Source organism: Hyperolius riggenbachi, chromosome 6 (genome assembly GCF_040937935.1).
Source record: "Hyperolius riggenbachi isolate aHypRig1 chromosome 6, aHypRig1.pri, whole genome shotgun sequence".
Taxonomy (NCBI): Eukaryota; Metazoa; Chordata; class Amphibia; order Anura; family Hyperoliidae; genus Hyperolius; species Hyperolius riggenbachi.
In genome coordinates this window covers 147,118,330-147,240,225 of record NC_090651.1, presented here as the reverse complement: position 1 = coordinate 147,240,225, position 121,896 = coordinate 147,118,330, and the positions used below count along the sequence as shown (strand labels likewise).

Genomic DNA, 121,896 nt, shown 5'->3' with positions numbered 1-121,896 from the left:
CACAAATTTCCAGCACCGTTCTGCATCAACGCATGGAGCTCTTCTGCTCGCCTAATGAGCAGTAAGATGGCACCTAGCTGAGCATGCAAATTTATTGGCAACATCCACCTACTTACACCTACATCTCCATTTCCTGTCAAACTCCCTGGCAGCATACTACGGGGTTAGTCCCGCCCCCTAACCCCCATCAGGACTTGTCACTATAAATCTTTGCCCTGCCCCTCTCTCCCCTGCTTTTTTTTTCCCATCCTACCCTCAGGACTGTTACTTTTTGTGAGGAAGTATTTTTTCTGTTTTTTTTTTTTTTCCCTTTTTTGAGAATCTAACTTTATTTTTATTTTTCATTTTTTATTTTTCCCTTACCTGGCTGTTTTCCTGACAGCCGCCACGCTAAATGCCTCCGGCGTGATGCCCCGCTGTATGCCTCTAAATTAGAGCTTGGCGGGAGGGGCCCCTCTTTCTGCTGGTCTTTCTGGGGCAGGTGATCGGGCTCTAGTACACTGCAACACGGCGGAACTTTGATGGGGCAGGGACAAGATGGCGTGCGCTCCACTGTGGAGCGCGCTAGCTTCCGGCGGTGGACGGCAGGAGGAAGTGCGTCATGGGCAACCCTCGGCCAATCAGAGGACGCGTTGTGGAGACGCAGACACACGTGTCAGGGAGCCGGAAGCTAGATTAGCGTGCGGCTCGAGACAGACACTCTACAGAGTGGTGAGTGGGCTGGAGCCCGGACTTTACAAGATACAATGTATATACACAGTTTGCTCTTGCCATGCTTGTATTTGTGGATTGCATAAAGTGGTTGTTCTTATGTATGCTCCCACTATAGGTGAACACGGGGTGCATCAGCCTGCACACCTGCCATCCAGCCTAATACACAGAGCGGTTTAGCTCAGGTATAACAGTTAACTGTGTGGATTTTGTGTAATGCCCTGTAAATTATGCCATCACATCTACATTCTCTTTTCTTTCATAGTATAAAGAGAAGAGAGTATGGATGATTCCGCTGCCCCTATAAATGACCAGCTACCTGATAATAGGTAAGGGATAGCGAATGGTTTTTGATAGGAGGAGGCGGGGAAATAGTTCTGATACTGAACAATACCCCTTTTTTCTTTTTCTCTTTTTGTCTCTTCTGTGTTAGCCCCTCACAACCAGAAGAAGGCACCTCAAGTGGAAGCCGTAAGGCATCTTCAAGATCTTCTAAGCCCTCTCAGAGATCTGAGCATAGAGGGGAAAATACGGGCAAATCCTCCAGCAGACCCAAGGAATGTTGGGCATGTGGGGACAGAACAATGCCCGGGAAATTGGTCTGCACATCATGCTTTTACACAATCCCTACGGAGGAAGGGGAAAGTTTCCAGGATTTACCGACACTTATACATGATATTGTACAGCAGTCTTTAAGGGAGCAACTACCTGGTCCGAGCTCGGTAGCAGGAAGTGTAGAGATCGAGGAGGCTGCCTCCACAGATTGTATAGAATCAGAAGACGGAGTGGCAGTCAGATTCGACTTTGCATTAGTACCTCCCTTCGTAAGATCGGTAAGGGAGGCAATTGAGTGGGAGGAAGAGGAGGAACCCCCGGCTAAGAGACGCTACTTCCCACATTTGAAGAAGCCAATAAGCTTCCCAGTCATGGACGAAGTGAATGAGCTGGTGTTGGATGAATGGTCAGAGACTGATAAAAAGGCGCCCTTATTGAATCGAATGACAAAGTTATACCCATTGGAAGGCAACTTAATTCCTCAGCTAGAGACACCTCCTACGGTCGATGCAGCAGTTATGCAGTTAGCGAAACACGTGACACTCCCCTTGGAGGGTTCAGTGTCGTTCAAAGATCCATTAGACAGAAAAATAGACTCTGAATTAAGAAGAGCTCACATTAATATAGGAGCAGTTTGTAAACCAGCGATAGCTCTAACGTCTGTATCCTGTGCTATTAGAGCATGGGCGGACAACATGGAGGGAGCAATCCAGGGAGACGTAGACCGCAAGACCCTCCTGTCAGCCTTAGAGGAGTTTCGCTTAGCTTCAGACTTCGTCGGTGAGGCGGCTTTTGACATTATTAGGTCCGCAGCTAGAGGTATTCAGAATACAGTGACTATTAAGCGCGCGTTATGGCTCAGACCTTGGAATGCAGATCCTAATTCCAAGGCTGGGTGGTGTAAAATACCGTTCGACGGCTCCAATTTATTCGGGGATAGACTGAACTCAGCGATCTCGAGGGTGACGGGAGGGAGGTCTGGAATGCTCCCTCAAGATAGGAAACAAAGAAGACCTCGGCCAGCCGACAGAAGACAATTCCAATACAGATCAAGAGATTATAGATCTACGAGAAACAATCAGCCCTTTCGAAAGCCTTGGCAATCTACACAATCCACACTATCAAAATTTAATAAGCAACGAACCTCAGGAGGTACAGCGCAACCCACTAAATCCTTCTGAGATGACGCCCGCCCAGCTGGAGCCAGTAGGTGGAAGACTCCAGGAATACTATCTGCTGTGGGCGGAGAACATAAGGGATCAGTGGGTATTAGACACGATAAGGAGAGGGCATACATGGATGTTCAAGTCGGATCCACCTCAGGGTATCTTTATCCGAACGGAAATTCCCAAGTCAAGGCAAAGAAGGGACATTCTTACCCAATACGTCAGCGAACTTTTTCAAAAGAGGGCGATAGAAAGGGTGAAGGAGGAGGAAAAGTATTCGGGCCTCTACTCGCCCCTTTTCTTTGTCGCCAAAAAATCGGGGGAATTACGCCCGGTACTAGACTTAAGGTTATTAAATCTACATATACGCCAGGATTGCTTCAAGATGGAGACGTTACAGAGCATCATTCCATCAATTCAATTAGGAGACTGGTTAATATCAGTAGACCTTTCAGACGCATACCTGCATATCCCAATTCACACACGTTATCAGAAATATCTCCGTTTTGCTGTAGGCGAGGAACATTTCCAATTCAGGGTACTCCCGTTTGGCATCTGCACGGCCCCCAGAATGTTCTCAAAGGTACTGGTTACGCTAATAGCGCTACTCAGACAGAGGGGGTTACAGGTCCACCACTACCTGGACGACATCCTGCTGATAGCGCAATCCAAGCAGAAACTGTTGGAGCACAAGGAGACTTTACTACACACCCTACAGCAATTCGGATGGTTAATAAATTGGGACAAGAGCAAGTTGACTCCGGCACAAACATTAATCTTCCTGGGAGCAGAGATAGATACAGTCCACAATGCGGTCAGACTCCCGCAAGAGAAGGTACAGACAATATTACGAAGAGTCAACAGTGTCAAGATCATGGACTCCCTATCGGCCAGACAGTGCCTGGCATTGTTAGGAACATTGACAGCGACAATTCCCATGGTAAAATGGGCGAAATGGAATATAAGGGAGTTCCAGACAGGCTTCTTACACCAGTGGCAGGGAGAGAACTACTTTCAGATGATCCAGATGGTGCCAACAATGATACATCAATTAGAATGGTGGACGAACGTGGCAAATTTACGCAATCATCACATCATACCACCTCGACCGATGCTAATAACCACAGATGCCAGCCAGTGGGGGTGGGTAGCGCACATGGACAAACGAGTAGCCCAAGGAGTATGGACCACACATACGCAAAATGTACCAGCGAACATAATAGAACTGAGAGCAGCGTACGAGGCATTGAGGTTCTTTCACAGGGAGATTAGGGGAGCAAATGTTACATTAAGAATGGACAATACAACGGCGGTGGCATACGTCCAAAATCAGGGAGGTACGCACAGCAGGACACTACTGCAGGAGGTAGCCCCCATAATGAACTATGCGCAACGCAACCTAGCACTACTACAGGCAGTACACATCCCAGGCTTGCAGAATCAGTTAGCAGATGGTTTGAGTCGCAGAAACATAGACCACAAGGAATGGATGCTAAAGCAAGAAATATTCCTACAGATATGCTCCAAATGGGGACTCCCATCAATAGACCTGATGGCAACCGCCTCGAACACAAAGTGCCCGTTATTTCTGTCCAGGCACAAGTGCCCACAAGCTGCAGGTTGGGATGCATTAACAGCTCCATGGACGTTCAAACTAAATTATGCGTTCCCACCGACACCACTGATACATCGGTTACTAAAGAGAATACAGAGGGAGAGAGTGGTAGTACTCGCCGTGATACCATACTGGCCCAGGAGACCCTGGTTCTCTCTCTTACAGACATTAGCCACTGCACCTCCCATGAAGTTACCATGCCCACACGACATGCTTTATCAGGGAGAGATACTGCATCCTTACCCAAGGATTCTGAATTTGATGGCATGGAGACTGAGCGGAGCAAACTCATCTCCTTAGGATGCTCACCTACAGTGATTGATACACTCCTTAGAGCGAGGAAAGATTCAACCAATCTGTCATATCACAGGACATGGAGAAAATTCCTTGAATTCATAGAAGAGCGCCAACTTAATATTGCTTCAATACAAGTGAACAGTGTACTAGATTTCCTGCAAAGGGGGCTTGAGCTCGGCTTGGCCCTGAGGACCATCAAGGGGCAAATATCAGCTCTATCAGCGCTAACATCAATAAGATGGGCCGTACACCCGCTAGTAGTACAGTTTGTGCAAGCGGTAACAAAAATAAAGCCACCAATTAAGAAATGGTACCCGCAATGGGATTTACCCCTTGTGCTGCAGGGACTATCTAGTGAACCTTTTGTACCACTGTCGGAGTGTAATTTACAAAACCTAACATTGAAGACTGTGTTCCTTACGGCTATAACCTCCGCCAGGAGAGTGTCGGAGTTACAGGCACTAAGTTGCGAGGCGCCGTTTACTGAATTCTTTCCAGATAGAGTAACTCTGAGGCCAATGCAGGGGTTTATCCCCAAGGTAGCGACTTCGTTTCACTTCAATCAGGAATGGAGTCTCCCACAATTCTTGAATCCTGACAGTGACAGACCAGAGGACCTTAGTATACCGGAAATCTTGAAGGAATATATTATGAGAACATCAGAGATTCGGAAATCAAAGAGATTGTTTGTCATTCCGGATGGACACCGTAAGGGACAGGCTGCAAGCGTAAGAACAATCGCCAACTGGTTGGTGAGGGCAATCAGGATAGCACACGGGGTGATGGGCAAGTCTCCACCGGATCACCTGACGGCACACTCTACAAGATCAATTTCAACCTCATGGGCAGCCTTCAGTAACACTTCGCCCGAGATAATTTGCCGAGCGGCAAACTGGTCGTCACAAAACACTTTTATAAGACATTACAAAGTAGACCCGGCAGGCTTGTCTACGGCTCAGTTTGGGAAAGACGTGCTTTCGTCCATAAGAGCCTTGAAACATTAGAAGATTAAGAGGGTTAAGACATATATGAATAAATATAGTTCTAATCTTGCATGAATATACTGTTGTCCCTCCCTTCTTTCTGCTACATGCTAGTTAAGTCCCCGTAGTATGCTGCCAGGGAGTTTGACAGGAAAACGGAAAATTGTATACTTACCTACAGGTAATTTTCCTTTCCTGTTGAACTCCATGGCAGCATACGGAGGACCCACCCAGACTAGCGACAGTATTGGCAGGACTAATAAAAAAAAGCAGGGGAGAGAGGGGCAGGGCAAAGATTTATAGTGACAAGTCCTGATGAGGGTTAGGGGGCGGGACTAACCCCGTAGTATGCTGCCATGGAGTTCAACAGGAAAGGAAAATTACCTGTAGGTAAGTATACAATTTTCCGTTATGTATCAAAATGGATTTTGCATCAATGCAGTGGCTTCAATGCATCAAGCATTACCACATTCGAAAATGCTGAAAACCGCTGATTTTTCAGAGCGTTTTGCAAAATGTCAATTCATCAAGGCTGTTAACGCATAGCAAGCAGAAATGACTAAGCGGTGAGGTAAATTACCGACTTGTGCGGTAAACACCTCCAACACATGTCAATTCATAAAGATTAAAACGTGCAGTAAAACCCAAAAACGTGCAGCAATTACCCGCAGCTCTGGTATGTCAAACCGTATGCAGGCTGTGGGAGCCATGACTTACAGAAGCAGAGATGGATTACCTATGACTGACAGGAGCAGAGAGCCAATAGAAACAGCCTCTGTCTCCTGCAAGTCCCGCTGATAGGATGCAATGCCTTTTCTGGAGGGTCAAGCTTTTCTACTGCCCTAGGCAGCAGAGGAGAGAGCAGGAACAAGAGGTTTACCCCTGCAGCTCTTCAAACAGTTAACCCTTTAGGTTCCTGTTTGAAGATGCAAAGGAGCAAGTGGGGAAATCACAAATGCATGGTGTTTAATGTTTCTTGGATGTTCATTTAAACTGGCAAAGTAAAATGTTAAAGAGACTCCGTACCAAAAATTGCATCCTGTTTTTTATCATCCTACAAGTTCCAAAAGCTATTCTAATGTGTTCTGGCTTACTGCAGCACTTTGTACTATCACAGTCTCTGTAATAAATCAACTTATCTCTCTCTTGTCAGACTTGTCAGCCTGTGTCTGGAAGGCTGCCAAGTTCTTCAGTGTTGTGGTTCTGCTATGAACTCCCCCTTCCAGGCCCCTCTATGCACACTGCCTGTGTGTTTAGATTAGAGCAGCTTCTCTCTTCTCTTTTACAAGCTGGATAAATCGTCCTCTGAGCTGGCTGGGCTTTCACATAGTGAGGAATTACAGACAAGGGCAAAGCTGTTTGCAGGAAGAAAAGAGCAGCCTGAAACTTCAGTGCATGAGAGATGCAGGGGGAAAGAAACACACAAATGATCTCTTGAGATTCAAAAGGAAGGCTGTATACAGCCTGCTTGTGTATGAATGTATTTTCTATGTGTGGACATACTGTACATCAACCTACTTCTTGTTTTGGTGGCCATTTTGTTTGTTTATAAACAAACTTTTTAAAACTGTTTTTAACCACTTTTAATGCGGCGAGGAGCGGCGAAATTGTGACAGAGGGTAATAGATGTCCCCTAACGCACTGGTATGTTTACTTTTGTGTGATTTTAACAATACAGATTCTCTTTAAAGACTAATGGACAGATTTAGAGGCAGTGTAACAAACCTGTACATTCTAAAGGGATGTCAGAGATACCTTTTACTACTGCAATTCCACACTCTTCTGCTGTAATTGAAGCCATGGGTTTTGGTAAATTACTGAACTTCTACTGCACCTGTGAAAATCTTGATGAATTGGCAAAAAAAAAAAAAAAGTCAAATACTGAATGTGGTATTTTGCTCACTTGTTTTTTTTTTTTTATTGAACAGCCTTTGATGAATTAAAGCCAGTGTCTTGGTATCAGGAGTGGCTGTGTCATAGAGTTCATGTATAGGTTACGGGCAAAACCCGAAGTCTAACCATTTACGGTTTTGGCCGGTCAAAATGTGAAGTGGGTGTGCCCCTGCAGCAAATGTGAGAAATTAAAATTCCCAGCTGCATAAATGAATTAGGTGGCCATCTCACTGCGGCCAAATGTGTGAAATCCCGGCGGCATAAATGAATTCCCTTGCCGACTCTACCGCCTACCCCCTCTCCTATGCATCTGTTGCAGCCGGGGACGTGTGTCCCCAGGGTCGTTCGTAGCGGCAGGGAAGCAGAGCGGGAAGGCTGCAGACATAGCTTCTGCTTGCACCCGCTCTGCAGGAACGAACGACGGGATTCCCTGCTGCTACGAATGACTGGGGGTATGCATGTCCCCAGCTGCCACAGATGCATAGGAGATGAGGCAGACCTGAAGAGGCGGCTTCATCTGCCACACATTGCCGCCAGGAAATTCATTAATTTATGCCGCCTGGATTTCACACATTAGGCCGCAGTGAGATGGCCACCTAATTTATTTATGCGGCTGGGAATCTTCATTTCTCACATTGGCTGCAGGAGCAACGGCCACTTCACATTTTGACCGGCCAGAACCTAAAGTGGCTAGACTTTGGGTTCTGGCCATAACATATACACATTGTGTGTATGCTCATGCATGGTGAATGTGCACAAATTAGCACCAATAGGCTTGTGCAGCATGGTTTAACTAGTTTACACCCTGCAACTCATTGGTCTTCCCGTTTTGCTCAATCCTGATTTATTTTCCTCTTACACTTGGAATCGTATTCATTTTACTAAAGTACTGGAGATAATTAGAATAAAGTGGAAGGTGAACATAAATATCTGATGGACTAGTTTTATTTCCATTGAGCTTTAACCACTTGATGACCCCCCCTTTACCCCCCCCCCCCTTAAGGACCAGCGCTGTTTTTAGTGATCTGTGCTGGGTGGGCTCTGCAGCCCCCAGCACAGATCAGGTAGCAGGCAGAGAGATCAGATTGCCCCCCTTTTTTCCCCCCTATGGGGATGATGTGCAGGGGGAGTCTGATCTCTCCTGCCTGCCTGGGTGTTGCGGGGTGGGGGCACCTCAAAGCCCCCCTCCGCGGCGAAATTCCCCCCTCCCTCTCCTACCTGCTCCCCCCGGTGATCGGGGCTGCACAGGACGTTATCCGTCCTGTGCAGCCAGTGACAGGCTGTCCCGTCACATGGCGGCGATCCCCGGCCGCTGATTGGCCGGGGATCGCCGATCTGCCTTACGCCGCTGCTGCGCAGCAGCGCCGTACAATGTAAACAAAGGAGACATGTGTCTCCTACGTTTACATTTAGTCTGCGAGCCGCAATCAGCGGCTCGCAGGCTAATCACGGAGACCCGCTCCGTGATCTGACAGGAAACGGCTTTCCTGAATAATTAGGGAGGCACCTGGCGACGCAGAACTGCGTCGCTGGTCCTCCAGCCACCACTTTGCCGCCGCACGGTATGAGTGTGCGGTCGGCAAGTGGTTAAGGGTACTGTGGGGAAAAACAAACAAAAAAAAAAAGGTAAACTTACTCAGGGCTTCTAATGGTCACCCTGCAGACTTCCGCGCAGCCACTCACCAATTCTCCAGTCCCTGCCCCCGGTTCACTTCCGTAATATGCGACTTTAACCACTTTGCATCCAGACCTTGTTTTCCACTTATGGACCAGAGCAGTTTTGACAATTTAGCTATGGCCTCAATTCTCTAAGCTTTATCAAACACTTTATCGAACGTTTGATAATTTACCTTATGGGTAAAAATCTAATTTTGAATTCACTAAGGTGTTCTATATTTATCCAATGGTTTATCGATAAAACGTTTAATAGGTCTATAACATCTTAATGAATTCAAAATTAGATTTTACTCCTGAGGTAAATTTTCAAACATTCAATAAAGTGTTTGATAAAGCTTAGTGAATTAAGGCCATGATGTCCTTATTTAATCAGAAATAATCCCTACTTATGACACAGAAATGAAATATATATATATTATTATTAATTGTATTTATAAAGCGCCAACATATCACGCAGCACTGGACATTAATTTAGGTATATATTTTTTTTTTCCCAAGACAAGAGAAACTTTCGTTGTATGACATTTTTTCCCTTAAACAATTTTGTTTTCTATGAATTTTATTGGGAAAACCAGGAAAAAAATTGAAAAACATTTCTCAGTTTTACCAATTCCAGTTTAGATAAAAAAAATGCTACTGTAGATAAAACACAAATTTTGTTTGGCTATTCTTACCACTTATCACAAAACTTAGATTATGTACCGGTCACAATTTGTGGTGAAGATATTTGCTTTTGAAATAATGTTACTGTATTTTTCACTATAAACTGAGAAATAAAAGTATTTCTAAAGGGGAACTTCAGCCTAAACAAACATACTGCCATTAAGGTACATTAGTTATGTTAATTAAAATAGATAGGTAATATAATCTCTGTTTTAACCACTTGAGGACCCAGCCTTTACCCCACCTTAAGGACCAGCGCTGTTTTTTTATGATTTGTGCTGGGTGGGCTCTGCAGCCCCCAGCACAGATCAGATTGCCCCCCTTTTTTCCCCCCTATGGGGATGATGTGCAGGGGGAGTCTGATCTCTCCTGCCTGCCTGGGTGTTGCGGGGGGGGCACCTCAAAGGTCCCCTCCGCGGCGAAATTCCCCTCCTCCCTGGTGATCTGGGCTGCACAGGATGCTATCAGTCCTGTGCAGCCAGTGACAGGCTGTCCTCTGTCACATGGCGGCGATCCCCGGTTGCTGATTGGCCGGGGATCGCCGATCTGCCTTACGGCGCTGCTGTAGCAGCAGCGCCGTTCAATGTAAACAAAGGAGACAAATGTCTCCTGCGTTTACATTTAGTCTGCGATCAGCGGCTCGCAGGCTATTCACAGAGACCCGCTCCGTGATCTAACAGGAAACGGCCTTTCCTGATTAATTAGTGAGGCACCTGGCGACGCAGATGTGCGTCGCTGGTCCTCCAGCTACCACTTTGCCACTGCACGGTATGAGTGTGCGGTCGGCAAGTGGTTAAAAGAACAGGCAAATGTTTGATTTCATGGGGCAGCCATCTTTTTGGATGAAAGGAGGTGACAGGGAGCATGAGACAGTTCCAACTGTCCTGTGTCCTGATCAACCATCCTAGCTGCACATGCTGGGCTTCAAATCTCAAATTCAAAAGTAAAAAAAAAAAAATTGCACCAAAACAGCATCAGGGGAAAAATGCCCAGGCAGTTTTCTTCTGTGCAGCTAAAAATGAGGCTTGGGTAAGAAAAACAAGGTTCTGATGCTGTGAAAAAGTTACACCAAGACTTTTCAGTGCTACAGAGTAGATTTTTTTTTTAAGTCTGGAGGTTCACTTTAATGGTAAAAATCAATCTCATTAGCTCAGGAAACATATATTCCCATTCATCAATTAGTGCTGCACCAGAAATGTGCACAGGAGCAAGCCCAATCCTGCACATCACTGCTTCTGCTACAAGACATATCTACTGCCTCGTGGCTTAGATGAAGTCACAGAGGACGTAGATATATTGTGGTGGTGGATAAAGAGGTTAAAGTTGGAAAACCACTGTGCCTGCACAGCCACGCCCTCGCTCCCGCTGACATCACCAGGAGTGTATTGTGCGGGCCCAGTAGTCTGCGCCTGTGCAGTATGTACCTGGTGACATCATGGGGGGCAATGGTTTTCCAACTTTAAACTCTGAAATTTTAGAAGTGAACCGGAGGCGAAGCCGGAGCATCGGTGAGTGGCTGCGCGGGAACAGGACGTCTGCGGGGTACCATTAGAAGCCCCGGGTAAGTTCAACTCTTTTCTTTCCCCCTACAGTAGTCCTTTAACGCAAGGTCAAATTAGGTCTGCTGCTAGATTACTTCAGCAGCAGACCACTAGACATGTAAAATATGTGTAAAGCTTTCCTATGGTAAAGTATAGACTTTTAGCAATAAATGAAGGGCGTAGTGAGTGTATGGTTCCCCCCATAGCCTCAAACACTTGATATTTTAATCTGCAGCTGTTAGGCCAATGAGCACCCACAGCAGAAGTGTCAAACTCAAGTACAAAGTGGGCCTAAATTTAAAGCGGAATATAACCCTGCATTTCAACTTTGCTCTAAAATATTATTTACAGCATATTATATGCAAAAAGCATTTTTTTTTTTACTAGACCAGCATTGGAAGGGTTAAACACAGAGGTTTAAAGTTCCGTGGAGAGATATGCAGAAGTTCAGATAGATACATTCTATTTAGTTACATGTATCTATTGATAAATGTTACACACTCTTTGGCTGTCCTCCAAGCTCCTTCTCAGTCAGAGAGATGAGTCACATTCAACACTTAGATACATTTATGTAAACAAAATGTATCTATTTCAGCTTCGGATGCGTCTGCAGAAATCTCCAGGAACTTTAAAGCCCTGTGTAACCCTTCCAATGCTGGTCTAGTAAAAAAAAAAAAAATGCTGGTTGCATATTATACTGTAAATAATGTTTTAGAGCAAAGAAATGCAGGGTTATATTCCGCTTTAACACTGGGACAAAGTCTGTGGACAACCTCAATGTCTAGTGACCAACTCCCACCATTTTAAAGTTCCCTGGTCTCTAATGCCCCACCCTCTCCTATACAGTTCCCTGGTGTCTAGAGCTTTCCTCCTCCCTCCCCCACACAGCTTCCCTGATGACCTAAGGCGTCACCTCCAATATAGCTTTCCTGGTGGTCTAGAGTAGGCCAAACATAGTGCAAGGTGGGAGAGCTAAGATATTGTTACCATAGCAACCATATTCTATTTTTTTTTTTTCTAAAAAAAAAAATGCATCTGGCTGGATACTCTTGGGTAATGTGAAGAATTCCTAAGTCACTTTCAGCTGTGATACATGTACTATTTTATGGTGTTACTATACAGGTAGCTCCACTGTTCAACACTTTTCACTTCTCTAATTACTGCAGAATTTTCACTGTGTAGCATGAAGTTCAAAGAAACTATTGTAAACCCCACATAACTATAGAGCTTTCAGCCAGCAACAATAGAAAGCTTTTCAGGTCTCATCACAGCCTGCGCGAAAGAAAGCCTCGTTTCCCAGCTGCCTGTAACAATTTGTGTCAGCATCGATGCTACAGCCACACCATGTAGTTAGGTTCCACTTCTCAGTAAATCATTCCTCTGTGTATAGTGACTGTTTGTTTCTTCCCTGCCTGCTTTCTCACAGATCATATGAGAACAGCTGAGGAATTTTTAGATACAGAGAAGGATCTGAAAAGAAGGACCTGTACTTTTTGCTTACTTGGAGGCTCACCCTGCCATATTCAGAATGCGATCGCCCTGGCTGTAAACGGTTTACTTTAGACTGCAAGGCAGAAAGAGAGACACACAGGATCAGGCACGCAGAGCTGCAGCTGATGTTATTTACACACATTTGAAGCTATATTTCTGATTTATATCATTCTGAAAACCTTTTACTCACAGAATTACAGCCAGGGAAGATTGTTTCTGTATGCTGGATGTGCTGAACACAGTCCCCCATAGTATTTAGAATACTAAATAAAACGTTTATAGTTGTTCTTTAAAGCATACCTGACTCAAGGCAAAGGTCCTAAAATAAGCACAGAGGAATGTTCATGCTGGATCCACATACTTTTTTGCGTTGTCCAATCCCCTCTTCATTCCCCATCCTCCATAAATAACAAACATCAACGAAAATAATGTAAATCAGATTTGCTTACCTGGGGCTTCCTCCAGCTCCTGGAAGCTTATGAGTCCCTAGCCGCAGCTCCACCATTAGCCGGATCGCTCAGGGTCCCCTCCGTAGCAGCCACCGACCCAGAGAAGTTGGTGGCTACTACTCATGCAAGTGTGCGACCGCGCCACACTCCCGTCATCTGGAGCGTGAACGCTACTGGCAACAGAAGTGTGAACGTGAGTGGCACGGCCACACGCTGGCACATGTGCAGTATCCGCCGACCTCGCAAGGTTGGTGACCGCTACGGAGGGGACCCCAGAACGACCCGCTGTGAGAGCAGCGCTGCGGCGAGGGACACAACCTTTCGGAGGCTCGAGTAAGCCCCAGGTAAGTAAATATGGTTTACATTATTTTCTATGAGGTTTCCTTTAGGTCTTGAAAAAAATAAATACAAATCTAATTTTCAAGCAGGAAGATGCAGGCTTGTTGCTATCTTTCTTTTCACCCTTCCATTTCCTCCACTACCCTCCCTATTCTTTCCCCTTAAGAGGAGGAATCATTGCAGCAAACCTGCCTCTTTCTATTTGACTTTAGGAAAAGTTATTATAAAGGCTGAGGGGAATGAGAAGTGGAAAGGACATTGCAAAGAGGTATGTGGACTGAGCCTGGACATACCTCTGGCTTACCCTAGGTAGATTGGCCTTGGGTCAGGTATTTCTTAAATGGATCATATATAAAGTATGTATTTGGGTTTATCTCTTGGAACCACTTACTCAGCATGTTTCAATTTCAACTATTCAATCACACTTTAGAGCCCATACAATTATTGCATATAGGCAAAAATGTAACAATAATAATTTTCTGCAATTTGAGCATTTATCGCATTAGGTTCAGATCCCAGCCAGGGCACTAGCTGCATGGAGTTTGTATGTTCTCCCCGTATCTGCCTGGGATTCCACCGGGCACTTCCTCTCACCCCCCCCCTCCTTACAAGTAAGTTAATTTGTCCTAGACTACAATACATACACTACATGATACATGCATAGGTATAAGACTATGGTAGGGACTAGATTGTGAGCCGCTCTGAGGGACAGTTAAGTGACAAGCCTATGTATACTCTGTGCAGCGCTGCAGAAGATGTCGGCGCTATAGAAATACTAAATAATAATGTTTATTATAGTTTTAGAAAACCCACAAAAAATGCATCAGAAATGGCAGCAATATCACAGAGGTGAATTACCACTGCAATTCATATAGCTTTGTAACATTGTCCCTATATTTACAATTCACAGAGCTAGTCCATAAGATATTCATTTACTTTTTAAGCAAAGTGGTTTTACTTCACAAACCTGGGCCCTGATTCAATAAGCATTTTTCCCAAGTTTTCATACAGGGCAGGACTTCTCATCTGCTCTAATAAATATACTTTCAGCATCCAGCAAGTCAAAAGCAGATAAGAAAACATATTTCAAATGAAAGTAAATTTGAAGCAACTTATTGCGAGTACTTTTTATTGATAAGGTGTGAAAATCCCTCCCGATAGGAGAAACGGTAATTGAAGCAGGGTCCTAAAGAGGGATGAAATTAACCGTTCCGAGTTGCAGTATTTTATAGTTGATTTACCTAACACCAAGGCTAGTTCTGGAGTTTTTGGAAATCCACTAAAACTCTAAAAAAAAAAAAAAAAGAGTCACACAGTCTAACAGTAGTTTTCTGCACTGTAAGAAACATCTGTCAACAGTAGGGAAACTATCATTCTACCTCTCTCTGGCTTCATTCCCTAGAGCAGGGCTGTCTGACTATCAGTTCTCCAGGACTGAAGTCCTCACACTTTTGGCGCAGCTCAAATTCCTTGATGGGACTGAATCAGGAAAGGTGTGGTTCATTAAGTAGAACACATTTCTCCGCCTATCCTAAACACTGGCATGGATATGGCCCATGAGGACTGGATTTGGACAGCCCAGCCTTAGAGGCTAGTAATGGGAGTATGGTGCTACCAGTTCTGCTTGTTGACTGGACCACCTAGTCACACCTGCAGTACACCTATAAAGTGTGTAAGAGAGTGTGAGAGAGAGAGAGAGAGTGAGTGAGTGAGTGAGTGAGTGAGTGAGTGAGTGAGTGAGTGAGTGAGTGAGTGAGTGAGTGTGTGTGTGTGTGTGTGTGTGTGTGTGTGTGTGTGTGTGTGTGTGTGTGTGTATATATATATATATATATACACACACACACATTAAACAAGCATGGATACCAATATGTAAATTTTCTATGACGTATGATGGATAATTCACTCACAGGTACATTTTGAGATTTTTCAGTGGTAAGAAAGGCCAATAAAGTGTACCTGTGATTGAATAGTCCTTGAGTCACAGAAGATTTTCATATCGGTATCCATGCTTGTTGAATTTTTTTACATTTTTTAATCAAGGTGTACTGTAGGTGGTCTAGTCAACGGGCAGAACTGGTAGCCCCATACTCCCACTACTAGCCTCTAGGGCAGGGCTGGGGCATCCCATGATGTGGCTTTGGGTGAAGATTTCACCTTCATATAGAATGTAATTGAGATTTTAGAGTGGTAAGAAAGGCCAATAGCAATTACATTCTATAAGAGGGTGAAATCTTCACCCACAGCCACATCATGGGAATCATACTGTATGTTAATGATTTATTTTTGTCTTTGAACTTTTAATTCAAATGACAAAACAAACAAACAAACAAAAAACCATTAAGGTTAATAACCCTCGACACCAGACACTGGTTCCTATAGGCTAATGCATACTTGGGGCTGGTTTATCTATGCTTGCACCAAAAATAAATGGAGAAAAAGTAGAGCAACCAATAAGAACATTTGTTTTATTCATCAGCTGAGACCTTTTACTGGTTCACCTTTTTTTCTTTAACTTAGGGCCCTTTTCCACTTGTGCGGTGCGAATTCTTTGCGGAAAACGCAAAAAAGAATTCGCATGCGGATGCAAATTTTACCACGATTTTGCGTACATTTTTTGCATGTGCTAGTAAGTATGCGAATTTAACCATGTCAGTGCCTGTGTGCTTTTACATTGATTTATGCGAAAACGTACGCGAATTTGCGGTAAAATGCATGCAAATTTCCCATTAAATACATTGTATGGGAATCGCACACCGCAATTCTGATGGCTCTGCTGTGCAGATTTTTCCTGCACACAAAACCACAAAAGATTTCTGACAAGTGGAAACAGGCCCATCCACTTGTATTTGTTATGGAATCTGCATGCAGAAAACGCATGTAGATTCGCGATAGTGGAAACGGGTCCTTATTGCATTTCCTTTGTACTCATTTACCTAAAAGTCGGTTTCCATCACACTTTTAATGGAGCACAAGAATTTTCCGTACTACAAGAGTTCAACACCAAATCTATTCATTTAATGGATTAATAACAGCAATAAAATGTACTTCTATAAAAGCAAAAAGGTTGCTGTGACTGCTGCATAACTGACAGTACCAGTCTAGCCTGATTGCATGCTTATTTCACATGTGTTTTGAAAAGGCTCAAAAAGTAAACATTTAAACAATAAAACGAGAAAAAAAAAAAAACAGTATAAAAATATCAACTTTACCAACTGAAATCAAAATTGCACCATAAAAGGAAATCTTACATTTTCAAAACAGGGTACATTTTTGTATAAAGAAATTAATGCTTCATTGACGTCTGATAAAATAATTGTATATTCACTGTACATATAGTAAAGGCAATAAGAAATAGTATTGTGTAACATAAACACTCTAAATATCCACTACATTTGTATCTAGCCAAAAAAATAACATATTGCTGAAGATTTCTATCCGTTGTAAACATTGGCAAGTTAAATATACAAACAGTTACAAAACAGTTAAAAAACAACAGCGTGCAACTGTGAAGGCGAACACACAGTATCAGTTTCATTGTCACGTAAACATGGCCATATACCACACTATTTAGCATCAAGGCCAACAGATTCATGATACTTTGAACAGATTGTTTAGGTAAACTCTCATACTATATGGAAGCGTTAAGATTGCACAATCAGGAATGTATGGTATATGGCCAGCTTAAAAAAGGGACCTGGGCACCTTTTCATGAAAAAAAATAAAAAACAAACCTCCCCATAAGGAAGGTTCATCATAGAGTGTGCCGTTGGGGTGGTAGGCATTATTTATCTACAGGGGGCTAACCCTCAAGCTACCGTCCGTATGGGGCTCACCATGTTCCCCAGGAAGTAACCGCTGGGTGAAAATCCTACAGTGGTGTCACGCGCCTCTGACCACCACAATGCATGCTGGGAGATGGACTGGCATGCATTGCAGCAGCTGGGATTGTGCATCAGCGCAGGAAGCTCGAAGCTGCAGTCGCTCCCTGTGGACCATGGCAAACCGCATACGCATGGTGGGGTAGAGGATCAGCCCCCTGTAGGTAAGTAATGACGCTCACCCCAACGGCACACTCCATCAGAAACCTCCCTTTTGCCGTGGTTCATTTTAAATTTTTTTTGAGCAGGTGCTCGGGTCCCTTTAAAAAGAGAGACTGAAGCAAAAAAATAAAAGATAAAAACAAATGATATAATGATGTGTATGTGTAGTACAGCTAAGAAATAAAACATTAGGAGCAGAGACATACGTCTAATATTGCTTCCAGTGCAGGAAGAGTTAAACTCCAGTTATCTATGCAAAAGAGCCAATTAGCTCTAGGACTTTCAAAGTCGCAGAGAGCTCTGTCTTCTGAATCTTGTTAGCTCAACTGTCAGTCACTGTATTTTCTTTTTCTCTCCAGGACGACAGGTCAATAGTTTGTTGACCTGCTCTGTTAAATAATTTAGAATGCCGAGTAGTGTGTAAACTGCAAATATTAGAGAATGATGCAATGTTATAAAAAAACGATATAATGGGAATAAAAATATGAGACTATTTTCTTTGCAACTAATGTTCTCATAATTATCTGTGCTACACAACCAATTCATTATATCATTTTTTTTCCACTTCAGTGTCTCTTTAAGAGAGAAAAGAGCAAAAGTGTTGCTTGCGTGTAGCAGAAGAACGTGATCAGCTTGATCAGGTGATAGAATTTTAAGGCTCTAATTTGCTAGTCACCATCATGTGCTACGGCAGGAAGTGATCACAGCTTTCCAAACATACTACTTCATTACATGCTTCTCCATCAGTCCTGCTACACACTAGGAGACAGCATAGAAGAGAGACAACAATGTTCAGTGCAGCATACAATACAATTACATTTTACAGGCAGGTGAAGTCTGTGGGCTTCTGCATCTTACACATTGCTGAATAAGCAGCAAGCAGCTTGATAAGCTTGTACATGTAGTGTAACAACATATGGCAAACTACTATTCCTAAAATGCTGGAAGTCCTGCTTGTGGTCCTTTTCAATACAACGGCGGTGAAAAATACACAGAAGCTGGAATGTTGATCTACCAATAAAAATGTGTTTCTAGCTGAAATCTGAATATCTGGCTATAATGCGTTCATTCACCTGTAACAGGGATGCAGATTAAGGAGTTTCAAAAAGCACAGTTCAGATTTAATGAGGGTACTTTCATGTTATAGCTGTTGTGTTTTGCATTCTGTAAAATAGGATTGCAATACAACAGTTATTAAAAGTCACATTGCTGGTGTGATGCAGCGGATACAGTGCAGCATATACAGTTCATAGACCCGTGTGCATAGTCCAGTAAGGCTCAGTTCCCACTTACGCTGGATCGCATGTGGCCAGCGAGATCGGACAGTGTAGTGTCCACTCTGATGCACAACTGTGGTCTGGCTGGAGCTCGAGGCACATGGGTAACCCTATAAGCTATATATGAGGAATGCATACGCTCTTCCAGGATTATTGTGGACTGCACAAAAGTGTGGTCCGCTTTCCGCAATAGATCATTTACAGACTGATATAATATAGGAGCCATTCACTGACAGTTTTGCAATGAGTGAAAGGACAGACAAAAGTCTCTTCTCATCTCAAAAGGGAACAGAGCCTAATGCACAGCATGTTAATCTGATGGAAAGCGCCACACTGCACAGCAAAAGTACCAGTGTTGAAGCGCCAGTGGAATATAATTGCAAGGCGTTGTAATGTGATCCTATAGTATGTTGGCACTGCAATGGGTGTAGTGTTAAAGGACCTTAAAATACTGAAAATGTGTTTTGTAGAGAAGACCAAAGAACATCTACTGCAGAAAACTAAGAACAGTTTATTGAATCAGCGCCCTGATCTTCATGCAGGCTCCAGGTGATTACAGCCAGATGATCAGTAGACAAATAAAAAATAAAAACCAAGTCCTTTTTTTGTCAGCAAAACCAGCCTCCATATTTTTCTCATAACAAGTGGTAAAAATGACTGTATAAAACCAGACTCTCTTACCATTACACCTATTTACCTTGCAAATATGGACACTGAAGTCAGAGGAGACGAGATCTAGGGCTTTAAAGTCATAAACAGCAGTGAAACACTATAATTTCCCTACAAGAACCAACCCCGTATCCACTCACAGCATCACCATATTCCCAAATGAAGGAGGACTTCAGTTGTCCATACTCACATCCCACTAAGGCTGCCCCAAATTATAATTCAAGATAATTTCAGGTACGTTTTCTCCCAAGTGTGTACAGGTGTCTCACTATTTGCCGAGGACTCGCTGACAATCAGACATGCGGAAAATCTTATTGCTTTACTTATTTACCACAGGAGCTCACTTCCACTTATCCTCCCACCTTCCTTCTACATAGAACAGAATAAGCTGCAGAGCTGGCAACCCAACAGTGTGCTTCTATGGTGAGCTTTCCAAAGCTGCTGTCTGAAGCAATCTCTAATCTTTTCAGGTGATCAAAGTTTCAATCTGGTACATGTGAACCAATATTCACCTCCAGTCTCAATAAAGGATGATAAAAGTGATTGGATTGTCCAGTTAGTGGAAGTGAGATCTTCCTCAGACTAATTAAAATAATCTTCAAATCATTCATGCATATTGACCTCATGCAAACGACCGATCAGTGAAATGCATCAACAACTGAAACGACTGCGTCAACAACTAAAACTAGTGAGACGTTGCTTGCAACAAAAGATTGGCAAGGAGATGCAACAAAAGATTGGCAAGGAGATGCAACAAAAGATTGGCAAGGAGAACCATTGCACATGCATATATATTGATTTGTTGTTACCAAATCAACAATTACCAATTGAGAAGCTAGTTGGAATGATCAATTACCCAAAAGCTGGGCCGTGATTCACTTAATGTGTTCCATGTTAGAGAAGATATTCGGAAAAGAAGCAGGTTTACGTCTGGCAAACAGAAGGAGTGATCAGTGTGGCAGGGTGGAAGAGGGGGTGGGGATAAAGGTTCTGCTCTTGGTATCCACCTGGGTGGCAAAATCTGTGTTTGAGACAAGAAGAGACAATCGGGAACAGTACAGCAGTAGATTGGGTGAATTCAGAATAATATCACCTCTAGAAGTTGCTGGTGAACCTGTACTGGAGTAGCCAGTGTGTAGGCTTTTATTCCTCTAGCCAGGGAACAGGCAAAAAGGCATGCAACAGACTCAGACGGTGTGTGACAGTGGGAGTGGTGGTCTAATTGTAAAGCAGCGATGCATGTAGGAAAGAAGAAATGGCGGCTGCAGTATAGTGTTGATTGAAGTTTATTTAAGTATACTTAAATAAACTTCAATCAACACTATACAGCAGCCGCCATTTTTTCTTTCCTACACACATCGCTGTATTACAATTAGACCACCACTCCCACTGCCCATGAACTGCCTGTGCAAAACTCACGGAGCAGTGTGGAGCTTACTTTTAGATCCCTCGCTCCTGGAGCTGATGCTTTGAAATCCACCACAGTCTGTTTGTGCAACCGCGTATAGCAGACTCGCACACCGACAGGGTGTACAACCTCAGAGCCGCTCGGTGCCTGCCAACAACCATCCGAGTGAAAGAGGAATCGAGCTGCCTTTGTGCCTGATCCCTGGCTAGAGGGATAAAAGCCTACACGCTGGCTACTCCTGTACAGGTTCGCCAGCAACGTCTAGAGGAGAGATTATTCTGAATACACCCAGTCTACTGCTGTACTGTTCCCCTGAGTGCGCTCTGTCTCTTCTTGTCTCAAACACAGATACTATGTTAGAGAAGGGCTGATTTATCAAGACAGATGCAACCTCCCTCATATAGCCGTCTCCTAGAGCAACCAAGAAATCTACCAACAAATGATATAACAATTCTGATAACCACAGGACCAACTGTAAGGCTGCATACTATGGAGATCTTCATGTACATATTTATCATTGTATTTTAAGTGACAGCCACTACACTTTAAAGCATCACACATGCCAGTATATGTTGTATGAAGAGTAAGAGGAAAAAAAAATAATACATTTGATTCCTAACCTGCAACAGAGTGATGGTTTATTTAGCCAATATCTTACTAAACGTTTTGCATTTGCATATGAAGTCCAGCTTGTTACCTGTCTGCAAGACTAGCCCACCCAAAACAGCCAATTTAAATTTGGATGGCTATAAGAAAGTTGAACGCCTCTCTTGGCACCACTAGTTAAATCTAGAGGCGAGATCTCACCTTCTGATTTTCCAATATGAAAAAGGTACAAAAAATGTAAGATTCTCCACAATGTAATTCTAGCAATCTGTTCAGCTAAATTGCCAAACAAGCTATGCAGAACAAGTGCTATTGTTCCGCATCTCCCACTTACCCCTCTGCGCACTGTCCTTCCATTCCACCCTATAAAGCAGACTATGTAATGGTCGCCAGAAATGTCCTCTAATAAGGCAAAAAAAAAAAAAAAGTGAAGCATGTGTAACACAGCTACCCCTATCGTAAGCTGTTTCAGTAATATGTGTCATTTAGTTTATATAAAGGAGAATGCAAAAGCAAGAGTTGTTTTTTAACTTCTGCAGCAGGGGGAGACTCCACAGTGGTATTGAGGACTAAGGTGGAAGATTGTGTTACATAGAAGGCAAAGGGCTTAGGTATCTCAGAGTGCAATTTAGCTCTACTGTGTGGCCGGACTGCCCAGAAAGCATCTGAATCACAGGACCTAATTGAAAAGAATTTAAAAAAAAATCTTCAAAATCATTAAAGGGTTCCAGTTAATAAAAAGGCGTGAGTGTTCCAAGTCCCTGGGAGTGGCAGGGAACAGTGCAACAGGATGCACAAAGAAAGCTGTGTCACTAAGCTGCATGTAAACTAAAATATAAAGAGATGATAAAAAGAGCAATAGCTCCACGAATACCTCAGTTGTGTCAAGTTTAATTACTGCAGTGGAAATATCACAAAATCAAGGCCTGACAGATAGCAATGTTTGCCACTCAGCACTAAGAATATTCTGCTGTGTTCCTAAAGAAAGCCTGCCGTGACAGAAGTATGGAGACTTCCTTTGTAATTAAAGTTGTTTGAGTAGAATGCTAATCCTTTAGCTCAGTGACCAGGAAGAAGTATTGAGTTCTGGCCTGTCAGAGCACCTAATCTGCTTACTTGATTCAGGTGAGTGATTTAGCAGAGGTTATAACCATCAGCTTTACATTTCCTATGGGAGCCTACATGCTTTTCTTATGTCAGGTTTATTTTAAAGGACACCTGAAGTGAGAGGAATATGGAGGCTGCCATATTTATTTCCTTTTAAGCAATACCAGTTGCCTGGTAGCCCTGCGGGTTATTCATCAAACACATGAAATAAGCATGAGGCAAATCCAGTCAGACTTCAGTCAGAAACATCTGACCGGAATGCTTGTTCAGGCTCTATGGCTAAAAGTATTAGAGGCAGAGGATTAGTCACACAGCGAGGCAATTTGCATGGTTTAAGAAAAATAAAATATGGCAGCCCCTATATCCCCCTAACTTTAGGTGTCCTTTAACGTGGAACTTCAGACCAAAGATTAGCGGTATGAAGAAACTATTGCACTTACCACCTCTTTGGAAGGAACACTGCTGGCACATGCTCCTCTTCTGGGATCCAGTACTGCTCGTCCTAGGGGCAATAGCTTGTATAAGGGTTCTGCTCAGGAAATATGGCCATTGTATCCTCTGTTTTTTGGTCCCCTCTTTCATTGTGCATTGTGTCTTGTCTAGTGCTGCACACTGAAAGAAGTGGTGGCCGTATAGAGAGGAGGTGTAGGTTCAGTGGGACTAGTGGTCTGCAATTCAAAAAGAGAAGCATATGCGATCGATAGCCATACCATTGGGGAGGGAAGTATATGGCTTTTCTTCCACAGGCATTTTTCTTTGCTTGGATTTCTGCTGTAAATATTATATGAGTTATACAATGCTTTATAAATACTTAAGGCTTTATGTAACATACAAGTGTAACAACGTTAGTAATCCACAGCATCAAGTCAGATTTTATAACTCTGATTGCATTAACTGGAGCTTACCATCTAAATAGTTGCTATGGTTTACCATAAATCATTACACTTTAAATTGTGGACCTCATATCAGTTCTATTTCCATTATCCTTATTGCCATTATAAAATACACATCCCTGAAATACTCCAAATCCCACTATAAACTCCAAACATTTTCCCTGACAGCCGTATTGGATGTTCTAACTGTTTATTAGCCAGGAACACAAATGGTGGAAATGGCTAGATTGCTGAAAAAGGCTCAGCCACTTCTAACACTCACAGCAAAATAAGCTAGTTCTTTGGTAAAGTCTGCACAAGGCCTAATGTTTCATCACTATCCATACAGGAGCAGTGCACTTGTCTGACTACATTAGATTTTACTAGTGCTCATATGAAGGTATTAAATTATCTGCTCTTACAACTCCAGTTCTAGATAATCAGCATTTTTTTAAATGCTTCAAGCAGCATAGATCACTGTATTGCTTTTCCTAAATGCAAAAAAATTATTCGCATACTAGGTATTTCATGAGATTGTCAGGTCTACTTATCAGCAGTCGAATTTGCATTCGATCAAGCATGCAAGACTACAAGTCTACTACTCCATGGACCAACACATCAGCTGTAATGCTTCAGCTACACTTGTATGGCCTGATCCCCATTATGTACTGACAAAAGGGAAAGTAGTGTAGCCGGTATTACAGATGATGCTGAACATACCCCTCTTGTTTTATATCATGTCAGAAGATGCTTAACCCATCCCTCTCATCATAGGCTTTGTCAGAGGATGCTGAATCCTGTCAGAAATCAAGCCCATTTCAAATTAGAGGACATATATATAGCTATAGCAATATACTACATTTATATTACATTAAAACAGTATTACAGTGATTCAGGAGGATTTACACAGAAACTAAGTCCACCGAAGATATCACTTTAAAGCCGTGTTGCACAATACCTTGTGCTGGCCTATACTGTGTAGACATAAACTACATTTGTTGGAAAAGTTCATATTTATGGAAGAAGTAAAAATTAAAAAACAAATTCCACAGACTCCTGAAGGACAGCACTTCAATTAACATCCATGTAACAAGTGTTATTCCCTTCCAAGAAGAGTCTGTAGAGTATCAAACCATCAGCCAGGGTTCTTGAGGAATACTTTGTGTAGAAGCAGTAGGGGTCTGACTCTGAAGCCCTCTCAACGTTTGATTACAACCTGTTCATAAGCTCCAGCACCAACCCTAGGGTAATGCAAAGAAAGTTACACATAGCAATTGGTACTTCTTTCATTATAACTAAAGATCATCAATTCATTCTACGTGAATTCTACCTGAGAATAATTTATAAAGAATCATGTGATTGATTTGGAATATTTTGAATGGCTGGTCACAATGGTGTAGGGTTCCAGGTTCAAATCTCAACCAGGAAACTATGTGTATGAAGTTTTTATGGGCTCCGTGAAGCTGCCCCCCCCCCCACCCCCTACAATTAGAACAAATAGAAATTCCACCATGCTTGGTTAGTGCTATGTTTGTGCCGATTTGTGCTGCAAAAATTAATATTTGTGCTGCTTTCATTTTGAAGCAGGGCTGTGGAGTCGGTCCAAAAATCCACCGACTCCGACTCCTCAGTTTAGGATTCCACCGACTCCGACTCCTCTAATTTGCATATTACAATTTTGTTGATTAAAAGTATGTAACATGAAATTCGTCTCTTAACTGCCAACGCTTAGGAATTTTACAAGACAACTGAAGTGAGAAGGATATGTAGACTACTATATTTATTCCCTTTAGACTAAAACTAGTCCTTGGTAAGAGTACTTGTAAAAGGTACAACCGGAACAAAGAACATCTATCAAGTGTGGGTGCATGTAAGAATGATGTGCAGGTACTCTGCAGGGGAATGAGGAGATTGTAAACAGACAACACCTCTGTGTTCAATGTGCACAGCATTCTCAGTGGATTCCCTGCAGCTCTGTGGGGAGTGCATATGTATAGTACTACTGTGTAACAAAGTAAACCTGAGACAGATGAAATTAAAGTTTTATACATACCTGGGGCTTCCTCCAGCCGCCTTCAGGATAATCAGTCCCTCGTTGTCCTCCTCCACCACCTGGATCTTCTGCTATGAGTCCAGGTACTTGAGTCAGTCAAGCGTAGTGCGCATGAACACACTCCGCCGTGAGCGTACTACACCTGTGCAGCACTATTGCGCAGGTGCAGAATGTTCCTGGCTGTGGGAGCGGGGTGCGGCCGGACAGCGCTGACTGGCTGAATTACCAGGACTCATAGCAGAAGATCCGGGTGGTGGAGGACAGTGAGGGACTGATTAGCCTGAAGGGGGCTGGAGGAAGCCCCAGGTATGTATAAAACTTTAATTTTCATCCGTCTCAGTTACCCTTTAATTTGTAGTCACCAAACCAAATTTTAATAACATATCAAATTATTTTATTTCATCAGCAAAGGGAGTGCATACATTTGCATAAATCAGCATCAATGCAGAATTATTTCCATCTCGTTGACCATCTCTATTAGTGACATAGCTACACATCAGGCTTTATTCTTACAGCATAGATGTTATTTAGTATATATAAGAGATTCCTGTGTACACATCATATATACAGTCACAATCAGATATGTATATCGGACCTTAAAAATACGGGGACTGCTTTATTGAAGCAGCACAAGTAACTAATTTTGATTGGTTTATTTCATTTTTGTGGACTAAGCACAGCTATTACTGTATATATACTGTATATATACATTATTTTTAATGACTATTATCTGAGAAATAGAACATTTTATCATATTTTCTATTTTAATTACAGTTACAAATTCATTAGGAGTCGGAGCATTTTTTCCCGACTCCAGGCACCCAAAATTGCCCGACTCCACGACTCCGACTCCACGACTCCGACTCCACAGCCCTGTTTTGAAGGCTGCCATGCATAGCACTACCCACCCATACCAGTTTCATGTCTGTAGGTTGTTGTACAGGGGCTGTGTGATCGTACTGTTTTGGAAATAAGTGCCATTATCTTTAAAATTAAAGCAGCACAAATCTTGATTTTTGCAGCACAAATGGGTACAAACATAGCACTAACCAAGCATGATGGCATTTTTATTTGTGCTGATTGTAGGGGGCCAGCTTCACCTACAATCAGCACAACCTACTCTCAGTAACTATACTCTGTAAAGCCTTTCTGAAGAGGTCAGTGCTGGATAAATACAAAATAAATGTGATCAGGCCATGTTTCTGCTTTCTATGGAAAGCAGAGAGGAAGTATTAAGGCACATGATGGCAAGCAGCCAATCAGTGACTTAAGCCTAGTACACACTAGCAATTTTGATAGACCAATGATTGCTCAATTTTACCACCTCCATGTAGTATGACCATTTACCTATATAATCTGCATAGAATTGAAAATCTGTTTGGCCCTCATACTACATGGAGGTGGTAAAATTGACCAATCATTGGCCAATCAAAATTGCTAGTGTGTACTAGCCTTTAGGCCTCATACACACATCAGACTATAGTCTTTGGAAAATGAAAGATCACAGACCAATCTTACCCCCTTCCATGTAGTATGAGAGCCATACCTTCACAGTCTTTTCTATGGAGCTGAACTCCCCACCAGAAAAAAATCTTTGCAAGATGCTGCACACACAGATTCTGTACAGACACAAAAGATCAGTATCTGCAAAAGATCTGTTCCTGCCAAAGATCCGTTCCTGCAAATTGCATTCATAGTTTATGGGATTCTGCAGATCATCATACACACCTTATTTAACTGACTTTCATCTGTAGATCAGACAATCATCTGCAGATCTGAAAATCCATCCTGGTGGATCTAATCTGCAGATGAATGTAAGTTAACCTTCCTGGCGGTAACCCTGAACGTAGTTCGGGGTAAGCCGCGCAGGAGGTTTTCTCCGGCCCTGCTGGGCCGATTTTCTTAATTTTTTTTTTTTGCTGGGCTGCGCCAGCACACCGATCGCCGCCGCACCGCGCCCGATCGCCGCTATCTGTTGCGGCGCGCGGCCCCTCCACCCCCCCCAGACCCCGTGCGCTGCCTGGCCAATTAGTGCCAGGCAGCGCCGAGGGGTGGATCGGGACTCCCAATGACGTCACGACGACGCTGACGTTGGTGACGTCATCCCGCCCCGTCGCCATGGCGACGGGGGAAGCCCTCCAGGAAATCCCGTTCTTTGAACGGGATTTCCTGATCGGAGATCGCCGAAGGCGATCGAAGCGGGCGGGGGGATGCCGCCGAGCAGCGGCTATCATGTAGCGAGAACAAAAAAGACCTGGGATGCGCTAGAGTACTATATTGCACTGACCCAAAAAGGGGAGCTACTCTCTGTCGCACTTGACACACTACAAAAAAGACTTGCAGAGAGTATCTTCAAAAAACAGTATCAAAATTTATTGTTATATCTTGAACACTTCCTACAACAACCCCTTATCCCCCCCTAAAAACACGGCCGTGTTTCAATTGGTCAGCTGACTCCACACACTTCCATCCATACCACTCATATTATTGCACAGATTGATACGATGTCAGAGCACCGAATGCTACAATCTCAAGGTGCTAATTGCAGTGCTAATTGTAGGCAATAGGGGAGTGTTGTCCCGTCACAATTTGAACAGGTTTCCAGCTGAGAACGATCACATAGTTCACATAAGATAAACGTAACTTGTAGTGTCTAGCGATTGATCGATTTCAACTCACATATGTGTGGCAAAAACAGTCACTGTACTGGTCATCCAATTATGAAGCACTCAACGATCAGATATAGGCAGTCTTGTAACTTTAATGGTGCTAGTCTCGATTGGACACACCAATTTTCAATGGCCACACACAATGATCAATGAAGGAAAGACCCAGCTTGTTTAGATGATAGCACTTATTCGCAGCTGATGTACACCAGAGACTTCCAAGACTACATTAAGCATGCCATGCAAAGCGGATACATGCAAGCAGATTGCGACATTGCCCTGCGGGCTCTCACCACCGTTGCTCAGGCTGTCTCCGTCTGCCTCATTTTCCTGCTGGCTAGCAAAGTTCCAAGTGCCGCTATGTGCTAAGTCCTTCAGCCGGAGCACTCCTCTGCCGCCCCTCAGAAGCGTGTCAATGTGCGCCGCTGGTCGGCGTTCCGGTCAGCTGATCGTGACGGCCGTGTCACGTGACTAGTTTCGCTCGGCTCACTCCAAGCTTTCTCAAACGTCAGATGGGATTGGCTCTTGCCTCTTTCAATAAATAGTCACATGATTGGTGAAGCTCCAATAAAAATAAAGTCCTGATTTACCCAGCAACAAGTGATGTTGTTCATCAGCCAATCACCGCATCCCCACGCTATTCAGTTACACAGCAACCAAAAACGTATCCATAACACTATTATATAGGCTGCAACACACTTGTAACACCTCCATACTCACACAGGCAGTGGACCCAGCAGACATCTAACCATAACACGGTGCCCCTGTTACAAAGGACTCATTAATGCCGACCACGCGTAGCAACGCACACTCCGTGGGCCTGACCCATAACAATCGCCTAAAGCCCACAGGAGTGCACATCCCACACATAGGCAGCCAGTCCATTCATCATTCTTGGACACCCATACGTACCCCCATATCCACCAAGGGGTGACAGGCCTCCCAATGCAAGCCAGGGACTGCCGGGCCCTACATTACAAAACCACAGCAGCCCTGAATCACAAGGGCCACCAAACACCTCACCTCTCAATCAGGGAGAAAAGGAACCAAGGACATATCACTATTCAGCCCCCTTGGTGACAGAGTATGTAATCTAAAGATCCACCTAATTTCCATCTGTTTTAGTATCTTCTCATAGTCACCTCCTCTAGAGGATAATTTCATTTTGTAAAAACCTTTAAATCTCATTTTATCAGGATCACTATTATGAAACTTCAAAAAGTGTTCCCCAAGTGGAGAACCAATCGTTGCATTTTTCACATTGCTAACGTGTTCTTGAATGCGAGACTTCAAAATTCGTGTCGTCTCTCCCACATACTTTAATCCACAGGGGCACATAATCATGTACAGAACATATTTGCTGTTACAATTTATGAACGATCTTATACTGTATTCATGTCTTGAATCAGCATCAGAGAATACAGTACTCCTTTCTACTAAATGGCAAACACTGCAATCGGAACATGGGAACATCCCCCCCGGGCGTCTCGACTCACCCAACCACATTGTTGTGGGCGGGGTCTTTTTTGGCTGATAGTCAGAGCGGACCAATTGGTCACGCAAGTTGGGGGCCCTCCTAGCCGTCATCTTGGGATAATCCCCCACAATCCTAGCTATCATAGGGTCAAGCTGAAGCAGGTGCCAATGCCGAGAAAGGATACCTCTCAACTGGTTCCAATGGGTTCCAAATTTGGTAATAAGTCGGATTGAGTTGTCTTTTTTCACAAGACTTTTCTCTTTCCGTTTAATCAATGATTCTCTTGTCATAGATTGTGCTCGCATTTTAGCCTCCTGTAACACTTTATCATCATACCCCCTTTGTCGGAACCTTGCTGTCATTGCCTCAGCCTCATTCAAAAAATCATTCTCCCGCGAGCAGTTCCTGCGAATCCGCAGAAACTGCCCCACGGGAATACCCCGAATTTGCGTCCGGGGGTTAAAGCTAGAGGCATGTAGCAACATATTACCGGCTGTCGGAGGTGACTATGAGAAGATACTAAAACAGATGGAAATTAGGTGGATCTTTAGATTACATACTCTGTCACCAAGGGGGCTGAATAGTGATATGTCCTTGGTTCCTTTTCTCCCTGATTGAGAGGTGAGGTGTTTGGTGGCCCTTGTGATTCAGGGCTGCTGTGGTTTTGTAATGTAGGGCCCGGCAGTCCCTGGCTTGCATTGGGAGGCCTGTCACCCCTTGGTGGATATGGGGGTACGTATGGGTGTCCAAGAATGATGAATGGACTGGCTGCCTATGTGTGGGATGTGCACTCCTGTGGGCTTTAGGCGATTGTTATGGGTCAGGCCCACGGAGTGTGCGTTGCTACGCGTGGTCGGCATTAATGAGTCCTTTGTAACAGGGGCACCGTGTTATGGTTAGATGTCTGCTGGGTCCACTGCCTGTGCGAGTATGGAGGTGTTACAAGTGTGTTGCAGCCTATATAATAGTGTTATGGATACGTTTTTGGTTGCTGTGTAACTGAATAGCGTGGGGATGCGGTGATTGGCTGATGAACAACATCACTTGTTGCTGGGTAAATCAGGACTTTATTTTTATTGGAGCTTCACCAATCATGTGACTATTTATTGAAAGAGGCAAGAGCCAATCCCATCTGACGTTTGAGAAAGCTTGGAGTGAGCCGAGCGAAACTAGTCACGTGACACGGCCGTCACGATCAGCTGACCGGAACGCCGACCAGCGGCGCACATTGACACGCTTCTGAGGGGCGGCAGAGGAGTGCTCCGGCTGAAGGACTTAGCACATAGCGGCACTTGGAACTTTGCTAGCCAGCAGGAAAATGAGGCAGACGGAGACAGCCTGAGCAACGGTGGTGAGAGCCCGCAGGGCAATGTCGCAATCTGCTTGCATGTATCCGCTTTGCATGGCATGCTTAATGTAGTCTTGGAAGTCTCTGGTGTACATCAGCTGCGAATAAGTGCTATCATCTAAACAAGCTGGGTCTTTCCTTCATTGATCATTGTGTGTGGCCATTGAAAATTGGTGTGTCCAATCGAGACTAGCACCATTAAAGTTACAAGACTGCCTATATCTGATCGTTGAGTGCTTCATAATTGGATGACCAGTACAGTGACTGTTTTTGCCACACATATGTGAGTTGAAATCGATCAATCGCTAGACACTACAAGTTACGTTTATCTTATGTGAACTATGTGATCGTTCTCAGCTGGAAACCTGTTCAAATTGTGACGGGACAACACTCCCCTATTGCCTACAATTAGCACTGCAATTAGCACCTTGAGATTGTAGCATTCGGTGCTCTGACATCGTATCAATCTGTGCAATAATATGAGTGGTATGGATGGAAGTGTGTGGAGTCAGCTGACCAATTGAAACACGGCCGTGTTTTTAGGGGGGGATAAGGGGTTGTTGTAGGAAGTGTTCAAGATATAACAATAAATTTTGATACTGTTTTTTGAAGATACTCTCTGCAAGTCTTTTTTGTATCATGTAGCGAGCCCTGGGCTCGCATGTAGCGAGCCCTGGGCTCGCTACATGATTTAAAAAAAAAAAAAACTGCCGCGCTGCCTCCTGGCGGAATTTTTCATACCGCCAGGAAGGTTAAACAAGGTGTGTATGATGATCTGCAGATCTCATAGACTATCAATGCATTTTGCAGGAACGGATCTTTTGCAGGAACAGATCTTTTGCAGATACTGATCTTTTGAATGTCTACAGCATGTTTGTGTGCAGCATCTTGCAAAGATTTTTTTCTGACGGGGAGTTCAGCTCCATAGAATAGACTGTGTAGAGTATGGCTCTCATACTACATGGAAGGGGGTAAAATTGGTCTGTGATCTTTCATTTTCAAAAGACTATGGTCTGATGTGTGTATGACGCCCAAGGCTGCTTTCACAGTGGGACGTTACAGGTGCACATTAGAGCAGCCTGTAACGCAGCCCAACTCACAGCAATGAATAATCAATGGGCTGTTCACAGTGCCCATGTTGCGTTGGAGTATAACGCTGCACGTTCAATGAAAGTGCAGCATACTGTGCGTTATACTCCTATGTGGCTGCGTTCGGATGTTTGCACATGCTCAGTACTTTTTTTTTTTAATTTGCCGCATGCGCCGTTTTCGTTCGATAGTATGCCTCAAAAAGTAAGCATCACGGACGCATAACGCGGCTCTATATAACGTCCAACTTCAATACTAACCTGCGCTGCGTTAGGGGCACGTTATGCGGCCTTAACGTCGCATGAAATGCAACGTCTTAGTGTGAAAGAGCCCTTAAGCTACATATGAAGATTAGGGTTTTATCAGCCAAAATAAGTTTATGAAAAAGATTCAACCAGAAGCTTTCAATATATAGAGGTGACATCTGTAACCTTTTTAGCAAACCAACAAAATAGGTTGCCTTGCCCAATGTCTTTTTGCTCCTGCAGGAAGGTAAAAGGAAGTTCCCTCAGCAAATGAGGCTTGCATATCTGCTCCCTTCCCCTCCATAGAGCACAAAGCACAGCTTGTCTGGGAGCCAGCGCTACATGTCTATACAACATTCATCACTAAATTGCTTTATAGACCTTTATCCTGTCCAAAATATACCATATCAAGTATCAAGGAGGACCTATGAAAAAATATATTTATCTAGTGTAAAACACTCAGGGCCCATTTACACTTAATCAGTAGGTGTGCAGTAGTGTGCGTTGGTACGCGTTTTTTTCATAGCAGTGCATTGTGAAAGCATTTCAGTTACAACGCGTTAAGGGTGAAAGGTGCCATAGGAAAACATGGGCATTACTTTGAAAATCTGTTATCTTTCAGTTATAACTGAGAGCAACTGATTAAGTATAAATGGGGCCTAAGAATATGTTTATAGCCTAGGCCCTTCCTCTGTGTGTAGCTGCTCAACGGAAAAATAATCCAATCCAGTATTCTACTTCTAATTGCTTGATGTGTAGGGAATCCTTGCTGCCGCTTTTGTATGCAGCTGAAAATCAGCTGTACATCAATCTCCAAAGATGTGAAAAGTTAAGGAATTTGCCAGGATAAAATTAAAGCATAAGGCATTGCTGACTTGTTTATGAGAGTATAAAGCTGGCCACTAACGGTCCAATTTCTAGCGAAAAATCGTTCGAGCGATCAGAAATTCTGATCGGACGAAAAATCGTTAACTACACCATCAACTAACCAATCATTGCTTCCTATCTATTACGACCACCAAGAAAATCCAAATTTTCGTTCGACGAAAATTAATTCGGGCGACATTTTTTTCACTCGTTCATAATCGATTGTGTCCACCAATGGAGATTATTTACAACCAATCCGATCAGAATTTCTGATCGCTCGGACGATTTTTCGCTAGAAATTGGACAGTTAGTGGCCAGCTTAAGTCTATGCACATTGCAGATCGCCTGTGCTAGAATGTGGACATAATGCAACACCCACTCTGCAATATTCCACTGGAAACAAGCATGCAACCGGCAAGGTCAAAGCAGAATCTGCTCTGGGTCAGTGATTCCAAAACTTGTAGAGGTAGAGGAGCTGCTATAGCCAGGCAAATGGCATTCTTAAAGGACACCTGAATTGAGAGGGATGCAGAGGCTGCCATATTCATTTCCTTTAAGGCCTGGTTCACATTGCAAGAGCTTTTTTTTTAATGTTAGTGATTTAAAAAGCACTTGCTAATGTAATGCTATGGGCGATTTATAAAAATCACATTGCTTAAGTGAGAACAAACGCATTACATTAGCAAGAGCTTTTAAAATCACAATCGCTTAGAAAAAGCTATTTCAGTGTGAACCAGCTCTTAAACAATACCAGATACCTGGCAGTCCTGCTGATCTCTTCGGCTGCAGTAGTAGCTGGATCCTGTACCTGAAACAAGCATGCAGCAAATCCAGTCAGACTTTAGCCAGAGCATTTGATCTGCATGACTAAACGTGTTAAAGGTAGAGGCTTAGCGGGTCGGCAATGTTAATGGTTCAAAAGTGAATAAGTATGTTAGTTTCCGTATCCCCTTTCGTTCAGGTGTGCTTTAAATAGTAAATGGTCTCTAAACTTCTCAAATGTCACATGATCCCTTTGAAGCCCATTTTCAGATTATTATCAATTTTTTTAATCTTAGTTTTGTGTCTGTATCCCCCCACTACAGAGAGATTTCTTAAATTTCTGTCCCTGAAACCTCCATGAAGTGTTCTGGTTTTTGTATGGACAAAGGTGTGCCAGGAATACAAAATGGGGGACAGCAATAAAAGCTAGCTGGGGATTCTAATTCTTCACCACACTACAAAAGCATTTTATTTGTTGCTGTCTCTGCCATTCTCCAAGAGATCTCCTCACTTCCTGTTTGTATAGGAAATTATGTAAATTTTCACCAAAACACAAGACAGCAATGAAAATCCAAAAGAGGCTCTCACCCCCACCAGAATTTTAATGTATAAACTGCTGTAAAGAAGCTTCTGAATGAACTCACCTGTTTGGCAAATTATGGCCTCCAAGCAGTGCTCCCTCCGGACCCACAAAGAGCCTCAGACCATCGTCAGCTAGGATACATACAAGTAAATATCAAGAATTAGTAGATATCTGTCACACGACTGTTTATTTCAACCAGTTTTCTTCTATTTTGACTATAACATTTTCTCCAAGTTTATTCAAGTTCAACATGGGTATTTGCAATTTCAATGTAGAACAAGCAGTGAAAAGAAGAAAAGTAAAAAAAAAGGTCACAATTCAGTACAAGATAGAGCAATGCCTGGCAAGAAAGAGGTGCTGGGTCACATCAGGTGTCCTTGATAAGGGGGGGGGGGGGGATGCCCACAGGACAGTTTTTACGTGTTGATTGAATCTGCCTCGAGGACTACCTTTCAGACGCACAATCAATGTATAAACGGTTCAGGGCACGGGGGTATCCGCATCAGATGTTAATTTAAAGTATGAAAGAAGCAAAATTGCAAATCCTTGCTGCAACCCCATGCTGCTGCCCCTTCCTCCCTAAGGAGGTGCATAAGTAATACTGTCTGTTTAAAAATCACAAGTGTAATTCTTGGGTGTTAAAGGGACTCCGAGCTCAAGTTAAAAAATAGTACTTACCCGGGGCTTTTTTGCAGCCCAGTGCGGGTCGGGAGGTCCCACGACGGCGTCCTGGCTCCTCTCCTACGCCCCGCTCCAGAATGGCGGCAGCCCGGTGTCACGCTCCTTCTTCCGCGTATGACACGCCGACCGCCATGATGGCGCGAGGCGGCCGGTGTGGTGACGTCAGCCACATCATACGCGGAGGAAGGAGCCCGACACTCGGCCGAGTGTCGCCGGGCTGCCGCCATTCCGGAGGGGGTCTAGGAGAGGAGCCAGGACGCCGTCGTGGGACCTCCCGACCACCACTGGGCTGCAGAAAGCCCCGGGTGAGTACTATTTTCCTTTTTAACTTGAGCTCGGAGTCCCTTTAAACTTTGACCACCCAGAGCAACAAGACCGGTAGCTGATTAATGGAAGAGGTAACACAGGCTGCACAGAGCAACTGCAGCTCTGGGGTCCGATAGCGCTACAAATAAGATGCAATGGTAGCACAGTGCGATGTTGCGCTGCCCTTGCGATAGCAAGCACTCAGACAGGTACAAGACAGGACTATAGATTGGAGTGTAACTAGACAAGTAAGACACAATGGCAGTGCAATGTTGCGCTGCCTTAGCGATAGCAAGCATTCAGACAGGTACAAGACAGGACTAGATTGGAGCGTAACTAGTAGCAACCACAGCTCACAGTCACATCCACAGAAGCAGAGCAAGCAGGCTAACAACAATCACCAGCAAGCATCCACACAGACAAAACTACAGGAAAGAACATAACTAATAGCAACCGCACCCTATAGTTATGTTCCCAGAACTAGAGTAGCAGGAATACTACCAGTCACCAACGTGGTGATGGTAGAATCCAAGCTATCAGGATAATGGACTTCACTGATCCACCGCGGATGCAGTGAACCTCCATCAGGCATGGAAACTAGGCAATAAACAATAATACAGAAAAATAATAAACGGCTCAACTAATGGATAAATATATATTAGCAAGTCTGCATATATATTTATCAAGAACTAGCTAAAGCACAAGTAATTAGGTTGCATTGAACTACAATAACAGAACTATACAGAGTAACACAGTGCCCAGCAGACCAGCATAGTGATCGCTATGATGGGCGAGGTCTAAAAGGGGAGATAAGACTTTTATGCCGGTATCGTCCAATGGATGAAAGCATGCAAATCTCCACACAGCTGAATGGTAATCATTCAATCCTGAGCTGGCTTGATTACCATTTGCTAGCTGGTTGTGAATGCAAAGGACTCCCATAGGAAATACATGCAATATTATGTAACAACATGCCTGCAGGAAATCCAGGGCTATCTACCCACAGCTCAGCTGTAGTAAGCAATTGGTGGAATGATGACAGCATCCTGAGCTGCCCAGAACTGCAGAGCAATTGCAAATGACAATGTGACTCATTGCGAATGCACAACCGAATGCAGGCAGACAAGCCAGAACTGTCCGTTTGCGGCTCCACCGCAACGGACAGAACACGCCACAGGAGAAATCCTTACAATCAGTTGGTAGGTAGACATACAAAAATGTAGGGGACAAAGTAGTGCACACAATCACCTTCAACAAAAAATACCTGGTTGAACAAAAATCCACCACCACGAGGCATGCACAGATGTGAACAATGTTGTGTTTGCGCTTATGTGTAAAAAAATTATTACTTTAGCCTATTTTACACTAGGAGAATTTCTTTGCACTGTGTTACCGTTTCTGAAGACAGGGTAACGCAACAGTGATGAAAGTCTATGGGGCCAAGTACAGCTGCGACACCCTGGAAGTTTCCGATCAGCCGCCGTCCCACTGCTAAGTCAACAGCGCCTTACCTTCAGACTTCCATGGCGACACAGAAAATGTAAAAATTTTTGTGGCAATGCGGCGTGCATGTGTGGAATGACAAAATTACGGCGGAGAAGCTGGGAATCCAAGTAATTTACTTCCTTGAATGTAGTTTTTTGCACTGCAGTGCGATGGGGCGCAGCATCGCACTGCAAATACAAGTGGCAGGTGTAAAAGACAGTAAAATAACATCCTTTCCAAAGGGGGTCATTTCAGGGCTGAGAGCATGGGGAATTCAGGTGTTAATTCACTCTGTACAAGGTGGAGACCTCAATAGGATTTTACTCTCAAATGGAACTTATGTGGATTTATAGGCTTAGCACATGATCGCCGCAGGGGATTAATATTTATTTTTCCTTTACGTGTTTCCAGTAAATAGAGGCCGTACTATAGTATACAATGGTATTATGTAAATGAGTATACAGTATGCTATACATGTAAATCTGGTTGGTGGAAATAGCCCAATACATGTGTACGCCATATGTATACACATATGTACCCAGAGAGTCATTCCATTTCATTGTATAATGTTGCTCAATGTGTACATAGATTTTTAATGGAAATATTGTGGCTTCTAGGTCTCTCTATGACCACAAGATGGCGCACATGCTATGTAAATCAGTGTGTCAATCTAAGATTGGCATGGGCCAGTATGGGAGCTCTTAAGCCAGCTGATTATGAACACAGTGAATTACATATGGAGAGATATACAATAAGATCAAGAGCCAGCTGATTATGAACACAGTGAATTACATATAGAGAGATCTACAATAAGATCAGACTGCTGAAACGTACTTTGTACACATTAAGAGTAAAACACATTCAGTATCCTCTATAATAAAATCCCTGTGTCCCTGCGTGTGCTATCTCTGGTCCATGCTTTTTGCTACTGCGCATGTGCTCAGCATGGACCCAGCCTCACAGAGACAGAAGGACGGGGCCAGGGAGGCGAGCGGGCGTGTGAGCGGGCAGACGAGTGTGCAGCGGGTGTGCGAGCATGCGCCGTAACATGCAGCAGGGACAAACAGACCCTAGAGTCCGTTTTTAAACGGGCTTGGGTCTACTAGTAACACTAGAAAACACAAATACCTAGTTTGGAAGGACTCACTGGACTGTAACATTGTTTTCCATGTTAACATTGTTTTTCCAATATAGTCTGGATCTGTGAGGGACTGCGAGGGCATGGGACAGCTAAAGGGGGCTGGTAGAAGCCCCAGGAGAGTAAAACCTAGAATGAGTTTGTGCTTTGGGGAACATGGCTAAATTTGTATAAGAGCTGACAATTTTTTTTCCTAGAACACAGATTTGTCCCTGTTGCCTGCCTTTATACAGATCATTTATGAGGCCGATCAGGAGGGTGTGTGGGGAAGTGGCTACCACATTCTTATATCAGGAACTATTAAATATACAAAATCCTGGAAGTTAATTACAGACTTGTTCTTGAAACTAGCAATGCAGGAAGAGTGGGAAAGTGGCCATACCCAGTGAGCAATGCTAGTTAGAAACTGGTATGCCTTAAGAACCAGTATAACAAGATGACTGCAGGTTCTCTCATTAGGGTCCATTCACATGTATACAAATGGAAATAGTCTTTATGGTGAAGCACTTTACTTGTTGTCACGCCTTGGCACTACCATAGTTTGCAATGTAATATTGCAGCTATGAGGCGATTAAGTGTTTAGATTCGGTATTATGGAAATGATGATCGAAGAGTGATGATAGGCAACTGTTGCAGTAGGAAGGTTAGTATTGGGCTTAGAAGGACAAAAGGTAGTCTTAGGCACAGCAGTAGTAAGCATAGCAGTTGGAAGGTTATTGATAAACATAACGGTAGCAGAAAGGTTAGTGTGAATTGTAGCAGTAGCTAGAGGGTTAGTGTTAGGTGTAACATGAGCATTAGTTTTAGGTGTAGCAGTAGGAGAGGTAGTGTTAAGTGTAGCAGGAGGATTAGTGTGAGAATATAGATTAGGATGGGCGTTTGATGTGAGCTTTACATTTTAAATACTATAATACCGGTAATATAAAAGGACAGATATTAATACTGCTTCAACTTACTCAGCTTCAACTCATGCTTAATTCAGTGTAGAAACTAAAATGTATGCTTTTATTGTAGATAGACCACTCACCTTCAGCACTTGAGTCTAGGGTAAAATCTTGGCTTTGAAGAATTGTTTCTATGACATCATCTGCATCAACACGGGTGGCATCTACTCGTTTCAATTGAGACTCAACTGAGTCTTGCTTAATTGGGACCCTATAAGAGAACACAGAGGCATAAAATGTAGGTGGTGTGATGACGACCATTGCCCTGATTCACTAAACTTCTATCTTAAGTTTTCTCATGGGTAAGGTTTTCATATGTCAACAAATTATGCATTTAAACCCCAAAGATACAAAAAAAAAAGGTTCTCAAACTTAAGCTTGATACTATTCTTTCATAAATTTTAGAGTTTTATTACTCTCTGGGTGACTAAAAGGTATTTTGTAGATAAAGGAGCACTCTGCTATCTTTGGAGGGCCCTAGACAGGGGGCCCTGTCAGAATCACGGTACACCTCTGATAGCATATACAGATATTTATGCACACACAAAACTCACAACAGGAAAATATGGCCTAGAAAAATTAAAGGTTTCCCCAGGCATAATGGTTCAACAACCTTCATCAGATTAAAAAGCACCTGTAGCCTGAGTGTTTCCATACCTGCTTAGTTTTTCAGAGGATGAGCCCTCTGCAATTTCCAGGCTGAAAGCAGCTACTTTGTTGCTGCCATCTTCACTTGGCTCAGGAATACTCCCAATTCCAGTGGAATTACTTCCCACGGATGTGTTCCTCCGATGGCTTAGCTCAGAGAGGCTGGAAGAGCGAGAGTGGCCTGTACTGTACCCTAGAAGAAAAATCTTCACATATTAAATGGTTGCCAGTCTAACTGATTATTATTTTATCAGCATAGGATATACAAATATACAGGCAAACACAAAGCAGATGGAAAATGTCAGCATGCAGCACCGAAGAATTGCAGGAATTTCATTATGTGTCTGTAATTCACCCATTATAATACAGCACAAGGAATGAACACTGGTAATAGAACTAAAGATGAACTAGAACACAAAACGTGTGATTTGCTCAAACTTTTTGACCTATTTTCTTGTCCATGTGGCTTCCAGGAATTGTATGTCAGGTTACATTCCTTATGAGATTTGCATTTTGAAATCACCCAGGTGCCTACATCTACTTCAACCTTCAAAATGTATTTTGTATGTTTTTCCGAAAAAAGTAAAAAAAAAAAATACTTTTCATGTTGGAGGGGGATTGCCATCAAGAAGACACAATATTGCATCTATACTTCCCTGAGGAAGGGCCTGTTCACATGTACGTCAAGCTCTGCTTGGTGCAGGAAGGGGATCCTAATGTTAAAGTTAGGATCCACCTCTACTTGTTAAAAAAAAGGATTTGCTTGCAGCGCAACACAATTGGAACTCTAAGAGGAACACAGTTCGAACTTGGCAAATATTCGTGGACTGGACGGGAAACTGTATGCCATATAAAGAATGAGTCCATTCTCGCTAGGCTAATTGCCGCATCCGCCCGTTTCAATTGCCGCTGTGACGTAATACTCGCATGTCCCGCTGCCGATTGGTCTTTCGTACACAGCCCGGTAGCTGGAATAAGCATGGGGATCTCCATTGGGCTGCAAAAGACGAATAGGAATCCTCAGCAATAGGGAGAATTTTCATTGGTTCATGATGGACCAATAAAAATTCTCCCCGTTGCTAGGGAGAATAGGCCTAATGCAACCTATGGAGAGCCCCATGCTCCTGCTGGCCTGAATAGGGACAGGTGAGTGGCGATGCGGATGGGTAGACGTGATCAATGCAGGACACGTGATTGAAGCAGACGGCTGCACTAGCAGACAATATCAATTGTTGCAAGCGGATGCAAAACAGATGGGAATGCATCTGCCTAGCAGATGTGCTTTTATTTTGCAACTGCTCCAGTGTGAACCGGCCCTAACAGGTGGATTTTGCTAAAATGCTCACATCTGGAGTTCCTGTCAGCAACATTATACTTTTTTTGTACCGGTGTTCCACATCTATTATCTTTGACATTACAGATTGTACAGCTGTCCTGCTGCTCATTTTCCTCTAATACATTTAGCCATAGAACCTGAACAAGCATGCAGATTAGTAGTGTCTGCCTTAAGTATGACTGGATTAGCCACATGCTTGTTTCAGGTGGTTAATTCAGACACTACTGCAGCCAGGCCGATCAGCAGGATGCCAGGCAACTTGTATTGTTTAAGGCTGCTTTCACAGTGGGACGTTACAGGCACACGTTAGAGCAGCCTGTAACGCAGCCCAACTCACAGTAATTAAAAATCAATGGGCTGTTCACAGTGCCCACATTGCGTTACAGTGTAACGCTGGACGTTCTATGAAAGTGCAGCATGCTGTGCGTTATAGGTTGTTTTACCTGTGTTAGACTGTTTGCACATGCTCAGTAAGGGGAGAGTCCGCTATTGTTCCTAGCCACATGGCTAATTAATATTCACTGCACTGTAGTGTTGTCCAGATCATGAACGATTCGGATCTTTGATCCAGATCTTTTTTGTGAGTTGAATCATCCGGATCATTACAATGAACGATTCGGTTCACAGTGGATGTCTGGAAGAAACAGGAACTGCAGCTTCTGTGCACAAGCACAATCTTCCTGCTGCATCTCTCCCTTCCCCATTAGCACCCTCAATGTGCCCTCATTCTCCTGCACCTCTCACTCTGCTGCACCCCTGCTTCCTGCTTCCCTAGTAAAATGATTCAAAGATTCGGTTCAAAGATCCGGATCTTTTCAATGATCAGATTCGAATCATCCGAATCATTGAAAAGGTCCTTCCCAGTATAGAACTAAATGGTGCACCAAGAGCCAAACGCAGCTCAATCTGACGTCCAACTTCAACACCACCATGCGTTGCGTTAGGGGCACGTTATGCGACCTTAAGGTCCCCTAAAACGCAACGTTTGGTGTGAAAGAGGCCTTAAAGAAAATAAATAGCCTCCATATCGCTTTTACTTCAGGTGTCCTTTAAACGGACACATAAATAAACTCAAAGGTCCATACATACTGGCATTTAATCCATCCTAGGAAAAGTATAACCATGTGATAAGAAAGTGAATGTCACAGAAATAAGGAAGGAAAGCAATTGCAAAATAGTATGATGAACTTTCAGCATGTCACATAAATAGCTAAAATCTTCATAATGAATCAGATGACAGGAAGAATGTTACGCAAAAGTTGACATTTGTACAATAAAACTGTACATTTTAATTGCCTGTAATATCACAGCCTTAGCCTACATATTAACCTGTGGACAAGCAATAGTGATGGATGCCATTTGGATTCTTGCCCGCTGCCAGGTCACACACAGGATAGTTTATTTTGGAGATCTGCAAGCACAGTGCTACTCAAAGATGTAAAGTAGGGTGTTGCTGGGAATACAAGCAAAACTAGACAAACCTCTCCTGACCGAAAGGCTTCATCACCAGCTGTGTGACTAAATAATGTATCCAAGATAAAATCATTTCCTACTGAAAAACTATTGGATGTAACCACTACAGGGCATTCATTATCATTTTCCAAGATAAACTGCTCTTCCCACTGCTTGTGTAAAGCTGTAAAATGTTATGCTAGGTACACACTATGAGATTTTTTAACAGATTTACTGTCAAATTGATTATTTCCAACATGTCCGATCTGATTTCCGATCGATCGGAAATCAGATCAGACATGTTGGAAATAATCAATCTGACAACGATCTGATTTCCGATCGATCCGAAATCAGATCGGACATGTTGGAAATAATCAATCTGACAGTAAATCTGCTAAAAAATCTCATAGTGTGTACCTAGTATTAAGCTCATTTCTCCTCCAATGCAGACATAACCCATTCCAGTGGTTAGACAAAACTTCACTTCCCACATTCTTCAGGATTACAATCAATTGGCTTTATTTTCAGAGGTCATCACGGTAAGCCCAGGCGACTGCACACAGAAAAGGTGTGGCAAGTTTAGGAATACACGATTGTTTACCTACTGGGATGGTAAATACTGTGGCAACTGTATGGTAAATAATTATGCCCCCCACTCTCAGATCAGAGCCTGGTGTCTACAGCCAACTATAGATACACAAAACAAAAATCCTGCAATTGAGCTTTAGTTATGAAAAACAGTCATAATGCTGGGTACACACTGAGATTTTCTGGGCGATTTACTGTCAGATCGATTATTTTCAACATGTCCGATTTGATTTCCGATAGATTTCCTATTAAAGTTAATGGAAATCGATTGGAAAGTAAATCGGCCAGAAAATCTCAGTGTACCCAGCATAACTCAGCACTATCTGATACTTGCTCACTGGCTGTAATTTGGATCCTGTCACTACATAAGGCCTCACATATCTGAGTTTGAACCACGCTGCATCCTTGTTGCAATAATCGCCACCACTAATTATACCTCCAATGTGAGAACCTCTTTAGGCCACAAAGTAACACAATATAGGGGGAATATAAAAACAGTAAATAGTATAATGAATGGAGTGAAAACCAGGGGCAATACTGAGAGGAACACTAAAATGAGATGTTGTAATGGTGAGGAGGGTACACATTACAGAAGATCGGACACTACTGGAAGCTACTGGAGAAAGGGTACAAAAGAGCTGGAACAAACTGGGTGGTCAGGAAACTAATAGCAGTTGTCATGATTCGCCACATCCACTTTTGGCCACGTGACCTGGAAATGACAGAGCTACTTGAACAGATGATAGATTAGAAACACATAATTTAACAAAAATCTATAAAAAAAAAAAAAAAAAAAAAAAAAAAAAAAAAAAGGCCCTGCACTATTGCACAAATAGACAAGTGCAAAATTGAAACCCTTCCTTGTCTCCAACCTGTCTTCAACAGATGTTGTATTTTTTGTGGAACCCTTCAAATACACCAACTGGTATCTAATGGAACAGCTGAAAGACACTTCAGGTAAATTATATATTAATGACTAACCTGAAAGCGTGGTTAAGTCTAGGACTAATAAGAAAGTAAGGACTATTAGAACAAGGAGACAGCAACAGGAGAACGTTGGGAAGGGAAAGAAATGGTTCTCTGTAAGAGAATTTGCTGTTTATTTACAATACAAGCCAACAACCTATGGAATAAAGTTTTAATATTTGTATTGTACAAAAAAGTTGGCTAATCCTCCATGATCAACAGTACTCTGTTTTCTGTTCTTGCAGTCTTCTACTTTTGCACCTCGCTAGCAGACACCTGGTGCTGCCTGCTGCAGACACAACCTGCTGCTAAAACAATCAGAAGTTCCATAGGTCAGGCATTTGAATTTCCCTATGGGGTTTCATACAAGTCCATGATGTGGACCAACAAACAATCCGTGGGAAAGTTCAAATAAGACCCCTGGCAAGAAATTCAATATTTGAATTTATAGTCAAGCATTCCTGTTGATCCAGTGAAATGACTGGTGATGTTTGGGGAGACTTTCATGCTCTTGTACTGGTTCCCTATTCACTTCAATGGAGGCATGCATGACTGTTTAAGCATTGGCCACTAGGAATGATCAATGAGATGCAAATAATTTCTTCTTGCATTTACATTTCATGTACATTATATGCAGCTTGAAATTGGACCAATCAGAATTACTTCCTGTCAATTTTTTTTAGTCCAAGCTGAATAACATTTAAATTAAATTTGAATGCAGGGAGAAATTATTTACATCTTATTGATTATTCCTATTGACAACATCTTAAAAAATAGACTTCTGGGTGCCTGCTGTCCCTCTCCTAGTGTTTATGTGACCATGGCACCAGTAAGGTGAGGGATTTGAATTAGTAGATCAAGGCGCAGGGAACATCCTTATAATTTATTTATGCTTTTATTGCAGCAGAAAAATGTATCTGGGCTGACAAAGGCTAATGCTTCATACACACTTGAGATAAAAGTCTTTGGAAAAGGCAAGATCACAGACCAATTTTACCCCCTTCCATGTAGTATGAGAGCCATACCTACACAGTCTATTCTATGGAGCTGAACTCCCCATCAGACAGAAATCTTTGCAAGATGCTGCACACAAAGATGCTGTACACACTCAAAAGATCATTATCTGCAAAATATCTGTTCCTGCAAAAGATCCATTCCTGCAAAATGCATTCATAGTCTATGAGATCTGCAGATCATCATACACACCTTGTTTAACAGACTTCATCTGCATATCTGGCAATCATCTGCAGATCTGAAAATCCATCCTGGTGGATCTGATCTGCAGATGATTGTTAAACAAGGTGTGTATGAGGATCTGCAGATATCAGACTATGAATGCATTTTGCAGGAGCGGATCTTTTGCAGGAACAGATCTTTTGCAGATAATGATCTTTTGAGTGTGTACGGGCATCTTTGTGTGCAGCATCCTGCAAAGATTTTATCTGACGGGGAGTTCACCTCCATAGAATAGACTATGTAGAGTAGGCTCTCATACTACATGGAAGGGGGTAAAATTGGTCTGTGATCTTGCCTTTTCCAAAGACTTTTATCTCAAGTGTGTATGAAGCATTACAATCTAAAGGAAGGAGGTAATGACACAATAGGGGGGATGAAACCGGACCTTTTTATTAGGACCTATCACTAAGTACAAAGAGGTATTACTTTTAAGTGAGCTCAACGTGTAAGTTATATGGACCCTGACATATTTATTTCCGTTTACGCAATACCAGAAGGTGCCGAGCAGAAGGGAGCTCTTTTTTGGTTATACAGGTGAAACTCGAAAAATTAGAATATTGTGCAAAAGCCCATTTATCTCAGTATTTTAACTTAAAAGGTGAAACGAATATATGAAATAGGAACCCTTTGCAGGTGTTTTGGATTAATTAGCTGATTAGAGTGACGCTTTGAGCTTAGAATATTGATCATTTTCACAATATTCTAATTGTCTGAGATTTTGATTTTGATGTTTTCATAAGCTATAACAGAAGGGTCACACTAGGTCCAGAAGCGTATTCGTGGCTCCGTTTTTCAAACCTGATCAAAACAGAAGCCACGGATAGCAATGTTAAAAATAGCAGCTGTCTTTACCCAAACAAAAACGGATCAGTCTGCGTTTAGAGGGACCCGTTTTCAAAACCTCAACGGAAGGTCCAGATCTGCTGCAATTTCACGGACTTGAGTCCCAGCCCTGCCTGTGGGTGAAAGACAAAGTTCAAAATGCTCAACCCCCTGAATTTCAAGCCAATGGGTGCAGGATCTGGAAAGCCAGGCCAAACCACAGGTATATACAGAAGGATGCGCAAGCCAGGCAGCGGTTGAAAAACGGTGGTATTCTTTATTCAAAAATTCCACATGACAGGTGCAATAAAATCACCCCTGCCTGTGGGTGAGGAGTGGGCTACCATGCTGTCGGGGGTAGCATTCAGGACGGGGGGTTGCAGCGGACGGCGGGGAGGGAGGTCATTGTCCCCCTCCCTCGCCAGCTAGTTTCTGCTTAAAATACTTTAAAATTCAATGTTATAAAGCAAGCAGCGAGCAGGGAACTTACTTCCTTGCGCTCCACCACTCACTGCGTCAATTCCTGTATGCCGCCCAATGAAGTACAGAGGGCGGCATTACAGGAAGTGACGCGAGGAGTAGTGAAACGCAAGGAAGTAAGTTCCCCGCTCGTTGCTTGCTTTATAACATTGATTTTTAAAGTATTTTAAGCAGAAACTAGCTGGAGGAGGAGTGGGGAAGGGGGGACCCAGGTGAGGTGGGAGGGGCAGCCCCCCTCCCCGCCGTCCGCTGTAATCCCCCACATCCTGGCTGCTACCCCTTACAGCATAGCGCCCCCCTACCCATGGCCAGGGTTACGTTTCCACGGACTGTTTGGGCCAGAACAGTTTGAGACGTGTTCGCATGTTTTCAAGCGACGCAAGCCCTTTTGCTCGCCACTTTCTGGTACAAACATTCTGCAGGGAAAAAATCGGTAATTGTAGAAATATATATATATTTATAAGAAAGAAGAAGAAAAAAAATAAAAAAAGGAGGTGGTGTGGAACTATGTTGAACTTTTGTTGTACCTAGAAATGGGTACACGAGTTTTGAAGTCCAGTTTATTCACACTTTAAGGGCTGGTTCACACGGACGCTTGGCAGGCGTTTACCGCCAGCTTCCTTAACTTGTCGTCAAATGCTCCCAATTCAAGTGAATGGAAGCGAATGTATCAGGCGGAGTGGATTGATTACCGGCGTTGGTGCGGATGTGGTGTTCCGATCCCGATTTTCATGCCCCCACGTGGGGAAAAAATGCAGGTCGCGATGGGAAGCCGCCTAAAGCCCGCACAAGCTCCCAAATGAGACGCCAGCAAAAGGGATGCCCCTGGAAGCCCGTCTGAGCCGGCCCTAAGGCTATCACATACTATTAGATCAGGTAAACAAACCACTAAACCTGGTATCATTCAATTGCCTACTTATCAGCTTGTACCAATTGAAAACCGATCAGAGATCAGCAAGAATATTCTGATATTGATCACACAGCAATAAGAAAATGTTGTCATTGACCCTATACTGTTCCTGTCTGCTCCATTAGATTAACTATGTACCAAAAAATGTTGTATCAATACGACTGAACATCAATAAATAAGAATTTCATTAATAGAGTTTCATTCAATTTAACATTTTTATTGAATTTAACATCTGATCTATTCAAAATGTATAATAGAGTGACAGCTTTTAAGAAAATTATTTAATGTATGAAAAGGTATAAATGCATAAAAAGGTAAAATTTTAGACATTACTACTGACTCTTTGCTATACAATGAGGTCCTTTATTTGATAATGGTTCTATTGTTACTAAGCAGGTTTACCAGTCTCAAATGTATAAAATTATTCTCTACTAGAGAGATAAGAAACTGTGCTATTTTTGTATCACTAAAAGTTATTGGTTTTGAGGGTTTATTTTACCAACAATGTTTACATAAGTACAGAAAAAATGCAAATACAGCCTCTCTCTATTTACACATTTCAGGTCATGACCTAGGTTCTTTTGTTTCAACAGGCTCTGTAAGTAGGCAAATATTAAAAAACGTTCATTTAACTCAAGTGTTTGTTATTGAGAGTCGTTCCACCCAAAATAAACAAACATTCTTTAAATTCCCCCATGCACCAAACAAAAGCCTTGTAACAAAAGCTATACATAGACCCACCTTAAAGAGGAACTCCAGCCTAAACAAACATACTGTCATTAAGTTACATTAGTTATGTTAATTAAAATAGATAGGTAATATAATCTCTTACCCACCCTGTTTTAAAAGACCGGCAAAGGTTTGTGATTTCATAAGCGCAGCCATCTTTTTGGTTGAAAGGAGGTGACAGGGAGCATGAGACACGGTTCCAACTGTCTGTGTGATGATCACCCCTCCCAGTTGCTAGGCAATGTGAACAACACAGGAACTCCCATGATGCTTTGCACAGCATCAGGGAAAAACCGCCTGGCAGTTTTCTTTGATGGGTGGAACTTCGCTAAAAATGCAGCTTAAAATGATGCTTTGGTAAGAAAAACAAAGTTCTGATGCTGTGAAACTGTTAAAGAAACACCAAGCCTTTTCAGTGCCGCTGAGTAGATTTTTAGTCCGGAGGTTCACTTTAACTATCGTTGATCAACTGTTCAGAAATATTTTAGGTAACGAGTGCTAAACAGACACACTGCTCACACGTAGCTGAGCAGCTTGAACTATTTAAGTGGTGGGGTCTGCAAGAAAGGTGTTTTGTTTTTTTACCAGTAGCCAACGAATTTCATTGTGCAGGTTGTTTTTGTTTTAAGTACAAAATCACAGATGGATTAGGGGATGGTTCCTGGTGGTTGTGTTTCAAACCGCCAAGGATCTGTAATTAGAAAGACCAGGAGCCCAATGGTGCAGTATCATTAGGTAAAGTTGGTGGGAGTAGAGTAGTGAAATAGACTCAAAAGGGTGGGTTGCACTCCTGCAACCACCGACAGAGCCTACAGGAAATCAACTGTTCCTATTCGATATCCCAGATAAGCTATGCAGGTACTAGTTGGTCGCTCTCAGATATTTGGGCACGTAGTCTAGCTTATGCTACTCCGAAGGGTTGGACTATAACTAATTCAGGCTTTATTTCCACTTGTGCGGTGCGAATCGCCGCGGTAAAAATTCGCATGCGGATGCGAATTTCGCATGTGGGTCTATGCAAATTTTCATGCGAACTTTCATGCGAATTTGCATGGATGACGATGTATGCAAATTTAACCATGGCAGTGCTGGTGTGCTTTTCCATTGTTTCTATGCAAATTCGCATGAAAATTCGCATACTCAAACCTCATGCGAATTTCCTATTAAATACATTGTATGCGATTCGCATAGCAGTATGCGGTATGCGAATTCTGATGGCTCTGCCATGCAAATTTTTTCTGCACAGAAAAACGCAAAGGAATCCTGACAAGTGGAAACAGTCCCATTCACTTGTATTGCTATGCGAATTACGCATGCGCATTCGCGATAGTGGAAATGGGCCCTCAATCTTACCTCCATCAATGAACAAACCACATGGGTAGAATCTTAATAATGCAAAAAAGATGTGTTTCACTGGTACTGGCACGTTTCCTCAGGTCAATAAAAAGTACCTAAGTCAGTAGCAGTCGCGAGTGTGGGCGCCTCTTTTACCTTCATTAAAATTCTACCTATGTGGTTTGTCCAACCCTTCGGGGTAGCATATGGTACACTATACTGTATATGTCCAAATATCTAAGGAGAGCAACCGACCAGTACCTGCGTAGTGAATCTGGGATACTGAACGGTAATTCTACCTATGTGGTTTGTTCATTGATGGAGGAAAGATGTAATTACTCCTTTACCTTATGACTTAACCTCCCCGGCGGTCAATTAACACCGCCAGGGAGCAGCGCAGCACAATTTTTTTTATTTATTTTTTTAAAATCATGTAGCTAGCCTAGCGCTAGCTACATGACAGCCATCCCCACACCCTCTCCGATCACCTCCGGTGATCAAGCCTGTCCAGAAATCCCGTTCTGAACGGGATTTCCATTAGGGCTTCCCCCGTCGCCATAGCGGGATGACGTCACGGGCTTACCGCCAGGGAGGTTGACCTCCCTAGCGTTCTGGACGAGCTAGGCTCGTCCAGAGACGCCGGAGGCCACCGCTCAGGCCCTGCTGGGCCGATTTGAATAATTTTTTTTTTGAAACCCGCAGCTAGCACTTTGCTAGCTGCGAGTCTCTCCGATCGCCGCCGATCCGCCGCGTAATAGGGCCCCCACAGACCCCGTACGCAGCCTGGCCAATCAGTGCCAGGCAGCGCTGAGGGGTGGATCGGGACTCCCTATGACGTCACGACGTCGATGACGTTATTCTGTTCGTCACCATGGCGACGGGGAACGCCCTGAAGGAAATCCCGTTCAGAACGGGATTTCCTGACGGCATAGGCGCCGGTGGAGATCGGAAGGGTGGGTGGGATTTTGCAGGGAGGGGGTATCATGTAGCTAGCGCTAGGCTAGCTACATGATTAAAAAAAAAATTGGTATAAAAAGTTAAGATATCTTTTGGGCGCTTCCTACAAGTTCTCAGACTTAAAATCACAGATGGCTCCTAAAAACGCAGCAACCCCACAGGAAGGCATTACAGTATAATCTCCTTATAGTAAACTCCAAGGGACCAGGAAAATTAGTTTACTATATCAGAAATTGTCCTATAAATGGCCCAGCATGCCTTGGTACATTTGCTGTACAAGCACTTACACATTTGGTGGACTACAGTTATACCTTAGGGCTGCATAGCCAGGCTGGAAAAATCACTGGTACAGTATGCTCTATTCAGAAATAATTACTGTATGCCTATGCCTGAGGGTTCACAACAATGGTCATGGCTGGCAATCAGCTACTCCAGTTAAGTATATGGAGTTTTGGGACACCTGGCAGCATGTGGGTTAAATCTGGCAAGATAAAGCAGTTGGAATTTTCCTTAATTTCTGTCAAAGCAATGACTGTTGCTGCAATACATCAGATAATCATTTAATAAATATGGCAATTTTTAGAGAGGCGATCAAATCGTAAGTGATGGAGAACTTTAGAACAAAGCCCCTAAATATTTCAAAAGAAAATCTAGCATATGTATGAAGCTCCAGCTTTTAGTAAGACTGGTGAGCTTATTTGGTCTATTGTATAAAGATAAGATCTGTACTGGAGAGCAGGCCTGATGCACCAATCATTGCAGAGCTATAGAAGCCGCCAACATAGATCTTCTTCCTAGTTGTCAGACACTGGACTCTTTTACACTATACACTGAGAAACTGATGCATTTTAACTTTCGAAGGCAGTGCATTGTAAAAAAAAACAAAAAAAACTTTCAGTTATAATGTGAACTGAACCATAGGAAAACCAGGACATGTCTTTGAAAATAAGTTGTCCTTTCAGTTATAACTGAGAGCAACTAATTAAGTGTTTAAAGTACCCCTGAACCCGGCCCCAATGTTTTTAATATCGTATTTGTTACTGATGCTGTGCGACTAGCACACAGCACCATCCTCCCACCTCCAGCTGCAGCGCCTTTCTGCCATCAAATATGGGTAGGCAGGAAGTGGCAGCTCTTCCTCGTCGGAAGGTTATAAGGGGAACTATAGCGGCAAGTGGAGGGGACTGAATTATGGATGGGAAGAGGGGAGGAAGAACTGCCACTTCCTCCCTGCCCATATTCAACGCTCTGCTCATTTGAAGATTAAGACTGAGCAAAACGGGGAATACAGGGGGTGCTGAAAGGGGGAGGATGGTGCACAGCACCAGTAACAAAAACAATATTAAAAGTATCGGGGACAAGTTTGGGGTTCGGGGTACTTTAAGAACCCTGATGCTGATACTCTGACTAGAATGCTATTCTTAAGCAAATACCTATGTACAAGGACTAACAGTAAGACAGTACGAAATTACAGCCAGAACATTGACTAAATAAAAAAAAAAAAAAAAAAAAATGAATTAGAGACTACCAGTAGCCACTTCACATGCTCCCTACAGTATGTTCACACTGTTAGGCCTGGTGCACACCAAAAACCGCTAGCAGATCCGCAAAATGCTAGCAGATTTTGAAACGCTTTTTCTTATTTTTCTGTAGCGTTTCAACTAGCGTTTTGCGGTTTTGTGTAGCGGTTTTGGTGTAGTAGATTTCATATATCGTTACAGTAAAGCTATTACTGAACAGCTTCTGTAACAACGCCAGCAAAACCGCTCTGAACAGGCGTTTTTCAGAGCGGTTTGCGTTTTTCCTATACTTAATATTGAGGCAGAAACGCATCCGCAATCCAAAAAATGCCTCACCCCGGGAGTATGAGTTTCAGCAAAACGCCTCCCGCTCTGGTGTGAACCACCCCATTGAGATACATTGACCAAGCGTATCCGCAGCCGGCTGCAGAAACGCTGAAAAAGCCGCTCGGTGTGCACCAGCCCTTACTTCTGTCCTGCAGCTGATTGCTCCTGCCTGTTATTATATTCTACATGCATGGGAGATGCCTTGCTGGTGATGGCACAATGTGCAGGATATGTAAGCCTGGAAATCTTTCACAGGCAAATCTTTTACAGGTGAGTTTTATTTCTGGACCAAACTGTATTGTTAAAGTGTACCCGAGTATGGAACCTGTGTCTTGGGTTCCATACATTCCAGGGGCTTCCTTAAAGTGGATCCGAGATGAACTTTTACTCATTGCATAATTGTGCTCCTTTCATATAGTTTATAGGGCATTCCTCAAGCCAAATACTTTTTTGTTTTAATACTCTAATTCCCTAAAAACTAAACAAACCTCGCCCACAGCTTTTAAGAGAGCCTTGGCATTTTCAGACAGTAGCAAGGGCTCATGGGAGCTCAGTCTGGGCAGGAGGAGGGGGAGGTATTACTAGCCAGAAATTTCAAAAGCAGAGGGGAGGAGGGAGGAGAAGAAGTGGGGAACAGGTTTGTTTTCACAGGCTGAGTGCTGAAGATGCAGATCAGCTTACCTGTGTGTAATGTTTACTAACAACATGGCTGCCCTCGTATCACAGGAAGAAATAATCTTCTATTGAAGCTATTTGCAGCTAGATTTGCTGTGTAAACTATCTAAACTTTAGATAAGATATACAGACAAGTTAATTGTTATAGTTTTTCATCTTGGATCCGCTTTAAGCCCCCTTAGGGCCACTTGTCCCTCGCCATCTCCCCAGGTGGCTCCGGTCCCTGGCAATTTGGCCCGAAAGCCTGGCCGAGCTGGGCTTCGTTGCGCATGCATGGCCCATCATGCTCCCGCCCCTGAGAGCAAATTGCAGTCTACATATGCTTAATTAAAGAGACTCCGTAACAAAAATTGCATCCTGTTTTTTATCATCCTACAAGTTCCAAAAGCTATTCTAATGTGTTCTGGCTTACTGCAGCACGTTCTACTATCACCATCTCTGTAATAAATCAACTTATCTCTCTCTTGTCAGACTTGTCAGCCTGTGTCTGGAAGGCTGCCAAGTTCTTCAGTGTTGTGGTTCTGTGATGCATCTCCCCCCTCCAGGACCCTCTCTGCACTATTTAGATTAGGGCAGCTTCTCTCTTCTCTCTTATCTTTTACAAGCTGGATAAATCCTCCCCTGAGCTGGCTGGGCTTTCACATACTGAGGAATTACATACAGGCAGAGCTGTCTGCACTCTGCAGGAAGAAACAGCCTGACACTTCAGTGGAAGATAGCTGCAGGGAGAAAGAAACACACAAATGATCTCTTGAGATTCAAAAGGAATGCTGTATACAGCCTGCTTGTGTATGGATGTATTTTCTATGTGTGGACATACTGTACATCAACCTACTTCCTGTTTTGGTGGCCATTTTGTTTGTTTATAAACAAACTTTTTAAAACTGTTTTTAACCACTTTTAATGCGGCGAGGAGCGGCGAAATTGTGACAGAGGGTAATAGGAGATGTCCCCTAACGCACTGGTATGTTTACTTTTGTGCGATTTTAACAATACAGATTCTCTTTAAGCTTGAATATCGTTTTCTATATTGATAAATAAACAATTTATATTTTTGCAATATTGATGTGGTTAACTAATTTTTTCTCATCAACTAGAGTGCGACATATACTGGCTTGGTAGTAGGTGGTGTTTGTAGATGCCCTGGGAGCAATTTGCACCTGCGCAGTACACTCTCAGGGACAAGGGCGCAACTGGTCAGGCTTTCGGGCTGAATTGTCGGAGACTGGAGCAACCCGGGGAGACAACGAGGGATGAGCAGCCCTAAGAGGGCTTAAGGAAGCCCCAGGTAAGTATGGAACCAGAGACGCTTCTAGTCTCAGGTTTCCTTTAAAGATCGAGTATAATTTAAAATACACTTTTTGCATTGCATTACCGTACAAATAAAAACAAAAGTACGCCAATGACAGTGCTCACAGTTTGAGGTTTTCTAGGCCGTGCATCCTAGGCCTGCATCTGTTTATTGATGTGACTGAAAAAAAAAAAAAAAAAAAAAAGGCTGCTCCTGCAGACAGGGATGGAGGTGTGTTTTGTTTTTTGTTTTTTTTTTTTTAAACAAGCAACAGAGGTATATTGTTCTGCATGAGAGAAATCTCAATCAACAGAATAGCTCCTTCTGTTGACTGGAAGATTAAAGGTCAGCAGATCCTAGCCCTGGATGATTGAAGATGAGACAGTGAGTAATTTAACCAGCCGTACTCACCAAGTCATTGCACATGGCTTTTGTACAGTTAGTCTTATAATAATAATAATAATTATGTCACCACACAGGAGCAGTAAAAGATATTCACCAAAGATTGTACGAATAGGGGCAACGTTCAGTAAAATAGGCTCACTCAGTAAGGTAGTCGGTAAATACCGGTTCATGAAGTATTTTCTTGAATAAACGTATTCAGTAGTTCTCTGGATTTCAGCAGAGACACTTGAACCTAAACTAACTTATTTTTTTGCCAAAGTTGTATGGTTGAAACATTTACTATTTGTGCAGCAATCCATGGAATATTAAAGACATTTTATGATAAAAGGGGTAATTTTCCCTCACAGATATAACTTCATGACAGGGACCAGTTGGTCTACTCTCTGGAAATACCTAAACATACCAACTTTTTTTTATGAATTTAAAGTTCATGTCAGAATTACAAAACACTTTTAGACCAGGCCTAAAACATTTGGCAATTCTATGTGGATTTAACTTGTACACTACCGAATTCAGTATTTTACCGAACATTCAGTAGATCTGTCTAAACTGCTTTGCGAATAAAGGCCTAAGCCTGTAGATATAGAGGAAAGGAGAGAAAACGAGATGGTAAGAAACGTGGATTTGGTTGTTATAATTTAAAAGCTATTAAGTTATTTCCTATTACTTAGATTTATTTATTGCTCAAACAGGGGCATAACGACAAACCATGGGGCCTCCAGTGATAACCTCACAGGGCCTCCCTCCCAGTGATTGATCGTCCCACTCCTAAAGGCAACTATAATCTCCCCTATAGCAAGTGTAGCCAGAATAGCAACAGTGCTTTGTCTCAAGAATGCTGTAGCCAATTTAGCCCCACCCTTCCCTTGAATGCAATACTCAAAGCAGACATGAAGTAAACTCTCCTCTGCCCACACCCACCTGTGCCTATAGTGTTTGTTTTATAGGAGTTGCCATCTTGATTTTAGGAAATTCTAGAAATTACCTTACTTCCCAACCCGATTTTTCTGAGTGACTTCTGACAGCTGTTTCAAACGTTATAGGGCTATTTCTGCTTCTGAGCTCCCCTGACATGAGTTTGTTTACACTATCAAGTCAGAACAGGGTCAGGCACAACCAGGACTGTGGAGTTGGAGCAATTTTTGGGTACCTGGAGTCGGGAAAAAATGCACAGACTCCGATTTCTAATGAATTTAAACTGTAATTAAAATAGAAAATGTTCTATTTCTCAGATAATCGTCATCATAAATCATTTATAAATACAGTAATAGCTCTGCTTAGTCCACAAAAATGAAATAAACCAATCAAAAAGTAGTTACTTGTACTGCTTCAATAAAGCAGTCCCCGTATTTTTAAAGTCAGATATACATAACTGATTGTGACTGTATATATGATGTGTACACAGGAATCTCATATATACTAAATAACATCTATGCTGTAAGAATAAAGCCTGATGTGTAGCTGTGTCACTAATAGAGATGGTCAATGAGATGGAAATAATTCTACACTGATGCTGGTTTATGCAACTCCCTTTGCTCATGAAATCAAATAATTTGATATGTTGTTAAAATTTGGTTGGATGACTACGAATTGAAGGGTGCCTGAGACAGATGAAAAGAAAAAAGTTTTATACATACCTGGGGCTTCCTCCCGCCCCGTTCAGGCTAATCAGTCCCTCGCTGTCCTCCTCCGCCACCTGGATCTTCTGCTACGAGTCCCGGTAATTCAGCCAGTCAGTGCAGTCCGGCCGTCTGCCGCTCCCACAGCCAGGAGCGTTCTGCACCTGTGCAATAGTGCTGCGCAGCTGTAGTACGTTCCCGGCGGCGGAGTGTGTGCATGAGCGCTACACCCGACTGGCTCAAGTACCTGGACTCATAGCAGAAGATACAGGTGGCTGAGAAGGACAGCGAGGGACTGATTAGCCTGAAGGGGGCTGGAGGAAGCCACAGGTATGTATAAAACTTTAATTTCAATGTCTCAATTTTACTTTGTTACACAGTAGTACTATAACAGATGCACTCCCCACAGAGCTGCAGGGAATCCACTGAGAATGTTGTGCACATTGAACACAGAGGTGTTGTCTATCACCCATAAACCTGGTTCAGATTGTAATGTGTAACAGAGGAAGAATCACCGCATTCTCCTGCAGAGGACCTGCACATCACTCTTACATGTACCCACAGTTACATTGCCTAGGGCTTGATAGATGTCCTTTGTTCCTGTGTGTACCTTCTACAAGTACTCATACCAAAGAATAATTTTAGTCTATGACAAAGTATTTGAGGCAGAAATTCTGCCGGTATTGTTTAAAAGGGAATAAATATGGCAGCCATCATATCCCTCTCACTTCAGTCGTCTTTTAAAATTCCTAAGCGTTTGCAGTTAAGAGATGCATTTCATGTTAAATACTTTCAAGATTGTAATATGCAAATTATAGGAGTTGGTAAAACCTATAGATATCTCCTAAAAGTATATTTGGATGTGCAAACAATATGTATGTGTGGAAAAGTCTTTGGGAGAGAAGGTAACCTATATTTATTACATTTAGAAAAGCATTTTTTTCATTTCAGAAGTACTTTAAAAAAACCAAAAACAAAATAACAGTTCACTCTGGGTAAAGCCACATCCCTAAATTATTTTATGTATACATAATATTAGCCTGGAATATACAATCCACATCTGTTCAAATGTATCAATAACATAATAACTAAGATAAAGCACAACACACCGACTTTACACTGGTAAAATGCGTTTGACAGAGATCAAATTTTTAAACAAAGCTGTGTAAATGCTTATATATGATGATGACATAGGCCCCGTTTCAATGAACTTCTTCACAAGATATCTTGTTACATACAGTATATTCAATGAAATCAATTTTCAAGCCCCACCATACAAAAGAAGTACCCAAAATAAGTTGTTCCATGATAATTGGAGTTGGATATTACTTGTTGCGCCTATATTTTACTACGTTTTCACTTGCTTAATGGTAAAAGGATATTCTTGTAAATAAGATTAATAAGCATTTTCTGAAAGAAAACGTTACTGAAACAGGAACACAAACTCAAACATGCCTGAATATCAGGAGGGTGTAGGTTTACGTTTAGGCATCAGTGGAGTGTCAGAGTTGGTCATTGGTGGTGGGGGAGGGGGGGTAGGTTAGGGTTATGCATCAGGGGTGGTGGGGTTGATTAGGGTTAGGCATAGGGCATCAGTAGAGGGAGGGCTCTCTGTGAAAATAGGGTTAGGTTTAGCGATAGTAAAATATTAGTAACAATTACTGATATTCTACTAGCAGCTATTTCTGACGCCAAAAGTTCCCCGGTGTCGATTTTGCATGTGGACGATTTATTAAAGAGAAACTCCGACCAAGAATTGAACTTCATCCCCATCAGTAGCAGATACCCCCTTTTACATGAGAAATCTATTCATTTTCACAAACAGACCATCAGGGGGTGCTGTATGACTGTCTATCTGTGAACCCTGTTGCATTGTAGGAAATAGTTGTTTACAGCTGTTTCCAGCTGAAAAAAAAAAAAAAAAGCATGCAGCAGCTACATCACCTTCCAGCAGTAAAAATGTCACCATGTAATAAATGTCAGAATGTAAATCAGGGATTTAAAAGATTTTACAATGGGCAGACACACAAACAGATCATCAGGGGGCGCTGTATGATGGATATTGTGGTGAAACGCCTCCCACAAGAAACTGAGGACTGTGGTACTCCTGGTAGTTTCCTGTCTGTGAACCTTGTTGCATTGTGGGAAATAGCGGTTTACAGCTGTTTCCAACTGCCAAAAAAGCATGCATCAGCTACATCACCTGCCAGCAGTAAAAATGTCACCATAAAATAAATGTCAGAATGTAAATCAGGGATTTAAATTTTTTTACAATGGGCAAACACTAAACTAAACCATTTATACATAATTCTTGTAAAAATAAAAGCACTTTTTTATTACATTATTTTCACTGGAGTTCCTCTTTAACCTCGAGGACTGCAGGGCTAAACCCCCCCTAGTGACCAGGCCATTTTTGGTAAAATTGGCCACTGCAGCTTTAAGGCCAAGCTGCAGGGCCGCACAACACAGCACAGAAGTGATTCCCCCCCCCCCCCCTTTTTCTCCCCACCAACAGAGCACTCTGTTGGTGGGGTCTGATCGCTCCCCCCACGTTTATTTATTTTTGTCAGTGTTTTTTAAATAAAAAACACTGTTTCTTTAAATGTCATCCCTCCCTCCCCCCAGCCAGCCAATTACGGCGATCGGCTGTCATAGGCTTCTGCCTATGAGAGCCGATCACTCTCTTGTCCCCCAGTACAGCGCTGCTGCCGATCGCAGCGCTGTACATGTAAATAGACGGCGATCACGCTGTCTAACAGGAAACTGTGGTAGAAGAAACGGAAAAAAACACAGACACCGGGAGCCCCTGTAGTGTATTATCTCAATAAAATGGTCTAGGTGTAAGTAAAATACTACTCACAAGTATGGGTTGCTGATAGGCAACCACTGTAGTAGGCATATTAGGAAATCCCGTCCCCACTCGCTCTTTTTGAAGAATGGTCGCAGCTCCTTATGAAAAAATCTTTTTACCACTATGTGGCAAAAATAACACACCCACAATGTGGGATGTTAGACAGTAATAGTAAAAACAGCAGGAGGCGCCCTTGATCAGTTGTATTGCATAAAACAGCGTATATAATAAATAACTTAAATCGCCTACCTTATGAATAGACTTCACTCAGTAGGAAAGATGAAAAACATTTATTGGTAAGAAGCACCCTGGACAACGCGTTTCGCGGCATAAACCGCTTCATCATGTCAAAATACGGTGCTTTAAAGAGAGAATTTAACAACAATGGACGCTCAATATGCCAGCATTCTATGTACATGTTTAAAATCAACATCATTAGTAACTGGAAAAAGTTGATTTTAAACATGTACATAGAATGCTGGCATATTGAGCGTCCATTGTTGTTAAATTCTCTCTTTAAAGCACCGTATTTTGACCTGATGAAGCGGTTTATGCCGCGAAACGCATTGTCCAGGGTGCTTCTTACCAATAAATGTTTTTCATCTTTCCTACTGAGTGAAGTCTATTCATAAGGTAGGCGATTTAAGTTATTTATTATATACGCTGTTTTATGCAATACAACTGATCAAGGGCGCCTCCTGCTGTTTTTACTACGCTGTCTAACAGTCTCCCGGGCGACAATAGCCGCTTGGAGACTGAAGGCGGGGCGGAGCTCCGCCCCCCCAAGCAGGAGATGCGCGCGCAGCCTGCACGCGATCTCCTGCAAAACAGAGCCCCAGGACTTTACCCCAATCGGCGTTAGGCAGTCCTGGTGCTGCCGCCGTGGCCACGCCCACCGGCGTGACGCGGGCGGCAACTGGTTAAAGAGGAACTCCAGTGAACATTTTATTTATTGGCAAGTGATGTAGCTGCTGCATGGTTTTTGGCAGTTGAAAACAGCTGTAAACAGCTATTTTCCACAATGCAACAAGGATCACAGACAGGAAACTGGCAAAAGTTTGAACTTTTCTTGTGGGAGGGATTTCACCACAATATCAGTCATACAGCGCCCCCTGATGGTCTGTTTGTGAAAAGGAATAGATCTCATGTAAAAGGGGGGGGGATCAGCTACTGATTAAGATAAAGTTAAATTTTTGTTCGGAGTTTCTCTTTAACGGCCAACTGTACACACAACACGAGTGGCTAGCTGCAGCAGCTAACCGGTAGTAAAGAGGCAGTAAAATAACCACCATTTTTGGAAATTAGCCCTTAACTGGATCTTAATTTAAAGGAAACCAGAGCTCAGACAAATAAAAAGATTTATACACACCTGGGGCTTCCTCCAGCCCCATCCACTTGGATCGCTCCCACGCCGCCATCCTCCGATGTCTGCAGCTCTGGCACCGGGTTGCTGCACTTCTGTCAGTCAGAGCCAGTCTATGCAGGAGAAGTGCACTCTTTGCATATCTCTCCAGAAGCAGGTGGAGAAATAGGTAGAGGGCACACTTCTCTTACGCCAGACTGGCTCCAACTGACGGAAGTGCGGGGACCCAGTACCGGAGCAGAATTATGCATTAATTTGTTATACTTAAACATTTTCTGTCTTAGAACAAAATCTAATCAATATTGCGGGATATCAACCTGAAATATTCAAATTCTGACTCACCTATCAATACATATGAAACACAAAAGGAAAATATAGGGAGCCTGAATTAATGCAATTTATTAAAATTTAATCACTTAGTTTAAAAACAATTAAAAATCGCATTCATACAGCAAAACTACACCAGGCCGGCCAGGTTATTTCAAGAAGACTTCAGGTGCACCTATGTATCTAATGTTACCGGTATATTGCAGTATAGGTCTTCAGGCCCCTTTAAATCCTGCGCAGTTGCTGTATATAGTCATCCCAAAGGCATATCTTCAATCCACCCTTATATTTATAGTGCCTCTATGTAGTCACTCCAATATGGAACACCCCTATTACATGTAGCATGGGCTACACCACCCTATCACGCCAGGCTTCCACCACAGCAGGTTAAACAAATGACATCCAGCAAATAAAGGACTTGTGAACTGGCTTGCTTTAGCAATATCGTTTCATCAGCTCCACAACTTGTCTAGATACATCCACATATAGCTGGTACTCACGCGCCCTGACTGGTCAGCAGGGGCTGTCAGTCTTTTACATTGGCTCCGTCCAGGTCACTGGGCTACTGGGAGACCAAGACATCTCTTTGAAGATTAACCGCACAGATAGCTTCCATCCGGAACGAAACCGGCAAGGGATGAGGGGCGGAGGCTCAGGGTGGATCGATGCCGCCGGAGACTCCGGCGGGATGACATCACTGGACACGTGACGCGTTTCGCCAATAGGCTTCTTCAGACGTGTGCGCATGTGCCTGGGCATAGGGTCTTCTTATGTACGACCATTGCTACGCCCACCACATACGTAATTCCGTAAGTGTTACCATGGAGATTTCGTAAACTGAGCAGACTCCATCTAATGGTCATTATTGAGAAGGCAGCCAGAATTATTTTTACAAAAATACTTTTAGGTTCATGTCACTATTGAGCCCATATGGTTGCATAGAGTTGCATTTATAAATCCAAAAGGACTCTTTCCTCAACAACTGCTGGTCAAAGTCCCCCCTTCTGGGACTTATGTTTAATTTATAAATTCCTTTTGCCTTCAAACATCTAGGATTGGAATTATGGACCATTTTAAAATGCATAGCAACCGGACTTTTTTCATAGCTGTTTTTAATATTATTGACATGCTCCTGTATACGATCTCTTAGAGGTCTATATGTTTTCCCAATATAGACCTTATTGCAACTACACCTCAGCTGATAAACAACCTTTTCCGTGTTACAATCAATATAATCATTAATCCTATAATTAACAGAGCCATCATGATTAGGAAAAGAATCTCCTTTTTCCATATATGGACACATAGAGCAATCACAGCAACGAAACATTCCCTTTTTATTTCTTTTGACCATGCCAGGTCTATCTTTTGGTTTAAATTCACTGCTCACGAGCACGTCTGACAGGTTTCTGCCCCTCCTTGCTGCCATATGGGGGTAATCGCCCACCAAACTTTTAATAATCGGGTCCCTACCTAGCAAATGCCAATGTCTGCCAAGTATGTCCCTTATTTCATTGTAATGAGATCCATAGGTGGTCACAACTCTGACCAATCCAGGATCATTTTCTTTTAAATTGTCATCTGATCTGTTTACCAACAGATCAGTTCTTCTTTTTGATAATGCCTTATAATAGGCTTTATTGATTATATGTCTAGGATAGCCTCTGGCTAAGAGCCTCATCTTGAGGTCCTCAGCTTCCATTTTGAAATCCTCAATTTGGCTGCAGTTGCGTCGTAATCGCATGAACTGACCTATAGGTACAGCCCATTTCTGCGACGGCAAATGAGCACTTTTGGCTGACAGCAAGGTATTTCCGGCGGTCTCCTTCCGGTACGTGCCCGTGATCAGCACATCCCCCAACTTTTTGATTTTTAAATCTAAAAAGGAGATCTCAGTTTTACTGTAAGTGTACGTTAGAAATATATCTCTATCATTTTTATTCAATTCTCCGACAAACTCGTGCAATTGGGACTCAGTCCCCTTCCATACTACGAGTATGTCGTCCACATATCTTAGCCTTTGGGATGACTATATACAGCAACTGCGCAGGATTTAAAGGGGCCTGAAGACCTATACTGCAATATACCGGTAACATTAGATACATAGGTGCACCTGAAGTCTTCTTGAAATAACTTGGCCGGCCTGGTGTAGTTTTGCTGTATGAATGCGATTTTTAATTGTTTTTAAACTCGTGGTGTTCTTATGGCATTTAAATAAGTGATTAAATTTTGATAAATTGCATTAATTCAGGCTCCCTATATTTTCTGTCTTAGGCTAGGTTCACAGTGGTCAGTTGCATAACGCACATATTAACATATGTGTGTGTACTACAATGTAGACTGGACATAGACTTTAACGCAAAGTCTGCATGCAGCGAGTTAGAATAACACGATTCGTTACTGTGAACGGGATCAGAATTATGGGCAGTGAATTGACATGCAGAATTATTCTGCAAAGCAACTGACCATTATAAATATATGGCCTTCAGCTACATACAGGCTTTACATTCTTTTCAGCCAAAACAATCAATTACAATTGCAGGTGGCAATTTGAGTTATCAATGACTGACTTTAGTTTGTCTACAATACAAATCGAATCCCCTTTGCCTTTGGTGTCCTGTATGAATTGTACCTGAAGCCTTAGACTGCTGACTGGCATAGCTTGACGTCCTGGAATGTCCACAAGCTCCCAGCTCATCAGGAACAGATGCACTCTTTGATGAAAGGTCTGAAAAAGCAAAGTAAACCTATCTCTAGATGCATATATGAATGAACATATAAATACAATAATATAACCATCACCACCACCAGTATGCAAAAGTCGATCAAATGTAAAAGTATGGTATCTTATCAAAGAAATGAAACATAAAAGGTTACCAGAAACTCCTAGGTGTTGTTTCATAGTCTCTCTTCCTTTTCGATCTTCTTGCAAAGAGTTCAAATCTCCAGAAACTGGGATGGATGTAGCGGTTGAAGGTGGTCTACATCCAAAAAGAGAAAATGGTAACTTAATTGTGTAAAGCAGCTGGTCCCTGACAGACTGGATTATCATAGCAGCAACACAACTGAATACAAATACAAACTTCAATATGATATATTTATCAGTTAAAGGACAACCGACTTGAGGGATATGGAGGCTGCCATATTTATTTCCTTTTAAACTACCAGTTGTCTAGCATCATGCTGATCTTTCATGCATCAGTAGTGTCCAAATCACCCACCTGAAATAAGCATGCAGCAAATCCAGTCAGACTTTAGCCAGCAACACCTGATCTGAATGCTGTTCAGGGTCTATGGCCAAAATTATTAGTGGCAGTGGATAAGCAGAACAGCCAAGCAATGTGCATTGTTTGAAAGAAAATACATATGTCAGCCTCCATATTCCTCTCAGGTCAGTTGTACCTTAAAAAACAAATTCTATCCAGATATGTTCCCTCTTGAAGATATGGACTTTCTCAAATACTGATATAAAATGTTATAATGCAAGCTCCTCAGCTGTCATCCACATCCTTTTTTCACTACTCAGCGAGTCCTTAAACTAAAGCAGGTATGAAGGTCCAGGATTCTAATATTCCTTGCTGTATGTTTGTTTTAGATTACTAAGAAGTTTTGAGGAAAACAATATACATATATCTATTGTTCTTTTACGATGACAATATCTTGCGCTTCACACTTTAGACTGAGGCAGTATTTTTACAGCCCTCAACTTCTGAACATCATGCTATAAAGAAGTCTCATAAAAGTGACACATAGGACACGAAGATTATTAATATATTAAAAATAGGTCCTGCCCCTCAAACTATTATTTAACTATTGTCCTGTAAAATTTGATACGTGTCATGGAGTTCAAACCTTTTTAAATTTGGTATGGCAGTTTCAACTCAAGTATGTTCATTTGTACCCGTGCTGAGCTTTATTGAGGTCTTTGAACCACAGCAGAATTAAAAGAAAGGTGGTGCAGTGAATAGTATTCAGGCCTCTTGCACACCATGCATGGTGCATCACTCCGCGGTACTCTCTCCCGCTGCAACTCATCACAAGGGATGCAAGCCTATGGAGACTTGCCTAGTTCACATGATTCAACACAAGTATCCAAATGGACACAATCCCGACCCAAAGGCTGCAGCGCATTACCCCATGAGCCGTGCGTAGGCCCCATTTACACTTAATCAGTTGCACTCATAACTAAAAGGACAACTGATTTTCAAAGTAATGCCCATGTTTCCCAATGGCTCAGTTCACACTATACGCGTTTTAACTGAAAAGAATTTTCATAATGCACTACTATGGAGGAGAAGAAAAAAAAAATGCGTAACAACTGATTAAGTGTAAATGGGGCCTTACGGAACATGCCATATTGTAAAAATCCAGTGTAAAACTGGCCTCAAAGAGAATGTCTTTTCTAGCATTAAATATTAAGACCTTAGTATCTAAGGTTGTCTCCTCAGAGTGCCCATTTACTGGCAGATAGTCAGTAGATTCAACCATCAGTTAGATCCCTCTCTGATCCAACCTTATTAGAGAGAGATCTATTGCTGCCAGTGTAGTGCTAACAGATTTCCAATAGATTTCAGCATGAGGGGTGCGGCACCACAATCAGAAAAGGAAGGGTGTCCATGAACAGAAAAAAAAAAATCTATTCTGCAGACTGACTTATGTGTGTTAGTTGTGTGAAGCCTAAAGCACCAGGATATTTATATTGCCATGGATCTGTAAGATTGACAGCTTCTGCCAATTTATTAAAATTTTCCACTTGGGTGACCTCTGCTTACAATTCCATCTTCCAGCTGCATGGGAAGGTTAAAAACTTTTACCAATGATCAGATGGGTAGGTACATAGAAAGTAACTGGTTCTTATATTTCTGAAGTTCCCTTTTTAATGCCTTTATCACACATACATGGCAAAATTCATTCTCTGGGTCACCCCTTGCCCAGACAATAGTCACTTCTATCACAATGCTTGCTCCATTCAGGCGAGTGCATTGCTGTGTGACATTATTATTATTATTATTTATTTATTGCATTTATAAAGCGCCACCAAGGTAATGGGAATGGCTGAACTCCTGTTTTATAGTAACTGCTACAGTAAATTACTTCCTAAATCTATGCCCCAGGAGGCATACATGCAAGAACTGCGCTGGAAAATTTGGGCACAGGGTGAAGCCGAAAAATGGATCAATCTGCTCCTGCATAAGTCCCGGTGGCGTCCATTACTATTCCCCTTCCAGGCTGCCATGGACTCAGTGGAAAGGCATAATTTGCCAGCTGTTGCTGGCTGTCAAATTAAGCCGTTCTGAAAGTCTTTTGGACTCACTCTTTTGACAGCGCGTAAAATTACTGTGAGCCCCATTACAGCCGTAACTCACATTCATGACCAATGGCGGCGCATGGTGCGCCTAAATTTCCAGCCCTGCTTTGGGCTGACGCCAAGGAGTACTTTCTGCAGTCAAAAGCAACTGTTGTAATGCAGCCCTACATGGTCTGTTCCTCTTAGGCTTTGTCCACTCTGTGGCCTTTTGAAGGATCACATTCCCTTTTTTTTTTATTTATTTTTTTTTTTTTTTAGCATTTACTGTAGTCAACCTACAGCTGATAATGAGATTAAAAAAAAAATAAAAAAATAAAAAATAAATTCCTGTACAAAAACAACTTCAACCAAAACTACCTCAGTTGCCCACACCTGACTGTCCACACCTACAAATGAGTTCTAACCTTGTAGCTTCTCTCAGTTGCCTTAAGCACTTGTTTAAAAATGCTGTTAAGCAGGAATGTACCGTATTTGAAAATAAAGATGCTAAGTACTGGCAGATTCTTATCCACTACATCGTACTATCAGGAAGAAGTCTGATGACTCCCAGTTTCATTCTACAGAATGACCCAACCAAACTCAAAATTATTATATTTTTATACCCTCACAAGTGCCTGTATCACATGGCACCAGGCATGTGTGTATGACATCACACACACGAAACGTGGTGCAGGTTCTCACGGTAATGGGTGGACACAGCATTTAACGCTTTGGGGGCAGCCAGGCAGGAGGCGGCAGCGCTAGGCCAATTCCTGAGAGATTTCATGCTGCAAATTATTGAAAAATCGGGCTGTGGTGTATAGGCAGGCAACAGACCTCTCTCTGATTAGATTGGATTAGAGAGAGATCTGTCTCATCTGCTCATACATCACCTGAAGTATGGGCACCTTAAAGAGACTCTGTAACAAATTTTTCAGCCTTAGTTCTTCTATCCTATAAGTTCCTATGCCTGTTCTAATCTGCTCTGGCTTACTGCAGTCTTTCCTAACTGCACTGTCTCTGTAATAAATCAATGCATCTTTCCTCTGTCCTGTTTGTCGGGCTAAGGCTTGATTGTGTGGAATGTGCAGGGCTGCTTGTGATTGGTAGAAGCGATACACACCCTCTGCAGGCCCCCTGCACACTCTGAATGACTCACACACTATGCTTAGCTGAGCCTATTAGAAGCTGGTTAGTTTGTTTGTAAACACTGCCTAAAACTGTTAATTACAAGCCAGGATTGCAGCAGAGAGTGGCAGAAACAGCACAGAGGGGCACAGGAGAAAATAATGAATAGAATGGTATGCTTTTTATTGTAAGAATATTAGAGTACAGATTCTCTTTAAGCAATTGAGACAACCAATCTGCAGTGCAACTGTGGCAAGTTGTGCATGATGCTTGAACAACCAACCACACAAGTACCTTCACAAACTGCATGCAAGATTGCTTAAGGTGTGCCAGAGATAAAAAGACCTAAATATTTGATACTTAGCTGGGGCTTCCTCCAGCCTGAAAGCTCGTCTCGTGCATGCGCTGTTACCAGGGCTGATTGCCGCTGAACGGCAGAATGCGGGAGGCCAGCGTGGGACTCAGACGAGCTTATCGGGCTGGAGGAAGCCCCGGGTAAGTATCAAATATTTAGATCTTTTCATGTCTGGGTCACTTTAAGAGAACCTTCCATATTGACATGATCGCATCACACTGTAAAAGACTCACCTTCCGATTGTGCCCACAGACTCCCGCACTTCCGGTTCTTGGCTGCTGCCCGCTCGTGATGACGCGCTCGCTCAGGATCAGCGTGCGCATGATGGGGTTGGCGGGCGCAGCATTCCCTTTGGCAGCAGTACTCTCTTTGGCGGCGAGTGAGAAAGTGTCAGCTGACCATTCTTTCAGCTGACACGTTGTTGTTGTTGTCAGCTGACAGGTCTGCCAGCTGACACAGGAAGGCATTGTGTGTTCGTTGATGTGCTGCTATTGGTTCATGTGGGCATGTGGCCGGCCATTGATTGGATGCATGAGATATTTAAGCCTGCCATGTGCATTTAGTCCTTGCCCGTGTTAGCGTATGCTTCTGCTTACTGCTGGGTGCTTTCCCAACCTGTGGATTGATTTTACTGGATTTTGACCTTTTGCTTGTTACTGGATTCTGCCTGCTTGCTGCCTGGACCGACCTTTTGCTGGTTACTGGATTCTGCCTGTTTGCCACCTAACCTGTGGATTGCCTGACCTTGATTATGGCCTAGCCCTTCTGTACTGTGATATATATTTATTACTATTGAGTGCTCCTGGACTTCTGTTCTGTGGAGACCCGGTGGGTTTCTTTTATCAGCTCTACGACCAGCTCCTATATCTTGCACCTACAAGGCCTGGGTGTAACCGAAGTTGGGCAGGTGTTCCTTCCTCACCTCCTGTTCAAGCAGGGATGCGCCACATAGTGTGAAGAATGTGGTGTCAGATTGGGACATAGGGGCTGATCTGTCAAGCCTGTCAGGAGATACACACACACACACACACACACACACACACACACACACACACACACACACACACACACACACACACACACACACACACACAATGCAAAATTCCCATTCCACCACAGGTGCTTTATTGTATTGTGATCTAGTGATGGTGGAGCTCATTGTCATGTTCAAGATACCAATTTGGGGTTGAGCTTTATGGCAATTTGTGACAATTTGTAACAGATATCAAGTAAGACAGAATTTATACTTCAAGAAGCTAAATATCCACTAAAAGTTATGATAAAAACACATCAGCTACTATAATACAAGTAATAGTAACAAACTTACCTTTTGAAGCAGGGGTCTCCAGACATGAGCTGCATGCTGATTCCAACCTTAAAGTGATAAAAAGTCATTAAAATACAAGGGCCCATACATTTTAAAATGGTTCCACAAAGCCCAATCCTAAGATTTATCAAAACAAATGAAAGAAAAACTGGAGCAAAATTGGGGTAGTTCCTCAGATAAACCAACCAAAATCAAATTTCTAGGCATTTCTTCTCATTTTTTTGCTCCAGTCATCATTAAAAGTAACTGAAGAATCCTAACAAAACAAAAAAAAAAAAAAAAAAAGGCGTTTCACTTGACCAGGGGCTTCTGCCAGCCCCCTGCAGCTGCCCTGTGCCCATAAAGTTAAACAATCCTCCGTTCCCACGTTGCCGCTCACCTCACATAGTGGAAGCTGACTTCTAAGTCTATGTCCACTGCGCCTTGGCCATGCGTATCCTCGTATGTGTTCCCATGACCAGGTGCATCCTGCAGAGGCCCGGAACGAGAAAATCTCTACTGCCCCTGCGCAGACACTGCCTACAAGAAGTGAAAGTGAGACACAGTGGGAGAACGGAAGATCGTATGATAATTGCATGGGCACAGGTCGGCTGCAGGGGGCTGGTAGATGCCCCAAGTAAGTGGAACTTTTAATTTTTTGAGATTCTTCAGTTCCGCTTTAAATATGCCCTGCTGTAATTAGTACCAATTCACAAAATGGTGGCCCAGTGAAGGTTAATGGAAACCAGTTATAGCAGTAAATTGATTAAATGACTATCCACGCAGCCTATAGTGCCATAGGTTTTCAGCAGATTTAATCGGAGTGATTGGATCTGCCAGGGAAAATCGATGCGTGTGACTTGCTTTAGCAAATCAACCTCAAAATTATAATTCATTAGATAAACTTTGCCTTTGCAAGGTGAAGACAAGTCATATACCATACAATTTTGATTTATAATTGTGACAAATCTTACCACATCTATGTAGTAGAAGAGCCAACCGATTGACAATACTTTCAACACAATGTTTAGGCAGGTTTGCATGTTGAATGACCTGCTTTTTCGATTTGGTCTTTGCTGAACGAAATAACATTAACTTGTGCCAGAATACATAAAGCAACAAAACCAAATCATATAAGAGCTCAATCTGAAAACAGAATTCTAATCAGATTGTTGCACTTATCATAAGATACAGCCAGTCCTCACATCCTGTCATTTTCTAGCAAATGTAATGACAACAAACAGATGAAACAATGGAAAACTGCTGCATGCCATCTCTCTCTCTCTCTCTCTGCTCAGAGCTTTTAGGAATAATAGGCTCTGTGGTGAGCCCTGTGGGCCGAGCATGAGCTGGAAAAGAAACAAGGCAGACATAAGACGCTTTCACATCCCAGAGCTCTAAGTGCATTACAGCAGGAAAAAGCAGATGTAGTAAATCACCAATGCTCTCTTCAGATGCCTTGTGATTAGCCAGTAATGATGTAATGTCTTCTACATCACAGCAACAGTGTTCAGCTACAGCAAAAAGGATGAGGCATTTGTGCTCAGATATATTTTACATAAAAAAAAAAAATTAATAATAGGTAATTGGAAAATGATGACAAATGATAGACTATAAACAAGCTATGCTTTAAAAATGCAGCTGGTCAGGTGATCAGCGAGGAATTACAGTGGCAACTCTCTGGCAGGGCGTGTCCCACAACCTTCCCTGTGAGCTTAAATTGCATGCACATTTTTACTGTGGGAACATATATGCACTATTCTCCTAGCGTGCGTGTGTGTTTTTCAGATGGGTGGAGTCTTTAGGGTTAGGCGTGTGTGGGGGTGGTTAAGGTTAGTTTTGGGGATACGCAGTGCCATGGGTGGGGTCCCTTAGTGTTAGACATCCCTGGTGGGAAGTCAGTTTGTGTTATGCTGGGAATACACGGCTTGATTCTGAGCTGATAAAATGGCTCGATAATTTCCGACATGTCCGATCACCATTCGATCGTTTTGCCGCTCGATTTCTTATTGAAGTGAATTGAAAAAAGATAAGAAAAACAAGCAGAAGATAAGAGAATCAAGAGGGCAAACCGATCAGGCGCAGAATCTAGCACCAAAATCGACCTGTGTATTCCCAGCATTAGACATCGAGAGTGAGGACTAGTTTTAAAGATAAGGTTATGTTACAGTAGAATATTGGTAATTTTACCAATACTCTACCAGCAGCTATCTCCAGGAATGTAACACAGCCTTCATTCTATGGCGGAGTTGTCAAATTGTCTCTTTTGAAATTTAAATTTTTACTAGATTTTGAAATTAATTTCTGTAAATGCCCATCGAGTATAAATGGCGGGGGCACCCCAAGCTTGCTGTCCACAAAGGTGGCAGTGGCATATTCCTAATCTTAAATTAAACACTATATTCGTATTTTTCTTTAAGATGTATCACCATACAAGCCAGCCAGTGTGTTGGACCGGGTGTGCACCATCCACCTCTTGAGTAGTGCTATGCAAGTCTCTGTGCTGCTGACTGCACAATATACACCAGTGGAAGTCAGGGAAGAGCTAGGAGTGGGCATAAGCTATTCTGAATAGTTGGGAGCATAGATACATGAATATTTCAACACATTGTACAATCAGGACATGCATCAACACACGTACAAATACATACACAACTGTAGTTTGAAAGAAAAAAAAAAATCACCAATACTGGTACATGTTCATTGAATAAAGTACAACAGAAACAGGAAACACTAGAGAGAGGACCTGGCCTTTGAGAGCTTACAATCTAGAGCAGGCCTAGGCACACTTTACGCTGCCCGGGCTGCATTCCTTAAATTGCAACCCCCTCCCTGAAAAGTTGTCAGCTGGCATCGGGGGATTTGAAACTCGCCTCGCTCACCAATGTCCTGTGTCATGTCTCCACAGCAACAGGGCGTCACATAATGTAACGTCCTGTTGCCATGGAGACGCAACGCGGGACATCAGTGAGCTGGTGTTCACTTGCAACTTTGCTTGGGGGGGAGGGAGGGTAATCCGGCTGCCTGTCGGCAGGCCAGAGCAGCGCACCCATAGTTAGAGGTTAGTGGGGTGGAGACACTAGGGAAAGAGACAAAGGGATGTGGCCTTCAGGGGCTAACAGGTCCTGAGGGACGTAACACGTAGGGCGGAGCTTAGGGCGTAGTGTGCAGGACGCTGGCAGCCACCCAGGAACTTTGATTTTACATGCGCATATGATTTTATTGAATGTGAGTACATTTTTAAAAACTTTTTTATATCTAACAAACAAAATTACGCTATGTAAGGTTGTGTTTGAGCCTAGTGATTGAGAACGGATTCCTGTGAGAAGACAGAGGAGAGATATCTGATTTGCAGTGAATACTGTATAGCTGGTCTGTTGTTGGTCAGCCAGTTTATCTGGTGAGCGGATCGTTTGTATATTGATGATTGGGATCCCAAGAGGTGAATAGTTGTGCATGTGCACGGTGTTATAAGGAGAGGTAACAACTGGGGTCACTAATACTACACCATAAGCGATTATTTTAGGGATTTTCTGAGGATTTGTCAGGACAAGGAGCAGAGATTGGTGGATGCTTAAGCACTGATTGCTGGTCTATTACTGGTCAGCCTTGAGAGCTGGTGAGCGATTACTTCACATGTTAATAGTGGATCAAATCTAAGTCGTTCTGTGAGGAGGACAGCTTTTAAAATCATTGGAACTTTGTCACTTTTTTATGTGGGAGCGCCTACACAATAAACAACTTATTTAAAATCCAATAATGTACTGTCACAAACCCCAGTTCCCTGTCACGCCTCTCACACCCTCACCGGACACAGATTTTCCACCATGTGCAACCACAGCAGAAACCTGGGTTAGGCTTTGTTCACATCTATAATCGAAATCGCTGACACCCATAAGGAATCATTGCACAAGCGATTTTAGGGCAATTTTGAAAATTGCAGGCGCTAAAAAAATAGCGAAAATGCCCTAGGTGTGAACAAGCCCTTACAGACAACCTGTACGCACAAATGGTGTAAGTTTCATAAACATAAACTGACCCATAGGGAAACATGGAAAATTCCTTCTCATCAGTTGTCAGTTGCATTATATCTAAGAGCAACAACCTAGCCCTAAGCAACTATTCTTTATCAAAACATACGCTGCAAGTGTCTGCTTGTCCGCACACACATATTTCGTCATAACATATAAACAAAACATTGTGTAGTGAATACAGTTAAGGGTCTAGGAGACAGCTTACCTTCAGAATAGAATTATCTTGTCGAGTATTCTTGGTGTCATAGCCCTCTAGGAGACATCGACGTACTGTATTCCCAGATCCTGCAAACTCTGCAAGGTTGAGATCTGCAAAGCCGAGCTTAACACAAAGAGAACAATTTTAAATATTACTGTTTTTTCGGACTATAAGACCCATCTATGTTTAGAGGACAGAAACCAGGGGAAAAAATATATATACTAAACCTGGTGCATCCATGGTGAAGGGGCATCTTGTGGATTATGCCCCCTTTGTACCTCATGCCCCCTTTGTACCTCGTGTCACCCTGTGTCCCCTTTGTGTCTTCTATGTGTCCACCTGTATGCTCCTTTGTGTCCCCCTTGTGTCCCTCTATATGCCCCTTGGTATTCCCTTGTGTCCTCCTCTATGATGCTTTGTGTCCCCGTGTCCTCTTCTGCATGGGCACAGTACAGGGAGTCCCTGACATTGCAAGGGGTTGGAGGTTTGTATTGGCAGGCGTTCACAAGTCAGAAACTCCGTGCATTTGGACTATAAGATGTAGTGACTTTTCCCCCCACTTTTGGGGGAGAAAAAGTGAGTCTTATAGTCCAAAAAATACAGTAGTTTATTTTGCAAAAAACTTAAAACTGGAATTATTTCCTTGTACATTTTTGGGCAAACTTTTTCCTAGCTCAGTTACTTTGTTTTATGTGCTTATAGGACATAAGAACTTCAGAGTGCGTCTAAGAAACTGGTAAAATGGAGCTTCCTGCAGGTCAATGGAATGGACCAGGTATTGAAAATGAGTGAGAAAGCCTCTTGCACTGTGCTGCTAATTACTTCAGCAATTGTAAATAGACAACTTCATAGCAACTGTACAATGAACCGAGTATAGAATGTACTGTAGTTAAGGGCCCTTTTACACCAGCTGTGTTTCCGCTTACATTTTTGGATTGCCGTGATTTGCAGTTCACAAGGGTTTTGCGGTGAAATGGTAATTGCTGTATCCTTTATCCCACCTGGGGCTCTGATTTTGGTCCGGCTGCAAAAGTGCTGCATGGGGCATTTTATCTGCCTTTGTGATTGGCAATCCTGTCGCGAATCGCGGTAGCAAATGTGCTCAATGTTAATACTGAAAACCGCCTTCGCATCATCGCTTTTGCGATGCAGAAAGTAATTTTCAGTGTAAGAGAACCCAGAAGCTTACCAAAAGGAGCAATATGAGCTTACAATAGGTTATGGAAATTTCTACCTGGCTGCAGGTTGGAAAGGAAAAAAGTAATTCTGCACCACATTAAATTGCTAATTAAACTTGTATAGACTATGCGTATGGATTTTTTTTAATCAAATAAAGTGCAATTTCCCTTTGATAACATTTCTACCTGAATTGGTGCCTGATTACTTGTGTAAGTATCTAATATTTGGTACACACTATGCCATTTTCCATCAGATTGATGGGTCGCACCGATTATTTACAACAAGTCCAATCTGATTTCCGATCATTTTAAAAAAAAAATTTGATCACTACAAAATCAATCAGAAAACCGATCAGAAGTCAGATCAGACCTGTCGGAAATAACTGATTTGACCGGTTTGATGAGAAATTGCATGGTGTGTACCAGGCATAAAAGGAAAAGTATTGCTGACAAATCATTTTTATTATTCTGTTTATGAAGCAGATCACCTTACTTCAGAAGATTACTTTATACAATATGAAACACGTGCATAGTTCCAATACTTCTTCACATAACACAATAAAGGTGGCCATACACTCGTTAGATTAGCAGCAGATAGATCATCAGATAGATTTCTGATCTGATGTGTTTAGGAACATTTTTGCTAGGAACAGATTTCCAATAGATTTCAGTATAAAAAAAAAAAAAAAAAAAAAAAAAAAAAAAAAAAAAATCGAACTGATGGCATTTTTTTGCCATCAGATTTCCATTAGGTCCAATGCAAATTGATAAGCAATCTCATGAGATCGACCTAGATTTTACAGCATGACAGATCGATTGAAATCGGCCGCAAATCGATTGATCGGGCAATTGATTTGAGATCGATCGGTCGGCCGCTAATCGGCTGAGTGTATGGGCCCCTTAACACCTGTGCTTCTACACCTCCAGAATAGTGACCCTGGAGATCAAGCTACATCATGCAGGACAAGCAGACAAACTGCTGCCCATTGTTATTAATATATTTGTCTATTCGCAGCCTTGTTGACTAGAATAATGCAAGTGTGTCAAATAGCAACAAAGGTTAATGAAAAACAAACAGAAGCATATGAAGCAAAATGTTATTTTTCGAAGTGGCTAGCACATTTTTTTTGTTACCCCTACGTGGAAATGACATACCGTAGATAATTTAAGGCAATAAAAAAGACACATCTGCTAAGTTTTGCCTCTGATGTACCACAGCAGTTGTGCATCATAGGAAGGGGGGGGGGGGGGGGCAGGACCAGTCTGCACAGGGGCATCTAGCTATTGCCATCTCTCATTTCCTTTACCTAGGAGCACTAAGATTTGTAGTAAAGCCATACCAGTCTGTGCGGAGGTCCCAGGACAGAAAGTAGGGAAAACAACAATAGAAACAACAGCAGTAAAGGCTCCGACTCTTTCCACTAGCTAAATAGAAAAACTTTTCAGGTGTGGGGCTTTAAAGTGTACCGGAGCTGACTAATAATAATAAAAGTTTTACACATACCTGGGGCTTCCTCAAGCCCCATCCGGATCGCTCCCACGCCGCTGTCCTCAGCCTTCTCCTGCTCTGGTACCGGGTCCTGTGACTTCAGTCAGTCTGACGCAAGAGAAGTGCACTCTTTACATATCTCCCCAGAAGCCGCCAGAGAGATACGCAGAGGGCGCACTTCTCTTGCCTGGCTGGCTGTGGGAGCGATCCGTGTGGATGGGGCTGAAGGAAGCCCCAGGTATGTATAAAACTTATTATTAGTCAGCTCTGGTTTCCTTTAAATTTGATGCATCCATGATGGAAAAAAGGAACTGAGTGTTCTAGTAGATTATGAACTAAATAACCGTATTCAAAAGTAATCTGTAGCTTCTAAGCCTAGAAAAATTCTTACTTGTTATAAAGAAGCATAAATGCAAGGGAGAGAGTGGTCTAATTTTGCCCTTATGCAAAGTACAGTACTATAGAAAACCATACATTGAACAATAAGTTTTAAGCACAAAAAAGCAGATCTACTGGAACAGGAAGTGGTGCAGAAAAGATCAACAAGAGTTAAAAGACATACAGGAGATCAGTTGTGAGGAAAGGTGGGCTGAACTAAAATATCATTACCTTTCTGAAGAGGAGATTAAGGGCCTATCTTCACTAGCCGCAAATCACAGCAATTTAGTATGCTAAATCACAGCCTATTGAAATCATTCGGCTGCATCCAAATTGCGCAATGATGCATGCCGCAGTTTTCCACAGCACACATCCAAATCCCCATAGCTGTGCATGGCACTGCAAAGTTATAGTGATTCAAAATCATATCAGCATGGGTGCCGCATTTATTTTGGAAACAAGCTGCTCTGTGCAGGCGTACTGACAGCATGTGACTGTGCAGTAGCATGGAGCCGATCACGCAAGGTGGAAAACCGTGCAAAAGCAGCTCTATGCCTGCCATCAGTGCACCTGTGCAGTGCAGCTAGTTCACAAGCGTGGGCTGAAAAAGAAGAGGGTAGTTTAGTCGTTTTTCATCCTCTTTTAGTCTCCTATACTTTCCTAGTAGCTATGGGTCACTCTGAGCGGCTTGGGTATTCTGTTATGCTGGGACAATGTGAGTAACAACTACACAGCATACCAGAATCACAATAGCAAACAATTGCTGAAGAATCAGGTTTTCAAAATGGTGATGGCCTGAATTTAATGCAGCAACCCACTTATCAAAAAATGTTCTACAGTGGGTGAGGTTTTGCTAGGTAGTATTCTTGTATTTATTATTTATAATGCTGCAAGTGCAAGATGCACAGAGCTCTTTTTTAATGCAGTTCCTTTTTAAAGTACATCCCTAATTAGACAGCTATGGAGGCTGCATTCTCACCCTCATTTTCTGGCTACAATGATAATCATTTGGCAAAAAATGCTTTTGAAGTCATGAGCCTGGAACAAATGTGCAGATCAGAGTAAAAGTAAATCAGAACATCATATCTGTAATGTATACTTGCCTTCTGCGAGTGACACAGAATACTACATTCATATAATTCACATTACAGTCAGGAAACCGGTATTATTAAAAAGGAGAACAAGGTGTTGTGGTGACCATACATCAGGCTTGACAGGCAGATTTGACCAAGAGCCAGATCTCTCTCTGAGCAAATCTGATCAGCTGCCCATACCCTGCAGGCCGATTCCCTATCAATTTCAGCATAAAATCTTTCTAGAATTGTCCTAGTTACATGTCTGCACTTTTTGGCAATTAAACACATTGAAAATACCTGAGGTAGGTCGTATAGAGTTCTGAGCCTTAATGGAAGTCAATGGGAACGTTTTTAAAAAAAAAAAAAAAAAAAGCTTTCAAAAAGCTCTGGAGGCCAAAAAGCGCTTAGCGTGTCTGAGCCCTTACAATAGGAAACAAAAGCATACTGAGAAACAATCCAACAAAAAAAAAAAAAACATAAAAAAGGCAAAAACGGGGCATAATGATATATATACCTTTGCATAGGCTTTTCCACCTTTCAGCTCCTAAAACACACAAGAAATAACAGAAATGTAAGAAAGACATTTTCCATGAAACTTATTTTATGGTGAATCAACGTAGAATATTACATCTATCTCTGCCTTCTAATGCAATTGTATGCGTCTAACTGCGCTCCTTCCAGTAAGTACTCTGACAGTCCTTACACAGTATAATAAAAGTGCAGTATGGTGTTTAGGCGCTCCACTGTAACAATGTCCACACTTTAAATCAAATTAGTTCATCAAGTCAGATCCTCATGTGACTTCCTGAATCCCACAATATCCTCCAAAATTACTTCTCACCAGATAGAATATGTGCTTCACAGCCCCTAGTATGTGCAGATCTCTAACCTTAACGCTCTACCACACCTAACCTTAATTGCTTATAACATTAACCTAATATCTAATGAAACATTTAAAGAGACACTGGAGTCTCAAGAAAAACATCTTTTTATTTAAAAAATGTGCTTAATATGCTAGCCCTACCTAAACCGCCGCATTCCCGACGCTGTAATCTATCTAAATCCCCCCTAACTCCCACCTCCTTCTCCCCTGCAATATCCACAACTTTCTTGATTGTGGATTTTGCTGCTATAGGAGGCAGAGCTTTCAGCCACAGCTCTGCCCCTCAGTGAAGGAAGACAGAGGGGTGGGGAGAGGCCGCGATCCGGGCTGACGCACTGAGAGGCAGAGCTGCGGCTTATAGCTCTGCCTCGGTTGCCCCCCAGGGAGTTTGGGGGGGGATTTAGATAGATTACAGCGGCGGGAATACGGCGGTTTAGGTAGGGCAAACATATTAAACACATTTTTTTTAAATAAAAAGATATTTTTCTTGAGACTTCAGAGTCTCTTTAAGGTGCCCATACATCAGACAATATATGGGCAGATTGACTAAGAGACAGATCTCTATCTGATCGCGGAAAGATCTGTTGCCTGCCCTTACACTACAGGCTGATTCCCGATCAATTTCATCCTAAAATCCATCTGGAATCGGCCTTGTGACCAGGGCTGTGGAGTCGGTACAAGAATCCTCCGACTCAGACTCTGCAGTTAATGAAACCACTGACTCCGACTCCAGGTACCCAAAATTGCTCCGACTCCACAGCCCTGCTTGTGACGCCACATCCGCCACCTCGCCGCTGTCCTCCCAATGTAAAATTGAACCCCCCCAACGTGTACTATACATTACCTGTCTGCTGCTGGCTCTGGACTGCATCCATACACGCGCCCCACATGGTTGCCGGAGTACATGGGCATGTGTGTGATGATACCGTTGGGGCTTCCGTCACTTGTCCTGATATCGCTTGCCATTACTGCTGCGTACCCAACCAAATACAACAGCCCAACATCTTGCAGCATGTCCGATCGACATGCTCAGTCCGAAATCGGTCATATCGTCGTTTGGGCATGCACTTGGCAGCTAGATTTTTATCTGAATTGATCATTATTATTAAATATTATTATTCGGATGGTCGATCAGCTGCCAAGTCGCTAGATGTATGGATACCTTAACCTATGTTCTGCCTCATATCAAAACCCAACCAAGAAAACCCACAAAAGGGCCGGTATGCAATCTATTTTTTCTCCTAGGTGATATTTTCAAACTTGTTAATAAAATGCCCTTTAAACCACCAGCAAGCAATACAATACAATACTAAACATTAATTTGAAAGTACATTTTCACCTAATCTCTCAGGATAAAAAGCTAATTGCATATGGGCCATGGTCTCTCTAAAGTAAAAGTAATTTATGCTCACTTCCAGTGACTTAAAAGGGACTCCGAGCAGTGCAGAAACTATGGAAAGATGCATATCATTTTAAAGCTCTCTTTCTCCTCTGTCCGATGATATATAAACCGCTGCCCTAAGCCTTTTAGTTTTCGTAAAAATAAAGAAAACTAAAAGGCGTAGGGCAACGATTTAGGTGTCGCCAGAAAGAGGAGAAAGAGAGCTTTAAAATGATATCCATCTTTCCATAGTTACCTTGTATTACACAGGCCGACTTTTTCTGCTGAATGGAGCTGCTGACACTGGGGAAAGTGTCGTCCTGTGTAATACAAGTAACTATGGAAAGATGGATATCATTTTAAAGCTCTCTTTCTCCTCTTTCTGGCGACACCTAAATCGTCGCTCTACGCCTTTTAGTTTTCTTTATTTTTGCGATTGAAATCGCGGCTATTTCAATCGCAAAAATAGCGAAAACTAAAAGGCGTAGGGCAGTGGTTTATATATCATTGGAAAGAGGAGAAAGAGAGCTTTAAAATGATATGCATCTTTCCATAGTTTCTGCAGTGCTCGGAGTCCCTTTAAGCAACAACCGCTGTACACTTGTTGGGCTGATAATGGGGAGCAGTCTACTATGTTATATGGAGAGGGGAGGGTGGAAGGATAACCTGCAAGCATCCAGCTACTACATCAATAGTCTCACAGTGGCATTTCGTTGTTAGTGATCTGCTGAGACACCTACACTGACACTAAAAAGGGGCCCATACACTCAGCTGATTTTGCGCCCGATCGACCGAAATCAATCGATTGCAAATCGATTGACCAATCGATTGATTTGCACAGATTTCAATCGATCTGACATGTTCGAAACTTTAGGCTTATCTCTTGAGATGGCTTATTTTGCATTGGACCTAATGGAAATCTGATGGCAACAAAATGCCATCAGATTGATTTTCAATAGATTTCATACTGAAATCTATTGGAAATCTTTTCCTAGTAAAAAATGTTCCTTAACACATCAGATAGATCAGAAAATCTACTGATGATCCATCTGCTGCTAACCTCCCTAGCGTTCTGATTACCTGCGGCCGCGGGTGGATTTTTGCAGCTATTTTTTTTTTTTTTTTTTTTTATCATGTAGCTAGTCCAGCACTAGCTACATGATTCCCCCCTCCCTGCTCGTTCCCTCCCACCCTTCCGATTGCCGCCTGCGATCATGCCCATCAGGAAATCCCGTTCAGAACGGGTTTTACTTGAGGGCTTCCCCCGTCGCCATGGCGACAAACGGAATGACGCATGGCAACGAACGGAATGACGTCATCGACGTCATGACGTCACAGGGAGTCCTGATCCACCCCATAGCTGCGATTGGCCAGGCTGCGCAAGGGGTATGCGGGGGGGCCTGTATTGCGGCGGGTAGCAGCGGATCGGAGGCGATCGGTAAAGGCACTCAGCTTGCAAAGTGCTAGCTGCGTTTATAAAAAAAAAAAAAAAATATCCAAATCGGCCCACTGGGGCCTGAGAAATCCACCGTGGCGTTACTGGACGAGTTGAATGTATGGCCACCTTACGCTTTTCACCCAAGATGATAGTGCAAAAATCTAGGTCTGTAGCTTAAGAATCAGTAGTAAAAGTCTTACCTTACGGACAGATACCCTGCAAACACATGGGTCCAGAATCCCAGAGGCAGCGCTTGCACTCATCTTACACATGAATGAAAAGCTCTTTCTCCAATGGACACTGTTAGACTGGACAACCTCCCTGTAAAGGCAGCAAATAATGCACAAAGGTAAATCAGAAGAACTTTTTGTTAAGATTCACCTGTTGTTAACTGCCAGCAAGGCCATAGTTTACATCACAAATGATCAGTGTATAATATTCATGAGAAGTCACATTTCAGTGCAATGACAAAGTATTCACATGCTTCCTGGTTTCCCCAGAAGCAAATCAGTAGTGGGTTAAGGCCACCTGAAGCTCTATATTGCCCTATTTTCACCCAAGGTGAAAATAAACTGATGAGATAACCAACTATATTTATCCTTCTACTCCAAAAACATTACTTTTTAAAGTATCCCAGGGTTCTCTTTTATATTTAAACACTGACAAACTAGGTTGAATGTTTTACTGTCTCTAATCAGTGGCAGCCTATTAAGTGTCCCGGAGTTAGGACAAAGGTCAATAGTTCATGTATTTTATCTTTCCCTGCTCTTAGAAGTTAGATTCTGCCAGGAAAACTTTTATGGCTGTAATTTGCTTATCAGTGATGTTCACTACTACTATTCCCGACAAGGTACCAACAAGACAAAAGCTGTACTTCCATGCCTAGAAATTAACTCTTTTAGGCTGCAAAATAAAAACAAGTAAACCAGCTTTGTTATTAATATGTTTTGTACTGTACATACATGTTTATCATGTCACATATCACCTCAGGGACACTTTAAATGGCTTAGAAATGAACAGAAATGGTATATCCAACAGATGTCGACCATCTCAAAATATACCCCTTTGAAAATATTTCCCTATTTACAACTGGGTGAAACTATTCTCACTTTGCTTTGCACTGTTGAATGGATGGACTGGCTACAGTTATCTCATATCTCTTGTGACTATTTATATAGTAAAAAGGAACAGATTATTGGCAGCTGGGAGTTATTGCACTGCCATACACAGCAGACCTTTGCAAATCCTTATTTAATAATCATGTTCTTAAATTACAGCCATCACTGACACAGCAAGAAAAACATAACACCACTAGCCTTAGTTTCCGCTTCAGTGTATACAAATGGATGCAGAAGTGGACTGACAGTTCAAGTTACCCCTAACAACGAATCAATACAAACAAAAATCACCATAATTCAGGCCAGCACTAAGCAAAGAGAGTTTTCCATCACATCTGACTCATCACTTCCCTGGCTGAGTAACACAAAGCAGATTTTACTTCTGGCTGTCGTCACTCAAATTTAACGATTTTGAAAACTTGCCAGAATAAATAATTTTGATAACTTTTTGTTGCCGTGATACATGCAGAGTATCTAGCTAACACTACATTAAAACAGTAAATTCACAAAAGAAAGCTGAGCAAACAAAACATTGAGTTAGGTAAATTGGAATACTGCCCAACAGGTAAGGGATACGTATGCAAATAGGGAAAAAGAGGGGTCCTCAACCCAATGTTGAATGTCGCATACAAAAAGGGAAAACAAAACAAGAATTACCGCTTTCCCAATATAGGGTAATTAAAACAGATCTCCAGGCATTATTACAGTACAGTTAGTGCCCCTTTATGAATAGTGGTGTTTGCCAAGCAACTATGGGGTGAAAACTGTCATGGAATGTTGCATATCTGTGGGTATCTAAAAGCTATATTGCATGGCTCCCTGTATCTGGCAAAGGCAGGGATTGCCTGATGCGGGATACGTATGCTTGTAGGTGGCTTGAGCACCCGGCCAAAAAAAAAAAAAAAAAAAAAAAAAAAGCACAAACCTCTCTCTCTCTCTCTCCATGGCGTGCCTGACTAGAAGTGTGATGACGTGACTGGGAGTTGGGTGTGGCATGTCTATACCTTTTGACCAAATACAGTGGTTTGCAAAAGTATTTGGCCCCCTTAAAGTTTTCCACATTTTGTCACATTACTGCCACAAACATGAATCAATTTTATTGGAATTCCACGTGAAAGACCAACACAAAGTGGTGTACATGTGAGAAGTGGAACGAAAATCATACATCATTCCAAACATTTTAAAAAAAAAATAACTGCAAAGTGGGGTGTGCGTAATTATTCAGCCCCCTGAGTCAACACTTAGTAGAACCACCTTTTGCTGCAATTACAGCTGCCAGTCTTTTAGGGTATGCCTCTACCAGCTTTGCACATCTAGACACTGAAATCCTTGCTCATTCTTTGCAAAACAGCTCCAGCTCAGTCAGATTAGATGGACAGCGTTTGTGAATAGCAGTTTTCAGATCTTGCCACAGATTCTCGATTGGATTTAGATCTGGACTTTGACTGGGCCATTCTAACACATAGATATGTTTTGTTTTAAACCATTCCATTGTTGCCCTGGCTTTATGTTTGGGGTCGTTGTCCTGCTGGAAGGTGAACCTCCGCCACAGTCTCAAGTCATTTGCAGACTCAGAGGTTTTCTTCCAAGATTGCCCTGTATTTGGCTCCATCCATCTTTCCATCAACTCTGGCCAGCTTTCCTGTCCCTGCTGAAGAGAAGCACCCCCAGAGCATGCTGCTGCCACCACCATATTTGACAGTAGAGATGGTGTGTTCAGAGTGATGTGCAGTGTTAGTTTTCCGCCACACTTAGCGTTTTGCATTTTGGCCAAAAAGTTCCATTTCGGTCTCATCTGACCAGAGCACCTTCTTCTACGTGTTTGCTGTGTCCACCACATGGCTCGTGGCAAACTGCAAAAGGGACTTTTTATGCTTTTCTGTTAACAATGGCTTTCTTTTTGCCACTCTTCCATAAAGGCCAACTTTGTGCAGTGCACGACTAATGGTTGTCCTATGGACAGATACCCCCACCTGAGCTGTAGATCTCTGCAGCTCGTCCAGGGTCACCATGGGCCTCTTGACTGCATTTCTGATCAGCGCTCTCCTTGTTCGGCCTGTGAGTTTCGGTGGACGGCCTTGTCTTGGTAGGTTTACAGTTGTGCCATTCTCCTTCCATTTCTGAATGATCGCTTAAACAGTGCTCCATGGAAGCTTCAAGGCTTCAGAAATCTTTTTGTAGCCTAAGCCTGCTTTACATTTCTCAATAACTTAATCCCTGACCTGTCTGGTGTGTTCTTTGGACTTCATGGTGTTGTTGCTCCCAATATTTTCTTAGACAACGCCTGAGGCTGTCACAGAGCAGCTGTATTTATACTGACATTAGATTACACACAGGTGCACTCTGTTCAGTCATTAGCACTCATCAGGCAATGCCCATGGCCAACTGACTGCACTCAGACCAAAGGGGGCTGAATAATTACGCACACCCCACTTTGCAGTTATTTATTTGTAGAAAATGTTTGGAATCCTGTATGATTTTCGTTCCACTCTCACGTGTACACCACTTTGTATTGGTCTTTCACGTGGAATTCCAGTAAAATGAATTCAGGTTTGAGGCAGTAATATGACAAAATGTGGAAAACTTTCAAGAGGGCTGAATACTTTGGCAACCCACTGTATGTCCCTTTTTGTTGTCTCAGAAAGTTGATCATTATGTTAGAATGTGGCTATTGTACTGTGCACTGTTCGTTTAATGTTTACACAATGCACAAAATGGCCGTCAAGCAGGCTGAAAAACCACGTTCATTTCCCCACCTATTTGGTCACTTCTAGGAAGACTTTTAGTAGCAGCATAGTAAAAGGTGAATGAAGTGGGAGAGAAAAAAAATGCACTATCAACAACTGTACTCTAACAAATACATGAACTATGATCAATTGTTGCTATTCATAGGTTAATAGAGCTCAAGAGTAGCTGGGGTAGATCAGGACACCAGTTATTTTGGTTCTCTCCACTCACCTTTCCCTTTTTTAATGATACTTTCTTCTGATGCCCTGGCAAAATTGAAGCAGTGTTCTCCCCAGGCTCTTTTAGCCGGGTGCTCCACCCGGCTAGTTTTGGTGACCACCCGGCTGTCATCGGCTCACCTCCTCCTATGCTGTAAGCAGAGTTGCTCACAGAAGCACTGGCCCTGCATTCTCATTTCACCTCACCCGGCTACTATTTCATGCCACCTGGCTGGAAAAATTTCTGGGGAGAACTCTGCATTTGCATCACCTACCAGCTAACAACATCCCAAAGTTGACAGTTTTGATTTGTAACTGCAGATTCTGGTTACCATATTTTAAAATGTATTGGATTCCCCATGGCAACTCTCTGAGTGTTACGGTTTACAATCTGGCACTGAGTAATCAAGAAATGACCATGCTTAGTCAGCCTCTGTCAGTTTAGTGAGTCATTCCCTAGAGTATGGAAATTACATGTGTTCATTGCTAGGCCAGTAAGCATTTCAAGGATTCCTTCCCCCCTCAGATGATTAAATGTTGCCTTGAAAATGATATCTCCCTTATTTTCAAGAAACTCTTCATAGTCTCAAGAATGCCCTCTGCTTCCTCTCCACCGGCATAGATAGTTTTGTGTCCCGACATTGTGATACTATACATGATAAAGTTTTATGTGATACAGTGTGCCCCTGCCTAATTTAAACTGTCAAACTTAAAAAAAAATTCCCTTTTTAGTGCTAGTGGCTAATCCGTATGTGTATATATATATTTAATTTGGCCACACTCCCATCTGTGGTCATATTTGAGCAGTGTTTGTAGGTCCCTGGTAAAATTGATTGATTCATGTGTGTTGCTTAGTTTAGTGACCACGTTGCACTGAGATGTAACAAATCGCAATTGATGTGCAGCTCAGGTGAAGGAATGTTCTCTGTTTCCCTGTGGGTCAGTTTACACATACCATTTTTTTCGGACCACAAGACGCAATTTTTCTCTTCCAAAAGTGGGGAGAAAAAGTAACTGCGTCTTATGGTCCGAATATAACATAGGGAGGGTCCGGAGTGCGCAGATTTCCAATAGACCACACCGGCTATTATCAGCACATAGTGCTGAGCCTGAATCAGCACTGGAGGAGGCTTTATTACAGCAAACCTCAGAGGGGATTCAGCGCATCCTGCGCTACGAAGTAGAGCCAGTAATTTAAAATGCTTTAATTTGACTGGCATAATGGTCTCTGAGGCAGGATGATCGCTCTGTAATTGGGCCAATCACTGTACAGTCACTGCACAGTGATTGGCCCAATGACAGAGCCATGGTCCCGCCTCAGAGACCATCGGGTCCAGTAAAATAAAAGCATTTTAAAACTGCCAGTTCTTCCTAAAAGTGCGCACTTTGCGGATGTGCTGAATCATCTGTCACGACCCCCACTTCCACTCTGAGAGACGAGGCAGGGAAACGTGCAAAGGCTGCGGGCAGAGAGCACAAGATTCATGGCAACAGAGGCTGAATGATCCACAGCCCTCTCAGCTGAAGGGTGTCTGCTGCTTTGCAGGGAGACTGGATCATAAAGTCAGCCTCTTGTCTCTCTCTCTCTCTCTGGCTGGACACAAGTATCAGAGGGCTGTTTGAAGCAGCCGAGGGCTTCAGGTCACTCACCCGTTTTTGCCACTTGCCTCTGCTTTATGTCTGGTTACTTCTCTTCCCTCTGATTTATATACAGAAGCAGAGCCGCTGTTAGGAATCAGTGTCAGTGACGCTACTTGCTTCTGTATATACATCAGAGGAAAGAGAAGTGAAGTGCGACCAGACATAAAGCAGAGGCAAGTAACGACAGGAGTGAGTGACCTGAAGCCCTCGGCTGCTTCAAACCACCCTCTGATACTTGTGTCCAGCCAGAGAGAGAAGAGGCTGACGCTATTATCCAGTCTCCCTGCAAAGCACCAGACACTCTTCAGCTGAGACGACTCTGGATCGCTCAGCCTCTGTTGCCATGAATCCTCTGCTCTCTGCTTGCAGCCTTTGGGCAGTGTAATTCCCCTGCTTCCTTTCTCCTTGCCTCCACGTGCACTACCACAACATCTGAGCTCAGGGCTAAACAGTTCTAACAACCCCTGTTGTCTCAAGCGGACCTGAACTCAGAACTTCCTCTCTGCTCTAAAAGAAACACAACAGCATAATAGCCTTTACAGAAATACATTTCTTTGTTGTAGCCGATACAAATCCTGCATGAACTCTGCACTTTCACATACTAGCCAACATACACAGCCTAGAGATCTGCTGTCCATCGTGCACTTACATGCAGATAGATAGATAGATAGATAGATAGATAGATAGATAGATAGATACAGAGTGAGAGAGAGTGAGAGACTGTTTTATGGCATATTAAATACACCAAGGGGACTAAAGTATATAGCAGACCAGCTTGGAGGGAAAAGCTCCACAAGACGCCCCTGTACCATGGATGCACCAGGTTTAGTATTTTTTTTTTCCTGGTTTTTGTCCTCTAAACCCAGGTGGGTCTTATGGTCCGGAGCGTCTTATAGTCAGAAAATACAGTATGCGTTTTAGCCGGAAGCTTTTTCACAACACACTGCTGCATGCATTTTTCTGTGCAATGTAGACCCAATACATACAAAAGCATATGACAATGTACTATATCAGAATTGGTCATGCATTGTATATTTATACAGACACATTTGCTAGACCTGAGGACTGAGTTTACTTTACCAGAGTTTACTATAACGAGATTCTACCGTAGCACATATGTTAAAGTGCATATGTTTTCAGCATAATCTAGAAAGCTAGCTACTCTGAAGGAGAGGAATACAAAGTTTTTATACTTGTTCAGCTATTTCCCTGCACCCTGTGGCTACCAGTATGAAATTGGTCACAGGTTATTTCAAGAGGTTAGGCTTGTATGTAAAAAAGGGCAAACCCAACAAACTGCAAAGCTGGTCTAGCATTACCTCGTGTGATAGCATTTCCATAATGCCTTTTGTGGCAAAGCCTGAGCTTGGTTTTCCTTCCCCAAACAGTTCAGAAATACCACAAAGCAGCACTCATGCCTGGGAAAGAGGAGCATCAAAGTCAGCAGTGGAGAATAGTCGTGTGACGATATTGCCATGTGCAACCACAATGAGGACACTCCACTAGCAGTAGAACACTGGCTTTGGAAATTAGAGCAAAGGCTACATTACCACAATATTGTGGGTAAATACATGAACATATGTTCTAATAAATTTAGATATTATATTTACTTTGTGAAGAGCAAATGTGTAAAAAATGTTGGAATCTCTCCATACGTTCTAAACTACCTTTGCTGAACACAATAGATCTGAACATTCCCAATACTCATACTTTCCACTGTGCTTGGCAAAACATTCAAATACTTTTGTGGAAAAAAAAGAAAACAAAAAGCAACAGCAGCAAGGTCATCTTAGTTTGGACCGACTGAAATCATATGGAAAAAAGGGACATGTTTTGTAGTGAATAAACATGTCCAGGACAGGACATACTCTTATTGAACCAGTAGGAATTTTTAGGAGCCAGCTCCATTGACAATTACTGTATATTTTGCGTATAAGACTACTTCTTAACCCTTGAAAACCTTTTGAAAAGTCAGGGGTCGTCTTATACGGCGGGTGTCATTGAAGCCCGGTGATACACCCTAAAGAAAGAGAAAGAGAGAGATGGAAAGAAAGAGAGCGAGTGAGAGAGCGAGAAAGAATGAGAGAAAGAACGAGAGAGAGTCGAGCTGATGTCATCTGGAGTGTACTGCGCAGGCGCAGTAGTCCTGCGCAGAACACTCGAGATCACGTCAGCGCGGCCGCAAGAGGCCCTCGCGAAGACGCAGTAGATACCGATCTGGCAAGGTCTGCATCATGCACCGGATGGGACTCCGGGCCACCGGCAGGAAGCGGTATGGATTAAGAGGGTAGACAGGGGCCTACCGTATATATAAAAAAAAACAAAAAAAACTGGTATACATATACAGGAATGCACCTGCCAAATTCCACAAAATATGAGACATCTAGCGAGAACTGTAAACTTAAGCTGGACTACTAAACGTGTCTTGGAGCTTGACTTAGTACCCCGCTGAAACTAGCATGGCACCCTAAAAGTATACATAGTACAGACATATCTAATTAAGATGCAACATCCGTTTAATCATACCAGCTTTCCTGAGGAACTTAAAAGAAAACCTGAACTGAAAAGTCAAAATAAACATACACAAGTCATACTTGCCTCCCGTGTAGTCTACTCCTCGCTCTCATTCTCCTCTCCTGCATCCGAACTGATGGCAAGGTAACTATAATGTTCATTTGAAGTTACCTCATGTGTTTATTTTAAATAATTTTACTCAGTACAGGTTCCCTTTAAAAAAATCTAGAGCATACATGTCAAACTCCGGCCCACGGGCCAAATCTCGCCCTCGGAGGTATTAAAATTTGGCCCTTGAATAATTTTCCCTTTTTGCATTAAGTTTGGCCCACTCTAGACCAGTAGGGAGGCTATATTGAAGATGAACACCAGGAAAGCTATATGGGGGAGGTAGGGGGAAAGAACTATACACCAGGGAACTGTATAGGGGAGGGTGGAGGCTTCTAGACACCAGGGAACTGTATAGGGGAGTGGGGCCATTAGACACTTGAGATCTTTATGAGGGAAGGTGGTGGCCAGCATACAGGTTGGCCCTCGACTTGGTCCCAGTGTACAATTTTGGCAAACTTTGTATTAGAGTTTGACACCCCTGATCTAGAAGCATCTCCACCGCTTGTACCAGCATAAATAGAGATAACTATCGACCTCTATGACTGCAAGGTTCCAATGTCCATGGTCACGATATATGATGATGCTGGAGTGCTTAAAAGTATTAGTATGTAATAATTTGTTCATATTTTCTTCTTAAAGGTCTTTACTGTGCTCTGCTCCTATTTAATATTTGTATGGAAAAGTTTGTACAATTACTTGTGCTTCATTAAAATCCTTTTTTGTTTAAAAAAAACCAAATCATACGGTTTTGATTACGGACATTCCCTTCTCATGGGTAATATCGGCTTACTTTTTGCATACAGTTTTCAGTCCTGTATAAACGCGATATCACAAGCCGTGTAAACAAATGTAATACAGTTCATATGATCTCTAACTTTTTACATGGATACTTGTAAACTCTGACACACTTTGGCAGATGCAAAATTTACCATTCTCACATCTACTGTTGAAGCTTAGTCATTCCTGCTTAACCACTTTCCTTTAAAACTCAAAAGGAGTAAAACAAAAAACACGTCTATGTAAAGATTGTAACCTGACAGGTTATCAACACATGAAAAGCTCTGCAAGTTTCAGCAAAGCAAGTTTACCATAATTTGCACGCCAAAGAGTTTGCATCAAAATAATATTCCATACCAGATCAAGGGGTTGACTCACTATCACTATAGCTTCCCTTACTGCACGCTTAGCGTGCCTTATCAGAGCTAACATGCCTCATCAGAGTAGCACAGAGTAGCATAGAGAGCACTACGAACACAAGGGGCCCATACACTGGTTGATTTCAGCCATCGATCTATGGAATCGATCAAATCTATCGATCGTTTGTGGCCGATTTCGATCAATTTAATCTTACAGGATGGAAAATCTAGGTCGATGGCAGCAGGTCGATGGCCTATAGAGTTGCATTGCATCTAATGGTCCAATAATGCATTTAGATCGATTTCCAATAGATTTCATTATGAAATCTATTGGAAATCTGTTCCTAGTGTGTGGCACACATCAGATAGATTCCTGTCAGATTCGACTTGACAGGCATCTGACAGAAATCTGATGGTCGAATCTGCTGCAAAGCTATAAGTGTATTGCCACCTTTATGCCTGCTAATTGGCAATGACGAGAGCTCCACTCGTCCTGCCCTGAGCCCCTGTGGGTTTAATCACTTTAAAGGACATTATCCTCGCACTTTGATTGGCCCAATAGGCCATCTGTCAAGTTTCCTATCAAGTGACAGGCAGCCTATTGGGCCAATCAAAGTGCGGGGATAATGTCCTTTAAAGTGAATGGACCTGCAGGGGCTTAGGGCAGGACGAGTGGAGCACTTGTCATTGCCAATTAGCAGGCATATGTTTGTAGCACTTGCTATGCTACTCTGATAAGGCATGCTATTTGTTGTAGTGAATCAACCCACAAGTGTCAAACGAAGAAGCTAAAGGTCTTGAGGGTAAAAGTGTTCACCTACATATTGCAAGATCCTATTGTGTGCAAACTGTAAACAGTCTACAAGCAATTTCCAGGCAATAAATAACAGCTTTAAGTGTCAACTTGGGTAGTGTATTGATTGTAGTGTATCATTGTCTGCATCATTATGTATCATTATGTATCCCTTGTTTGTTTTCTTACATTGTACAGTGCCACGGAATATGTTGGCGCTTTATAAGTAAATAATAATTATTATTGTTTCCTTGAACATCCCCAAACATACACATAAGTTAATTGTATTCCCTCTAAATCGGCCCTAGACCTCAAGGGACATATGACTATAGTAGGGATTAGATTATGAGCTCCTCTGAGGGACAGTTAGGCCCTGAACACACTAGTGCGCTTCTGTCTGCTTTTTATCAGCACATCAATGTTAGGGGTCATTTCCATATAGCGCGCTTATGGAAACGCAAATCGCAGGGACAGCAAACAGTGCATACACTGCACTGTCTGATGTTTCCATTCATGCACTGCGATCCACTTTTGAATTGCAGTGCATGGTTGGCTGCATTTCAGGGTGATTACGCCCGCAATACCATTCAGTACAATGAATGGCATCGCAAGGTCCGCCCAGGGTAATGATGCGCAATGCAGAGCCGTGCAGCTCTGCCTTACATGGAAACTAGCCCTTACAGACAGATACTTACAACCAATAAATCCGGTGGACGGACTTCCGGTTCCGGCGCCTGGATGGTAGCAGGGCGGTGACGGAGCTCCGCACAGCGAGTCCCCTCCAGTAGGCTGCTGGCCAGCTAAAGCACCCCCGCTGGCTCCCACAGTGCAGTGAGGGAAGCCCGACCCTGCAGAGACTACTTTCGCCGCCGATGGACCGCTACCTCCTCCGTTCAGCCCCTCGCAAGACACAAGCTGAGGAGCAGAGGACATCAAAGATGGCCGCCGCGCCTTCCTCCCCGATCATGACGCAGCAACAATCCCCTGAATGGGAAGCTTCCGAACAACAGGCTGTGGAGTGGAACACGGAGGAGACAACCTCCCAACAAGATCTAGGTGAGGGAGACAAACTCTTTATTGATTATAAAAGACTTGCCACAGAAGTAGCTCGTCAATTGGCCCCAGAACTGCAGGCCACGCTAGAGGCTACTATTGACAAATCTATACAGGCCATAAATGGTAACCTGCAGGCTCATGCACAGAGGCTAACCCACGCAGAGCACAGGATCCAGACACTTGAGGATGATAATGCCAAAGAGGGAAAGAGCTACACAAAAATGTTGGAGGAAAATAAAATGATTAAGGAAAAGCTTCAGGACCTGGAGAATCGTTCCCGCCGCAACAATCTGCGGGTTGTGGGGGTCCCTGAAACCATAGCAGCACCAGCATTACGAGATCTGTGTATGGTCACTATACCAAAGATACTGGGATTCAAACGACCAATTAAAGTGGAGCGTGCCCACAGAATTGGCCCTCCGCGCCCTGAGAACGATCAACGCCCTCCACGAATAATTTTAGCACGATACTTGGACTTTGCTGAAAAATCAGACATGCTCCGAGCTTTTCGCGACCTGGGTCACCCAATTGATCATCAAGGGGCAAAGATTCGGCTTTTTTAACGATTATTCAGTTGAAGTCTCAAAGAAGCGGCAGGCATTTAAGTCAGCTTGTGAAATGTGTATAGAAAAGGAGTGGAAATTTGCGCTACAATATCCTGCAATTATGCGTATCACTGACGACAAAAATATATCACATACTTTTGCATCAGCAACAGATGCATTATCCTTTTTACGCAAGTCTCCTGAAAATAACTCTGATTAGAACTCCTAAGTGACATCTGTTCTGTGTTGACAGCAGGGGGTGCTGCTGAATAGGGAGATCACTGGTGCTTGATCACATTCTCAGCTATATCGCACCCTCAGAAACTCAAAACTTGTACAATGGTTCCAAGAAGTTTTATCCTGGAGGTGCTCAAATTTGTTTTTCAGTTTTCTCTTAAAAGAACCTAATCAGAGGCCTCACATCTGGAGGGGCCTAGCTCTGGAGCCCGAAGTTAGGTGGACATCCAGGAAAAAAGTGAAGTCGCATGACTAACATGATGTTCTATATTCAATTTGTTATGTTTGTTTGGGTTGTTATACTGGGAATTTTCAGGGGCCAGAGGGAGGGGGGAGGGAACATTGATGTCTTGTCATTCCTGGTTAGGTTGTATGATAAGAGAAGGGAACAGTCTGATCCTCCGCTTAACCCGCCATGACTATTCGGGTAACATCTTGGAATGTTAAGGGACTTAGGTCCCCAGGTAAACGCTCTATAATTTTGCGACACCTGAAAAAACTAAAAACTGATATCGCTCTACTACAAGAGTGCCATTTATCTCGAGACCAATTCTCCTATATGCGGAAGACATGGGTAGGCCAGGTATTCGGCTCTCCAGCTCAAGGAAGAAAGGCGGGGGTTTTAATCTTACTCCACAAACAATTACAAGGGCGGGTATTAGAAGAAAAATGTGATACTGACGGCAGGTGGGTAAGGATCAGACTGAGCCTTGCAGGGGAAGAAATAATTATCTCTAACGTATATGCTCCAAATAAGGAGGACAAGAGTTTTTTTTACTAATCTTCTGAGTGACACTCTATCATTAGGCCCTACTAAGGTAATACAGGGAGGTGACTTCAATGCGTTGGTCAGCCTCTCTGAAGATAGGTCTAAGAGGGCATCCGCTAGTCCTCTCACGGTTGCCAAATCTTTATTACTTAACGAGTATATTCAGTCCTCCCTATTAAGTGATAGTTGGCGTGCTTTCCACCCGGATGGAGAGGAATATACTTTTTATTCTCCCCCACACGATGTCTGGTCTCGACTTGACTATTTTCTAGTCTCTCAACAGGTTATGCCCCAAACAATCTCCTCAGAAATTCTAGATCTGATGATATCGGATCATGCACCGATACAGCTAATTTTATCCCCAGTGATCCCAAAAGGAACAGATATAATCTGGAGGTTTCCAACCTTTTTATATGAAGATGAGGGGTTTGCAGGCCTATTACAACAGTGGTGGTGGGAATATAAGGATGATAATAAGGAACATGTAAAAGACATCTTCCTGTTTTGGGAAGCTGCTAAACCCACACTGAGAGGCAAGATTATAAGTTATCTAGCAGGCAAACGCAAAACATCTCATGACCAGTACATGGCAACAGCAACGAAGCTACGTGCAGCCCATAAAGAATTTCTAGATGACCCTACACCTAACACAAAATTAAAATGGCTTAAAGCCAAGGGAGACATGGAAACTAGCTTAAAAAGGAGGGATACTTACCTAAAATCTCATGAAGACCTATATTTTTATAAATTTGGGAATAAAATAGGTACACTATTGTCTCGCCTATCAAAGCCTCCACATGCAAGCACAGTGATAGCGACACTCCGATCGCCCACAGGCCAAGTGAAACACAATCCCAAAGAGATTAACTCTCTCTTCAAGGACTTTTACGAGAATCTGTACAAAAGATCCCCAACTTTTACATCCAATGAAAATATCCGTGAGTGGATGCGGAGAGTTTCCCTTCCCACCCTTTCGGAGGCTGACCTTTTGGAATTGAATGCACCTATTACAGAAAATGATGTCCATGCAGTTATTAAGGGCTTGTCCAATGGCAAGGCACCAGGTCCTGACGGATTTTCCTCAGAATTCTACAAACTTCTGCGCCAGGACCTGGTCCCATACCTGGTTTCACTCTTCAACAAAATTCTAAAGGAGGGCAGATACCCCACGTCAGCAAATATGGCCTATATTAAATTGTTACCAAAGCAAGGTAAAGACCTCCAGGCTCCGGGATCGTATCGGCCAATCTCTTTGATTAATCAGGACATCAAACTCCTGTCAAAGATAATGGCAGACCGACTGGCGACGATGCTACCCAAGCTTGTAAGCCCCAACCAGGTGGGATTCATCAGAAACAGGTCAGCGGTGGCCAATATTCGCAAATTTTTAGTGGTTCAGGATTATGTTAGAGCCTACCCCAGAACATGTAAAGATTATGCAATATTGATGATAGATGCCGAAAAGGCGTTTGATAACGTGTCCTGGGGTTGGCTCGAGGTGGTATTGGACAAGATGAAGATAGATGGGGCTTTTCGTAAATTACTAATGGCCATGCATACTAACCCAATGGCCCGAATATACACACCAGGATTTCTTTCCAATCCTTTTGTATTAGAAAAGGGAACCAGGCAGGGATGCCCCCTGTCGCCATTATTATTTAATCTAGCACTAGAGCCTATGACCAGATACCTGGATAATCAAATAACGGGAATGGATATTGGTGGCTATCAAGTGTTCCAGGCCATGTTTGCTGACGATATTTTACTTTTTCTAACAGATCCATCCTCTCAGTTGGAGCAAGTACTGAACTTAATTAGTGAAACTGGTCAGTTAAGTGGTTTTAAAATTAATGTTGCAAAATGCGAGCTGATGTATCTGTCCCCATTGGCCCCAAATACCGGCTTAACCCATCTCCCAGTAAAACTATGCTCACAGGTAACCTACTTGGGCATAAAATTTCATAAAGACCCTTCCCTATTATATTCTAAAAACTACCAACCTCTTATAGCTGACACAAAAAGACAATTACAAAACTGGGAGAACTTACCCATAAATTTAATGGGCCGGGCCGCACTCATCAAGTCAGTCTGTTTTGGCAGATTATTGTACCCATTACAAACTATTCCTTTACTGCTGAAACATTCTGACGTAAAAGACCTCTATAGGGCGTTTTCCCGCTTTCTTTGGAAACGTGGCAAAGTTAGGATCGCTCTTTCTAAGTTGCAGCTGCCAAAAGATTGGGGAGGTCTGGCCATCCCCGATATTAGACGCTATAATTTGGCTTGTCTAACGCGTCATATTCGGGATTGGTTAAATCAGTCATCGGTCTACTCTAATTACCTACTGGAATCGTCCTACGCCGATCCTTGGTCGCTAGCTGGATTATTGCACTCTCCCTACAAACACCTTCCCCCTAAATTTAAGAGATGTAAAATTTTTAACGACACTGTAGTGGCATGGAGAGAGCTATGCAAAATTCATGCACTTCCCTATCAGGTAACGAAATACATGCCACTGTGGGGCCTTCCTGGCTTTTCTGCCAGTCTGGCCCATAGGGGTTTTCTGGAATGGAAGGAAAGGGGTATTGAAAAACTAGGCCAATTAATAAACCTTTCTGCAGGAAAACTACTCTCCTTCCAAGCAATTAGAACAAAATTCCAGGTCCCAAAGCACCATTTCCTATACTATGGTCAGATGAGATCTTTTGTCAATAGCAAAGGGGGGCGTAATGCAAAAATATTTATACTTAACGAATTGGATGATTTCTTGGCCCCGCATGTTCTAAAGATCTCATTGTCTACCCTTCAAAATGATCTCCAAAAACTAGGTTTACCTAAAAAAGCGCTAAACAATTTATCCAGGTGGTCCAAGTTGATAAAGGGGGAGGATATCCCAACTAAAATTCTTAAGGGGTATAAAGAAGTGTACAATGTGGTTGTGGGGGAAAATTGGCGGGAGTCGCATCTAAAATTCATCCACGGTGCGAAATACGCTTTCAATATCAAATACAAAAATCCGCCACCACATTATGTTCCAAAGTGCCCAAAATGTTCACTCGCAAATGCTGATCTCTTTCATTGTGTCTGGGGATGCCCTGCGGTGGGAAAATTTTGGGGAGAGGTCTCAAAATTTATTAAACAAATGTGCAAAATCCAACTAGAACCTACGCCCCTACTGTTTCTTTTTAATTATGAAGAGCCCGCCGCTCAAAATGGAGAAGGTGTTCGGGCAGTTGATAAATCTTTGAGTAAATTGGTTCATTTAGTACTTCTAGCTGCTCGAAAAGTAATTTTCAATAAATGGATTTTCCCTAGTACTCCAACGGTTTGGGATATCAAAGAAGAACTTACTCATTTATTTCAATTAGACAAGCTGGACGCATTGAATCACAAGGATAAAAGAACTAAATCATTTTTCAAAAAATGGAAACTTTTTATTCTAACAACCCATGCTCAACAAGACATACGAGTTCTGATGGAACACTTCCAATATACCAAATGGTACTTGACGGAACACCTCCAAGGGTCACTGGGGAGGCTCGAGATTTCTTAATGTACATAAAAATAGCATATAATACAGGGATGACAAGACGGGGGAGGGATTAGGGTGGGGGGTATAGGGAGAGGGGTGGTTTTTGAATAATCTGGTTAAGTAGTGTATAATGTTGAACTGTAGAGAAGGTACTAAATAATGTTATATTTTATTTTATTTTTGGATAAGATCTCTCTACACAAAATAGTATCTTGAGACTTCTGTCATTTACACTACTTCCCAGATACTGTCTGTTTTGTATATTCGAAAATTCAAATAAAATATTTTGAAAAAAAAATAAATCCGGTGGACAGGTCTTGAATTGTATAGTATACCCCCTAATTTAAGGGGGGGGGGGGGGGAGGAGGAGGCTGGGTGCAAATTTTCTTAAAGAGAACCTGTACTGAGTAAAAATATTTAAAATAAACACATGAGGTTACTTCAACTGAACATTACATAGTTACCTTGCCATCAGTTCCTCTCAGAAGCTCACAATTTTCTTCTGACAATAATCCCTTCCAGTTCTGACAATATTTTGTCCGATCTGAAATATATCAGTTGCTGTCAGTTGTAGCTGAGAGAAATACTAATGTACCAGGTAATGTCCATGTTTCCCTATGGCTAAAGTGGGCGATGTTACAGTTTAACTGTGTGCTGACCAGAAAGCGGTTATGGGTAATGGCCATTTTCAAAATGGAGGACCGAAAATTCCCTTGATCCCAGCGAACAAACAGGACGCGGGACAGGAGAAAGACACTGAGGAGTAGACGACATGGACGGTAAGTATGACTTGTGTATGTTTATTTTGACTTTTAATTTTCAGTTCAGGTTTTCTTTAAACTAGCACTTTTCTTTAAATGAGAACCCGCCACTCATCTTCTATAAACATACAAAACTTTACTGCTTCAAACTTGCAGTGGATTTAAACTGGTTCCCCAAAACCTCCCAAAGCCATTAACCACTTTCCCCTCCACTACAGTATTTCTACGTCAGCTGTGGCACCCTCCAAGCCACAGCGACGTAGATATACTGACCTGCTTGCAGCGCTGTTGTGCAGGAACAGGTGCGCTTCAGAGCGCACCCCCCGGCACTGTCAGCTGCCTTACTAATTGGCAAAAGGGAACATGTTCCCTTGTAGCCAATTAGTGACCCCCCTGCGGATGAATAATCACCGCTGTAGCAAACAGCGTGATCATTCATCTTTCCCCCTCCGTGGCCAGATCGTAAAACAAAACGCCCCTGCAAGATGAATATCTTACCTGAACTGGTTCCTGCGATCATCCTGCAGCTCCAGCCTCCATTCTCCGCGGTGCACTCAGCCCTGTGACGCGGAATATCCGGGTCCCGGCTTGATGACATCATCAAGCCGGGACCCGGATATTCAGCGTCACAGGGCTGAGTGAAGAGCGGAGAATGGAGGCTAGAGTTGCAGGATGATCGCAGGAACCAGTTCAGGTAAGATATTCATCTTGCAGGGGCATTTTTTTACGATCTGGGGGGGAGGCATAGTGATAAGGGGGGGCGGGCACATCAGGCTGCCCATAACAGAGGGTGGGGGTTTAAAATCTGAAGGGGGGGGGGTTGAAATTATTATTGGGGCCCATCAGGGTAATGGGGTGGGAGATTTTATAATGGGGGGCACATCTGATGGTCCTGAGGGACATAACTTAATGCTGGGGGGCACATATGCAATAATGGGGCGGGGGCGCTAATCCTGGAGGCACATCTGGCTATAATGGGGAACACTGATCCTGGGGACACATCTGGCTATAATGAGGGGTGCTTATATGGGATACGCAGCTGTATAAATATATGTGGGGGGTCGCAAATGCGGGGGCATATCTGGCTATAATGGAGGCGGATATTGGGGGGCACATCTGGCTATACTGGGGGGGGGTCTGATACTGGGCACACATCTGGCTATTTATCCTTGGGGGACTTAATACTGATGGCATGTCTTTTACCTACTGTAGCACTTTGTAATTTTTACTAGAATTGAAGAAAACCTGAGAAATAATGCAATTTTAACGTTTTCCCCTCTTTTTTCCCGCTAAAATGCGCAGAAAAAAAAAATTCTCGGGACAAATATCCCCCAGTGAAAGTCTAGTTTATCCTGAAAAAAACGATATGTACATCATTTACGTGTTGTGAGTAGGGATAAAGTTATTGCTGATTGAATAGGGACATAGCTAAAACGTCAAAACTGCTCTGGTCAATAAGGGGAAAACAAGGTCTGGATGCGAAGTGGTTAAAATCCCCCCCCGACGCACTGATTTCTTTAAGGAGTGCTCCTATGAACATGCACACTCACTTTCACACCACACATATAATCCTCGACATCCAGTCCTTCTTTAGTTTTGTGTGAACCCAGCTGGGCCATACAAGTCCACCAGGTGTACAGTATCAATTGGGCCTTCTTATTAGGGCATCTAAAGTCCTGTATGACAGAGCACCCTCAGTCAGATGCACTTCCACGTGCTCACTGACTCCAACTTACTCCTCTTGGCAAAGTCCAATTATATGCACATTTCACACTAACTGCAGGTAAGCTTCCAGGTACAGCATCTTACTCCTGGTAATATCTGCTGACTGTTTAACTGCTACAAATGTCCAGTGTGCTACTGCTGGCTCTCCGCACAGCGTTCGATATTACCTCCTCCTGAAGATCTTCAGACTGGATACAGCTTGTGCACTGCGGCATCCCGCAGTGATACAGGTAACTTTAGTTGCGCGTATCACTTCTCTCACCAGCCACCTTTCAGGCTTGCATCGCCCACATTGGCATGTCCACAGAGACTCCCTCGTTCCAGTGCGTCACACCACGTCTGTACTTACGCGTTGCGTCCACGTGACATGGACTTCCTCAGTACAGAAATGCTGTGGTTAGAGATCACGGGGGAACTCCCTCTTCCTTTTAAAAATCCAGCCCAGTACATCCAAGACTCGCTCTGGCATACACTTACTGATTACTCCTCCTCCTTCCTCAGCCTCTTAAAAGGTCTATAGAACATTTTTAATGGGTTTTGGAGGTTGTGGGGAAGCAGTTAAATCCACTGCAAGTTTGAAGCAATAAAGTTTTGTATGTTTATAGTAGATGCCTTAAAGACTGATAACCATTTCTGAAAAGCGGACCGAAGCGTACATAAACTCTTTAGAGCGCTGTGTAAGTTGTCAACGCTATCTAAATACAAATGGTAATAATGTGGGATACTAATGGTTGATTTATTGATACTTGTCAAGAATTTGCAGTCTGTTGGTGATCTAGATCAGCTTTTCACCCCGTTGGTAATAGAACACTGAGTAAAGCTAAAAATACTCACCACCCAACGGAGGAAGATGGATCCAGCGATGTTTCCCTGACGGCGAGCGTTTCACGATCCATCTTCCAGCCGCCGGTTATGTGCAACGTCACATGACGGGCGCATACGGGACGTCAAACTATCGCGGTACTTTGTGCAGAGTCGTCTAGGATCCTAAAGATTCAATCTGCCATGACGGTCATCGCTAAACGTCGTTCACCTGATCGCGCGCCTCTACCCACGCCATGGAAACGATTGCTTGTCGCTCAAAAAAAAAAAAAAAAAAAAGCTGGTCACTGGAAAAATCATCAGGAAAATCGAGTAGTGGGTACGGGCCTTAAGACCTTGATCTACTCAGGAAATCTGAATAAACGGAGAGCTTTTTTTTTTTTTTTTAGCAGAGATAAACCTCACTGCAAGGAACAGTTTACTATTTTATGAAAAGCTGTAATAACCAGATCAGAGCATTAAACTGGATTGGGTCTGTGTCGAAATCACAGGTAGTCTAGTGGAGATTTAGGAGGATTTTTGAGATATCTTTATTGAGTACTTAGAAATCAGACCATGGTGTTGTTCCTACTTCTATTATTTAGCACTGCATTAAGTTGAGATACTGTAGAATGGTTGACAAACTGGATAGAGGTGACTAAAGGGCCTATTCACACAACACAACCCATGCACAAACACAAGTTCATGCACGCTTTTCCTGACACATGGCATGTGCAGTGAGGTATGTTATAATGTGGACCGCAACAGCCACAATACAGCTCGACGGGAAATCATGTGCATCGTCCACTAGAATGTTACCAGACACCATACAAGGCAATGCATGGGTACAAACTGTGAATGGAAATCTCACACAATATTGGCCTCAATTCACTAAGCTTACCTCCTGTCTTTAATAACTCTTCTGAGCTGTTTTACAGTTACCACAATTAGATCACCATGGTGATAACTGTAAAACAGCTCAGAAGAGTTATTAACCAGCCGGGCGGTATGGACGAGCTCAGCTCGTCCATCACCGCCGGAGGCTGCCGCTCAGGCCCTGCTGGGCCGATTTTCATCAAATAAAAAGCAGCACACGCAGCCGGCACTTTGCCAGCCGCGTGTGCTGCGTGATCGCCGCCGCTCTGCGGCGATCCGCCGCGAGCAGCGGCAAAAGAGGGTCCCCCCAGCCGCCTGAGCCCTGCGCAGCCGGAACAAATAGTTCCGGCCAGCGCTAAGGGCTGGATCGGAGGCGGCTGACGTCAGGACGTCGGCTGACGTCCATGACGTCACTCCGCTCGTCGCTATGGCGACGAAGTAAACAAAACACAGAAGGCCGCTCATTGCGGCCTTCCGTGTCACTTTTGGCCGCCGGAGGCGATCAGAAGAACGCCTCCGGAGCGCCCTCTAGTGGGCTTTCATGCAGCCAACTTTCAGTTGGCTGCATGAAATAGTTTTTTTTTTTATTTAAAAAAAACCCTCCCGCAGCCACCCTGGCGATCTTAATAGAACGCCAGGGTGGTTAAAGACAGGAGTTAAGCTTAGTGAATTGAGGTCAATGTGCGGTGCGTCATAACTGACAGAACTGCTCATAGTGTGAATGCGTACTTAAAGAGAATCTGTATTGTTAAAATCATACAAAAGTAAACATACCAGTGCGTTAGGGGACATCTCCTATTACCCTCTGACACAATTTCGCAGCTCCCCGCCGCATTAAAAGTGGTTAAAAACAGTTTTAAAAAGTTTGTTTATAAACAAACAAAATGGCCACCAAAACAGGAAGTAGGTTGATGTACAGTATGTCCACACATAGAAAATACATCCATACACAAGCAGGCTGTATACAGCTTTCCTTTTGAATCTCAAGAGATCATTTGTGTGTTTCTTTCCCCCTTCTGCTCTCATGCACTGAAGTTTCAGGCTGCTCTTTTCTTCCTGCAAACAGCTTTGCCCTTGTCTGTAATTCCTTACTATGTGAAAGCCCAGCCAGCTCAGAGGACGATTTATCCAGCTTGTAAAAGATAAGAGAGAAGAGAGAAGCTGCTCTAATCTAAATAACACACAGGCAGTGTGCATAGAGGGGCCTGGAAGGGGGAGTTCATAGCAGAACCACAACACTGAAGAACTTGGCAGCCTTCCAGACAGGCTGACAAGAGAGAGATAAGTTGATTTATTACAGAGACTGTGATAGTACAAAGTGCTGCAGTAAGCCAGAACACATTAGAATAGCTTTTGGAACTTGTAGGATGAAAAAAACAGGATGCAATTTTTGTTACAGAGTCTCTTTAAAGAGACACTGAAGCGAAAAAAAAATTATGATATTATGATTTGTATGTGTAGTACAGCTAAGAAATAAAACATTAAGATCAGATACATCAGTCTAATTGTTTCCAGTACAGGAAGAGCTAAGAAACTCCAGTTGTTATCTCTATGCAAAAAAGCCATTAATCTCTACGACTAAGTTAGTCGTGGAGAGGGCTGTTATCTGACTTTTATTATCTCAACTGTAAGTGAACTGTTTTCTTTTTATCTGCTAGAGGTGAAGTCATTACTTCACAGACTGCTCTGAAAGACTCATTTTGAAAGCTTAAAGAGAATCTGTATTGTTAAAATCGCACAAAAGTAAACATGCCAGTGCGTTAGGGGACATCTCCTATTACCCTCTGACACAATTTCGCCGCTCCTCGCCGCATTAAAAGTGGTTAAAAACGGTTTTAAAAAGTTTGTTTATAAACAAACAAAATGGCCACCAAAACAGGAAGTAGGTTGATGTACAGTATGTCCACACATAGAAAATACATCCATACACAAGCAGGCTGTATACAGCCTTCCTTTTTAATCTCAAGAGATCATTTGTGTGTTTCTTTCCCCCTGCAGCTATCTTCCACTGAAGTGTCAGGCTGTTTCTTCCTGCAGAGTGCAGACAGCTCTGCCTGTATGTAACTCCTCAGTATGTGAAAGCCCAGCCAGCTCAGAGGAGGATTTATACAGCTTGTAAAAGATAAGAGAGAAGAGAGAAGCTGTCCTAATCTAAATAGTACACAGGCAGTGTGCAGAGAGGGGCCTGGAGGGAGGAGATGCATCACAGAACCACAACACTGAAGAACTTGGCAGCCTTCCAGACACAGGCTGACAAGTCTGACAAGAGAGAGATAAGTTGATTTATTACAGAGATGGTGATAGTAGAACATGCTGCAGTAAGCCAGAACACATTAGAATAGCTTTTGGAACTAGTAGGATGATAAAAAAACAGGATGAAATTTTTGTTACGGAGTCTCTTTAATGTTGTGTAATCTGCACATATTAGAGAATAATGCAATGTTAGAAAAAACACTATATACCTGAAAATAAAAGTATGAGAATATTTTCGTTTCTGCTAATCTTCTAGTAATTATTCATAGTACACAACCAATTCATTATATCATATTTTTTTTTTCGCTTCAGTGTCTCTTTAAGCCTCATATACACTTGACATTACAGTTCCCCACTAGGGGTTGGGGCTCTATCTCATGGACAACAGTCAGCTCTGTTACTATGGAGGTGGGGTAGAGGGTTGACATGTGGCGCATGACAGGCTGGGAGAAATAAGGAGGGATAGGCTGTATCAATGGGTCACTAGCTTGCAGGCTAGCAACACATTCTGCTGCTATGGAGGTGGGGTAGAGGGATGACGTGTGGCGAATGAAAGACAGAGTTAATGAGGGAGAAAAATAGCATCTGTTTTTACTTGGGCGAGATAATATGGCAAGCCAGATGTCTCGTTGATGCATCAGGGAGGATTGGGGGTAGCTGTACACATACTAAATTCTTGCTCAAGGCGGTCTTTATCGGCTGCCTGAGTAAAATGTAATCTAGTATGTGTACATTCTCACAAGGATCTTTTGAGATGGGATAGTGAGTTTTTGGCAAGGTGTGTTGCAGAGGTATGAGAGGTTGTGTCGGTCACTGCATCAGGCAGATAATGTCTTAAATGTGCTGGGTTTATTGTCCTTTCAACAAATGATATTTTATCTGTTCTTTCACTTTGTATTTTACAGCTGGTATCCTGAGGGAAAAGTGGATGGTTTGATGATCGCTCCACACAAAAATGGGAGGAATGACCAATGTATTTATGTTCATTTCACTAGAAAGTTGAACTGCCAACATTTAAAAGACTGGGTATGACGAACACCATATAATCTGACCTTCGAAGTAGATTTAACAATGCGGTGGTATGTGACGATAACCTGTACCTCTTGTATACAGCAAAGTCAAGAAACGCAATCATGGAAGATGCCATAAAGGAAATTCCACCATAGAGGAGTTTGCCCATACTAACTTGCTAATAGGCGAACACGTCAACATGGGATTAGATTGTGAGCTCCTTTGAGGGACAGTTAGTGACAATATATATATATACACACACACACACACACACACACACACACATCTACACACTGTTCGGCGCTATATATATACTAAATAATAATAATAATAACATAGCATGTCTGTAGTTTTATGTATCATGCATGTTGAATAAATGGCAAATTCTTCCAGTAAGACCACAAAAATTATGGCAAAGGCAGACACTGTGGAACTGTCCAACGCCATCACCTGGGTTTTAGTTAACCATTCCTCCAGACAGAATTGGTGTAATGGCGACATGTTCATAGTACTTGTTTACAAATTATTTTTCTGTCCTGCCTTCAAGCTTTCAATTAGACTGTTATTAAATATTAACAGAGTAGAAGTACACTTGTGACTCACTGGAATTGTGCTGCAGTCAAAAAGTAAAATAATCTGTCTGTGAACATTGTTGTGAAAAAAAACACCTTTTGCTCTTCACAAAGTAAATGTCTTAAACGGTATACAGTATAATCCCCTATAGCAGACATGTTAAACTCTGGCCCGTAGAGCCAGCAAATTTGGACCGCAAGTGGTTTCCCCACTTTACATTATGTCTGGCCCACTCTATACCACCAGGGAAGCAATATATGAAAGGTGAAGCCCTAGATCACCAAGGAACCCATATGGGAAGGGGGGAGGGGGAGCACTAGGAGGGCCATTAGACACCAAGGAACTGTATAAGGGAGGGAGGTAGGACTACTGAACAGCAGGGCTACTGAATAGGGGAGGGAGGAGGCATTAGACACCAGAGGACTGTATAGGGGAGGGAGGAGGCAGTAGACACCAGTATAGGGGGGGGGGGAGGCATTAGACACCAGGGAACTGTATAGGGGGAGGGAGGAGGCATTAGACACCAGGGAACTGTATAGGGTAGGGAGGAGGCATTACACACCAAGAAACTGTATAGGGGAGAGAGGAGGCATTGCACACCAAGAAACTGTATAGGGGAGGAAGGAGGCATTAGACACCAGGGGACTGTATAGGGGAGGGCAACTAAACACCAGGGAACGGTACAAGGGAGGGCCACTAAACACCAGGGGACTGTATAGGAGGAAAGAGGATGGCCACTAGACATCAAGAAACTATATAGAGCAGGGAGGAGAGCCACTAGAAATCAGGGAACTGTATAGTGGAGAAAGAAGGCATTAGACACCAGGCAGATGTATAGGGGAGGGAGAAGGGCCACTAGACACCAGGGAATTGTATAGGGGAGGGAAGGTTAAAAAAAAACTCAAGCAGATGCACAATAGTGAGTAGTGTGAATAAGATGAAGGAAATGAGATGCACACAGTGGATCCGCACAGGAAACGTTGTGCATCCAGCATAGTGTGGGCCAAGCTTTTTAGCAGCATTATATAACAGTTATATTATTAAACAAAAATGTTTTTTACAAAGAATATAAAAAAGCTGAAGTAATATTTGTCTTTGCTCCTTGCTATAGAACCAAGATAGTGACATGAATATATAGGCAGCCATCTTTATTCTATTTAGAAGAGAACCTCCCCTATTGCTGGGGAAACAGAGGAATCTGGAGGCTGCCATATTAACGTCCCTTTAAACAATACCAGTTGCCTGGCTTCCCTGCTGATCCTCTGCCTCTAATACTTTTAGGCCCCTTTTTACACTGAAAACCTGCGTTGCATTACCCGTTCTTTCTGCAATCCTTGTTCATTCGAAATTCGTTACCATTCTGTGCTGTTACCTTTGCAAAGGGGACCCCAGGAGGCCCAAAAACAATTTGTTGGTTATGGAATGGATCTGTGTCACGATTTTTGAATAAATAAGGATTTGGTCCCATTTGAGTGAGCGGACCTTCTGGATTTTTTCTGATTGCATTTCTGGTCCTGCACCTCAAGAGCGGTATGCTATTCTTCTTCTGTTGCTTTATTGCTGCAAGGTGCCACGAGTGCAATGGAAGGCAATGAAGCCTTGCACAGTTAATTTAGTGAGATGCACCAGAGGCATCTGATCTGATGCAAAGTCTGCAGTGCGTTATCACATGATCTGTGCCTATTGCACAGATTATGCAGCATTGAAGTGAATGGGAGACACAGTAAGTGTGCACGATGGGAGCATGGTGCAACACCGCGCACAAGCCAGGATCAATGGGAATCCTAGAGACATACTTCCTGCCCAGCAGGGAGTACATCTCTAGCCGGGGGTATGCATATGACTCCGGGTACAGGGTCACATGAAGGCCAGCAGGAGCATTGCGCCACAAACACACACATCAAGTGAAAAACCAGCCTTAGCCTAAATTTCTCCCCCCCCCCCCCCCCCCCCAAAAAAAAAATCAAACGCTTGTTTTTCATTCGTCTGAAACATCCGATAGGATTTCCCAGTTTGTTGGTTTTTTCAATCCGGAATGCTGGAAATCTTTCTTTAATTTTTCTAAAGATTGTATGGTGTGTGTTAGATTGTCAATTTATTAATATACACACCCTAGCAATTTTCTCAGACTTTCCAATCATTTTTATCATAATTGGGGAAAAATGAACATGTGTGTGGTACATTGGTCATATTTTTGAAATGTCACAGTCAGAAAAATTGATTGCAATTCTTAAATTGAACAGATATTTCAAAAAAAAAAAAAAATATATATATATTGTATGGTGTGTGGCCACCTTTAGCCCTTGAATAAGCATGCAGATCAGGTGCTCTGACTGAATTAGCCGCATGCTTGTTTCAGGTGTGATCCAGATACTACTGCAGCGAAAGATCAGCAGGACTGTCAAGCAACTGGTATTGTTTAAAGTGAACCAGAGACGAAGCACCCTCATGTATTTTACCATATATATCAATGGGGACATTATAGAAAACACCTACCCTGCTCTCTGTTTCATTTTTAACTGTTCAGCTTGCTTCTTATGAGCCATGATAAAATCCCCAACTGAGCATTCAGTCTGGCTTTGCTCAGGAATTTTTATAGCTGAGTCTGTGTTCTCTGGTGTCTTTTCAAACCCAAGCCTGCCCCCTTGTGGCTCTGCTCAGGAATCATTATAGCGGAGTCATTACAGCAAAGCCAGACTGAATGCTCAGTCTGGGATTTTATCAGGGCTGATTAGAAGCAAGCTGAACAGTTAAAAATAAAACAGAGCAGGGTAGGTGTTTTCTCTAATGTTTCCATTGATATATATGGTAAAATACATGAGGGTGCTTCGTCTCTGGTTCACTTTAAAGAGACACTGAAGCGAGAATAAATCTCGCTTCAGTGCTTATATTCAGCTAAACCGACGCTATCCCGCGGCTAAACGGGGGTCCCTTACCCCCCCCCCCCCCCTGCAAAATCTGCTGTTGAGGCAGGGCTAACGGCTGCAGCCCTGCCTCTCAGCGCCGTCTATCAGCGGCGCATCGCCGCCTCTTTCCCATCCCTCTCAGCGAAGTAAGACAGAGTGGCGGGGGAGAGGCGGAGATACGTGCTGACAGACGCACGTGAGGCAGGGCTGCAGCGGTTAGCCCTGTCTCAATCAGGAAGAGATCCCCGGGACTCCACGAGGGGATTTGGGAGGTAAGGGACCCCCGTTTAGCCACGTGATAGCGGAGTTTTAGCAGGGGCACACATGCCCCTGCTGAATATAAGCTCTGAAGCGAGATTTATTCTCGCTTCAGAGTCTCTTTAAAAGAAAATACATTTGTCAGCCTTCATGTCCTCTGTTCACATGTGCTTTAATTCAAAGCAGATGACAATGCTCATACCATGGAGGTGCTGGAAAAGACCTTCTCCCAAGTTAACTGCTGGAAGTAGCAGAAACAAATACACAACTCTCCAACGGCTCCAATAATACTCCACTCTTATTGATAATCACAGCAGGACAGACAAAAATATCTGACGCGTTTCAGACAGTGATGTTGAGTAAGGCTAAAGGTAAAGACATCACTGTCTGAAACACGTCAGTCATTTTTGTCTTTCCTGCGTTGACAATCAATACAAGTGGAGTTTTATTGCAGCCATTGGAGAGTTGCAGATTTGTTTCTACTACTTGCAGGTGTCCTTTAACATCTAGCTGACCGCCTAACGTGGAATGTCGGCGGCTCCCTTGTTCCTCCGCGACGGATATATGTATCATCTTGCAAGGAGCTCCCATCAGTTTTACGCTGCAGGCCCCAGTGATCAGCCTGCCAGCCAGCGATTGGAGCTGGCAGGCTGTTTATTTTATTTACTTAAATGTATTTATATAGCGCTGACATCTTACGCAGCGCTGTACAGTATATTGTCTTGTCACTAACTGTCCCTTGGAGGGGCTCACAATCTAATCCCTGCCATAGCCATATGTCTATGTATGTGTATCTTAGTCTAAGGCCAATTTAGGGGGAAGCCAATTAACTTATCTGTATGTGTATTTTTTAACAAAATTTCAATTGATTGAAAAAAAAATAAAAAATTACAAATAGCAACAGCAATCAAATACCACCAAAAGAAATCTCTATTTGTGAGAAGAAAAAGGAGGTAAAATTCTTTTGGGTGCCAAATTGTATGACCAAGCAATAAACCGTTAAATTTGCGAAAGTGCTGAATTGTAAAAAATGGGCTGGTGACTAGGGCGGTATAAACCTCTGGGGCTCAAGAGGTTAAAGAGAACCTGAAACGAAGTATATGGAGGCTGCCATATTTAATTTCCTTTAAATTATTCCAGTTGCCTGGCATCCCTGTTGCTGTATTTCGCTGCTGAAGTTTCGGAATCACACCAGAAACAAGCATGCAGCTAAACTTGTCAGATATGACAATAATGTCAGAAACACCTGTTGCATGCTTGTTAAGGGGCTATGGCCAAAAGTATTAGAGGCAGGGGATCAGTAGGATAGCAAGGTAACTGGTATTGCTTAAAAGAAAATAAATATGGCAGTCTTCATATCCCTCTCGCTTCAGGTTCTCTTTAAATCCTCTATTCCACGAGCACCTAAAAAGGTAGTGAATTCACAGCCTGGCGCTGTACTGGTCGACATATGAGCAGTTCAGCCGTTCCTGAGTAAGAGGCATTACCACTTCCATGTAGTAAGAGCTTACCTGCACAGTCTGTTCATAGTATTCAAAATCTGTTGGACCTCATACTACATGGAAGTGGTAAATTTAGCTAATTAAAATTGGATGTATGTACTCACCCTAAAGCCCCATACACATGCTAGATAAAGCTCGGCCAAGGGGGCAATAATGACTGCATAAGCTACAAATCTAGTTTGTGAACAGCGGCCGCAGATGCTCTCCAAAGTAACAGCCTGTGATCAGTTGGTGGTTTGATTTGGCCAAGACCATTGTTTTTCTACTTACCCAACTTGCCGCATGACATCACTCTCACACCGCTTTGTTGCCCCTCCACCCCCCACAGGGCAAGAGAACACATCGCTAGACTGCAGGCAAGCATTACGTCTGTAGAGCCTCAGCCCTGCACTGTTGTCTCTAGTCCCAACATGCCTCATGCGTGTGTATGAAGCATGAGTGCAGTATTGCTGGTGAGCTACTGCAACAATAGCAGAGGACAGGTTTAAAAAGGTACCAGAGGGGAGACTTATTTAGGCTGCCATTTTTATTTCCTTTCAAAAAATACCAGTTGCCTGTCTCTTAGGTTGCAGCACACCTGAAACAAGCATGCAATAATATAGTCAGATATCGGCATGCTTGTTCAGGGTTTATGGCTAAAAGTATAAGAGGCAGAGGATCAGCATGACAGCCAAGCAATATGCATTGTTTAAAAGGTAACAAATAGGTCAGCCTCTACCCTGATAGGTATTGGTACCTGATCCCTTGGGTGTCATCTCTGGGCTGAGGTTGAACAGACGCATAGTCAGCCTACAGGCTGAGGACATGTTCTGTTGCAATATGGGGGGTGAAGGGCTGCCCTAGTGGCGCAGATGTGATGTCATGAGGCGGACGGGGCAAGCAGTGAGCACAAAGTCATCGGCGATAGCCCAGCTGCATTGATTTGCCTACGTATCTCTGGCTGGGTGGTGGTCAGGGGCTGCTGTAAACATGCCAGAATATCAGCAGAGGTGATCATTATGGTGTAACTCAGCCGACTTTAATCCAGCGTGTGTACAGGCCTTTAGCCGTTTTATGAGAGGCATATACTGGCATTAAAGTGGAAGAGATTGTTTGGTTAGAGCAGGCTTTCTCAACCAGGGTTCCTTGAGGACTCTGCAGGAGTTCCTTGGCATTTTACCCCATCGTGGGGGAAGTATAATAGAGCACACTATAATAGATGGTACTGTAACAAGAAGCACTAAATTGGAGAGTCAGGAGACAGTATAATGAGTGGCAGTGTAATAGGAGATAGTGAAATTAGCAGCCTAACCTACTTTAAAACCATGCCTCCTGAAAAATAAATGCAGTGGTTCCTCAAGACCAAAAAAATGTTTGCAGGGGTTCCTTGAGATCCAAAAGTTATTTACAGGGTTCCTCCCAGGTAAAAAGGTTGAGAAAGGCTGGGTTAGAGAGTTATCTGAGTAAAAATAAACACCAATACATTCTTTATGTATTATAAACAAGGGTCTATTTAATGCACATTATTAATACAAGAATAACCCTGCCTCAAATGACTGCAACTGTTGCCGTTTTCTATCCACAACACTTAGAAAAATCCTCTGATAAACAGCATGATTCCCTCCAGACAAGCTGCTTTCACAACCTTCCTCGATAAATTACCCCCAAGCCAAATGTTGCTGACGCTTTTCTTACCTGGTTGACTCCACACTGAAGCTGCCGCCATCCAGAAGGCGAATTTTACAGAATAGGATCCCATTAACAAAAGGAACAGAAGATAGTTCATCCAACTCAAAATCCACCCGAAATTTAAATTTCTTCTTTTTCATCATCATGAAAGCCATAAACTGGAACCAGGAGGTACTACAGCTAATTTATGATATTGTGCTGTAATGCAGAGGAGCAGAAACAATAACTTGCTTGAGACAATAAGGTTTAGTCCACTGGAAACTGTAAAAGTTTATGGTCTAAAAAATAGATACGTTTCCAGTGGGCATTCCAGTATCCAATGTAAGAAATGTGCAAAAGTTAGGGTGTGATCAGTGAAATTGTGTCATGGTTTGGATAAAAATCATCAGCTTAGTGATCAGTCCCACCTACTGTGTTTTGAAGAACCTCATCCTTCAAATGCTCTGTGAAATGTTTCTTTCCTAAATAGTGACCATTTCTCTCCATCCACTCTCCTGCCTACACACAATCCACCTATTTATGTCATTTTGTGTTTCCAAAATTAAAATTTCAAAGTCTAATCCCACCTGTCTTGTGAAAAATACTGTCCTTACCCAAGAGGAAAATGTATACCCATCAGCATTTCAACCAAACAAAAACATGACACAGTACATTTTCCATGCAGCTCATATCCTCAGAGAAAAAAAAAAACTTTTAAGCAGGCTATGTTCATTACTGCTTCCCCAAAATCCTATCATACACTACAGAATGTAACACTACATACGATAAACATATATGTGTAACTGATGGCTTTACAACACTAACTACAGTACACAAAGCATTAAACAAAATGTGTATTCGATAGATAGCATGTCACCAGTGATCAGCTTGTCTATCCCACATAGCTAGCATCCACAATCACAAGAAAATACAGCTATGTGCAGGAGACATTGGTGGGTATGTGTGCTTACAGCCTGTCCCCCTGATATGTATGCTGATTGCCTGGCTTCTGTCTGTCCTCCCAACACCAGCCCCAAATAGGACAAGCTGTCAGCGCTCTCTTGCAGTCCACATTTGCTGGGAAATGCTGCTCTCAAGGTAAAAGAGTTTGCCGGTGCACCGTAGATGTTCAGAAGCCTCTCTGCCTCCAGCCAGAGCTTCCGAAGACACCCCGGGCTGTACAAGAATCGTTCTCTCCACGTCCCACCCCACTAACTCTCCACCCTTTCTGATTCTTTCAGGCTTCCGTACCGTATCAGTGTGTTGTCACATAAGTTTTGCCACAGCACTGACACCCAGCGGAGCACGCTGGTATTACAGAGACTACTAGAGCAAATCTAGACGGCAGCCCACGTATATAGATTGCTGACATCTAGCGAGCTAAACTGAGAATACAAGATAACGACAACCAAGACAAGTTGGGCTTCCTTTAGCAGTTGTGCAGGTGGAGCGAAATCTTTTGGGAAGTAGTATTATGAACTGAACTTTATTAAAGAGACTCCGTAACAAAACTTCCATCCTGTTTTTTATCATCCTACAAGTTCCAAAAGCTATTCTAATGTGTTCTGGCTTACTGCAGCACTTTATACTATCACTGTCTCTGTAATAAATCAACTTATCTCTCTCTTGTCAGACTTGTCAGGCCTGTGTCTGGAAGGTTGCCAAGTTCTTCAGTGTTGTGGTTCTGCTATGAACTCCCCCTTTCAGGCCCCTCTATGCACACTGCCTGTGTGTTATTTAGATTAGAGCAGCTTCTCTCTTCTCTCTTATCTTTTACAAGCTGGATAAATCGTCCTTTGAGCTGGCTGGGCTTTCACATAGTGAGGAATTACAGACAAGGGCAAAGCTGTTTGCAGGAAGAAAAGAGCAGCCTGAAACTTCAGTGCATGAGAGATGCAGGGGGAAAGAAACACACAAATGATCGCTTGAGATTCAAAAGGAAGGCTGTATACAGCCTGCTTGTGTATGGATGTATTTTCTATGTGTGGACATACTGTACATCAACCTACTTCCTGTTTTGGTGGCCATTTTGTTTGTTTATAAACAAACTTTTTAAAACTGTTTTTAACCACTTTTAATGCGGCGGGGAGCGGCGAAATTGTGACAGAGGGTAATAAGAGATGTCCCCTAACGCACTGGTATGTTTACTTTTGTGTGATTTTAACAATACAGATTCTCTTTAAAGAGAACCTAAACTGAAAATAAAAAGTCAAAATAACCCTACACTCTTTTCTGGAATAGTCATCTCCAACTTCTGAATAAATATAAATGTCATGTATAAACAACATAGAAACTTGGAACAGCAGACAAAAAGGGAATTTGGGTAGTTAGTTGGGTGTTAAGGGGTTTAAAATATGAAAATACTATGGGCTTGCTTCACAAAGCGGTGCTAACCCAGTTAGCAGTGCACGCCTAAAAACTTTTAGGCATGATAACTATAGCACTAACTGGGTCAGCACCGCTATGAACACCTGATCGCTCAAAGTTTTGCGCGCGCACAAACGCACTGCGCTGTGTTGCACGTGAGTGTTAATTATCACGCCCAAACTGTGGGGCTTTTCACAAGCGTGCTCACACTTAGCACTGCTTTGTGAATCAAGCCCTATGTTCTTACAATGCCACGAGCGATGCAACTGAAAATAACAATAATTGCATAATGGGGTCCCGTTTGTGAGGTTTGAATACCTGCTGACCCGGGAATAACGAGTGACATTGTATGCTAATTATACTGTATGTACCAGCTGTTACTTTAATAAAAAATGTTTAAAAAAAAAATAACCCTACACAGGTCATACTTACCTCCTGTGTAGTCTATCATCAATCTCCTTCTCCTCTCCTGCGTTCCATTTGACCTTCTGTCCTTCATTTTAAAATGGCCATTACCCCATTACAGCTTCCTGGTAAGCACACTGTTAAACTGTAACATCACCCAGTTGAGCCATAGGTAAACATGGATATTACCTTGCACATTCAGTTGTAACTGACAGCTGCTGATATATAACTGACAGCAACTGGTATATTTCAGTTCTGACAAAATATTGTCAGAACGGGAAGGGATCATTGTAAGAAGAAGATGGTGAGCATCTGAGAGGAACTGATGGTGATGTTAGTATATAATATTCATTTGCAGCTACGTCATGTGTTTATGTTAAATAATTTTCCTCACTTCAGGTTCCCTTTAATGCCCTGCAACAGGGAAGGAACCTGATCATAGAGAAAGAAGTGTAAGGGCAGGTTCGCACTGCACAGATTAAAAACGAATCAGTTTTTATTAGGTATCAGTTTTTAATTGTTTACCCTCCGTTCCATTAGTGAGTATCAATGTGATGTATTCATCAATATGGATTAATCCCAGCCGCCCTAAACCTGCACACCATTCAGTGGAATGGAGCAATGTGAACTGATTCCATTGATTAAAATAGGATCTGTTCAAACCCCTTATTATCTGGTTCATTTGGGTCTGCTACATGGACCGTTTTTGATGTCAGTGTGAACCAGCCCTATCAGTCAGCAAGTCCAGCCGCGACTCCTCAGACTGGGGGCTAGGCGTGCACGTGTCCTCTCCTTATTCATCCTGGTGGCAGAGCCGTGATCACAGCATTGGCACTAGGGCCAGGATATTTAAACCCTGGCCTATCGCCATTCAGGGCTGTTGCATCGCTCTTCCTCGCCGCTGTGTGTATGTATGTCGTCACTTGAGTTTTCACTTTTTCTGTCAGTCTCTGGCCTGTCTGCCATTGTCAGTTTGTTTTGCCCTGGCACGCTAGTCAGTCTGTCCCTGTCTTGCTTGTCTGCCCTGTCACAAAAGCTTTCATTTAAAATGTATATAGAGTGAACTGAACCATCTGAAAACATGGACATTACTTTTCCGTTCAGTTATAACTGAGAGCAATTGATATAGTGTAAAAGGATATCAGTTTCTCTCAGTTATAACTGAAAGGACAACTTATTTTCAAAGTAATGTCCATGTTTCCCTATGGCTCAGTTCACCCTATATGCATTTTAACTGAAAGCTTTTTCACAATGCACCGCTATGGAAAGCTAAAGGACCACTATCGCGAAAAAAAATTAGGCAGTTAAAATGTGACAAAACCAACAGGTTTTGGGCCAGTCCATATCCTCTTGGGGTATTCTCAGGGTTTTCTTTGTTTTCAACAGCATTTCCTGAACAGCACTTGCAAAGTCTAATTGACAAAATAGTGTGCAAGTGAGTAGGGAGGCTGGCTGGTATCTTACTATTTTGGCAGTTAAACTGCTGTACAGGAAATGCTGTTGAAAACAAAGAAAACCCTGAGAATCCCCCATGAGGAGACTGGCCCAAAACCTGTCAGTTCTGTCATATTTTAACTGCCTACTTTTTTTTCAAGATAGCAGTCCTTTAAAACGCATCCGCTTTTCAGTGTATAGTGTAAAAGAGGCCTAAGGCTCAGTTCACACTGAGTCGCAGGCAAAACTGCCGTTTGGAGCAGACAGTTCAGGACAGAACTCCAACAGACGGATACGGTACTTTCATTCAAGCCATTTCACTCATTCAATTTTCAACAATCACTCTTAATTCCCCCAAAAAGCAAATTGCTCCATCTCAGTATTTACCCCATGGGGTGCCAGAGTGTACATGTTATACAGTAGATCTTGGATTCAAACATGGATATTTAACTCTGGAGAAGTATTCAGATTTTTCTTCTGACCTCCGGGTGTTCTTGTGCACTGCTGTACAATATCTCCTGACCCACAACTATTTTACGTTCGATGGCGCCTTCTACATCCAGTGGTGTGGAGTTTCCATGGGAGCAAAGTTTTCTCCATTCCTGGCAAACCTTTATATGGGGTGGTGGGAGGAGTTCCACATCTTTGGGGGTGGGGGCGCCTTTCTGACCATGTTGCGTGGTACGGGAGATTTATTGATGATATATTGATCATCTGGAAGGGTGATCCGACACAAGTTGTTCCTTTCATGGAGAGCCTTAACAGGAACAGTTGTAATCTCAGGTTTACTCATGTATGGCAAGAAAACTCCATTGATTACCTGGATCTGATTCTGGTTGGTAACAAGGTCACTAAGACCATTTGCACTAAAACCTATAGAAAGTCATGTGCGGGCAACTTCACCCTGCGCGCTAATAGTTGCCATCAGTGCTCACACCACCCGGGCGATTCCAGTAGGTGAATTCATCAGAGCGCAATAGAACTGCTCAGATCATGGTGAAAGTTTAGCGCAGGAATTTTGCATTGTGGAGGAGCGCCTATCGGAGAGGGGGTACTCCAGGCGGGTCATTGAAAGGGGCAAGCGACGTGCATGCTCCATTCTCAGGGATCGTTTAGTTAGTGGCACTGTAGTTTGGTGGGAGTCTGAGGACAAGCCAGTTTTTGTCACCACCTATAGCTCTGAGTTCCACCAGGTCACGGGTATTATTAGAAAATACTTACCAGTCCTGGAAGGGGAAAGTGACCTACAGCCCTTTCTTCGGAAGGGGATAAGATTTGCGAGTAGATGAGCGCCCACTCTGGGAAATTTGTTATCACCCAGCATGCTTAGATCCGGTCCCCAACCACAAACCTGGCTCTCTACCAAGGGATCTTACAGGTGTGGTTTGGTTTCTTGTTGTTACTGTTCACTGCATTTTAGAACCCAGACGGTTGTATCTCTTACCCATGGCCACACTTTTTCGACAAAACATTTCATAAATTGCAACTCTAGAAATGTGATTTATCTGGTAACCTGTAAGGAGTGCTCCCTTCAATATGTGGGATGCACTACCAGGCCCCTTAAAGCCAGAATCTCGAAACATTATTTGGGAGTCGGTTGGTTGACTACAAACATTTCTCACATTGCCAAACCTTTCCGGATGGTTCATGGGGGAGGTGTGTCCGGCTTCTCCTTTCAAGGCATAGAGAAGGTTTTTCCATCTAAAAGGGGAGGGAAACTTCTGGCCATGATCAGAAAGAGAGAGGCTTTGTGAATTTTCCGTTTGGGTACTAGAATTCCATCTGGTTAATCCTTTAATTACCTTCCCCCCCACCCCCCTCTTTTTGGTGCAACCAGTTAGATTGCATGGGTAAACAACATTTGCATATTTGTTTCTTTTAATATTCATTTATTTGTACATGTATATATACTGTATATACTTTTTCTTTCTCCCTTTCATGCTCTGTTTGTGTTTGCTCCTTTTTGATTTTAGCATGATAGGTTTTTTAAACTAGTGTCAATCCATTGTATTGTACCATGTGGAGGCAGATTGGGGGTGTGTGTACATCTTTTGGCTCCCCCGCCCATTTTGGGTGGGTGGGTCTAGAGTCCAGCCCCCCTTTTCCTCCCCATTCCTTTTTTAAACCTCATGTTGTGTGCTGTAAAGTTGCTATGACTAAGAACTGTGTGAAGTCCGAAACATGTCAGCGGCATGCTCCTTTTACTGTGTTGGGACACGTCCTAAATAAACTTGAACTTGGAGACATTGAGTGGATTTCTCTGTCTACATTTGTCTTCTGGCTGGGCTGCCCTGGTTCCGGCTCTGTCCCTGCAGTGGGGTTAAGTGGTATAACTCCCTGTTTTGTTGACATTTAACTTCTCTATACACTTTCTGTACACTCTCAATGCCCATAAAAGTCAGGGGCAAACCCAGGAATTTCAAGGGGGGATTCCTGAAAGGTTTCCCTCAGCCGTGCACAATACAGTATAATAATATGGTAGGGCATCATGCTGGGTACACATAATGCAATTTCCCAACAGGATCTGACAATTATTTCCTAAATGTCTGATTGGCTACTGATCGACAACGGGATTGATCAAAAGCAGTTTGGATAAAGATAATAATGAGGACAGCTGACATTGGTAATGAAGGGGAAAGTGAAGCATCACACAGCAGGGCACAGGACTCTGCTCATGCCTGACTCTGTTACGCTCCCCAGAGCTGCTCCATGCTCTGTACCCACGCTGCTGCTCCATGCTCTGTACCCACGCTGCTGCTCCATGCTCTGTACACACACTGCTGTGCCATTCAAATTCATCTTTAGCAGGGAAAGAAATGGGGCAGTGCTGTGAGCTGCAGGATCTCTGCAGATATTATTCTGATGTCTCAACTTGTGCCTGTCTCCAGACACTGCACCGGCCCTGGTCTGAGGGGGGATTCTGGGCAGCTGTAATCCCCCCTCCGCGTTTGCCTATGAAAGTGGTATCTACAACCTCAGAATTATGACATACCGTCATTACAAATTACAAGGTGTATCATAAATCTGAGGTTAGAGGTACCACTTTTATGGTAGCCGACTTCTACTGCTGCTATTTTGCTCTGGCACCCCTGGTGCTTAACAATATTTTTGGGTGCTTCTGGCGACCAAATTTCTGGATGTAGCCAGTAGTCCTGCATTTAATATGGGTGCCAATGGCGGCACCCGCATTTGCCATTTTACTATTAGACTACCAAAGTCTGCTATAAGAAGGCAGACTACCAGTAGACTACCAGGGAAATCTATAAGAGACAGGGACAGACCACTAAACTACCAGGGAAATCTATAAGAGACAGGAACAGACCACTAGACTACCAGGGACATCTATAAAAGTCAGGGACAGACCACTAGACTACCAGGGAAATCTATAAGAGACAGGGACAGACCACTAGACTACCAGGGGAATCTATAAGAGACAGGGACAGACCACTAGACTACCAGGGAAATCTATAAGAGACAGGGACAGACCACTAGACTACCAGGGAAATCTATAAGAGACAGGGACAGACCACTAGACTACCAGGGAAAACTATAAAAGACTGGGACATACCACTAGACTGCCAGGGAAAGCTATAAGGGGGGTTTGTGGGAGCACTTGACTACCAGGGACAGCTATAAAGCGGTACCATTAGACGACTAGAATAAGCAATAATGGGAGGAGAAAAAACTAGGCTAGCAGGAAGCTATAAAAGGTGGAAGGGGAGATTACAATATAATCTCGTTATAGTAAACTCCAAGGGACCAGGAAAAGTGGTTTACTATATCCGAAGTTTACTATATAAGAAATTGTCCTAGAAATTGCCCCGCATGCCCTGACACATTCTTTGTTGCAAAAGACCAACTCTGTCCTCCCATTGTACAGGTACAGTACAGGCACATTTGGTGGACTACAAGGTTAAGTATACCTTAGGGCTGAATAGTTACTGGTACAGTATCAAGGGCTACTTAAAATTGCAGCCCTCACTGAATAGAGGCAGGCACTCACTTCCTATGAGACTTGCAGCATGTTTCCTGCAAAAATTTCTGCTCACACTTTAGCCTATCATGAAGCCTTTCTTCAAATGCGGACAATCATAAGCCACTCGTATCTTCAGTGATGAGCTCTGAATGGATTACGAATTGATTTTGACTCGAAATCATTCGGAATCCAAGCGCTAGCCTAATTACTGCACCAGAGCGGGAGAGGGAACGTTAACTTAGCCAGGCTTCTGTCTTTTTTGATTTGCGTCTAATTGCGTCCCACGTCATGGTCCAAGTCGCATCACGTGACTACCTTCAAACCCGGAAGGAGGAAGCGTGGTAGTCACGTGATGCGACGTGGGATGCAATTAGACTCGGATTAGAGAAGACGGAAGTCTGGCTAAGTTAAACCACCCTCACCCGCGCGCTCAGGTGCAGTAATTAGCATTTGGATTCTGAATTGATTTTGAGTCTAAATCAATTTGGAGCTCATGCCTGGTATATGTAATGTGAGTGGCTCTGATACCTCCACCGGCAGGACAAGTTTTGCAGCGAGTAGGCTGGCTCTGATCTGCACTACAAGTGAAAGTAGACTGTACTATGTTCCACATGCTACCAGGAGCGGCATCGCTAATAAGGGAAGAGATACCCGGGAGTGCATACAATCCTGTGGGAGGACTGTGACGATACTTTTATCAGTGATTGCAAAGTGAAAGTGGTAACATTGCATCCTCTTTTGTTTATGTTTACATTATTCCTAATTTTCCCCAGGCCACTTATTTGTACTGTACTGTATATCTAGCTTCTTGTCTTACGGCTGATTCACACTACAAGAACTTTTTAAAGCGCTAATGATTTGAAAAGCTCTTGCTAATGCAATGCTATGGGTGATTTTTATAAAATTACATTGCTCAAGTGAGAACACACACATAGCATTACATTAGCAAGCGCTTTTAATATCACAAACGCTTAGAAAAAGCTCTTGTGTGAATCAACCCTTACAAATGTTTTTAGGCATCAACTCACTTGCAACCAGCCTGAAGAGAGCAGCTGACCATGGGTTTCACACTGACATATGATGCATTGGCCGCGCACTGTTATAGCCAGAGTCAGGGTCACGTAGGGGCCAAAACACATGTTTACTATAACATAGACTATAAGTCTATAGGCCCATACACACGGGGCACAACTGTCGCCACAAACACGTGGCACACGCACGTTGCGGCGACAGGTCCCCCGTGTGTATGAGGCGTGCACCACGAACTGTCGCCAGTCAGAGCTGTCGCCAGGCGATTGATGTGGCCAATCGCCGGCAACAGCTGTTGCCGCAACTGTCCCTAGTCCGCCACGCGTACTGCGTGTGTATGCGGACTAGCGACAGCAACCCACACACCATGCACAGAGCTTCCGGCGGGGGGAAGGAACCTTCGGCAACATCTTCCGCTGCATCTCTGTCCCTCTGTGCGCCGTGTGTACAGCTGCTGCACAGAGGGACCTGGCGACGAGCTGTCGCTGCTTTTTATTTTATTTTAATTTTTTTTGTCTCTTGCCCACAGTTTTGTGCCAATAAATATCAGAGTTTACTATACCAGGCATTGCTCCCATAGACTTATAATGGAGGTTGGCCGGGACCTGGGGAGGTCGTTTACTATACCCAAATGTTTACTATACCAGAGTTTATTATAAAGAGATTGCACTGTATAATACAATACTGTTTAGCCATCTCCTATAACCACACTCACTTTTTAGACCACACCCCCTGAATGATAAAGCTACTAATTACACCATGAACCTCTTATACCCCATGTTCATCATTAGACATGTTTTATCATCATTGCAGTACTAAGAGAGAAAGAATACGGAATGCAAAAAATATATACTTTTATTTTCAAAATTGAATATTTTCGACATGCACTGTAGCACACAACAATTTTTATGATAATAAGAAAATCTGGGAAATACAATAATTCTTGAGGGAAAAAAAGCACCCACAGAAAGCTTAGTTTGTCAGAAAAAAAAAGATGCACCGA

The 121,896-nt window shown here is 42.9% G+C and overlaps 1 protein-coding gene across 5 annotated transcripts; it reads right to left on the bottom strand.

The window, feature by feature from the left end:
* Window positions 1–24,434: 24,434 nt before the first annotated feature.
* On the bottom strand, window positions 24,435–112,903 carry EEIG2 (EEIG family member 2). 5 transcript variants are annotated; one of them, XM_068240049.1, is made up of 11 exons: window positions 111,710–112,903; window positions 81,173–81,293; window positions 77,785–77,814; window positions 73,156–73,272; window positions 68,938–68,984; window positions 63,718–63,821; window positions 63,473–63,568; window positions 39,661–39,844; window positions 39,087–39,214; window positions 34,511–34,580; window positions 24,435–24,600 (listed from the first exon to the last, which is right to left on the bottom strand). In XM_068240049.1, the coding sequence occupies exons 1-11, from the start codon at window positions 111,856–111,858 to the stop codon at window positions 24,558–24,560; spliced, it is 1,089 nt and encodes a 362-aa protein (XP_068096150.1). In that variant the 5' UTR covers window positions 111,859–112,903; the 3' UTR covers window positions 24,435–24,557. The 5 variants fall into 5 exon arrangements, with proteins under 5 accessions (XP_068096150.1, XP_068096152.1, XP_068096154.1 ...); XM_068240051.1 differs by lacking the exon at window positions 111,710–112,903 and adding an exon at window positions 99,867–99,956; XM_068240053.1 differs by lacking the exon at window positions 111,710–112,903 and adding an exon at window positions 99,681–99,855.
* Between the last annotated feature and the right edge of the window lie 8,993 nt (window positions 112,904–121,896).

What these genes read in the sequence shown, in the direction of transcription:
- EEIG2 (XM_068240049.1), bottom strand. Translation starts at nt 111,858, where the DNA reads ATGGCTTTCATGATGATGAAAAAGAAGAAATTTAAATTTCGGGTGGAT. An exon ending in ACAACACCTAGGAGTTTCTG is followed by an intron (nt 63,569 to 63,717) that starts GTAACCTTTTAT and finishes TTGCTTTTTCAG; the next exon opens with ACCTTTCATCAAAGAGTGCA. An exon ending in TCCTCTGAAAAACTAAGCAG is followed by an intron (nt 39,215 to 39,660) that starts GTATGGAAACAC and finishes GTTCTCTTATAG; the next exon opens with GGTCCCAATTAAGCAAGACT.